This window comes from Dermacentor variabilis, chromosome 8 (genome assembly GCF_050947875.1).
Source record: "Dermacentor variabilis isolate Ectoservices chromosome 8, ASM5094787v1, whole genome shotgun sequence".
NCBI lineage: Eukaryota > Metazoa > Arthropoda > Arachnida > Ixodida > Ixodidae > Dermacentor > Dermacentor variabilis.
The window spans coordinates 62,392,104-62,520,694 of record NC_134575.1 but is presented as its reverse complement, the minus strand read 5'-3'; the positions used below and the strand labels follow the sequence as shown (position 1 = coordinate 62,520,694).

The following is a 128,591-nucleotide window of genomic DNA, read 5'->3' as shown; positions in this document are numbered from 1 at the left end:
TGACAGCGGGACGAGGGAGAGTGAGGGCGGAGAGGACGGTAGCGGTGAGAGTCACCGACACGGCGCGGCGCAGATGAAGGTGGCGAGAGGATAGGGAAGAACACGTGGTCCGGCTTTCGAGGACAATGGCAGCGCAAGACTTCGCAGTAGTTCGCGCAGCTAGAGTAGCACATGGATGATGACCTTGGTTACTACGACGCCCAAAGGTGAGGCTGACGGCGAAGCGAAACGGGGTAACGGGCGCCAAAGAGCTGGGCTCTAAAAAAAACTGTGTGGCGCCCATGACTTAAGTGGAACGCGGTCCCACGGCTTTTGTTGGGAGTAGGCAGGGAAGAAATATTTCTTGCTTACGCTTGTCTAGGCCTAAGGGTAAATGTTTATTTGTCAGTGAAGCTCGTCTGATCTGCTGCAACAATGAACCAATTAAAACTATTATTAGGATATTATTACCGTAAAAAACTCCCTTGACGGCATATAACTTCAATGGCGTAAGCAAAATTGGCAATGGTTCGCACCCGGCCAGGGCCCTTGGGCCTGAACTGGCCACTTTGAACGGTTCTGCAAATGTGCACTGTAGCCTGGAAAACAGGGTACATCTTTCCAGAATTACTTCGATCCCACAACCTATAATAGAACACGAAGAACTTTCCTTCTAAAGCTTGTCGGAGCAGAAACCTTGACACTGTTGCACCCAACCGTCTTCAGATTGGATGAAAAAACAGGCGTTCATAAAATTTCCGCAATAAAAATATGCAATTCGTATTTAATCAGAACTGACATGGTACAATGCCATGATTTAGAATACGAAATAAGCCTGCAGTTTGCCTCTGAGACCAACGCAATAGGTTGTAAAGGTAAGCGGTGTGACATGAAAATACTACGCACTCGCTAGTTCTTAAGCCAGCAACACGATTTTAGTTTTCTTTAATAGCGAGAGTATGCATACTGAGGAATCGAAGTAGTGCACCAAACAGTGCACCAAAATTATAGCATTCCTGGAGTATTGTGAACTGTGTTTTAGCGATGACGATCACCTTTATTTATAATATATGGTTCCCTTTTATACGGGACACCACACTTTCTCTTACCTGCAAAAGGAAGTTTAGCGTTAGGAACAATTTCCTCCCTAAAACGCAGAATCAGTAAATGGGCGCGCATTCACCAAAGCGAAATACCTTCAAATTTTTAACATTACATTGGAATGAAATGTTTAATTGGAACCACAATTATTTTCCTCCTTGTTGCATGACATGCAGATACATGTCCTTGTGGTTCCTCTAATTGCGTGTACCCGGAAAAGAGATCCATTGAAGAAGAGGTGACCATGGCTAGGGCCGTCTTTGTGAAGGATGGCTAAGAATTATTTAGCAGCCTGTCCTCGGTTAGTGTGAAGAAGCCTTCCAGGAAATAAAAGGAACGAGATAAGAGAAAGTTACAATTGAAGCTTGGCGTCATGCTGACGTCAATCGGAAAATGTCTCAATCATTTCAGCACTAACCGATAGCTGTGTTGTTCAGAAAAGTGAAAACTAGCCAGAGTACATTTTAAAAACTTCATGATGTGACATCTGCGTATCACGGAAAAGAAAGCAGCTATAACATTTGCAAAAGCCTCTAAGAATACAGAGGTTGGCGAGGAACGCCTTCAAAGGCCTGTCACATGAGCTCTGTCAGTATCTGTAGAATAAATTGTATGCAACGAATTTCTTCTAGGATGTTCTATTCTATTCAACATTTATTCTACAGTTCTCTGTGCGCTTCGTCAATAATTCCAACGATCAACGTTAGCAAAAAGATTGGCCAGTCATGAGTCGCATATTGACGCGTTTACTGATTTGTCTTTATCGGGCGACACGTTTCACCGCCCAACAAATGCTATCGTACAGCGCAGGACGCGCCTGCATGTATCGGAAGTTTCTGGAATGTTATCGATGCTTCCATCCGCTGTCTGTGACCGAACCTTGTGTAATCTGATCGCATGTAAGCGACGCGAATAATGGAGAACTTTGTAGAAGGCACGTGGGTCACAGCGATTACTCTGGAACATTCGACGACTGATGTATAAAAGCGGACACTCTTGACCCGCTGATCATATTTTCGACTATGGCCTACCGTGTTCACCGCTATCGTTGTGCTATAAGTGTAGCATGTTCTTGTGGGCACAGGTTCGCCCAATAAAAGTTAGTTTTGTCTTTCACAGTATTGCTACTGTGTTCTTCAACGTCACCACCACGTGACATCTGGTGGAGGTGCTTTTTGTTCATGTACCGGACGCCCCCGACAAGCCGTGATCTAAGTCCGGACCGCAAAGGGAACACCAACGTAGTCCCGGACCATCGAGCAAGCCGACGTCTTCAACAGCTGCCCCTGGAGCACGGACTTCTACGTGAGAAGACCAAGAAGATTGCGGCGAAAGCAGCCCCAATGGCAGCCCCAGCGTCCCACATCGTGCTGCAGCAGCCCAGGGAGTCTCCGACGTTCCGCGGTTCAACATTTGAGGACCCGGAAACCTGGCTTGAGACGTTTGAGAAGGTCGCTGCATTTAACAGCTGGAACAGCGACGACAAACAGCGACATGTCTTCTTAGGATTGGAAGACGCTGCCAGGACGTGCTTCGAGAACCGGGAAGCCACCTTAACGACCTGGGACCTTTTCCGAAGCGGCTTCCTGGAGACATTCGCAAGCTTCGTACGCCGAGAACGAGCCCAAGCGCTGTTAGAAACTCTGGTACAGCTACCTAATGCGACAACAGCGATCTTCACGGAGGAAATGAGCCGTCTATTCCGCCACGGTGACCCTGAAATGCCCGGAGAGAAGAAAGTGCGCCTACTCATGTGTGGTGTGAAGGAGGAACATTTTGCTGGAATAGTACGAAGCCCGCCGAATACCATCGACGAGTTTCTTCGTGAGACTACCAGCATCGAGAAAACACTCGAGATGCGCAACCGGCAATTCGACCACCGCATGAACTCGACAAACCACGCCCGAGTTGAGTCACTCGCCACCGACGACCTGCGCGAGACTATCCGAGCGCTCGTGCGGGAGGAGCTACAGAAGCTGCTCCCATCATCACAGCATCAAGTGACTTCGATTGCGGACGCCGTACGTGAGGAGCTCCAGCAACTCGGAGTAGCCCCTGAATCACCGCAGCCTCAGCCGCAAGCAATGACATAGGCCGCTGTAGCCCGCCGTCACATTCCCCCTCCGCGCCCACGGCAGGGCCCAGTGACGACACAGTGCCGTCGCCCACCACCACCCCCGCCGCCAGCACGCCAGCCTGTTACCTCACGCGGCGTTCCAAGGAATACTGACGTTCGGCGTGCTACCGACCATCGTCCATTTTGCTATCACTGCGGAGAAGCCGGGCACATCTACAGCCGAGGCCCACACCGGGAGATGCGACTCCGAGGGTTCGCCGTTAACGCGTCGCGACTACAGATTGGCGAACGACTTCGCGATATCGCCGACTACCTCGCCACCACTCAGTGGAGCCTTCGACTACCGTCCCGTTCGCCATCACCAGGCTGCTACCTGTCGCCACAGCACCGACCATACACCGGCTCAGCCCGGCGCCACTCTGCGAGCGCATATTCGGAAAGCTAAATGCAGCAACCGATGGAGGTGCGGTTGCTGTTCGTCGAACTGACGAAGATCCTCCGCCGCCGACGAAGACGACGAACAGACCATCTCCACGACATATAACGACACGCCGCTGTCGTGAAGAAGTCAGGAAGCCAAGACGACACCGACGAAACGCGATTTGACGACGCGCCGTTGCAACTTCAGTTCAACACGACGCAGCCGTGATCCGACGCCAAGACCTAACTGCAACACCAGACAAAGAACCACCGACCTCGACGTGCTTCTCGACGGCCACGCAGTTACCTCCTTAGTGGACACAGGTGCTGATTACTCCGTCATGAGTGGACAAATCGCCGCCCATTTTGAAGAAAGTTAAGACTACATGGGAAGGCCCTCAAATTCGCACCGCTGGAGAGCACCTCATAACGCCGACTGGAATGTGCGCGGCAAGAATTACCATTTACGACCGGACTTACCCTGCCACCTTTGTTATTTTCCAACAGTGTTCAGGAGACGTCATTCTCGGCATGGACTTCCTGAACCAACACGGCGCAATCATCGAACTAAAGTCGAAGTTAATAACGCTGTCGGAAAATCAAGCGATACCGTCGGAGAGCCTTCCTAGTCACCGCGCCTTGACTCTGCTCGAAGATCAAGTGAGCCTCCCGCCTCGCTCCCGCATTGTTATTTCGGTCGGCACCGAAACACCTGCTGACGTAGAAGGCGTCATCGAAGGAGACCAACGTTTACTGCTCGATCGTGAAATTTGCGTCGCAAGAGGAATCGCTCGACTGCACGGAGGAAACACGAAAGTGTTGGTGACAAACTTCAGCCAGGAGTTCAAGCTCATCAACAAGGGCACCACGATCGCATAGATCGAGGAAATTCTGGAAAACAGCAATGCGTTTGTCCTTTCGTATTCTGCTGCATCTACCACGACGACCGTAGTTCGCGAACCAGACAGCGACATAAATCCAAGTCTCTCCATGATTTAGCAACAACAGCTCAGAAGTATACTTGGACAATACAAAGAGTGCTTTTCGACGTCATCAAGCATTCGACAAACGCCAGTCGCAAAGCATCGCGTAACAACAGAAGAGTGTGCTCGACCACTCCGCCAGAGCCCTTATGGAGTTTCTACGCGAGAACGCGAGGCTATAAGGCACTAAGTCGACGAAATGCTGTGCGACGACATCATCCAGCCGTCAGAGTCCGTGGGCATTTCCTGTAGTCTTGGTGAAGAAAAAGGATGGAACCCTACGTTTCTGCGCCGATTATCGTCGTCTGAACCAGATCACGAAAAAGGACGTATACCCCCTCCCACGAATAGATGACGCATTGGATCGGCTCTGCAAGCTAAACACTTCTTGTCGACGGACCTCAAGTCTGGCTATTCGCAAATAGAAGTCGACGAAAGAGATCGCGAAAAGATCGCCTTCATCACCCCAGGTGGCCCCTGCGAGTTCAAGGTTATGCCATCCGCACTGTGCTCGGCGCCTGAAACGTTCCAGCGCGTGATGGACACTGTTTTAGCAGCATTGAAGTGGCAGACCTCTCTCGTATACCTGGATGACGTCGCCGTCTTCGCTGGAAATTTCAACGATCACCTTAGGCGGCTTGCAACAGTACTAGAGGTCATCAGGATATCAGGGTGAAGCCGGAAAAGTGCCGCTTCGCTTACGAGGAGCTTCTGTTTCTAGGCCACCTCATCAGCAATCTGGAGTTCGCCCCGACCCGCAGATGACAGCTGCCATCGCGAACTTCCCGCAGTCCATCGACAAGAAGGCAGTGCGTAGATTCCTTGGCATGTGTGCCTACTACAGGTGCTTTGTCAAGGACTTTTCACGCATCGCGGAGCCGCTAACACATCTGACGAAATGTGATGTCGAATTGAAGTGGCAAACGGCGCAGGGCGATGCAATTCAAGAACTCAAACGACGCATGCAGTCGCTGCCGGCACTTGCACACTTCGACGAGGACGCCGCTAGGGTTCTTTAACGTGCACCTTAATCTAGGTACAAGGGCGTTTTTCGCACCCATCGAAATCTGGCCGCCGTGGCCGGCATTCGATCGCGCGCCCTCGTGCTTAGCAGCCCAACACCATAGCCACTAAGCAACCACGGCGGGTTCAAGTCAAGCTTTCTGGCCATTGTTAGCTTCAGCAAAGCCCGGGGCATAGGTGAACGTATAGGTGTTTTAATGCGATTACTTATATTTTCCCTTTAACTCTAAAAAAATTCAGGCCTAATGTCACGCTAAACTGTGAGTTTAAGTGTGACGTTCACGTAAATGAGGCCCCGATGATGTTTCAAGCACCACGTGATCGAAAATAAGTGTGACGTTTCTTCATGTAAACGTGAGGACAAGACTGCGTGCCATGGTTTGGTCATGTGGCAGCGTGAGCGAGCTGCGCACGCGTAAGGAACGCAAATCACGCGCTTAACATCCCGCGGAGCACTCGCGCGGGCGCTTTCCGTCGCGCATATACAAATACGAATGGGAGATCCGTGATGTATAACGTGATGTGTGCGAGTGTGCGAAAACAACGCCCTGCGCCTTCTCGCTGCCTTGAGGGGAATATGAAACTTTTCTTGAGGGTGCTAAGGAGACCAGGGTGTTTTCAAGGCTGCGCTCGGCCATTTTCGGTGTAAATTTTCCGGTGGACTGCCACGACTGACATTCGTTCCTTGCAGCACAGCGCCTCCAATCTAATTGTCAAAATAGGTGTGTGTCGCCATGTTCACTTGTACAGACATTCCTGGCTTACAACGCGGGTGCTGCGTGCAGTGTGCACTGTCCCCTCATTGTGCACTGTGCCCAGTTTGTGAGAGTTTATGAGATACAACCCACAGCAGTCTGATGGCCTTAGAGCAGCAGTTCCATACGGATTTTGGATCTTTTGCGGTCCCTCACCTGCCATTCACGGATGATTTAAATATATAGGTAAGAAAACCAGGAATGATTCGCTTTCATTAAATGTTGTGTGCGGTATGCGCTTGATGTGTTGTGCAAAAATTGTCATAATGGTGCATTTATTGGAAAGCGGGAACTTTTTACGCCAGCAGTAGCCTTGATATGCCTCCTTCTTTTTTAAGAAGTTTGAACGTCGAACTAGTGAATTCCTCTGATTTGTTCAGTTTGTTGTGCTGAAGTACCAAATTCCCAGAATTTCTTTTGTTCTTATTTTATATTCTCAAGCTCACCGTTCTTACCGTGCCCGATGCCATTTCTTCTCGCGCAAGGGTAATGAGCTCGGAGTTGCCACTCTACATTTTACACCGTGCTTCTTCTCGTGATTTAGAACTGTGTGAGTGGCGCATCAATGTTCTATGGCATGTAGGCCGCGTAGTTATTTCAGCTAGTGCATTGCCTCGACGTAATACAGGTGTCTTTTTTCCGCCACGTTCAAGGACGACCTTGCCAAGCGAGTCCCATAGGAAAGTGGAACGACACCGGAGTATGTCGCATATATCACATGCAACGATAGTCCAAGAATGACCTAGGGTTGAGGATTGGACGAGTTGGTATTGCATTCTAAAACTGATACAGCCCAACATGGAAAAGGAAGAAACAAGCCGAGCTGGCCAGAGCGCTGACTTCCAACTGGTTTTATTGGCAGATTGCACGAATTATATAGCCACAAGAAAGTATTAGCAATGTCGTCACAGCACTTCACAAAACTTCACACCGAGAGGAGATTACACTATCATGAGCCATAGAACGAGCAATTCTGTCATGTGCGGTTAAAAGGATAAAACAATCTTACTTCCTGTGAAGATAGGCACAAAGATGGTACGCCAACGCAGGGGCTATCAGCCATTGCTATGAGGTCAGATTTAATAATCTCCCGCGTAAGTTGTGATCGGTGCTTCTTGAATAACCCCTAGCCATGTTACATGAACGTGACTTTAGGAGTACTGCGCGTCGTTACATTGCTGTTTACTTTGTACAGCACCGAAGATCTCATTGCTTTCTTTGTCATTCTTTTGCCTTCCACCGACGAACTAACAACAAAAGCGCATCCGTGGGCTTGTTTGTATGAATGCGCAAAGAAGCTGCCAGTGGTTCTAGATTACGTGTTTCACTTTGACAGAATAACCGATTCTTTTGAAATAGGGATGAACAAAATTTTACTGTTATTTTTTACCCATTTGGTCAAGCTGGCAAAGCCAGGGAGTCAGCAAACTGTGTTAATAAATCTTGTAACATCTTGCATACGTATGATACAGATCTGATTATAGCACGTTGTTACCGATAAGGTTAATAATTTATCCTAACCATATTTTCCAAACTTGCAATGAGGCCAAGTTAACCTTAGAGTAGTTGGGTGTGATTAGAATTGAAATCCAAATAGAATGAGAAAATAAAAATCGAAGTAAACAAAGACAACCTGTCCCCGGTGGGAGCCCAAACCGCAACTTCTATACTGGCCGTGCGTTGCAGTACCAATTATGCAACAATGAAGGTCATCTATGCTGATACCATCTTTGATATTTATGTGGTTAAGGAACGCGTACTTTTACCTCGCTAACGATAAACAAAATCACCAGGCTGTAGCATTTCCTTGCTCGTGTTTGCAAGAATAGATAGGACTGTAGCTAGCACCAACATTCTCATCCTCTTTAAATGCACAGGACCACTTAACTACAACCCTTAGGTATACTAAGTCGTTACCTGAGTGGTGAAATTGACCTAGCACAGAAATTTTGCATAAGAGTAAAAAAGCTACACAAATTCTGAGAATTGTCTACTAATGCGTAAGCATTGTTTGGCTCGGCTGTGACTTCGTTCTTGCATAGTTTTGCTTACTTGCTATCCCCAGTTTATGCGCTTCACGCATGGGCTTTTCGGTGGCCAAGAATGATCATGCTTTCGCAGAAATTTGTAATATTAGACAGTCTTAGAATAGCGTTTGCAACCAAAATGTAAATGCATTATGCGAAAGGAATATGACTCTTCCGCGCGTAACTTTTCACTTGGTCGGGTGCTCAAATTGGGCAAGGTCAATTTTAAGGGAGGCCACGGATATTTTGGGAATGGGTAAAGTCAATTATGGGAGTGGGCCCGGTCTGTATCCAACGTGGCCAGCTCAATTTTCGAAGAGGGCAAAGTCAATTTTGGGGATTGGTAAAGTCATTTTTGAGAGTAAGCCAAGGCAATTTTCCGAATGGGCGAGGTTGGTTTAGAAGGCGGGTCAGGTCCATCTTCAAATTTGAGAAGGTCAATTTTTTCGTCTGGGCCACCCAAACTTTGGTGGTGGGCCAGGTCTGTTTTGAAGTTGGCCTAACTAAATTTTTTTAAATTGGGCAAAGTCAATTTTTAGGGGTGTGAACCATGGGGGGGGGGGTCCATCCAATGCCGTTGCTGTTCACCGTGGGCTTTCTCAATGCGAGCCGCAGTAGGTCCAGCACCGAAAAAGTAATATCGTCACTTAATCACCTGGGTTTTAGTACCATTAGATGTTCATGCCGGATGCCGGATGTTCCGCTTCATGGCTGGAAGGCCGATGACTATGGCTGCTAGGGATTTAAGAGTTTCATACCATAATTACTTGAGGGAACTGTGGCGTTAGTGTCTATGAAATCTGCAATCGGGCTGGTTCAACCAGCATATCAATTATAGGAAATACATGAATTGGCCTAAACTTCGTCCTTCTGGCTTTAAATGGCTTCGTAACGTTGTAAACTTGTCAGTTTCAACAGAGTACTGCGTAATAAATAATTCATTAATCTTCATTAAAGCTCTCCGACGGCAGCAATCGAACACAGGAACTCTTGTACAGAAGACCAATATTTAAACCATAACATCACGCACAGATGCATCAACCAGCGACATAGCACGCCCTTGTGAATTTCTTACGGCGAGGTCAGTGCATTGAGACGCCTGGCGTGTTTCGATTTGGTCACCTCGACATCCTTAAAGCTGCAATCAGTAGCCATTACGCGTGTTCACAGACTATTCTGCACCTCAAAAAGTGTTCATTGCTTTGAAATTTCGGACAATGAAGGCAAATAAGTTGTGTAATAAACAAAGCCACAGGAGCATCTGAATCCACAAGCACAAGTATCAGGCAAATCCACGTACTTCCCATCATCGCCATGGTGGCTGAAAGATGGAAGCGCAAGAGTTCCCTCCAGCAATAATTGTACAAAACTCTACACTAGAGGTTTGGTTGTTTGCATGTTAGCATCAGAGACATTTTTGAAACTGCCAATAAAGTAAACAGTGAATCAGATGGACCAGATGCCGTCCTTTTGACTTGGGTTCAATTTTGAACGGAAGTTTGTTTAGTGGAACCTCAGCTTACATATGACTGTCAAGGCAGATTATCGACGATAGCCGCCTCGTGAAATTTTCTTCTCAAGAAGTGAGCTATGCATTCAGCATCCTAAACCGAAAATAAAAAAGCGCAAGTATGCGCCATTTTCTAGTCAATTTCACTTTCATAAGTGTAGAACTAATACTGCTTTCAAATGAAGATTTTAGGTAAATGTTTTGTACATTACACGTGCAAATCACACTCGCGTATATACAGCACGGAGACCATCTGCTGCCCCAGAGGGGATGATTGATCGACCGATACATTTCTGTGCGTACATTCTAGAATGCACACATCGATAATCATGATACCGTATGGCAAGACTGCGCAATAATTTTTAACACCTGGCCTATAGCCAGCTCTCGGTTTCAATGTGTTCTTGCGTCCCAATCCATCCGTCAGACTGCCGATGACGCAAATCGCACACTGTACCCTGTGCTTGGTAGCAAAATACGGTATTCAATGACTGACAGTTGCGAAGCTCGATCAAAAAAGAAAATATACATTTGTAACGATAGGTAATAATGTATTAGGGTATTGAAACCAATAGAACCGCCCATTTGTTAACCATGCGTTACTGCTTTCATGTATGAGTGGTTGTGTCACATAAAGAGCGCTGTCTTAAAGGATATGTTTATTATCTTTAAGGTACATATACAGGGTGTTTCCTTAGATGCACCCAGTTTTTCAAAGATTGCCTATGGCAGATAGCACAATTCTAACCCTTCACCTGAATTACTCGATGAGGCCACCATTACTTCTACGAGAAACCAACATTTTCAGATCAATAATTAGCGTATTATTGTTAATTACCCTTTAATTAAATTACCTTACGCCACATATTTCAATTTCCGAATAATAGCCGCTGGGTTCGCGAGGCGTATCCAATTAGAACGAATTCTCTAGACAGCACCAGTTACGAGATGTTAATTTTCGAAATGTCCAACAAAATGCAATGGCTTTCCAGTTAATTTTTAATGAAACCGCTGTTTTATGCATTGAAACATAAAAGTCACTGAAACGGACACTCAAAATTTTCATCTAGGAACTGGCGCTGTCCAGAGAATTTGTTCCAAGTGCACACCCCGTGCGAACTCTGCGGCTGCAATTCGGAGATTGAAATATGTGGCGTAAAGTAATTAACGAAAAAGTCAATTGGCCCAATCAGTTAAATTATTCAATTGAACATTTCAATTTCTCAGTAGAAGTATTGGCCACCTCATCGAGTAGTTTACATCAAGGGTTAGAATTTCACCATCTTCCATATGCAATCCTTAGAAAATTTGGTGCAGCTAAAGAAACCACCCGGTATATCTGAGGCAGTAAGTATCGCTCCTTAAAACCAGCCTTGCATAATTCCTCTATACCCATTGTGATGACAGTTGGGTTTCATAAAATACAGAAACCTTTGCCCTTTTTGTTCTAACTCATATTGGCTCCTGTATAGCAATAAATAAAAAAGAATTCTGTTTGAGGGAACTTGAAAACTTGACACCATGACCATGAATGAGAAATTGAAGCAGCAGCATGCTTGTTTGAACGACCAAAGTGAGGCAATGGAAGCGTTCCATATCTAGCCCCTTCTCCTCGCTTCCACTCCACCAAAGCTTAAATGTCTAGAGAAGGGCTCAGGCTTTTCTTTAGGAATTTCTTTTTCAGAATTTCAAATGATACACAATAAGTAATAAACAAGTTTGAAAGTCGCCTTTGGTCAAATATACGACGAACATGATGTTCAAATGTCAACCCGGTTTCGAAGTCCTGAGTGAATGAATGCAGTAGCTTGACAGTCGACTCCAGTCAAATATACGATGACCATGGCGTTTGAAAGTCAACTGGTTTTCAAAGTTTTGAGTGAATGAATGAAGTAGATATAGCTGTTGTCACGTTTGAAGTCAGAGACAAGGACAAAAAATGACAAGTTCCATGTCATATGGTATTCAAAACCTAACAATATTGATCACGCCAGGGCCTAAGCTGGCCTTTCTCTCGCTACGTGCTTTGATAAAGAGTGAAAGTGACGACCGCTGATATTTCTCAGGCAATGCGGTTTCCTGAACAGAGAAAGCGGCACAAGATGTGTTCCTTCACTTACTTATGATGCACAAAGAAAACATAAACCATCATTTCTCTTTCAGCGGCTACGCGATAGGCGGCCTTATATCGGACGTCAACGCTCCTTCGGGTGACTTTTCTTGCGGCAATTGTTAGGAACATAAAAACGAGAAAAGACACGACGTAGGCCATATATTCAACGCGAACTTATCCTATTGCACAACAATTTGCTTCATCTTCAGAACTTTTCAAAGTTAACTCTCGTAGTTTCAGGCCCTAAAACAAGTAAGTATGCTTATTTGCCATAGGTTAATAAACACAACATTCTCTGTTGAATTTCACTATAATATTACGTCAGTGTTTGGACTTTAGCAGTAATGCCCATGTATTATCGTGAGAGGGTCAGGCCGAAGTAGCCTGCGAAAGGATGTTTGTTTAGGGTGAGCAGAATACTGGAGACAGTGCTGATAGAAAAAAAGGAGAAGTTGGCGGGGCTGACGCGAATTTTTTTAAAGGACACTGTTGTACGAAAAAAAACGCAATAAAGGAAACGTAAAAAATTACACAATTCATCTTGAATTTCCTATGGACAACATCGGTTTACCTTTCCCAGTACTCACCAAAACTTCCTAATAAACGGTCTACTCATGTGGGTTGAGCGAAACTGTCTGGACAGATTGTACCAGGAATGTTTGGTTGTGCTTTTGCTCCTGTGAAACCTGGTCAATAGCAGCACGATACAAGCACTCATCATCAGAACTTCTGTCCGGAATTGTATGTCATGGTTATGTCCAAGTCCAACAATGTCAGACTTCTTCGTGCGGCAAGCACGGGACGTTAGTCTCATTCGCAAGTTAGCGAAAGGTGTCGTGATCGCTTACAGCTTCGAAGGGCCAGGGCCCGCGGCATAGGTGAAGCCAATAATTTTCAGTAACCCAAAGGCAAGACAGCGTGTTTTCCACATAGATCGAATTCCGCTCTCCGTAACAACCAACCACCACAAGCTTTGACCCTTTTTAAATTGGGTCGTGCTCTGGACGAAAACAGCGCTCAGTTCTACACCACTGGCGATAGTGTGAGTTTATTGCAGTAGCTGCGTCTTATCGAAGTGTGTAGGAGCTGGTGGTGACTGCAAACGTTGCATAAGCTCTTGCGATGCCTTATCCACTTAAATTCAACGTTATCTTCAACCCCCTTAATATAGCCTTAGCATTTTTAGGGGCCTTCATGCAGTTTCCAGGGCCTAACTATTTGTATCTAACTGTTTTCCCGCCAACCTGGGTCACTATGTAGCCCATCGTCGAATGGTTACTGTATCGGGTTGCTATGCTGAGCGAACAAAGTTTGCGACGAACTACCGAAACAAAGAGACAAAAGTTATGAGGTTTTACATGCCAGAAACACATTCTGATTTAGAGGTACGCCGTAATGAGGGACTCCGAAATAATTTGGACCACCTGGGGCTCCTTAGTGTGCACCTAAATTTAAGTCTACGGCTGTTTTCGAATGTTTCCCCATCGAAAATGTGGGCACCATGACGAGGATTTGATCCCGCGACTTCGTCCTCAGCAGCCGAACACCAAAAACCAACTTGAGTCACTAAGTATGTGGCAATGTGTACATATCTGCCGCTCTTCAACGAACTTCTTGCCCATCTAGATGGGTCACCATGGCTGCGGGACTGCGTTTGTACCGTTTTTCAATGAAACTCTTTGACGCCGGTTGGAGCACTGCGCATGTGCCAATCTGTTTGTGCTCGTCTTCAATAAACACCTTTCATGTCAACTCGGGTCACTGGGTATGGGCAGCAGGTGTGTGCCGCTATACAATCACACAGAGATCTATCAAATTTCACGGGTGCTGGGTGCTATTGAAACTACGTAACACGGTTTCCTCAAGGGCAGCAAAAGGGCACCTTAGCAGCTTCTCCACAAATGCATTAAGTATGGACCACTTTTGAATTAGCAACTTGCACATGAACGAGCTGCGTCATGATTGCACTGAGTATGCGCCACTCATCAACGAAGGTCTCGTCAGCATCGGTGTATATGTTACGGAATGTGCAACAAGTGAGGGAAAAAATTGGAGGACGCTTAAGCTTCGTCTTTAAAGGCGGAACCGCATGGCGCGATTTCAGGTGCGATGGACGCGCGGATGGTGGGACGCGCGCGTCATTTTGACGCGTGCTCAGTATGATCCGTCACGAAATCACGCCGCCGCGTGCTGCCGCTCGGAGTAGAACAAAAAAACGCGTCACGCGGTGCGTCCGCCAATCAGAGTTCAGGTAAGTCACGTGGCATTTGGTCACGTGGCATTTTGGTTTTTGGTTTTGCCACCAGATGACCCTGCTCTCTGCGGATCTCGACGGAACCTCTCTGGCGCAATTTTTTTTTTTTTTTTTGTCGGCAGAACTGCCGCATGCGTCAAAGAAAGCCCGTACTACCGTGATTTCGTTCGCGCACCGTGTTGGTTCGCGCATTGTGTTCACCTAAAGTGGACAAAGAAACCTTGAACGAGGCCCTAATAACTGAAGTGGGGAAGCGTCGCGTCCTGTAGGACCTACGCGACCGATATTACAAGAAAAACATCAAACGTGACCAGGCTTGGCGAGCTACAGCAGATGCCCTCAGCGTAGACGGTATAGCAGATGCCCTCAGCATGCCCCTTCGCCTCTTCTGCTCGGTAGTAAGCGGCCGACACTCTATTTTCCATGTGAAGTTGTAAACAAGCAGCGGCCTCTCAGCATGCGAAAGGTACATAGTCACAGTTTCGTACACAATCTTGCTGCTTGAAATTAAGCTTGATAAGTACACTTCGGACCAAAATGTCGCTGTCTAATTACAGTAAGATTATTCTTTTGTGTTAAGTTGAAGTGCATATTATATATGCGGTAACAGAGACAATGCATGTCGTTGGGAGTTACGTTGTCTGGCAACCCGGAAAAAGTGGCGCGAAAGCGCCGCTCCTTTCTTTTTCTCGTACGGGTACTCGCACGTCGGCGGCAACGCGGGCGTTTGCCGCGCGTCGCGTTTTTCGCTCGCGAAAAACTCGCCATGCGGTTCCAGCTTAAGAGTGGAACGCGATAGATTTTAATGACCCTTGACTGCTTGTCGCGTTTCCCGACAAACACCTCTTTCGTGCGGATGCATGGAACCGTGCACGATGGTGTTGTTGCAAGAAACCGAGCGGGCCGCGCCGCTTTGTTAACAGACGCCCAGATGGGATTCTTTGCGACACGTGACCCTTAACAATGTCGCGTTAAAATTACTAACGCCGACATGTACCGGCGCACCATGATTCTCGTCACGGAGAACATGCGCGTATTTCTAGACAGCGCCCATCAGCCTGGTAATGCGTCGACTTACTGTCCTTGAGGAACGTTTCTGACGCTGGTTTGATGGCGCTCAGCATAGGAGACACTTAAGGAATCTTCGTCATTGTAGAACGCCTCGTTCCCAGTGGTACACACCAATTTACCCAAAAAAGCGTCGAACACGTTCATTGCAGAACGGCACACATCGGCTAGCACGTACCATGTGACACAAGATGGCAATAAGGAGGTTCGTCGGAGACAAGCACACATCGAGTGGTGCATGCAGCGTACAACTAGTCGGCGTCAAAGAGTCTTCGGACAGCGATAGGAACCCAGTCCCTCACCTGCAGTGGCCAATGCCGGCGTGAAAGAGGTTTGTTGAAGAGCGGAACGAGCGCATGCATTGTCACATCCTCACTAACACAAGCTCATGGGATGGTGGCTTACGAGACCTGTAGCCTCTGCAAATCAGCCCGATGCGCTATACATTCGACCACTCCCCACTCATCCAAGTAGGTGAAAGAAACGGCCAATGCTAAATCTTAACCGTCGACAGTCAGCGTGAGATGTATTCTGCCGAATTTTCTTAGAACGTTCCTCCACTGAAAACTCCACTTCTACTCAGTGGATGGCTGGATGTTATGAGCGTCCCCTTTGGAACGGGATGGTGGGTTCTGCTACCAATCTCTTGCTACTATACTGCATAATATCCTACCTAGGTTAAACAATGAAAAAGAACACTATGAACTACCACGTACAAATTTTCTGATCCCCTATTGCGAACTGTGCTTTTGTACGTCTCTGTCTTTTGTCGTTTCCCTACTTTTCTTCCGCCGATTCTCCAATCGCCTCTTACTAATCTCTATTGCGGACACGTTTGCTTTACCACTGCTCCCTCTGAACCCAAGGGCTTCAAGGAGGCCAATGGTGCCGAAATCGACCGCTGGTTGGACGTCTTCACATTCTAAGAAAACATGCTCCATAGTTTCCCTAGCTTTACCGCAGCAAGCACATGCTTCTTCTTCCTTCTTATATCTCGCTTTATAGGTGCGTGTTCTAAGGCATCCCGATCTCGCTTCGAAAAGTAATGAGCCTCCCTTTGAGTTGTCATAAATGGCTTCTCTCCTGATTTCGTTTCTTCCTCTTAAGTAGTTACTCATGGCAGGATTCTCTTCCATTGCCGCCACCCAAGAGATTAATTCAGCCTCTCTGACTTTCCGCTTGACCTTCTTTGTTGCTGTGATGCCCACCCTACAAGCCGCATACTTGCTAGTAAGCTTCCTAGTTCTTTTCCTCCACTGTGAATCAATGTTTTTCCTGTACAGATACCTCAACGCTCTCCCAGCCCATTTACTTTCTTCCGTATTCCTCAGCCGTTCTTCTTACTTAATTTTACTGTGAGCTTCCCACCCTTCAAAACTAGTCCAGCCCATATCAACCTGCACAGCTTCATTGCGAGGCCTGAGCGCCCAATGCGAGGCGACCCATTGACCTTTGGTTCCCGTCGAGTCCTGATTGTAGCCCTGATTTATAGAAAACAACCGCATTTCCAAAAGTAAGTCCTGGAACCATTACACCTTTCCACATACCTCGGAGGACTTCGTACCTATTGTATCCCCCATAGCGCTCCTTGCTTCATTATCGTTGCATTTATCTTCCCCTTTACTGTTACGTTTCTTTTCTTCCTGTGTTTGCATGTATCCATTGCCTTCGTTTATTCATATACCAAGGTATTTATATTCTGTTACCCGAGGTATTTCTTGGCCCTGTATCTCTACTGTCTGTTCACTGCTTTCATTGAATACCATAACACCTGCTTTTCTAACACTAAATTTCAAACCTAAATTGTTGCTTTCCTGTCCACAGACATTAGCCAGACGTTGCAAATCACTTGGCTTGTTAGCTAGCAACACAATGTCGTCCGCATAAAATAAACCTGGGAGTTGCTGCTCTATTACTGTACCCGCCTGTTTGTATGAGAGATTAAACCCGATACTACTTCCTTCTAGTGCCCCCTCCATCCTCACCATGTACATCATAAACAGCAGCGGGGATAAAGGGCACCCCTGCCTCAGTCCCTTGTTGATATAAGCTTTCTCCTCGCTCCTCATCCCTTCTCATTCAACGCAAACGGTATTTTCTAGGTAAATCTCTTTCAAAAGCTGTAGACAGTCGTTACCTAAGCCTGCCGCTTCCAGAATATCCCACAATAGGTGGCAGTCTACGTTGTCGTAGGCTCCTGTAATGTCTAAAAAGGCTACATACAACGGTCTGCTTTCTGCTTTTGATATTTCAATACACTGCGTAAGAACAAGCAATCTATCATCCAAACATCTACCTATTCTGAAGCCATTCTGAAGCTCTCCCAAAATGCCATTATTATCTGCCTATGCTTGAAGCTTTAATTTGATTGCCTGCATTGCTAGCCTGTATATTACCGATGTAATGGTCAACGGTCTAGACGAGTGAATTCTGTCCTTCTCCCCCTTACCATTATAAATTAAATTCATTCTACTTTGTCGCCAACTGCCTTGTATTGGTCTATCTTTTAAAGCTTTTCCCACTGCTTTCACCAGAGCTTCCTTACTTTTTGGTCCTAGTTCATTTATCAGCCTAACGGAAACCTCAGCTAGCCCACTGGCTGTGCGCTTAGGAATTTTCTCTTCCGCTTTCTTTGAGTTTAAATTTATCAGCACCAGCTCCTTTTCCACTTGGGTCTCTTTCATGCTCTTTTTTTCTTCAAATACAACCTCGTCGTTTCCTTGGAAAGGTACGGCTGTTACTTTTTGGATGTAATTTATTGCCGCTTCACCTTCCAGTCTGTTTTCACCTTCGTCTAGGATATGTTGTTGTATTGTTGTTGACTTTGTTGACTTCTTGCCTAATAATTTTCTGTGATTCCAAAATATTCTTGGTGCGGCCTTCTTTTTCTCACATATTTCTGACAACCAACGTTCACTTTCAGCTTTTAATTTTGCTTGCATCAGTATTTGAACCATAGACTTTTTATCCCGGTATATTTCCCATTTAGTGGTTACTTCATCCTGTGGCAACTGCGTCTTCTTTGCCTGCCTGTGCTGTCGAGATGCTTTCTATCGTTCGGCGATCGCTTCTCGTATCTCCTTGTTCCACCAGCATTTCGATTTCTTTTTTTCCTTTCCAACGAACATGTTTTTCTCTTTTCGTATTTCTGTCGTTATTACACTTATAAGTTCACCATATTCCCACTCATTACTTGGCCATTTGTCAAGTTCTTCCTCAACTCTAGTGACTATATTTGCTATTTGTCCAACGTTTCAAATTTGAACTGGCCATTTTGCTCTCCTTGCTCTCTTTCCCAACTACATATCCCATTTTTAATATGATGCGTTTATGGTCACTCCCTATGCTGCTATAACCTTCCTCTTCAATGACGATTTCTATCAACTTATCATGAATTCCTTGTGTCATCAGACAGTAATCAATTGTCGATTGCCGGTTTCCTACTTACCACGTGATCTGTCCTTCACAGTTAGGCCCTGTATTCACGATCACGAGGTTATGTTGCTCACCAAGGTCCCGCATTGACTTCCCGTTATTGTCGGTATAGCCATCTAAATCCTGTATGTGGGCATTCGTGTCACCTAATTGGACAATTTCAGCACAATTCCCGAAACCTTTAATATCAGCGCTTATGCATTCCACTATCTCTTCATTCTTCTCTGTGCAATTTTTTCCGGTCCACATATACGTAACGCCCAGCGTTTCTTTCCCACTCATTGCACCTGATAACTAAACATGATCTTGACATTGTGAATTTACTCTTTTCCATTTGGCTCCCTGGTGGATGAGCGTTCCGACTCCCCCTCCCTTTCTTTCCGACTTAGTTCTGTTGCACCCTTCCCAAACATAATTCTAAATAACCTGGCGGCTCTTCTGAGTCTCTAAGGTGCGTTTCTCTAACCGCATAAACCCCTATTTGTTCTCTTTGTAACTGCTCCTCAATCTCTGCCCACTTTTCCTTTCTTCTGCCGCCCAGCATGTTTATGTAGCCTATTGCATGGCCAGCTCTTTTTCTTGCTTTCCTCGTTTTGCTGTTATCGACGGTGACGCTCTTCTGATGTTCCCCTAGGGGACCTTCTTCATTACCATCTACTCTGACCTCCTGAGCGCCCGCGCGTCCCCTAAAAAAGCAACAGCGCGACCACCAAGTCGCCAGCCCACATCTCGTGCTAGCCTGTTTTTGAACTAGATCTCGTCTGGTTTAAAACCACCACAACTTCTCACTTCCCTGTTTACTTCGACAACCTCAAAGCCTTTCTCTCGGCTCATTTTCCATATAGCCTCGTTAGCACCCAATAAGGCTCTTCTTTCTTGACTGTCACGTACAGGCACTTTCGGCACCGCGCAGACCACGATCTGCACCTGAGGGCATTGCTACGCAAGTCGTCCACCCCCCTTCGCCAAGCGCTGGGCTATTCCTGGCCCTTTTCTCTTTAGGACGTCATTTAGACGAGCTGCTACTATGACGAGGTTGCGCACGTGGGCATTTTTCGCGAGCTTTTCTTTTGCTCTCTCCATGACAGAACCCAGTGTGCACCCTGGAAATGTCCATACCGCCACTCTTTTATCGCCTTTAAACCTCTCCACTATTGCTTTCGAGCGCCCAGCCAGGTTTGAGTCGCCAGGGATAATTGACCTTTCACTCTCTCCTACCTCTCCCTGCTTCCCTTTGTCCTTTTCCGCGTGATTCGGACTCGACAAAGGGCATTGTCCGCTGGGCTACTGCTTTTTCCGCGTAGCGGCCTCAAGGTAGGTGCTGCTCTTTCCAGCTAACCCTTCATCACCCTGCCTGCGTTCCACGTATTTCGCTGACCCTCCCTCGCCTGTCACGTCGGGGGTCTGCGTTCCATTGTCACGCACATTCTCGGTCACAATGGCGGCCCTGTTCAGCTTTTCCTCTGCTGCTTCAAGTCTTTTTCAACTACCTTCAGTGCCTCACGCTCCCTGTTTAGCTCATTTTTGAGCTCTTGAACCTGTCTGAGGAGCTCTTCCTGGAAAGTCTCCATTTTCTGCAGCCTACTATCGACACCACATTGTGTGCCGGTTGATTCGACGTCCTCTCCATTCTCATCCGTCTCCTCATCTGCCTTGAGGGACTCCCCCCCCCCTTGCTGCCTGCTTTACCGACTTTCTCGCCATGCATTGCACGGCTTTTTGCAATTACTATAATACTATATCAATGCAGAGCACGTGCCTTTTAGCAAAAACCGATATGCACAGGATCAAAATCCTCAAAATGCCGCAAAACAACTCTCACCACTGTTTCAAAAACAATAAATGCCGCGGAGACCGAAGGTATGACACGCTCTCGCACGCACTCAACCACGCGGCCATGCTTTCACTTTTCTACCAAACACGCACAGTAAAAACCTCTAATAGCTATTTAATTGTATTGCCACTTCCAAGCTGCCATTTAAATACTACAAACACTCAACGTCCCACCCGGCTGCACGTGTTGGAACACGTTGCACGAAAGGACGCTCTAATTATCCTGCAGAACAAATGTACACGAAGCACGCCCACACACCCGAAATACGAGAGACAAAAAAAGAAAAGAAAAAGAACCCCCCCCCCCAATTACTATTTAAATGCAAAAAACCAGCAAATAAAAAACAGAAGCAAGCTCAAAGCATGCACAAAAACTTATGATTTCGTCGTCGCCACGGAGCCCCGAAAAGCCCGTCATTCGCCACAATATCCGAACAAACACGAAGAAGTCCTCGCAGGGCGCCGCCTGGTTTTTTCAAGAAAGTAGATTGGAGCGCCACCCTCGAGAGAAGTGGTCACTACGCTTCATTGGCGCACAACGACAATTATTCACTATCATAGCAACTGCTTCAATCCAATAGTCGGCCTGAAGGGCTGGGCATGATAGAACTTTGCCTTCTGCTATATTAATCTTAGACTATATTACTATTCTTTGTAGCCTAAGGTCCTACTTGTTTCAGTGAACTACTGCAAACTATATATGCGCTGATAAATAGCAGGGTCAATATTTATTGGAATGGATAAACTTATGACGCTGTGACATTTGGATGCTCGGAACGCATTAGCGTGCCCTCACAACCTTCGCATGTGCTCCTTCCCAGCTCCCCCTGAAACTGCCGTGACTGGTGTGACGGCCAATGCTCCAGTGAAAATTGTTTTTTGGAATGGTTTGCAGCTGCATTGCACCACTAAATACCTTCAATCTGCTTCACTCCTACATAGATCCTACACACTTCGATGAAGACTCAGCTACTGCATGAAACCCACACAGAAGCGAGTGGTATAAGACGCAGCGCTGTTCTCGTCTCGAGCGCGGGCAATACCTTCAAGTCATTACCGTCTACGAAGCTACCCGCAGTTCCTCGGTATCTTTAGGAAGAATTCTTTACAACATTTCATTTCGTGAAAGGTAATTAGGCCTGGATTTTCAGCGGTTTTCGTAAAGCCGGCTTTCACACAATAATAAAATAATTTTATATTCGATTCGAACTACATTTTTGTTTTATGAACATCTCCTTAAGTGAGTTTGATGGTTGTGGATTGCTTGCGGAACCAACACTTATTTTTTCATTCGAGTTAGTAACCACTTCTCATTAAAGTGTAGACAGTAGGAAGGGCCGGTGCCAGCTGTGGCCTCTCCCCCTCACACTCTCTGAGCAATCAGGTGATGACACAGTGGCGTATAGCAACAGTTTCACACCCACAGCTGTGGCCTCTCCCCGGTACACTCTCCCCGCAATCAAGCGACGGCACAGCGCCGCGCACGGCAACGCTCTTTTGTCAGACGTCTCCTTGCAGCATTCGGATTAGTCGGACGGCTCCCAAGCGGCCCGGTGATGATTCCACGGCAAGTGCTTCAGAGAAGTGCCCCAATAATGTGGATTCTCCCAATACCAGCCACCAGAAGAAGTTCGCATCCTACCAACAAACGGCAGGCACCAGCCGATGGTCGTTGTCGGGGATTTTAACCAAGACGTTAGGAATAGTCACGTATTTGTCAGTGGTCTACAAAGTCCACTAGCGTTACTGTTGGTCACACCGACGACCACAGCCACCACGCAACATGGCAGCTGCCTTGATCTCGTCTTCCAGACATAGCCAACCCCCATAGATCTCGATTACATATTAGTACATTTCAGTGATCACAAGGCAGCTATCGTAGAAATCGACCCAGCGAAGCATAAGGAATTCATGGGGCATTGAAGCAAATGCACGAAGAATTCATGAATAAACAGTCCGTCATTTAGTTCAAACCGCACTTTGTCAATCATTGTCAAAAAAAATTGAAGGACACTTTGTAAATTCCAAAGTGTATTCGGTGAAAGCCTGGGCTCATTCTACTGGGAGGGTCGTGCACAAAAAACAAAACCAAAAAGACATGGCATAGTCAGTCGAATAAGCACAGGCTTTCGCCGAACACACTTCGGAATTTACAAAGTGTCCTACAATTCTTGAAGGACAACTTTGGATGGCTGCTCAATCCAGCTCGTGACAATCAAACTCCAGCAGTCGCCATTGCTTGCATCAACTTGGACGTGTCGTGGCCAGATGGCAATGGGCTGCCCTAGTTTGTGTTTGAAAGGTTCGGGCTACAGTGCTACACCGATCATAACGTTCTAATGACTTCGACACGCTCATGTTTGGACCTAACCTTCGCCAAGAACCTGCCCAACCTCGACACCGAACCCTTGACCGTCTACCGTAGCCACCACGAAGCTGTACTATCTTGCTCGTAATAATAAACAACACAAAAATAGTTATGTTTCTCTGTGTTGTACATTAAACCATCTATACAGCTCAGCTGGTCATCCACCTTCAAAGAGTGGAATGGCTGCTCATTTTCTTTCAGGTATTGCCGTATTATGTCTTGCAATAGGATTACACTTTTCTGTTTGAGCATCTTCTGGTTTACTCAAATGCCCAATTCGTCTGCTTTTTAAGGCATGCTGCAATGTACACATCGTGTATCCGGGCAATAATCGTAGTCAGATTTTGTTGCCTTCCAGATGCATGCATATCAGACCAATTTACTAGTATGCTGTCTTAAAAATGCATTAGTTCGGCTGTTTGTACGTAAATTGTCTACTTGAGAAAGACAAAAGAGTAGTGGTCCTAGAGTAGTGGTGAAGACCCTATCACTGTCATGTATAAATCATGACCGGAAACCAATTATTGTGAATGTTTTGCTATTTGATTGTGTTAGCATTTGTAGCAACACTCTGGGAAAATTTTCCACGTCACAGATGTTGGTTTAAAATGTTATAAGGTCCTTCCACACCCCATGCACAGTATTCTGAGGATGCGACATGAATCGTGCGAGGGTGAGGAGATAATGGCAGTGACGATGCAAGCCGTCTAACCGCGCGTGCACTGATAAAGGTTCCTTCCATGATCAATCGCGCGCAATATGTGTGGAAGGGGGGAAGGAGTATGAAGGTGGATATGAGCTCGCGGTGTCGGGATGAAGCATGAGCGCTGTGGGAATGGCGAAGCGTGGGTGTGCGAGGTGAGTGCGCCCGCGCACGTGAACCCTTACCAAGGTTGCCCATGGCGTCCGTCAAGCTGACCGCATATGTTGCTTCAGCCTACCCTACCTTGGATATTATCGCCGCTTGCTGATATAGCTGCAGCTGATATTGCTCGTGGCTTCATGTACGGTGTCTTAAGAACGTCGCAGTTGACACCGCTTTATTAAGGACGTGGTATTCGGGTTGTTAGTGATTGGCAAGCAGCCCCTCACGTACCCTATTCGCCAGAGCGAGATCACTCAATTTATTTTCTTTATGTTTAAGGAACAAAGTTCGATAAACAATTGTGAATATACACTGCGCACAAGGTGCAGACAATTTCTCAAGGCACACCCCGCAGCATTAAACTTTAGCGGTTGATGCATTGGTGTGAAGCAGAGAAGCTAGCTGAAATGAACAGACTTCTTTAGAGAATATTTTGAAAGTAACTAAATGTATTTTGTCCTCAAATAAAATAATTAGTTTTAATTGAAGACAGCCTGTTTTTTTCATGTCCGTATATATATACATTCATTCATATATCTATAATAAACCAGTAGGAAAACTATTCAGCGTGTGGTATTCAGCGGCTTGTGTGCAGGGCTGGATATCCTCAGCGGTAAATTTTCGCGCTACACCGGATAAATGACGCTTAAACAAAACTTACGAAAAAACGTGAGATTTCGTTTTTAGGATAGTATGGTGAATCACTAAAATATACATTAAATTTTGCATCAGTAGTAGCTCACACCTCACAAATCAACAATTATACACAATACCAGGTACACAGGATATGTAGGACTCATTATTTTCATGGCTTATTCTTTTGGCGGGGTTTGGAATGACGTGTCTAGGTTTCTTTTTTTCTCTACAAGAACAAATTTAGCAGTTGCTTCCCATTATGTCTCTAAAGTTACTGTGTTGAGCTTGAGGCATTTGACACATTGACTGCTTTTGACTGGCTTATCTGACAGCGATATGTTTTTGTCCGGCTAAAGCTGAAAGTCTAAAGCTTTGCGCGCCAACAACACCATGAAGGCTGCTTGCTGACGACTAGCACATTCTAGAGAACTTGATAGTTGTGGGGAATTTTGAAGCCCTCACGCATGAGTTTCTTCCAATGCAGAGAAAACTGCATTGTCTTCCTCAATAAAGGAACGATCGGCTTATTGGTTTCCATGTTGGATAATCTTGGCCCGAAGGAAATCCGCCTTATTTCATCAGTAGCAAAAACATCTGCGCTTCATGCTTGTCTCTTCTTGCTGTGACAGCAATTTGTGATTATCATGCGTCGAATTGCACCCGAATGGGTGACGGAGAATGTCGCAACATCAGCGCGAGCCAATGCATACAGAAACGGAAACACCTGGATAGCTGCGCTCAAACTTCTCAATAAGGAGTATCGTAACCGTGGGCAATTTTTTTTTTGTGTGCTCACATGAACGCTAATAAATGTAGCCCAATAAGAACTGCACAAAATGTAACACACCAGGAAGTATTTATTCGTAACGGTTATTTATGTCATGCCGCGGAATGCCGGGGCCGCTTGTCGGTATCGAACATTTTTGAACGTAGACGCTAGGTACGCAAGAACCGTGGAGGCACTTTCCTTTGCGACATAATTTAGAATTAGTGTCTTGACGTTCTTGAAGTTCGTTTTCCAGTACCTGTAAGTCAAATACCAATTCAGCGGCATTGTAGATCAGCAAATACATCCATAAGCGTCACAGCATAGAGTAGCGCTTCAAATATTCTTGAAAGAGTGTTCGTGTGAGCACATGTGCCTGAGGGCTAAGCATACTCTAATCTTTGAAGCGCACGTAGGGAAGCAAGTACGGCCTGCAATCAGCGCCTGCTTTGGCGATTTCCGATGGCATGTATTTCACGAAAGGCGCATAAATTATGTGACATCTAAAACATTACTTGCCTTGAGTTGGCTAAACAAAGGCATCATATATGCCGCTAAAGGAGCTCTTTAGCAAAATAATAGTTGCTTCAGGCAAAAACTTCCTTCGTATTAATGCGCCTTCTCCCTAAACGCTTCCCGCTTGTACGCACACCAGAATGTTGACTCTAACAGACTAGATCTTCTACCTTTGCTTCCTGTTGACAACTGAGAAACATGTGAATGTTCCTCGGCTGAATCAGTTTCTTGCGATATCGTTTGGTTGGCCTCTGCACTGAACCTCCCCCCCCCCCAGCCAACTTTGCATCGACGCCAGAGGAATGTATTACGTGAAGTATATTTCAAAATACCCTCTGCTATCAAGAGTATTATACGCCCCATTTTCTGCGATGCTTTTCTTTTATTTTTTTTATTTCTCACATTGAATCTGCTGGTCGTGTTTATGAGACCTGATGAAACTATTTCCGAAGCATTGTACACGATGCATGCCGTACTAAATGTGTCTACTAGCTGTGCTTGGCCTCCTCATCAATATTCATTTAAAGAAGGTAGATATTGCTAGTGCTGTTTGCTTTGAGTAGACTAGCTATGTTGGCAAAACTTTAAATTCTTCGTACCAGTAATTTTAAATAAAAACGACGCCACTAATAGTAATATATTCTTCGCAAAACCTAGAGAATTGAACGGATAATTTTTGATGTTCAGTATACACAGCTTTCGGTTTACGTAAGCATTTTTGCGGAAATTCTTATTTTTGAGCTTCACCCTAAACATATGTATGAGATTTTTCATTTTCTTGTTCCGCTCTTTTGAAAGGCTTAATCATGTCGAAGCTAACAATATTATCTCTATTTCTATTGCGTCTTCGATTGAGAGTAATATAGTTAGTATACAAAGAAGTTACGGAATAATTTGTATGGTTAAGCATGGCTATATTATGAGTCCTAAGTGTCTAAAGTTCTAGTTTTGTGCCTTCTAGTTTACGTTTTATGCCGCATTGGTTCAAGTAAGAAGTATACTTTTTAAAATACTAAATAACATTCATATTCTGCAAACAGATAGTGAAAAGTAAAATACAGGTAATTATTGCGGTAGCAATCATATGAACACTTCAGGCGCATTTCCGTTCTGGTCGTTGGCGTCGGCGTCACCGTGATGTTCCGCACAAAATACAAGGGCGATAACATCATGGCCGCACACCGTTGACTATGTGTGAAAGTGAAGTTGTGCGAGTTTGAGCCAAGGATGGTAGTTCGATCACCCGCTCCCAAGCTTGAAAATCTTGAAGCACGTGCGCCATCTGCGATCACGCGCAAGGTAGCGGAGGGGGGCCGGTGTACTACTTCGGCAGCTGGTGAGTATGGGGTGGTTGAGCGCGGCTGATTTGCGATTAGCACAGAGTCTAATCGCGCCGAGGAGCTATAGCTTCATGCGCGTTGTGTTCTGCCGCTCAGTTCGCGGTGAGGCGAGGCACCGCGAACATCCATGCGCTCGCTACTGCTGCTGTTCTTCATAACACCAGCGTTTCCGCATGCTAACCGGCCGTGGTTGCTCAGTCGCTATGGTGTTGGGCTGCTGAGCACGTGGTCGCGGGATCGAATATCGGCGATGGAGGTGAAGTGAGAAAGCACCCGTGTACTTAGATTTAGGTGCATGTTAAAGAACCCCAGGTGGTCTAAATTTCCGGAGTCCTCCACTACGGCATGCCTCATAAACGGAAAGCGGTTTTGGCACGTAAAACCCTGTAATTTCTTTCTGCATTCAGTGTCTGCGGTCATAGAGTGAGGTGCGTTTATGTTTCCTTCTCGCCGCGTGATACAACGCTGATAATTCAGTTAGTCAGCGAATGCTTACCAGTTTAGAGAGCCTTTAAAGCTGACATGCACATTATAGCTGTCTATCGATTCGCTATCGGAATCGAAGGTTCGCCTTTCGGGCAAAACTACGACGTTTTTTTCCATGGAGGTAACAGCTCACAGTATAATTTCCACATCATTAGGTATATTTAGTTAAATACAGCATTCGACCTAGCATGTATGCTTGAAATTAGCCAGTTTTTCGCCGTATTGTCACGTGGCGGTGACGTTAAAGAACACAGTAGCAATACTGTGAAATACATAACTAACCTTTATTGGGCGAACCTGTGCCCAAAAAAACAGGCTGCTATTATAGCACAACGATAGCGGCGAACATGGTCGGCGATCGTCGAAAATCTGATGAGCGGGTCCAGCGCGTCGGGTTTTATACAGCACTCATCGATTGTTCCAGACTAATCGTTCGGACCCGCGTGCCTTCCACAAAGTTCCACAGCATTCGCGTCACACGATGAAATCGGATAACACAAGCTATGGCGACAAAAGACAGCGGATAGAATCATCGATAACTTTCCAGAAACATCGGATACATGCAGGCGCGTCCCGCGCTGTGCGATAATATTTGTTAGGCGGCGAAACGTGGTCGCCCGATAAATGTAAGTACACGTGTCAATATTTATTCACTTATATTTTATTTCTTATTTTTCTAGCTGGTCGGCTATTCATGTGCACTGCAAACTAGACAGCCTCTTTCTATTCTGAACAACCATATCTTCACTATCTTATATTAAGGACTGGGGACGAGACGATAGAAGGGTCAGCGGAGGACTTTCCCTTTGTTATCTCCAAACCAAAGGCACAATGAATGGCAATCCGTAGTCACCAAACTGTAGTAGCACGGAACCGGCTGCGCTAATATCTCATAAAACTCATTTCTGAAGTCTAATCTCCATGTCAATGTGTGAAAGATCAACCTAACGTTTTAAACATGTGCCTAGATCTCAATTGGTTGTGTGCATTTTATAACCGTTGCTCAATAAAAAAAGCTCAATCAACCTTACCATCAAGCAGGGCACCTGATTAAAAACTCTGAAGTAGTACGGATAGCGTGCGCAGTAGTATGTGCAGTCAGCATGGTACTGAAATAGAAAATATAGAAACATGTAGTACAAAAGTTGGTGTTAAGAAAAATATTGAGTTTGACAAGGAATAAGAAAATTGTTTAAACCATTATATCTCACCATCTGATGATAAGATGTTAGAACTTTGTGGATGCAGTTATTGCGATCTCTGTAGTATCCTGCAACGTTAGCAAAGGTGTTAACTTAAGACTAGATCCTATTCGTGATGTTATACACATACTCTCTTTGCAATAATGCCGATTCATTGAAAAACCGCAGCAGAAGGAAAACCTCAGAGCTTTTGGTTGGACGTCCTGGCCAACACTTTGCCTGCTCTTTCATATTCCCTAGCACGCAGATACATTTGTCCTTCATAAAGATTTGTTTATTCCTCAATATCATCGAGTAAACATTACCTGATTCTAAGTTAGGGCAGCATATTGCAGAATCACCATCATCATCAGCCTGGTTAAGCCCACTGCAGGGCCAAGGCCTCTCCCCTACTTCTCCAACATCCCCGGTCATGTACAAATTGTGGCCAATCGTCCCTGCAAACTTCTTAATCTCATCAGTCCACCTAACTTCCTGCCGCCCCTGCTATGCTTCCCTTCCCTTGCAGTCCAATCCGTAACCCTTATTGACCATCGGTTGTCTTCCCTCCTAATTACATGTCCTGCCCATGCCCACTTATTTTTCTTGATTTACACTGACACGTCATTAACTCGCGTTTGTTCCCTAACCCAATCTGCTCTTTTCTTATCCCTTAACGTTACACACATCATTTTTCTTTCCATAGCTCGTTGCATCGTTCTCAATTTATGTAGAACCCTTTTCGTAAGCCTCCAGGTTTCTGCCCCGTACGTGAGTGCTGGTAAGACACAGCTGGTCATGCACTTTTCTCTTGAGAGATAATGGCAACCTCCTGTTCGTGATTTGAGAATGCCTGCCAAACGCACCTCAGCCCTTTCTTAATCTTCTGATTATTTCAGTCTCATGATTCGGATCCGCAGTCACTACCTGTCCTAAGTAGATGTATTTCCTTACCACCACTACCAGTGCTCGCTACCAATCGCAAACTGCTGTTATCTTCCGAGGCTGTTGAACATTACTTTAGTTTTCAGCACATTAATGTTTAGACCCGCCCTCCTGCTTTGCCTCTCACCGTCAGTGAGCATGCATTGCAATTGGTCTCCTGAGCTACTAAGCAAGGCAATATCATCACCGAATCACAAGCTACCAATTTAAGCTACTAAGGTAATCTCCGTTAACTGTTATCCCCAATTTTTTCCACTCCAGGTATCTGAATACCTCCTGTAAACACGCTTTGAATAGCATTGGAGAGATCGCATCTCCCTGCCTGACGCCTTTCTTTATTGGGATTTTATTCCTTTTTTATGGGGGACTACGGTGGCTGTGGAACCGATATAGATATCTTTCAATATTTTTGGTGGGAGGTACAGCTAACCGGCGATACCCTGGCGGGGCAAGAAGCTCTCGTCCAGCAAGTACGTCGAGCAGCCATAGCCAGTGGAGTCCTGGAATGAGGACACCACCCACTCGACCTCAAAAGCAACCACCTCGATTGTCCGAATAAGTATTTTCTCTCTCTCTCTCTCTCTCTCTTAGTATTTTTACATACGCCTCGTCTACACCCTAATTCCGTAATGCCTTCATGACTGCTGAGGTTTCGACTAAATCAAATACTTTTTCGTAATCTATGAAAGCTCTATATGAGGCTTGGTCATATTCCGCTCATTTCTCTTGCACAATAATTCAGAGTGTGAATATGGTTTATACTTGAGTAGCCATTACGGAATCCTGCCTGGTCCTTCGGTTGACAGAAAGCTAAGGTTTCACTGATTATATTTGCGATTACCTTAGTAAATACTTTGTAGGCAACGGACAGTAAGCTGATCGGTCTATAATTTTTCAAGTCTTGGCGTCCTCATTCTTATGGGTCAGTATTATGTCAGCGTTGTTTCAGGATACCGGTACGCTCGAGGTCATGAGGCATTGCGCATACAGGGTGGCGAGTTTTTCTAGAAGAATCTCCCCACCATCCTTCAACAAATCTGCTCTTACCTGATCTTCCCCAGCTGCCTTACCCCTTTGCATAGCTCCCCAAGGCTTTCTTTACTTCTTCCAGCGTTGCTTGTGGGATTTCAAATTCCCCTAGACTATTTTGTCTTCCATTATCGTCATGGGTGCCACTGGTACTGTAAAAATCTCTATAGAACTCATCAGCCACTTAAACGATGTCATCCATATTAGTAATGATATTGCCGGCTTTGTCTCTTACCAGATACATCTGATTCTTGTTAATTCCTAGTTTATTCTTCACTGCTTTTAGGCTTCCTTCATTCCTGAGAGCGCGTTCAGTTCTATCCGTAATATAGTTCCTCATGTCATCTGTCTTACGCTTGTTGATTACCATAGAAAGTTCTGCCAGTTTTATTCTAGCTATAGGGTTACAGGCTTTCATACACTGGAGTCTCTTGATCAGACCATTCGTCTCCTGCGATAGCTTACTGGTATCCTGTCTAACGGAGTTACCGCCGAAATCTATTGTACACTCCTTAATGATGCCCATAATATTGTCGTTCATTGCTTCAACACTAAGTTCCTCTTCCTGAGTTAAAGCCGAATACCTGTTCTGTAGCTTGATCCGGAATTCCTCTAGTTTTCCTATTACCGCTAACTCATTGATTGCCTTCTTATGTACCAGTTTCTTCCGTTCCCTCCTCAGGTCTAGGCTAATTCGAATTCTAACCATCCTATGGTCCCTGTAATGCACCTTGCCGGGCACGTCCACATCTTGTATGATGCCAGGGTTAGCGTGGAGTATGAAGTCTATTTCATTTCTGGTCTTGCAATTTGGGCTCCTCCACGACCACTTTCGGCTATCCCGCTTGCGGAAGAAGGTATTCATTATCCGCATATTATTCTGTTCTGCAAACTCTACCCTGCTATTCCTAGAGCCTATGCCATATTCCCCCACTGACTTGTCTCCATCCTGCTTCTTGCCTACCCTGGCATTGAAGTCGCCCATCAGTATATTGTATTTTGTTTTGACTTTACCCATCGCCGATTCCACGTCTTCATAAATGCTTTCCACTTCCTCGACATCATGATTGGATGTAGGGGCGTAGACCTGTACGACCTTCAATTTGTGCCTCTTATTAAATTTCACAACAAGACCTGCCACCCTCACGTTAATGCTATAAAATTCCTGTATGTTACCAGCTATATCCTGGTTAATCAGGAATCCGACTCCTAGTTCTCGTCTCTCCGCTAAGCCCCGGTAGCACAGGACGAGCCCGCATTTTAGCACTGTATATGGTTCTTTTGTCCTCCTAACCTCACTGAGTCCTATATATCCCATTTATAACCCTCTAATTCTTCCGATACCCGCCGTGGTTGCTCAGTGGCTATGGTGTTGGGCTGCTGAGCACGAGGTCGCGGGATCGAATCCCGGCCATGGCGGCTGCATTTCGATGGGGACGAAATGCGAAAACACCCGTGTGCTTAGATTTAGGTGCACGTTAAAGAACCCCAGGTGGTCAAAATTTCCGGAGTCCTCCACTACGGCGTGCCTCATAATCAGAAAGTGGTTTTGGCACGTAAAACCCCAAATATTATTATTATTATTAATTCTTCCGATATCTATAAAAATTATCTTTAGGTTCTTATGTTTGCTGCTTCGTGTCTTTGCATTTAAGGATGACATCAGAAAGTATCTTGTCAGCATTGATGCGATTCAACATGCCTTTTACGCCAACAGTAGAGGTTATGTCGCAGTAGAGCGCTAGTGATTTATTTAGTCACGGATGTCAGCACACTGAACAGAACTGACTCTAACTACATGTTAGGGTTCTGCGAAGTGCCTGTAAAACCGCTTATTTCTTGCCTCTTTTGTGTCAATAAACGTTGACGCCATGCGACAAGAACGTGGTCGTCTTTTTAGACGTATCTGAATTCAAGCAGACAGTGCAAACTATATATAAGTTCAAAAAAATGATTGTAGTTGACTTTAAGAAAAGAAGGCTCTTGGCTACTTATGAGACCATGCGGCATCGGCAATTATAGAGACGCAATAAATACTTCGAGTTCCCCGCAAATTTTTCATATAGAGCTGGCTATGCTTTAATGCAATGTGTGCCAAGGGAAGAGAAGTGCAGTTGAGGGCGGCAGAACATTAGGTACCATTAAAAAATAAGAAAATTTTAAGGCCCAAGATGGAATCAGCTAGCGTAAAACAGGGATAATGGGAGATTGCTTCGAGAGGTCTTCGCCCTGCAATTGACATAAAGATAGGCTGATGACGATTATCATGATGGTTTTTAGTGCTAAAGTAAGTGTTGGCTATTAGGTGCCACTGTAGGCTGGGGCCAATAACACATTTGGCCACCTCCATTATTAAAAGCGAAGCTCGTCCTTGCGAACCTCGCCCGACTTATTGACCGTGGGAGCTGCGGCTTGGATGTTCCCTTGCCGAACAGGTCAACCAATCACAGTGGAGCACGCTAGCCTACGCGCCTCCGCGTTAGCGGCTGGGCCAGCCGCGTGGGGGAAAAATGAACCAGAAAGCTCGCCTTCGCGCATCGGCACCTGCATGGTTACGAGGAAGCAAACACTTCTTGCCGATAGAATGGATTCCAATTTAACTACACACAATTTCGCATGCTCCCTATGCAACCAGATGCGTTCATGTCGTTCCTTGTGCTCGACAGTAGTGAACAACTCCGCTTAACAAAAGGCTCGGTATAAGTTCTGTGTGCCTGCGCTGAGTGAGTGTGTGCGTGTGTGTGTGTGTAAGTGTAATCGAGCCCGCTGTATCTGCTGCATTTTTCTTAATTACAGCCCATAACAACAACGCGATATGAGTTCAATAAAAATGCGAAAGCGGGCACGGTAGTAAATGTGAGATACATTTAATCGCCAGACACATCACTTCTTTTACTATTTTATAGCTATATGTTAAGCACAAACAATTTCCTTACCGTATTTCCTCTTATCCGCTTCCCGAGCACCTTGAAACATGATTAGGAAAGTTAGTAGGTGAATATGAACTGCATAAGTCTCATGATATCTTGCTGTCGCCACAAAATTGCACAACTTAGAAGTATGGTTTCAATTTTTTTAAACATAAGAGGTATTTAAGGTTTTGGTACTGTGTTAGAGCTGCTCGCTTGGTGGGGTGTTCTTACATAAGTAGATCTTCATACCACGTAGTCCAATGCTCAGAATGGGCCTTACAAAGTTCAGCCAACGGGTCTTTGGACAACATGTCTGTTATCACCTGAAATAATCTTTATTGCAAAATTCTCTATCACTAGCTTTTTTTACAGTCTTTAAAATAGGACCATTATGCTATGGCTGGATAATTGAACCGAAGAATATTACTCATTCTTTATCTTGCGTGGTGCCACCAGTAGTGGTATCAACTCTGCCATTTGATTGAAAGATAGGACAATGACAATTAAGAACCTCTTTTAGTGTAGACTGTGTAGTAACTAAATTGAAAAAGCAGATTCATATAAATGAGCAAGGATTTAAAGAAGGCAAAGAATTTCTGACAAATACCCAAGCTCATTAATTCATGAACTTACTTCGCTAGGGAGGGGACACCCAGGTAGAAGACAGGACAAACGCAGTTTAAGTACAAGAAAAAATGACTTACCAACTAGCCTCCCAACACGCTCTCCTCTTAGTTCAGTTTGCTGCTGGAAGTTTGCTTGACGCGCGGCCTAAATTCTTGATAAAGGAGACTAAAGAAAGGAACTAACATTTTGGACCGCGAGCGATGCACTCAAACCGATGTCATGGCTTAGCTTGGCGCTTGAACTGCTCCGGCGATCTTCTAGTAATACGTTGACACTACATAACGCAACGCAGCACACAATGCCAGGCACTTCTGGTTCGCAGCTAGGCGTGCCACAATGCACACGATGAGACCAGCGGAAAACGATTGGCATTTTTCCACGCACAATCGAGGGATTAGATAGATTTAGTTTATTATGCAGTATCCGTCGCGCGCAAACTTGTATATGTGCCTTGACGCGCGTTGTACACAGCTCCTCTATAATAACGCTAATGTGTATGCACGCGACACTCAATGTCAGAGCTCATTGGGCGGTGCGTAGTGGTCCATTCACTTGGCTTCGTCGTTTTGACAGGGAAACGCGCAGCCAGTGCATCCCCGAATAATGTAATTGGCCACACGCACGCTCTGCATTCGTCTTCAATACCGGGAGAACGTAATGGCGGCGATAGCGGTGCCTACGGCTTGAAAGTGTCTTGAGTGTCCGTATATTTGCTGTCGCAAAAATAACCGTTATATTAAGCCTATAAGCGTCAAATATAAAAAAGAGGAAATTCCAATGAAGAAAACAACGAAGTATACGCCGGGAGGGCCTGTCTCCAGCATGCTACTCGTCACCTTGGTATAGGGAAACGGAAGAGGCACAGAAGTGCAAAAGTAGGTGATAGGTGAGTGAGTCATTGTAAAATGAGCCATTACCTATACATTGACCAATACACGTTTGCGCAGTACAGAGGCGCAACGTGCAGTACTAGGGTGTCCACGCCACACATTTTCGCCCGAACACATTTCGCATAGTCTTCACACCATACTTGTTTCAGACACGAGCGTTCAAGCCTGTCTCAAGTATAAAGTTCAGCAACACTTTTACGCTGCGCTTGGCATTATTAACCTCCGTTTCCATGCGCCCAATATCTTCCTCGAAAAGTGGTGGGACTACGAACGGTTTTTTTATAGACCGCTTTTGTGCCATCGTACATTGAGGGCGCGCGCGATCTAAGGAACGGAAGACGCTGTAGTCAGCATCCTGTTCTTAATTAATCTTGTGCAGGTATGATTAAGAGTACGTTACGCCAAACCATAATTACATAAGTTGTGTTTCCTGGTTACTCGCTGCAGCGGTGGTGAGCCACCGAATCGCAAACCAGCGTCAAGTCTTTGGAGGCACTGTTTTCGATGGTCGGGGCGATCGAATTGTCGCCCCATGCATCGTTTGATGGAATTTAGAGCAAGTTGCTGATGTCATGCCGGGAAAAGAATGTAAATTTTGTGCGAATCTCCATGTCAGTAAGTGCCCGTTTTGACTCTGCGCCAGTATTCTCATTTCCAGTTAATACGCAGTGAATAGGAAGCAATGTTTTCACAATAGTCACTGAGCAGGGTTTTTAGCAGTTGGCAGGCATTGTTTAGAGCATTTAATAGCTTTCGACGGCACTTCGCATCTACAGAAAGCAATTTACATAGCGAGAAATCGATATGCCTTCTTTTTGTTTTGGTGCACACATATGCATTTCTATATATTGTAAAATCACATTTCATTAGGACTAAAATATTTTACGGCAGCGATTCACAAAGAATGCGTACACGGACTTGTTTATTGTGTCTGATAATTTAGAAAGGGAATATTGAAGGGACTTTTAATAAAGAGGTACTACTAGAATCGAGTAGTACTTCATGACGAGGCATTCAATTACTTCAGGTTTTGGTTTTCATTGAGTGAACTGCCGCACATCGTTTACTTCAATTCTCTTTATCCTTCGCGCGCTTTGCGCAAACGGAATCTTCCTCGCTCGTTTCAAGGGAATGCACATAAACGAGAGCAGAAACTACTGATGCCCGTTAGTGATGACCGTTAGCCAAATCCAACATCAGTAATAATGTGGAATACTGTACTATTGACGCAATAGTCCTCCATTTAAATTTGTTCAAAAACGTAATGAAAAGTTGCTCAGATTAGGAGAAAAATTTGAAGTAAAAAGTATGATATACATACCTTTCTTAGGGGTTGTTGAAGGTGTGGTCGTTGAAGTTGTGGTCGTTGAAGGTGAAGTGACTTCTAGCATGAGTGGGAGCAAATAAAAACGGCATTTTGATTGACTTAATTGTAGGATTAAAGTAGAGTCGGAACCATAGGAAGGTCCTAATACGGACTATCCTAATAAATTCTAATATTTTTCAGAAAATTTGTGCGCAGAAAATTACAGAAGACGGGAAATAATGAGGTCGAATATCCTTACCTTCAGTAGTCGTGGTAGAGGATGTTGTTTCTAGTAGGAGAGGGGGAAACAATATATTTCATATGCTTTTATACATCTAACGCAAAGCAAACTGATTATGCTCTAGCCCTTTTCGCGCATGCGCACACACAATCTGCATGTATGTATGTATGTATGCATGTATGTTTGTATATATATATATATATATATATATATATATATATATATATATATATATATATATATATATATATATATATATATATATATATATATAAACGCAATAATATCAAGCCCTTCGATTTTCCTTCTATTTTATTTGTTTCATTACCTGTGCCAAAACCGCGATATTTTCTTTGAAAATCAGTTCGCCACAAGTAGCTTCATTTTCTGTTTTTGTTGGCGGTTGAAAACGTATTATAACCATTCTCAGTTAGATTTAGTGAATTCACGCACAATACTTGATTTCTTTCCATGTCAGCCAGAAGTGGGATTATGATGTTTTGGGCATGTTGGTATGAAATGATCAGGCTGATATCGCATGATAAAACAAGGACACAGAACGACATGACACACAAAGGCGCTGACTTACAAGATTGTTTATTTCGAGCTAGAGAACCATATATATATATATATATATATATATATATATATATATATATATATATATATATTCATCTATATTTGGGCAACATCATTAATAAATTAAACTGAGCTTTCCACATTAATGATGATTATATGAATTACAGAAAAAAAGAAATCGTAATCACACGTTCAAATTTTTGAATCGTCCGGAAACGTTGCCTGCAGAGAATTACAGATGACGTGAAGTAATGAGGTCGAATATCCTTACCTTCAGTAGTCGTAGTAGAGGTAGTTTCTAGTAGGAACGGAGGGTACAATATATATCATTTCATTTTATACAAGTACCACAGACATAGAGCATATGCAAGGCCACAACAGAATGCTAGGATACTAATTTGCTTGCGACACTGCTACTTTCATTATCGTGCAATGCAAAACAAACAGCCTGTGTACGCTAGCGCTCTTGGCACGTAAGTACGCAACGCACATTGATGTACACTGTCACAAAACGTTTGGGCCGTCAGTCTTTATATTCTCTCATGCGAAAGGCCCTTGACACAGACCAAGAATGGTGACGATGAGCATGTAGAGGTGAGAAGCTGAAGCGTATGAAAAATTATCGCGCTATATGTAACTCCTGATTTTTAGGGTTCTTTTTTATTTACAAACATATCACAGGGCTCGAGAGACGCATTGAGCAAAATCCCCACTTCATGGTAACTGTGGTACCAAACATGGCGAGGAAACAAACAATCATTCAATCTTCAAAAATGACATGACAAACCATTAAGATATAGCCAAATCACTAAGGACAAACAAAAAGCAAATAAACAGAGAAGATTATCGCCAGCGGTATAACTACAAATTATATATAGTCACACAGTTGGCACTTTCGTAAGGTAATAGAAACAACAACGAAAACAAAGCCGGGTATGAAAAGAGAGCATTGACACATAACCGGCGTTACAAACGTGTGTACGCATATATTTAAATAGCAATGATTAGTGCGCATAGGACAAGACAGTACAACTGAGACACACGAACAGTACGAGCGCTCCTACTGTTCGTGTGTGTCTGAATTTTACTGTCTCGTCGTCAGCGCACTATCTATTCTATTGAAATCATGCACGAACAAGCCCAAAAAGCAACGGTGCTGTACGCATAAAATTCGAACAGTGTTCATATAAAATACTAAAAACAAGAGCAACAAAATTATGAACACTGCTATATATCAAAATGATACTTCATAGAAATCACAAGCCAACATATGTGCGCACGCTTTGCCAAAGAACAGAAAGAAGTCAAAAGATAATTACTGGTACTTGATAGCACGATAATGGTCGCTTAGGTTATTATGGAAGGCGTCATGATTTATAAGTAAAGCAATACTATCTGCGAGGCTGTTCAAGAGGCGGATACCACGTCTAAGTGGTAAAAACCTAAATGCCGGCTTCACTCCATATATGCGGGCGTAGCTGAAGTTGTGCAATCTTCGCAATGTTACAACGTGGCGTTTCGAGTATTGTATGAATAGCAAGGCAATATTACAAAGAGGACTGTAACGCCAGATCAATTTTGACTTGAGATGTACGCTTGACTGAAAACCTTAAATAAAAGAAATAATATTACCTCCATTTTGAATTTTTCCGACGAATTAATGAAGTACTTTTAATGTGATGATCAGATTAGAAAGGGCCTTCTCAAGGTGAGATCGACTAAATCGTAATTGAGCCAGGTCACGCACTGAAACCGCACACGCACAGAAACCGCACTGCGAAAGTTCGGGAGCAAAAATCGGGATGCTTCCGATGCATTGGCAGAGACACACGTAGTACGATCCGACAGTGATAAACGGTGTGTGAGGTGCATGCATAGATAGTTTACTGTGTATTCGGGGATATCTGTTGCTAAACCGTAGCTGAAATGCTGCTTTATTTTTTCTAGCGAATTGAATATAATGCATGCATCACAGTGCTTTTAGAATTGAAATGACCATCTAAAAAACGGAAACTTCCTATGCTCCTGTGAAAGGACGAACAGAGTTTTCAAAATAAGAAAAAAAGTAAGTACGAAGGCCTATTCTGGTACATTTGCAAAAATTCTCTTTACACAAGTACGACATAACTAAAAATGTCTTAGAACTAAAGTTTTTTTTTAAAAAAAAAAGCAGCGGTTCTCTGCTGCTGTAATCATTGCGCTGTCTACCGAAGCAATTTCATAGCATCCATTAGTGTAAACCCTGTGTAGTATAAACGTAGCTATGTCAATTCTGAGAGCGTGGGATCGACGTGTTTTTTATGTCACTGGTACGACTCCCGCTGCCCCATTTTTTTGAGGAAAAGTCGGCTTAGAGTTCATTGCCCTTTTGCACGGAGGACGTTAGTCGATGATCTAATGACTATCTACAAAATTGTAGTAATCGTTCGCATAACCATATACATGCATGAACAAGCCACACCTTATTTGTTGGCGAAGAGATCGTTTATGGCGCAAATTTCACTGAAACGTACTCATCCACTGATTCTCATTCACTGATACTCATTAGCGTTGCGTGTACCACGCATCAGCCTATGGCATCAGGTACAAACACACTTACAGCAAACTTTTTTAACAGTTTATATTAGCGTTCTGTTTAGCTGTACATAAGCTTTATTTAAACTAATCTGTCTTTTTTTTTCATGAAACACGACACCTCAGAAAAGATGAAACATGAGAAGTACTAGTCCTATCCCTTTTCTTGTCTTCTTGAGTAACCGAGTGTCTTTTTTTGTTCCTTTCTTCGTCTATCGTCATTTGCTCTGTTTTAGTATTCCACACAATAGTGAAATACCAAGTAGCCCACTTCTCTTTTCTATTGCTTGTGATTTAGTTGAGTTTTTTGTCACGAGGTAAAATATGAATTCAGTATACCATCCAAGTCAGCCAAAAACATTACTATTTATAACGGCCTTATGTAGGTGCAAGTTGCTATTTTATATAATTATAATTTTTGGCGCTTGTAGCGCCCCTATATAGGCGCTAATATCGTATATTTGTGTTTGAATTTCGTAACTACTGCCTGGAAACGGCTATGCCAATGGGCCTAATACGATAAGTTCCGTAAGAAAATTTCATACGCCATAAATTGGCATATGAAATATGCTGATGCTTATAAAGATATGACAACAATTAGGGTAGGCCCATGCCTTGCCTTTGTGGGCATATGGGGTTTCACGATCTGACAAGGCGCTTATTTGAGAATACATGGACACATGAATCTCGCAAGGGGATCAACGATCTTTCTCTCTCTCTCTCGATATATATATATATATATATATATAGCAACAGGACCGCAAGCAGCATTACGACGCCTCTCATCGCGTCGTGTGCTTCCGCCCTGGCGACGAAGTGCTACTCCGGACACCAGTTCGTACTCCTGGCTTGTGTGACAAGTTTCAACTTCGGTTCATCGGCCCCTACAAAGTCTTGCAGCAGACTTCTCCGGTTAACTATCGCATGGTACCAGTTATTGCTCCAAATGACCGCCGCTGCCGCGCCGCTGAGGCTGTCCACGTGTCCCGTATGAAGCCTTCCACGAGGCGTTCACCGCCCCTTTGAATTGCGGCCAGGATGGCCGCTCTCGCGCGAGGGGACATTAGTGTAGCCAGATATAAGCTATTCTTTGTCATCTGTACATGATCATCATCATGTGGGGCTCATATGGGGTTCTTCTTCATCATCGCTTGTGGGGCTGGCTCTCGAGTGTGATCCGTGCTGTGGGCGTGATCGGTTCGCCGTATCTTCGAGTCGGAATAAACGTAGTGACAACTACTACGTCACAATATATATATATATATATATATATATATATATATACACATAGGAAAAAGACGACGACATTTTGGAAGACGTATTTACTAAACGTTCGTGGCTGGCGGACCCGCCTTCGTCAGAGTACGCCGCTGTATTCTGACGTGTAGTAGATCGTCTTGTAGTAAATTGTCTAGCAAAATGTTTAGTAAATACGGCTTCCAAAGAGTTCATCGTCTCTTTCCTGCAAGCTTAACTTTCAAAAAAACCCCTATATATATATATATATATATATATATATATATATATATAACATTCTGGTGGAAATAGTGGAAATCACTACAGAAATGGTCTCGCAGGCGACAGATCATCACACAGCTTGGAATACTCTAAGAGCAGTGCAATTTTACAGCGTGCAGATTAACGTCAAACGGCTTTTATGCTGTAATCGGTTTTGCAGCTACCACAAAATCGTGAAGCGGGGAACGAGTGACACCTCTGTTACTGTGCCGCTAGGAATAGCAGTCCTGGATAGACTTTTCTCAGTGCAAATAGCGATAGGGCACGGAGCCCAACAGCCGTATTTGATAAGAGATCACGTCATGCCTATTTGCGACCAAAAACCCCGTTTATAATGTCATAGAATGGGGCTGTAGTCAGGGTTTCCGTCGTTTGCATACAGAATATGGTCAGCTGTGAATGATGGATTGGTTCGTTCAATATGTAAAATGAATGTAAGCACGGCGTAAATCTTTCAGTCACCGATATAAAGGCGGAGTAATGGCTAAGAGAATCACAAACGTAGAACGCCTTAGTTACAATATAAATCATGACAATGGGATGATGGAGTTTAGGCGAATTATTGCGTGGTACGGCTCCAAAGCTTATAGTGCGGTCTTTAGAGGACCATCGGCTCCTTAAGAGCAATTGCTTCATTTGCTCGACTAAAGCATACTTATCATCTGGGTATAGAGCTGTGAGATGATGTGAAAAAACAACAGATGTTGCTTTGGAATCTCCAGTAATAATGACTACTTCAAATTACCATAATGAACGTAAAGCGCGTGAAGGAAATATTTATGATGCAAAATAACAGTTCACTATTTGGTTGATGGAAAGCCTTCTTAATGTTCTACTATGTGGGGCAGAAACGCAGGGAGGCATCCTACCCAGCCATGTTTTGAAAATGTGTGTATACATAAACGATTACGCCTTCTAACTTTCACTCTAGACCACGTAATGGCTTGGAAAACATGACGCGAAATTAAACTTCCAAATAAAGAATACCAATGACCTGCAGGAGCTATGAAAGTATTTACACAAGCGCTATGTTCATTGCAAGCTAACACATCGATTCTAACCATTACTCAGGTGCTAACTGCTGTCAAATTTTATCAGGAAATAAAGATACGCACATTCAACCATTAGGAATTGAACGAAGAATACGTAGGTGGGTAGAGTATGAGTTCACTTCTCGAGCATTCTGGGTCGTCAACCTCATGCTACCCTCGTATACGAAGATACTCTAATAGCTGGAGTCGCTGAGCGAGGGCAGTTTGCATTTTATCTCATTGATCGAATAAAAACATTAAAGTACCATTAAAGTGAAGAAATATATTCAAGGAGATGTTGCTTAGCAGCTGTGTCGGTTGTGCGGCTTTCCTCTCATCTTGAATTCCTAAGTTTGTATTACGCTCTTAAGCCAGCGTAAGGAAACACGAAACATAGAAATGCATGTTGGCCTCTGAGACGTCCCCTTCTTTCTCTCTTCAACTGCTACAATTTCCAGAACATAACGTAAAGTCTTGGTATTCATTAAATTTGTACTGCAGCACAGGAAAGATCTATGTGCTTGTGCTACAACCCTCAATACAACCCCCTGCATTGATGATAACGACTTGAACTAAAGTATGATGCCTGGATTCGTATCAACTATGAGATCTGCATTTGTAGCTTTTTTGTAATAATAGCACACAATTAAAGGGAGATATAGCGTCTAATTACACTGCAAGGACAAATGGTGGTGTTTTTATAATACTTGAACCCACCATATCTCCCACTAGTCATCTGTGCTCTAAATGGTGTCTAAATCCAAATACCACCAGTATTTCTTTGTTGAGCAAATTGTTGAATTTTCTATAACAATCGCGGCCTGAGCTTGTTTTGCTCGTAGTAATGCCATGTGTAAATTATTTGGAGAAATTTATTTTACCCATTTTTCATTTTTAACGCCACTACATTGCGTGATATCACTGCCTCGATGTTGTAATATTTTTGACTGAATTGATGCTTTATGTGGATCGTATTCTTACCAGCCGTATAAACATAATTTTTTTCCAGATTGAACAAACTATAACACTGGTCAGGTGTAGTGCTTTGTTTTTACATACTCCGCAGCGTACTATTTTCAATTTGATAGAGTGAATTCTTGCACAAATGTGAAATTTCATAATTAGCTCCAAATTTCATAGGTAGAGTGAGCTGAGTGCAGTATACTTTAGCTGAAGTACTACAATGTGCCATAATTTTGAATCTTCCTGAACTCAGAACAGTTATCAGGAGCTAAAAAAAGATGTGAAATACTCCCATGCAATATTCTTACCTATTCTTGTTGTAGGCGTGGTTGGAGTCATTTCTATCATGTGTGGGGGAAAACGCAGTACACTATAAGAAACTTCTTCGTGCGTTAATAAAGGAGAGATATAACAAACAAGGTGAGAGCAGGAATCCTAGGATAGCTTCCTATTATCGGTAACTTTCTTTACCTACATCTATAGATGCTCTATATTCGGCGCCATATTATGGAGAGTAGGCAGGAAATGAATGAGCTTGCAAAACAATTATAAAGACCCACCAGATCAGAAGAATGATTTTAAGGAGCGCTCGGTGCATGCTCAATCTGAATTAACAATAAATCAAAACACTGACTGTGCTTTTTATATTGTCTCAATTCACATACTCATTTTTGTGGTGCCAAATGTCTTACATTAAACAAACCAAACTTCCACGTTGTATTCGAAGTGATACTAAAAGTGCGCTTCGGTGCCCCGAGATGAAGCCTGAAGAAAGGAGGCCTTCTAAATAAACTAAATTATAATATGTGCCTTCACTGACAGGAGAGAATACTACGTATTCAGATTTCGCCCTAAAAGAGATTCATTCGAAAGCATCGCAAATACGCAACCGATCAGCTACCTTATTTCTGGCAATGATCCAACCATCGAACGATCTCCCACCTGTAGACATCAAACAAAACCACAAGAACATTACCCAGCAGGACCCCCAGACGCCGAGGAGCACACACAAGCCCTCTATGGAACTTTTGTTTTGAAGGAAACTTTTTTTACTGAATTCGAGGTACTTTTTCGTACTTATATCGCCTCTAAGGCAGAAATTCGTTGCGGGGGTGGTGGTGCCACTATGAACAATACAGCGAAGTTGTAGTTTACAATTTCAAGCATAGGATTTAATACAGTAATTGCTAGAGAGATCTGTGGCGCCAGTGTCAACGGCAGCTGCAAGAAGGGTGACTCAGCCAGCATCCTAATGATGATTACTACAAGGATTAGCCATAATCTTGTCCTTTTGCCTTCAAACAAAATATGTGACTTTGCAAACTCATCAGTACGGCGTCATAAAATGGTAAATAAATATGGATAAAGCTTTACATCCTAATGATTTGAACGTGACCACTGACTCACAAGCCTGATTTGAAACCATTTTGCCACGCACGCATGCGTATATAAGAACACCTTTTCTAGCTGGCAAGCCAGCGCACTGAGGTGCTGAGCGTGTTTCGATTTGACCAGCTTGACATGCGTTACTGCTGTAATTATATGTGTTGGCAGAGTTTGATTGCCGTCTGCATTTAGAGAAGTATAGATGGCTTTAAATTGAGGCTCATTAAGTCAGATATAGCTTATAAGAAAACTATGAGCGGACGCGAGCAGTCCAACACCGAACCATTTCTTTCTTGCGTTTTTCTCTTTGGCAATGTGCACTGGACTCATGTGAAGGAGGTTCACCAGGATCTTCAATGCCCACTTCTTCTAGTTGCCAAAACGACAGGAAAATATGTGAGGTTGTTTTACCATCACTAACCGTTCGAAGAACGGAGGCCATAAGGTTAGCGACGCAGCAAAACAAAAAGGCTTTCTGGCCACAGGGTCCTTGCAGTGCCCATCCAAGCACCGTGTTGGTTGCGACCAATTCTGGAATTTATATGCTCCTTACTTCTCACGTGCTTAGGCCGTTATCTGCCTTCGATTCCAGAAAATTGTTTTCATCAGCAAGAAATTTGCCCTCAAATTGCAACTTTTGGTTGAAGTTGTTATCAGGTGTCCGCGCAGCAATGTCGTTACAGATAAGTGGAAGTGCAATTGCTTGAACGATTTGTATATCGAAAAAGTGCTGGTGCTTTAACATTTCCTACTTCAGCAGTACTTCGTGATGCTTTGCCAAGTGTGATGAATGCAATGCGGGTTTCTTCAGGCACCTGCAGTTGAAGTTATACAGCGAGATCTTCTGTGATTAATGATCTCTAACTGCCTTCCTCCAGAATCCCTCTGATATATCCTGACCTGGTAATTTTAATGTCAAAGGTGCGAAAAGTCTGCTGCTGCACTTCTCTGTCAGTCTTAGCGCCAACGTTTGTTCAATCTCTGTCGTATAGAATGACTGATTGCGACAAGAAAATCCCTGCACTACAAGTTTCCACAGTAGGATCTCTCTTTCTGTAGTTAGGGTAACACATACTCGAGGCGTGTCTTCCATTCGAAGCTAAGCATGTGAGTCTGACGTTGCAAGACCGTGCCTGCTGACCTCGTGATGTACATCTATAACAGCGGTTATCCTTAGCTAGCTTCTCTTTCTTTTATAAAGAGTGAGGTTGGCGTCGCAGGTGCTTGTGGCATGCTTCTTTGATCGAGAGAAGAAATACTCGATCTAGCTGTATGACTTACTGTGCAGTAGAAAAGCGGTGTTTTTACCAAGAGTTCTTGTTGCATAGTCATGTAAACAACGTTGTAACAATGGGTTGCACTGTTCTTGACTTTTCAAGTCAATACCTGTGAACATGAGCCGCTCTTTAACTCTGCACCCACCAGTGCTGGCTCCAAGACTTTCGGCTTTGAGAGGGTCGTATCAGACCCATGTTGCCTAAATGTCTGGTTCCGCTTTCGACGCGTACGTATATGCTAGAACAATGTAATGTGGCAGCGCTTTCTTTAGAATATCATAGCAGAGAAACTGAGAGTAAGTACGTTCAGCGCAATCCGACCGCGGATATTTGGTTGCATGATACCATAAGACTGCCTGAGGCCTCGTAGGTGGCTTCCTGATTTTACACGAGGTAGATTGCCAAGCGCTGGCTCGTGGTGCTGCTCTATGATTTCATGACCACCAAGACGTTCTTTGAGAAGTTCTGCGGCATCTCCAACACAATTTTCGGAAGCCGGTAAACCGACAATGGCCGCTGCCGCTGGCGCCGTAAGATAATGACGTAAATAGAAAAACTTCGTCGTTGTCGATATAGCGTTGTTGAGATGACCTATCGGTTCGAACGGCTCCAAGAAGGCTGCCCAGTTGTTAATTTCACCTCCAAACATTGGCATATAAAGATTCCGTGTGTGTGTGTGTGTGTGTGTGTGTGTGTGTGTGTGTGTGTGTGTGTGTGTGTGTGTGTGTGTGTGTGTGTGTGCGTGTGCGTGTGTGCGTGTGTGCGTGTGCGTGTGCGTGTGTGTTTGTGTGTGTGTGTGTGAAGACTTTTATTGTAATCAGGTCCGGAGGCTCGACTTCTTAAGCCAAGGCGGGCCACTCCCACGTTGGCACTGTAAGGCCAAGCCCTTCAACGACATCATGGGCCCTCTTGATGGCCCATAGTAGGTCCTGAAACAATGGGCTTTGAATCCTTTTCTCCCGCTGTGTCCATTCTTCAACGAGGTCGGGGAGAGTCGCGGGGCACCCCGCCAGCATGTCCGATTCAAATGACACCATTACAATTGTTTCAGTCCATCTTAATGGCCCTCTCTGGATATATTTTATTAATGGTGTACGGTGTGGGATACATACCTGTTCGCAATAAGCAAAGTGAGACAGCCTCAGCCCTGTTCAGTTTTGAATGTGCCAATGGCAATTGCCTGTGTCCTAAATTGTAATGTTTGTTAATGTCATTGCATGTTAATAAATGATCTCTAGATTTCCTGTCTTGAGGGTGAACGGCTCGGTTGTGACTTTCGCGGTTAGCAAGTCCTCGTGCCAAGTCATAAGCAGCCTCATTGAGATTTACCCGAATCCCGTCCAGCTTCCACATATGTGCAGGAAATCATCGGATTTCAGTTCTCATAATCCCAATGTTTTCAAAAAGTTTAGCTGCAACTCCAGCTACTTAGCCTTTATCAAAACACATTATAGCGGATTTCGAATCACTGTAGATGCAGGCCCACTTATAATTCCTGATGGCTAGAGAAATTGCCGCTTGTTCCGCCACCATGGGGTCCTTGGTAAACATAGTGACAGCGTCTTGCACATTCCCTTGATAATTTGATACAATGGCCGCATATGCTTCATACATTTCACCCAGGCAGCATCAACTATAGCTGCCAGTTGGCTCTGCAGCTCTATTTCCGGCAAGAGTGCTTTAGCTCTTGCCTTTCTCCTTCCGACATTATATACTGGATGCATTTTTCTGGGGAAAGGGTTGGTTCTGACCTTGTTCCTAGCGTCAATCCTTAATTCTACTCCAGCCTCTATTGGGCTCCTTGATGTATTCAGTTCTGCGCCTATTGCCAGTAATATGTTCCTGCCATCTCCTGAGTTTGTCAATGTTTCGTGTTGCGCTAGCTGTCGGGCCTCCGCGCTTTCTTTCATTGTGTTGTGCACCCCTAGGCTCATGAATTTGTGGGTTGCAGCGTTACTTGGTATCCCTAGGGCTACGTTAACGAGCTTCCTGAGCATCCCATTAAGTTTGTTAAGTTCTTCCATCCTCAATTTGAATAATCCAGCCACATAAGTGAAGTGACAGAGAGCAAAGGCGTGTATTAGCTTCAAAGCACTGTCTTCTCCTAAGCCTCTGTGTCTATTGGTAATTCTCCTCAGTAAACCAATGACTTCATCTGTTTTATTTGAGATATGTTGTATTGTACTATAGTTAGCATTGTTTCCGGCTATGTGATACCCAAGAACCTTGATTTTTAAGTTAGCCTGATTGCGGATCCCTCATGAGTGTATAAGCACACTCTTGGTTCATCTTCCGGAATGTTACCTCTTGGTTTACGACCTTTTCTGCGATGTTTAATGACCAAGATTTCTGATTTGGCTGCCGAGCATTTCAACCCCATGTCTTTCAGTGTGTTCTCTACAACATATAAACTTTCCTGCAATCTGGTCTCTGTCTGTCCTACATTATCTTTGGCACTCCATATGGTTATGTCGTCAGCATATATCACATAATGTATACCTTCAATTTTCTCCAGATATCTTGCAACCTTGTACATTGCTAAATTGAATAGCATGGGTGAGAGCACAGCCCCTTGTGGAGTGCCCCTATTTCCCAAATTCTTAGCTTCTGATTCAAGTTCACCCAGCATGACTTGTGCAGTTCGATTTCTAAGAAGGTACTTAATCATGTTAAAACGCATCTTACTTAACGCCATATCCGAGAGGACGCCAAGTATTGCCTTCTGCTTTATACGATCAAAAGCTTTTTCCACATCCAATCCCAAAAGAGCTTTCATATGCGCTGGGCTGGCCTGTATACGTTGGTGTTTCATCAGCAGCATAGCATCCTGAGTTGACAGCCCGGGACCAAAGCCTATCAACTTGTATGGGAGGATGTAGCCTTGGTCTAATTCTGCGCATCACTTCAGGAACCACCTTGGTTACATTCTGAGGAGCAGACTCCGCTCTACTGTCGACGCGTTCCAAAGCGCCTATCTTGTAGCCACTCTCGGCAAGTATTCTGATGGCTGGATCTTTATAATTTGCAGGAGTTACGTAATCTGCTTCGAGCTCACCGTCGGCAATGTGCACTTCGAATGCATCGTTAAGCTTCGAGAGCTCGTTGTTGCTAAGAGATAAACGGTCAAAGATACTTAAAAGCTTGGGCTTGTGCACAGTAGGATCTGCCATAGCAACCTTTCTTGCTGCAGAATCTTTGTATTCTGTGCTCATCAAGCCAACCACTTTGTCTTGATTGGATCCATCCGATTGGCTCTTCAGGTAGATGTCTGGTCACCACGCCGATAATGAACGATCCAGTCACACCCCGCCACCCGCACCGCGAAGCTGTGGAGTAGAAGGTCCCTGGAGAGGTACGATGAAGGAAAGGAGTACGCACCGAGGTTTCCACCACCAAAATATAAAAAAAGTAATGAGTCCACGCAAGAAGTCAGAGAAGAGAAAGGCTGAAAAGCGAAGTCGTCTTTTTCTGCAAAGCACAATAAGCGAACATTTTGCCCTTTAATACTACTATATATATATACCTCGAAACCCATACTTCGTATAGGCAAAAAAATTGTTCGTGAGCCAATCGCACCAAGAATGCTTCGTTTTCTGCATATGTAAACTGAACTTATCTGTCAATATTCTTTTTATATATAACACGACTGTTTATTTTGCTAATACCTGCTTTATCAGCGGCTATGCTAGTGTTGTGGTTACGACATGACATATCAATCACACCAGGCTGCGTTTTCAACTGTCAGACACAAAACTAGCTAAACTGCCTTACATACCACAAACAAGCACACTGCGCTCTAATTGAGAAGGGCATCCTAATGGCATCCCCAAGCCACGTTGTATACAGAACAATTTCAAACTCACTCCCCAACCACATCATCCACAAGCAACAACATATACCATACAATGCCTCAGACCGAATGCATCTTACATATCACTAAACGTCTTCTATAAACGAAGAATTTTCGCATTTTCGAATATGTCAATTATAATACTATATAATTTGCACTGATGATTTCGAATTTCACCCGCATTTGTCTACATCCCGCTACGTTTTGTACTTTACCAGCTCAGTTTACCTTTTTTCAATTTTTTTCTGTCATACTTATCCACTCGAATTTCATGCCAACGTGAAGCAGATTCCTAGTCATTCAGCAGTACTAAAACATTTAGTGTTATAATTTTTAAACGTACCTCAGCTGTATTTTCACCCACTGTCCTACTTCATTAAATGGCTGTCTCCACCAGAAGCAATCGGTTAGTATAAATGTAATACCTTGGGTCGATATATAGCATTATAGTCTTGATTTTCATTCTAGATCAAGCTGATACATCACTCAAACATTCATACAAAGCTGTAGCTTAATATAAGGTGCAACACATGTAGAGCTCACCTTTGCTGCCTGACTTTGGGTCACCACATCCGGGAACATCTTTCAGAGTAGAGATAATACTTGAGGTACGGTGTCATTGAATATATATAATGTAGTTACAATAGTACAGTAATAACTGTTTATTAATGCAACACGTTTTGTTGAGATTTCCGTTCTTTGAATCTTCAAACAAATTGCGATATGTAAGTCCACGTTTAACTTTGTTCCCACCGAAGTGGGTCAATGAGTAATCGATGAAGAATGTGTAGAGCATGCATCGGGATGCTGCGCTGACGGCTTTAAAAGCCAGCAGTCAGACCAACTTGGGTCACTTGCATGACAGGGTATGTGCTAATCTTCAATGAATACCTGTGAGGCCAACTTATGTGGCATGACATGTGCCGATGGGTATGAACCACTGTTCAATAACCATATTTGAATCCAACCTGGGTTACTGGGCATGTGTAACTGGGTAGGTCGAGTTTCCATAATATTATCATATCAAGCATACCTTGACCAGTTGCATATTCTTCATGGGACAGATAGGAAATTGCATCAAACTCCCCAATCACGCATTGCATTGATGCATTGCTCATTGATGCATTGCAAATTTATCAGCTAAATAAACTTACATTATAAGGTGATTTCTTGAACAATAATTATAGATCCTAACAAAAATACCTTTCGATGAAAATTTATGTTTGGCGGCAACACTTCGTCTATATATAATTTCGCCGTAGCTACCAATAATATTAGTCCACACATTTGCAAGGTATAGCTTATTCAGAAAAACCTTCTATTGAGAATTTTCCCCCAGCAATATTTCCTATATGTTCTAATAGGTGCAACCTATTGCTGTAATAACAATTTTATATGTTATAGCCTTCTCGCATATTAGTGTTCCAATTACCAATATGAGCGTACAACGTTTTTTTTCACATATTCTGATCAAGGCTACGATTCGTAAGCTGCATCTGCAAAACTGTGCGCCTTCAATGAAAATTTACTAGCTCAATGTATTTTTCTTTGCATTCTCGCAGTTAACAAAACAACTTATAACCTTATGGTGCAAAAACTTCCATTTTATTGCATAAAATTTGGCTTGGTGGTCCATAGATGATAAACTACAGAAATGATTGCAATCAAGGGCACCAATGTATTGGCGAAATTTTTTTGTATACAGAGCAGAATTGCTGTTAGACAAAAATTGTCTGGTAAGTCATTCCTCCAATGCACATGCTTCATTCATACATTGAAGAAATGCGCCTTTGCAGTTGCGTAGCCAGATGCATGCAAATGCGCATACAGTATATGTTACTGCAGGTGCTGATTATTGTAGCCGGGTGTGTTCTGTACTATCAAACGTGTGCGATTTAAGAAGGCAAGCGAGTTATTCTATAATTATATAAACAAGAAACGTTGAATACAATTCTATCAAGAGAACTCGTTATGGCTGAACAAGGTGGACCGCAAAAACCTTAACCAATTCGCTACCTCGGACTGGCATACTTTTTGTGAACAATGCATCAATAGAAAAAAATTTCGCCTTCTTAAATATCAGCTGGTGCCTTCGAAAGTGTGGGAACACTAACATTACACATTGAACGTTGGTTTATCCACCTTAGTACAAAATTAAGAAATTTATTTGGCTGCATCTGTATATAAATGCGATGACAGTTATTGATATAGTCTACAGTGCTTCAATAATATTTAGTAAAATCCGAAAGAAATGAAACAATGATGAAGACTATTAAACAACATGGGTATAGAGACCATTGCCTATTAAAAACGATGGGTACAAAAAAAGGTACAAGCAGATACCATAAGTACACTCTAAAATAAAATTACACCATTGAATTGTATCTTGCCACACAACAATAAGCGTCATCTGTCTTTTCCGCCTTTCCTTTCTTTAACGCTCCCAGTAACGAATGGCATACGCGTTATCACCATGACATATCATTCCCGACAGGAAAGTAGCGGGCGCCGAGTTTTCAAGAAAGGAAACGCAAGCAAGGCAGATGACGATTATTGTTGTGTGCAGATATGCACCCCAAAGGGTGTACCTTTGTGTAAGAGTGTACTGCGGCATGTTTTGCTGTGGGTGCTACTCTCATAAAGATGTTATAGAGAAAATAATGAGGAGATTCAAATAATAAGTAAAGCAAATATAATATTGCAGTCCTTCAAGTTCACCGACAAATGACAAAAGAAATGTAGCACAGCCACACTACGTTCAGCTACAAGGCACAATGGTCCTGTGAGAACTCACTTATTTTTCAGTCGGCCAATCAAGATAATCATGATGAAGACTTAGTGCGTCACACTGCCTTTCTACCGTTGTTCTTTCTAGCTTTATGCATCAACATACAAAACATTTGTGCCCAAGTTCCCTGTTAACGACTTCATTCACAGCTTCTGGGTACGAAATAAGAGAATATATGAACTTGATAGAACTTACGTAACTGACAAATCGACTTTTATTTCGCTGTCAAAGTACTGATAACAAGCAAAACGGCGCGTCAATGTACAGAGAAGCACTAACCTTGTACTGGAATATTGCCGAAAGAGCAACATGGTTTGGAAGAGGCAGTAACTTTAAAAACTAAACTCCATACACTATTTTTATACCTTCCACGTACTAATAACATTTTAATATATATTTTAATTCTAATTCTTCACAAGCTAATATACTGTACAATTAGTGAAATTTAGAAAAAACGCTAAGGAACATTGTCAATATTCTGCGAATAAATTTCTACTTGGATGCGACTGGAAAAATATTGAGCAGCAGTTTCCTTGTGGACAATTACATGGCCAGGTCATGATGTTCTGTATCTATGGGAAATAATCTTGGACATACGGCCGAAGTCATGCGGAATTTCTAAGAAATTGCAGCTCACTTCTGCAGACAAAATCTGATTTCTTGAGAGAACTGGCGGATTGTGTGCGACTGCACACTTATCTCAGTAGCAGGGATCGCTAGAATTTTGATGTAAAATAAATATGCTTAAAAGGCCTATCAAAAAATTGTAGAATCGAGATGCAACAGTTATACATCACCTGCGGATACAGACGTGAGTTCTACTCAGTATGCTCTCAGACGTTCCAATGTTTAATTACTTATGCAAACACAGCGATCAATTAGCCACATGCGAGCATAATAAATGTTAATAAAGTAACGCTGGCCAGAGTTCCAACATAGGTTTAGGAAGTTTTCGCAAATTATAAGTTGCGCGTATTCAGCAAACAATCGCAGTAGAACAGTACCTCAAAAGTAGCACTTTCAGCCTACATATGTACACAGGCTTATTCTTGTCTTCGTATGTGACTCATGGTATTATACGCATGCTGTCCTTTTAACCCCCTCCCATCCCCAAGTGCGTTCATTTCATATAGGAGAGCAAGCTTTCTCTTTGCTGTGCTGTTGCATTTTAGTGCAGGCTTAATTCTCTTGACACAAAACGGGCTGTCGCTCGCTATGTCTTCATTTTTCTTGTTAATAGCAGAATTTAAAAAAGGCACTTACCATTACTGTTTGGGTTCTCCGAAGTAACTAACAAAAAAAAGTTCGCCATGGTATTCATTCAGATCAGGAATTCAGCAATGGTTAGCGTCTAAATTTAGCAAAAATTCGCATGCGAATTATTATTCATTTTCAAACTGCCACAAGACCGCTCTTACACTGTTACAATGGTCCCACGCGCATACCATACCTAAACTAGCAAGCAGCAAAGCTGATCCAGGGATTTTCCCTATCGTCTGTGCCAAAACGCAATTTGGCCATTGTGTGTGAGTCAAGAATGAAATCGCACTGAAATACCATCAGTCACTACTAATGCGACACATCTCCGGCAGTATTTCCATGATAGTTTTCATAAGATGTCTTATCCATACACTTATTTAATATACTATATCGCGAAAATATTTTATTACGAAACAATTTGTCCAGAAAATTTTTTTAAGGTGGACATATCCAGAACCGTCCCATTATGCAGAAAGTTAGTGTTTGTTCTTAGCTGTGACTTAATATTTTGATAGAACTAAAGAAGAGCCAGGTAATTATGTTTTATGTTTTACTCCGGCCTAATGCAAATCTTGCGAACCCAAAAATGCAATTAGTCTCTATTGCTTATTTCCTCCTTACCCACCTACAGGATCACAAAAAAACGTCGTTACTGTGGTAACGTGATAACGCCAGCCAGGGTAGCGATGATAGTGCCGCCTGCTGTTGGCCTCCCAGTGTGTCACCACGCAGGCGATTATCTGTGGCAGCCGGTGACGTCACACACGCCCTATATATTTGAGTTGCGCAGCGGAAAATAAAGGCTGATTCCTTGTCAGGATGAGCGGTGCCTACGTTAGTTCATGTGGCAAAAGGAAGGCGACGGCGCTTCTAATCAGTCGTGCCCGAATATTAAATACGAGCGATCTGGCAAGAACCATTCCTCACATAAGTGCTAGCACAATAATTCTAGGTGCCGCAGATTGGACAAGACAGGACATTTGCTGAAAATGTGTCCAAGTGAGCTTTGGCGGAGCAAACAAATTAACGCGGTAGAATATTCGGAGGAAGAAATTGAGACGGAAGTATATCATTTCGTTCAAATGGCACAGCTCTGCTACGAGGTAAGCGTGGAGGTAGACAGCAGACCGCTGCAGATGCAGATTGACACAGGCCCGGCTGTGACGATAGTTCCAGAAAGCGTGGTGCAAGGCAACTTTTCCACTCGTAAGGTGCACCCCGTCCCAAGTATTGTTACGTACGTATACGCGGGAGCAGTTTCACCTGGAGGGTGAGTGCGGAGTAGTGGCCAAACACAATAACCAGCCAGTGAGAAGTTGTGGTACCGAAAGACGATTGCAGACGATTTCCCGTGTTGTTGGGTCGCTGTTGGGTACTGCTTAACTATGGGACCTCCTTCTGTATACCTCTATATGTATATTATTTTCTGCATAATAAAAATTGATTGATTGATTGATTGATTGATTGATTGCTGAATTGGCTTGAATTTCTCAAATAAAACTAGCGAGAAATGTGAAACATAACTTGGGAAGACAGGGTACAGGCACTCAAAAACCAATTTCACTCCGTTTTCTCGAGTGAACTGGGAGAGATATGAGCGTTCGAAGAAAAAGTTCTCCACACAGGCAGCACACCATTGTTCTACGTCGCGAGACTAGTCGCTTTCGCAATACGAGGAGCCGTAAATAAACAGCAAATTAGCATGCTACACAAGGATATAATAAAGCAAGTTCGCAGTAATTGGGCAACTCCAATCGCGACTATCCAGAAAAGAAATGGTACTTAAAGTATTGGTGGGTACTACCAAATAACCATCAACCAGGTAATAAAACCAATTATTATTCACTGCCGAGAGCGGATTTCTACTCGAGCACAGCAAACGGCACCGTGTTTTCCGTTCTGGATTTATCCTCTTACTCCTGAATTCAGGCCACTGTTGACAATTAGCATGAGCTTGGGTATTTTTGAGTTCCAAAGTCTACCGTAGGGGATAGCAGTGCACCTGCAATTGTTCAATCCCAAATGAATAAAGCATTAAGGGGCATACTGAACGTTGCGTGTTACATAGTCGACGTCGTCATGGCGGGTTCGGACTCAGCTTATTACCAAAAGACACTCGAGCGTGTCTTAGCCCGGTTCCGTGAATACAAGATCAAGTTAAATGAGGGCAAGTGCCGTTTTTTTCAGACTCCGTGACGTACTTGGGTCACTAGGTAAACGCAGAGGGAATCTAGCTGACCGACACAAAGAAAGAAGCAATCTTGCAAGCACCCCAGCTTACCAAAAGGAAGGAACTAAAGGCTTACTTGCAAATGTTAAATTTTTACGAAAAATTTCTGACCAACGCCACAACAATCGCGGAGCCACTTTCCAGGCTCCTAAGAAAGAAAGAAAAGTAGCGCTGGATGAAGGAACACAGCATCGCTTTCGCCGTGAGGAAGAGGCTGCTCACAAGCACCCACGTCTTAACCTTGTACGATGTAACAAAGCCGATCATTATCTTCTGTGACGCGTCATCGTACGGCCTCGGGGCGGTTACCTTTCACGAGACGGCGTAAGGCGAACGGCCGATTAAATATGCTTCGCGAACTGTGACACCAGTACAAAAAAAACTTTGCACAGTGTGGACGCGACGCCCTCGCCTTGATTTTCGGTTTAAAGAAATTCAATTGCTACCTGTACGGAAGGATTTTTACTCTGTACACAGGCCACCAGCCAGTCTTGGGCATTCTTGGGCAAGGTAATCAAACATGAAATAATTGAAGGCTGGCAGAAGATGAAGCCCTCATACAAGCAATAAGTCAACCTGAGTGGGTGTGATACCTCCTTCACTGGTACTGGTCACTTCATATAGTTACTAAAGGCAGCAAACTACTGAAAATGCTGCCTGTATTGTTTTTGTTACGGTCGCACCATCAATATTAAAGAATTGCAAGGACCACCTATAACTCTCTCATAAAAGCAGAAAACATTTATTCTACTTGCAGATAGTAAAATATTCCCGCAACCCGGACGCATACTTCTTTATGACCAGAACCAAATTAAGTGTATTGCAGAAAGATGACAAAAGAATAGATTCAAAACTCACCTAATCCAACGAGGAGAACTAAATACCAGAAAGGTCTCATGACCTGCTCCTACAAGTGACTTAAAGTAAAGGAGCGTCCCTATAGTCGAAAGGCCATGGCTATTAAATTTATAGTGTGTAATGTTTTGTTCGTTTTTTCAAATCAGACGGCAGAACAAGGGTTCCTTTGAAATTTCAGTTTCTCTGCTTCGTTTCCTGTCAACACTCAACGTACTTCGTGATATCACTCATTTCAGTTGCCATTTTTTGCCCTTTGGGCAAAAGAGATTAGTCTTTGTTTCACGTTCCGGTCACACTGAGCGAGAAATGTTCTTTTCTACAGTGGCTTTGACTATCATGTTTTCGGTTCACGAGGTAAGCGTTGTGAGTTAGACAGACATACAGAAAAACTTTATTCGTAGCAAGTGAGTTTCGACCCACCTGGCTTCCTGGACCACCGCGAAGTCTCATGCTATGTTGAGACGGTCATGTTCCTGTGAACGTGACCATCTCGAGAACGAGAACGTGAACCAACGGAAGCTCGCAGTCAGCGCGGTAATGTTAATGCAACTACCATTCTTCTTCCCTTTTATCCACTTTGAGCCTTTCTATCTACGAAAAGCGTTTTAAGTATGTATTCGTGAACGTGATGCCATCGTTCACATTGAACAGTCGTCATTCCAGCTTTCAGTTCGACCTTTAGTCGAGCCATCGTCATCCCGCAATCGTCGTCATACAGACATCATGCACTGATTGTCATACAATTGTCGTCATGCTCTTGCGGATGTTGTATTGTCATCAGCCCAGCTGCGCCACTCAATTCTCGTCACGCCGTTGTCGGAAAATCATCGTTGTCGCATATAACGTCGCCATGCAGCCCCAGTGACACCATCCTGTTTTTGTCCGTGTCATAGCCCGTTGTCTTTATGCCCTTATCTTGCCGGTGTAGTACACTCGTCATCAAACATTCGTTACGGCGGCATTATCACGACGCCATCATGGTCGTTCCATCGTGGCTTATCAAACTTTGTATTCCTACCCTCGCCATGCCGCCGTCGCCGCACCATCGTCGGCCCACATTCGCTGTCGTACCACGGTGGTCATGTCCTAGCCGTCAAGCTGTCATCGTATCAACTTCATCACTTCAGAACGTCATCCCATTGTCGGCATCGTTTTACCACCTTCGTCATTCCACCAATGCCGTCCCTTCTTCGTCATTCTATCGTGATTATGCTGCCTTCCTTAAATCGTGATTATGCCCCCGTTCTCTTGCCGTTGCTGTTTTCATGCTTCCTCATTGTGCCTTCATGTATTCGTAGTCATACCATCATGCTCGTACCGTCGTTGTTGTTCCATCATCATTATTATGACATCCTGATCCGGCTATTTTCGTCATCGTCGTGACATGGTCGTCATAGAATCTTTGTAATACAGTTGGCATGAAGCCATTATCGTAATACGCTCCTCATAATCCAATTGTCCGTATGCTATGGTCGTCATGCTCTCGCTGTTACATAATCTTTATAATTTCAGATTCTCATCGCGCCATCGTCGCTACGCCGCCTTTGTCGTCCCATCGTTGTCGTTGCATACGTGCATATGCACAAACGTATATTACTGCTATCAATGCCGTGTATATAGAAACGGCAAGCTAAGATGCTCACTTAACTAGAATTGCTCGACGTCGCTTTTTTATGATTTCGTATTGCGTCTTATCACAAGTAATAGAAGAAGCAGCCAGAATCGCTATGATTATATCACTGCACTGTGAGCAGTCATGAATAAGAATACATAAGCGTTGAGAATCTTGATCAACATATATCTGCTTATTGATGCCTTTCATCTCCGCGAGTGTCGTACGCACGCAGCTCGTGTCATTTGAAAATTCTTTCACAGAGTACAATTGCTGAGTCCCCGTGCAACAGTTTAACATATTTCTACTGCTGTTTCGTTTGGCTAAATAACATTAGTGCACCGTAGGCATTGCTCAAATAACAGTCATTTATAGCTTCAGCAAGAAATTATTCCTTTGTAAGGTACATTTGCTGCCATAAGCATGAGGTGAGAAGTGTCTCGAACATTTTCGAAGATTACTTGACAGAATTATCATGGTATTAATGCTTTTTGACGAACCACTCACTCCATTGGGAACATATATCCGAACCACCAAGGTAATCGCGCGTATAATTAGCATTAACTCTCACAATTCACGTTAACCAAATCGGCTCCTAAACTCGCTTCACCAAGTTTTAACAAATGGATGTCACATATCCACCAAAGCGGACCTGTGTTCTGAAAACTTGATCCATGATCATCACACCTCAATGCACTTTTTTTCCGTACACAGACATTGAAGAACGATGTGGACACACATCAACGTACTGTTCGACCTTAAGCCTGCAACAGAAAAAGAAATTGCTAGAGGAAGGCATACAACCCAACAGATTGACTAGCCTGTCATGTTAGACAAGATGAAAATGTCGCAAACGACTTGACTTGTTTTCTTGCAAATATACGACATTTAAAACAGGCGACATCTCGTCAGCCTCATAAACATTAGGTTCTAAAAGTTCGGAAAATACTTCAAGATAACGTTTTTTCAGAAGAAACTTTAGAATTTCGTATAAGTGTTTATCTACATGAGTGAAGAAATCACAAAGTCCACAAATTTTCAATGCCGCATACATACATGTTTCACAACAATCTACGCCGAGTCGCGCTTACATCTTGAGAATGAGAAACGAATAGTTATGACTAAATTTCTGATCCTGCAGAAAATTTCCAAGTTTCTTGCATTGCTGTCTTTCCGAAGCGGATAGCTTTCTTCACATAGTTTGTTGGACGGCTAGGGTTGAGCGCAATCAACTGATGTTTGTACCCTTAATGATGTCATATTATTTTCAGCACAATCGTACGCTTGAAACAGCAAGCGTTTCACTATCATCAATAGCCTATCTTTACCTCTACTTCATGGACGAAGACCACTCCCAGCAATATCCAATTACTCTTGTTTTCTGCAAGCTGACTGAAGTTCCGCCTGCTAATTGCCTAGTTTCTTCGCCCTAACGAAGTTTTTTGCCGTCCTCGACGTTGTAACCATTCTGTAGGTACCCGCCCTGTAACTCTAATGGCCCACCTGTTATCTGCCCTACGCATGACATGGCCTCAACAGCTGCATTTTTTAAAGAAATAATTTTCTGCGAGCAATGGCGGGTTTTGTGACTGGGCGCTGCAGCCTGGCTGTTCTCTTGCCGAATAAGCCAACCAACCAGAGCGGAGTACGCGCGCTGCGCACGGCGCTGGGTTCCTTTCACCACAACAAGATGGCACTCGCCTCCGGGTATCCGCGGTAGTGGTGGGGCCGGTCGTCTTCGGGAAACAAAAAGAAAGAACCAGAAAGCTTGCCTGAGCGCATGCACAGCTGCATGATAAAGAAGGAATAAAGGCCTGTTAAAGAGAAAATCGATTCGGAATGCGCCATTAACGTATGCTCGCGCTGCCTCTGACGCCACGTTGTGTTGAAGGCGACCGTCGTACTCGCTAGTAGTCAGCAACTCAGCTTAACGAAAGGCTTGGTATAATTTGTGTGGACCCACACTTGTGTGTGTGTATACACATGCGTGTTTTAATACACTCGTGTTTCGACTTTCTATGCACTCAGAGAAAGCTCGCTGTATGTAGATCCCAACTCGATGGATATGCTTCATTGTTCTTCTTTTCCTGACGTCAACTACAATATCGGCGATCATGGTTATCTCTCTGAACCCCGCTCTCCTCCTATCTCTTAATGGTACACATAGCATTCTCGTTTTTTTATTCGATATTGGCGCAGTCTCTGCCTTCTTCTCAAGCTTATATGTTAATATTTGCTAGGAAACTATGACAGAACATTTAGAAATTGTGGAGGAACGATATTGGTCGATTTGAAAGAAAAATATCAACTCTCAATAATGAATACTTTCTCCCGGAAGTGTCGCAAGAGGAAGTAAATTGGAAAAACCCTAGTAGGGAAACGAAAAATCAAATATATTTATTTCTCCGTGCCCACCACCGCAAACTGATTGCCCTCAGTTTGAAGCGAAAAAGTGCAAAATTGTTCAAGAGGAAACAGGCTAATGTACACACAGGAATAATAACAGCGGACGAGCTCAGGGTCATGCTTCGAAACAAATGTGCACCTTTAGAACAGGAAACTGTAGATAACGCAAAGGCAATGAATGAAACGGTAACTACGCTGATATCACAAGCAGCAAGTTATGTGTGTGATAAGACGCCAAGGCGGAAAGTAGTTATAGTCGCCAAAGTAGGAAAAGGCCTTATAAAGAAACTGCAAGGCATGAAAGTGTTTGAAAAGGTCTAATAAAGAAACTACAAGCCATGAAAGTGTCTAACTCAAGAGATGAGACCGAACTTGCTGAACCGCCAAAGTTCATGAACAAGAAGACTGAAATTAATGTTCAAAATTGGAAGGCTTCAAAGATTGAGGAACAAATAAAAAATGAACGATGAAATAAACCCGTGAAAAGAGAACATGACGTAGGACTGGGCAGGATGTACGCAGCGAAATATAAGCAGCGTAATGCTATGAGCAATTTTGAGGATATATGAAAGCAGAGGCCGCAGAAGTTTCTTACACTAACCTGTATAGTTCCCAAAACAACCACGCACCCTTCATATGAGAACTAGTGAAAGGGAAACAAAGGCTCCTTCTATAACTAAAAACGCCGTTAGAAGGGCCTGGCAAGAGATGTTCCGGGGAGAACCGGTATGAGCAATAATAACAGTCAATATACTCAGACTAGGTGGTTAGTCTCAAAAAGCTTGCGGCTCTTTATACAAAATGTCATCGGAATTTAAGTGTACCGAACGTTGGAAGAATGCGAACATTCTTCTAATCCATAGGCAGAGAGACAGTAAAACATTGAAGGAGTATAGGCTCATTCGTTTGCTTCCAGTATTGTATCAAATATTTACCAAGGTAATTTCCAATAGAATCAGAACAACGCTTCACTTCAAGGACCCAAGAGAACAGGCTGAGATATCCCCAACCCTCAATACCGTGTTTCCCAGCTAACGTTAGCAAAGGTTTTCAAAGAAGAAAATGATTTGAAAATTGCGGAGAAATATACGAATTTATTACGTATGAACGGTCGGTCGTCAGCCGTCTCACGACTGAACAATGTAGATGTTTAAATCCTTAAGTGCATCGTAATTTTAAATGCGTAAGCACTTCTATGTCTACCCAACGAGAGACATGTCCTTCACGTAAGACAATGAATGGCTCATACTACCGTAAGCACTGACTCATACGCACGTAAAAGGAAGGGGCTATAAGCGCTCGGCAAAGTGAAATGAAAAGGTAGATATTCATTCAGATCACCCATGCAACGCACAGAACAGCGTATGTTTCAATAAAGAAAAATCTCAAAACAAGCATCCGAACCACCGTAAAAGCATCACATATCCCCTTCAGCAAATGTAATAGTAGTTTTGCGCGAGCTTCACTAAATTAACGTTAATTCACCCAACTTAATTGTCACCAAATGTCACGGGTTTTACTCCCACCTGTATTCAAGGGTTGGAGTTTCTTACCTCGGTCATAAATAAGTAGGGCTAATTAACTTCACCTGAACTAACACCAATGGTTGCGGGTTCAAGTGCCGCAATAAACTCTATCCTAATTAAATCTGCCCCATCATGTTCGCTATGCAACGTTGATAAGCGAATGTTCAATAAGGTTGATAACGACCAAAAAGAGTTGATAAAGGTTTATAATAGTCGCATCAAGTTGCGTAACATGCATAATGACGCCGGGATGCGTGGGGATGAGCAAGTGGTACATTGCTTACGCATACTTAGATAACTCGTAGGGGAGTTTCTGTGTAACTTTTTCATCTTTTTTTTCCTTGATAAACTTGGATAACGTTAGCTCGGACCCCGTCGACATTGCTTTCATAGACACTGAAGGGGCGTTTCAGTCAGTAGCGATACTTAGCAGTCATGGAGGCATTGTTTATTAAAGGCGTACGTTAATCACACAGGAATATTTGAAGAAAATCTAATAATACTGAAAAATTGTTTTGGTTGACGCAATATTTTTTGTCATTTCATACTCCATATATTGTAGTTCCTAAAAAAATTTAAGTTTAGCTTTTGCTTATTTATGTCTTGTTTTATGTGATTTTACTAGCCCGTTTTCATGGCTTCAAAGCAATACATTTAAGAAGGGAGGTTGTCAGTAACAGCTTTCTTGAAGTTTGTGGCATCAGAATTGGTGGCGATTGAGCCCCGAAGGCAATTTCACTTGTTAGTTCTTGTAAAAATGTATGACCCCATGGTATCCGATTTATCAATCTTCGAATCGTTTGTTCTAGAATAGAAATTTCATTCATGCAAAACTTCTTACATGCAACCTCTAAAGATAATTACCGGACCTTGCCGTTTCCAAGTCACATGTTGGTGACGGCTTTTTGTTTAATATTCGTCGCGTGTTTCTCCCCCTGCAGCGGTATTAATTTTTTTTCTGTGAAAAGGAAACGCAGTTGCTTCCTGTGTGGTTTCTTGCCGCGCGTTTATGTGTGTTTATATCATAAGTTGTAAGCGCGCAGGCTCCGAATAGAAATTCTACTGCATATGTTGTTGTTTTTATAGAGTTATAAATGAAGCTAATTATGGCCGTACTCAATATGTAGACAGCTGCAGGTATCTGTCATAATAGATTGATTGAATAAATGATTTCTTTGATGGGGTAGGCCAAAGTGCCGTCCCATTAAGTAAGACAATTATTAAATAAAGAATTCAAACAGACAACCGTTACTGTCCGCCTACTGTGTGCGCCAACGATTTCTTCTACATGCAACTGTACAAAAACAGTATTATTTTCAGTAGTTGTATACTGACGACGTGCACTTTCGATTTAGTGTTGTAAAAAATTCATGTCTGCATTACCGAGGTACCATAAGAAGGAACACAACAAGATTATACAACCGTATGTTACCATGGAATTCTTAAGGAAGATTTAACGATAGTCTGTCTCCAAAGAAAAGATTGTAATTCTCCTCTGCTCGTAACAAAATAATGGTGCAGCCAAATATTTAAGAGCATCTCACTGCGCTTTTAACAGCTTCGCAGAAGGGAGGACAGTGACCTCACAAAAGAATATTCTGAAAAAAAAAACTTCATTGCTTTAGTACTTTAAATCGGGATGTACATAAAGGGGGCAACGTTCGCGCAGCGGCCACTTTCGTGTCGTCATTTCGAAACCACGGTGCCAACCAAGGGTGCCATCACCAATGCATTTGGTTCTATTGAATGGCTATTTGTATAGTAACCATGCGTAGGGTCCCAGCTCATTGCGCATTTTTTTCAAAATCAATTTGTTCTGACTTGCACGGCTTATTTTCGTTCAACAATTCTATTACTTTTGAGTAGTGTCTCTGTTTTATCAGGGATGGTGGTTTTTATTTTCTCTGTCTTATGAGTGAGGCTGGTACGTTATATTAAGAGTAGGATATGGTAGGCGGTGTGCTCTGGGGAGCTGCGTGCAGCCGGCGTTGAATAGGGGCGACTGTGTCTTGAGTTTTTGACTCAGGCTAGCAAGCTGCATTACCTTTAATCTAAATGATTGCTGTAGCTGTACAATCATTTATGTTTATAACGGGAAACTCAGTCATCCACCCGTTTGTAGCAATTGCTAAAAAAGAAACCCATACGGGTTCCTCGAAAGAAAGCATCGCAGTTGGAAAGAAATTCGTCCTGGACAGGGACTCAAACCGGGGACCGCCGCCTTTCCGGGGTGATCCTCTGTTCCAATACTTCTCTCCACCTTGCAGGTTTTTGCAGAGCTATTACGTGAAACTCTTCCCTGTGCTTCGAGTCGCTGAAAAGTTTGACTTCGCCTTGGTTTCTGCTAGGCACCCGGTTAGATGGGATGGTGGAGTCGCTGCCCGGAAAGGCGGTTGTCCCGGGTGAGACTCCCGTGCCAGGATGAATTTTTCTTCAACTACGAGGCCTTTCTTTTGAGGAACCCGTTTGGGTTTTCTCTGTATCAGTTGCTACGAAAGGTGGATGTCTGATTTTGCCTTTATTAATTACTTCTCTCCACCTTGCGGGTTTCTGCAGAACTATTACGTCAATCGTTTACTATGTTCCTTCTACATCGATTTCAATAAATGGTCCTAGAAATTGTCGACATCCACAGATAATCAACTACACTCATGACAGTAATTACTTCTATGCAGTTTTTTTCCATGATAATGTCACGAGGATAGGTTTTTTTTAAATGTAACAATTATTTCTCTAAGCGGAATATTACCTACAGAGCATCATATACAGGATTATTGGCCGACAGCCGACAGATATGAGTGCCTAACAATATATAGTACTTACCATAATATAATATTTCCCGAAACGACCGTAAAGAAACACTCTGGCTCTCTTAAAATTATGTACTAAGACCGTATTATCTGGAGACATTAGAGCCAGGTAGACTTCGCTTGCCTTTGGTCACGACTAAAAGAACAGTGGCTCACTGCTAGATACTCTGCACCTGCATCCCGTGCGTTGGTGGGTGCTGGTATATACTGTTATAAAAAAAACTAGTTAGTGTTCGTTAAAGGAAACCCATACGAGTTACCATCTGCTAATTTGTTAAACACTGCAAGGTGTGAAGTGCCATGTAGGGATCATTTAAGGAGCTGAATTTTCAAATAGCTCAATTATTAGAGGAGAGTACGGAAATTGAAATCTCGCGTCGCCTTGCCACTAGAAGGCGAGGCTCATTGTCGTTATACACCTTCCATATCAGCCCCACACCTGAGCTAAGGGTATGCTACACATTTAGGACCTCGGCGGTGCGTCATATTTTTAATTGTAATATTCCTTGCCAACAACTCCGCGATGGCGCGTATTCTCGTTGTGTGTATATTCGAGTAGAATGTGTCTAATTTGAGCACAAGACCATCTGGTGTCGCTGTGCTGCGTGCGCTTCCACCAATAACGGTAAAGAGTTCCATCACGTAACGTGAACATCGGGACCCTATACAACGCCAGATGATCCCTGCAACTCCTGCAACTTGTTTTCTAAGAATGCCTTCTCGATATCCGCCGTGATGGTGTCCGGGAACCACCGAAAGCGATGTAGAAACTCTGGATTCAGCTTCACCTCTTATCCAGGTTATCTGAAGTTCCCTGGTTTGATCCCTGGTTTCGGTCCCATAATGTAGCAAACTGACGAGATACGAAGAAATCAGACAGAAAGCTGCCCTTCGTTCCAAATTCTTGCGTAGTGCCCGCTTGCGCTCGTTTATTCGTCATTTTTCTTCTCACGTAAACACCGTGCTCTGGATTGACAGGTCTATGTACAACCCACAACCCATGATGAGAGTGTTAGTCGCGAACGCCACCTCTCGACGATAGCTCACAACTAAGGGCCGGCCGGTGCACAGGGAGATCCAGTCATTGTACAGCCATGTAGTAAAGGAGGAAGTGGTATGGCGCGGCTGAGCGAGGCCACGTAGGCCCTATGTTGTAAGCGATCTGTGATGGGTACAGAGTCTAGGCGCACAGAGGGCTGTTAGCTTCGTGTGCGCTGTGTTTACGTCGCTTATTTCACGTTGAAGCGACAGGCAGCACGAAGGTAAATTTGTTCGCTGCTGCTGCCACTCTTCCACCCAGCGGCATTTTGACAAACAATGTCCGCGGTCATCTAGTGAGATGTACTCATGTTTGTCTGTACACGCGGAACACAATGTTCGTTAATTTATTTAGTAAGCGAAAGTTTACATGTTTATACAGTGATAAAACTACTATTCATGTTACACATAGCTGTCCAATAGTGTGCGATCGCGATGGATGTTTTCCCTTTCGAGTGAAACCGGAACATCTTGTTTTAGTTTTTGTGAAGCAGTGCGTTGCCAGTGATAGTCCGGCTGGTTTTACCTTGGGTGACTTCTGTCTGTTACGTGCTACCATTATTGACATTGCCGGCTGTACGTATGACGTAGAAGTGTTTATGCGTCTTAGCTTGATCCTCCAGTAGCAAGGGGGACTCCTTCCAGGATAAAGACGCACAGGCATTCATATGAACTTGCAGCTGTTTCAAGCCATTCAGCAATTTGATACTTTGCAGACACAATCTCCAGTGGGTGGTCTCCACACCGCGCCTCTCTGTTTGCAACAGAAAAATTTATTGAGGGGAGCTTTAGTGATCACGAGAGTTACACTAAAATATCTTCGTAAATGTTGTATCTATCACCTGCCTGTTCTTTGCCGTATTACAAAATTGCATGTACTCATTCTACTCCGTCGTTCATGTGTATGGATGAATTCCTTTACTTGCGAACAAAAATGGTATAAACAAAGCCGACCAGAAGCGCCCGCTTCAGTTCTTTGAGAGCTCATCGCGTTTAATAGTAACATTGGAGATACAGGGAATTAATAGCAGCCGCTGTGCCTACGAACTTGAACAGAAACGACTCGAAGCACATTTTTCTATCAAACATTTTGTGAGTAATATAAAGTAACGACTCTGAACGCTTTCAGATATGGGATGAAAATAAATAATTGTGATGGCGCAGACCTCCTGTGATTGCCACCCCTTAATAAAGCAAATACTATTATGCGTAATGTACTGCTTATGGGGGAAAACGATATGTATAGGAGCAATAGGTTACAATCATGCGCTTGTTGGTCATGAATAAAATTTTATTCAGCAGATGGTTGTTGCCGTTTTATTATGAGAGGCATTCGTTTCTCCAGGAAGCCTTGTCGCCAAGCCGTCTCTCTCGCCCCGTCTGCCACTTGCTCTGGTTAACCGGGTAAGTCCTCATCAGCTGGTATTCCCGCTGTTCGATGTTAGGTGGGGGGTTTTGGAGTATCGGTATGGCCTGTGGATATTTCCACATCATATGTGACAGTATAGAGAGTGATTTGCAGCGCTTGCATTGATAGTCTTATTGTGTAGGGAACCTGACGTCAGGAGGGTTCTGTGTGGATGTGTTTTAGTATGAAGTTGGCTGAGCATAACGATTTCTTCTCGTGTAAGGTTGAGGTGTAGTAAGTGGGATGGCCAGCAGTCTAGGCTGTATTGACTTCCAATATCTGCACTTGTTAAAAAGCGGTTCGAACCGGTTTCGATGACAAAACTCTGACTTCTTTCTATTATCAATGCCTGGCCAGTCGAGATATGTCATACACTGGTAGGTTTTCCAGAGGAAAAGGACTATATCTTTGCTGCGCACCATCTAACTTCAATCAGTACATTTTGAGAATGTAACAAGTGATAATGCAAGGATATTTTTACCTTGGTACTTTGGCTTTTCAAATACGAAGCAATTTGAACTGTAAGATCTCGCAAAATACTGCTTGTTTGATGCAATACAAGATGAAAAATAAGTATTAACACGTTTCTGTTATGAATTGCTACATATAGTGCCCAAGCCACCACACTAGCAGTACACTGCTAGATAAGCATCACTGGGCGCTATAACGTAAAGCCATGCCAAACTTTTCTGTGCCATTTCTGCAAGCAGCTCTCCACGATTGGCAAAAAAGAATCGGCTCACTTCAACTTCACCTGTCGCTCACGTGACGTCACAGAAACCACGAAAACGCCCCATTTGACATGATATGCGCACACTGATGATGGATAATTAGACTAAACGAAAGCAAATTATACATTTATTTTTGACGCGTTTTCGCCATTAACCCTCTGCTATTAGTCGAGCGTTTTCGGGCTGGGCTCCGATTGTCTGTCACGCGAATTGAATGAGACGCGATAACTCACTGCGTCAAACTGACGTGTACGCATTAAGGGATCCTTAAGATGCCGAAGAAAACTCCAATTTTTGTGAATAGCCAATCAATGCCCCGTTTCAAAAGGACTAGATGATGGCTGCTCACCAATCGCTCTGGCACTGGCAAGCCGAAGCTGCCGGGGAACATGGATTTACTTGCGTATAATAACAATGTTGCACGGCAGTAAAACATTATCGAGCCTTTTCGGCACATATGCGGCATTGCTATGCCAACCATTCTTTGCTGAGGACCCCTTTTAGCGGCACTTTAACCTTCTGTTCCTCGTTGCCACGATTTACGACCAGACACCACAAGCTAAGTAAGAGGTATTGGACCAATCGCCGACGCAGGCACCACCCTTTTCATCCAGTTATCTGCTTTCCCTCAGCTAGCTCACTCTCACCTAGGCCCTCTTCACTTGAGCACGTTCTTCTCTTCGTGTCAGCCAATTAGGTCAGAAAAAGTGCTCAATGTAGGCTATGTTATTCCCTTTGAAAGCAAATAGAGTGACCTCCTAAAATGAGGACTGCGTTTGATTATGCTTTCCAAACAACACTGTTGCTGACCGCCGATGTTTGCGTTTGTTGTACGTAAATTCGACGCAAGGAAATTGGCATAAAAACAGACTGAAATAGTTTTACGTTATAGGGCCCACTGAAACTTAATCATGTCCTCAAGTATGCCGAACCAAAACACACTACGTCAACGCCTACGATTTACTTTAAATCACTTTAGGAGTTAGACTTCTGAAAATGGCTTTCGTGGAAAGTAGACAATAATTTGCCATATTCGCACATGGCAATGATAAGCAGTGTTTACTACACCTACCAAAACACGGCTCACAATGATTAGTCACGCTGAAAAATTCCTCGCACCATTCGACAATACTCTCGCAATCGTGAGCTAAATCTAGCGGAAATTGTGCCTGGATATATTACGATCAATTGGAAATGTCGTAATGAATGAATACAGCAATTCTTCAGTTTATCACGCATCCCGCTTTTGTGTCTGAAATGATCTTGGTTGCACAGTTCCTCGTTCTGTGACTGTCGAATCAAGAGTACAGTTGTGTTTACCTTCCCCCACGGCCATGACAACGACAGGAAACATTGCTACGGTAAACTGGAAACTGAGCCATTACCTAAGGAAGCAGGAGATTAACGTCTTCTAAACAACTAACTGTGATGGTTTCAGTAGTAAATGACTCTCTTTATTAGACACTCACAACTTGCTAAGCATAATGAAACGAATTTATTGAAAAATGTTTTTAATTTCCGAAATGATCCTTCATTCCAGAATTCTCCCTGAAACCAAAACGTGGCACAATGTTCCGCCCTCTGCGCTTACGCCTTTTAGGCGATCTGCATTTTGTGGTTTTTGTACCAGCTATACAAGTTCCGTACACGCATATACCCCATCGGCATATTCTGGAAGAATTTTGTCCCCGTTCTTCAGCGCTGTTGACGAGCTGCAGTTTAAGAAGAGAAAAAAAATGGTGGATAAGAAAATGGACAAAAAATGTGGCAGTACGTTTAGCAGAGAAGTTCTGTATTATATATTATATTGCACCATAATGCCATGTTCTGCGTATCTCACCCAAGGTTGTTTAGAGAATCCAATTTAATCAACACATTATTGCCGGTAAGTGCACATGTACTCAAGGTTCACAAAAGGCGCAAAACAATGTATATTTTTCTTCCCTTTGATCTACTACCTCCTCAGCCTTCTTATAGAAATTTCACAAAAATAGTAATGGTTTTGAACACTTCACTTGTGTTGAATTCTTATTGTTCTTGTGTTGAATTCTTGTGTTGTTCTTCTTTATATTAAGTTAGGCGATATTCCAACTGATCTCTGCTTTTATGCAGGGCTTCTTTTTTCGTAACCGATGTGTTATATTACGCGTTCGCAAGTGTCCTTCTGCTTAATGCTAAATCAGTCTGTCAAACCCCTGAAGCTTGAGTAAAGGGCATGAAAGCGGAACATTGATATCCACCCGTCTTGTATAGTATACAAGGAAAACGCATACGCTATCTGAGAAGGAAAGCTTCGCATTTGAAGAAAGATATGCCTTGGTCATGGAGAGTCAGAATCCCTTACTTTTCGGAAACCCGTATGGGCTTCCTTTGTAGCCTTGTGTCATAGAGTAGTCGTAAGTCATTTTTACTTGAATGTCGGCTTAATGGTGAAAATTCACCGACAATTCTGCGATACTCCCTAATGGGAATGTTGAGCATAGCTGTTTAGGTGTTTTAATTTTTCGATGTAACATGGCACACAATTTGATTCTAAAGGACACGGTGCTCCCGGTGGCAGCGATGAGCCACTGTTCAGGCAGCTCGTTAGGCAGCAGCGGCAGACGAAGCTGTTTCACCGGTTGCGGCACTCATCGTTGACAAAGAAAGCGTCAAGACGGGAACGCGTCATCCGCGCGCAGCGCATTCTCTAGCGGCAGTGGCGCCGCATGCCAAGCAACGCAAGCGCAATGGTTCCAAAGCCCACGCCAGCCATTTGGTTCCACCCTCGCCATAGGCTTGGTCACCGCCTGTACTCCACTTTTCCCCTCACCCTTTCGCCATACCCTCCTCTACTTTCCTCCTCACTAATAGGGTGCACCCTCCTCTCCGATTACCTCCTTGCATCACCTCACTCTTGCCGCTTTTTTTCTCTTCCCCGCTGCGCACAGCGTTCCTTCTCATCTTTCACTATGCTCGTTGGCTCGGGTACACTAAGAACTACGCCGAGGCACGGCGACTGTCACCGTAGGAACGGTAGCCTAAGAGCTGCGCTCTAAACCGTGTGAGTGAATATTACACTTTTAATGTGGTAAAAAAGTTCCGTTCAGCAGGAAGAAGTTCGAAGGGCAAGTTCATTATGCCAGAAGGCAATGCAAGAGCGCTTCTTAGAGTGGCTTTCTGCGATGAGTTACAGACTGTTGCAATAACTGGCTTGTACTAGTTGCGTGTAAATTAAAGAAGTAATCATTCTGCTAAACTTAAAAATAAACATCAAAATTACAGTCTTTCAGGGAATCTCCTGAGAAGGAGGGATCCAAGCCCACAAGAAAGACATAAAACCTGATCTCATGCGATGATGTCGCTGCCACAGTCTTATGTGCACACTGATACTGCTTTTGCATTCAAATCATCTGCCGACTGCTTCGAAGGCTGAGATCAGTACCATATTTTTCAGAGATTTCGTTTTTGTTACATCGTTTGTGTATCATAACACTTTTAGCAAATTGTATTATTGTGTACTGTTGTTCGTTTCCTTTTCTTCATTGATGTAACGCTAGAATAATGGGTGGATCAAGAGACACGGCAAAAGCTCTTCCTTGTATGATGAACTTTCCTTAATATGCGTTCAGCGATAGATTTTTCTGGTGGTGGAGAAGAGTCTATATGAAAACACCTGCCTTTGAAGCGAATATACGCGTGAATAACTCAGTCGAGTGGACACATTAATAAAGCGTCAGCGATTTTAGGGTACTTCATTCGCTCTCCGAGGCCTCTGTTTGTATGTATGTATGTTTGTACCTTACCGTTTCCCTGCCTACCTAGGTCATTGGAGAGAACATGGTCGCAAGGGTAGTTCATCGAACTGCTCTGCTGAGGGAACAGGGTTTGTGAACAACAATTGACCAACTTACGTATATGATTATGTGACAATGTGCACATTCGTGCCGCTCTTCAACAAACCTCTTCCATGCCGGCTTGGGTCACTGCAGACGCGGGACTTGGTATAGTTCCGCTGCTCGAAGAAACTCTTTGACGCCGAGCTGAAGTACCGTGTATGTGCCACTCATTCTGTGCTGGCCTTCATGAACCTCCTTGATGCCAAATTTGGCCACTGAGTACGCACCAGTAGGTATATGGCGCTCTTCAATGAGCATCTTTAACAGCAACTGGGCCAACTAGGTATGTGCCCCTGCAATTGTGCCGCTCTGCACTGACGAAAAAGAGCCCTTAAATTTCTCAGATGTGGAGCGGAATCGAGCCTGCGCTTAAATGATTCCTCAATGGCGGAAACCCGCCCCAGTACAAGGCTGCGCTGCAAAATCACTGCGTTACTGCCACTTTCAATTAGCCCGTTTCACACCAACGCTCTAGGAAGCTGCGCCTGAATGCTCGGTGTGTGCCGCTCTTCAATGAACCTCTTGTCAACCTTGGTCACTTGATATGTGCCACTCAGTGTTCGGCAAACGAGGGAACAAATCTCAGCGTTCGCATGCGCCGGCGCCCCGCGCTTCTTGTCTCGGAGGCCACACGCGTACTTCTTGGCAGTGTGACTAGATAGTGCAGCGTGTCCAGCAAGAAGCGTTTGAGAGGAGCCCAACTGCTGCATGGCACGTTGATCAGCGTTAGAACAAACCCACGCATTTCGGAGGTCACCCACAGTCTTCGCGATGGCGACTCTAAGTGGTGCAGAGTGTGGCTAGAGCGAAAGAGGAACCTTACTGCACCACAGGCCTCATATATCAGTCGCTTCGACGGTGGCAAAACGTTCTGTCGCTATGCAGATTCACTGCTAAGCGCATTAGCGTCGACAGTCATGTTGAGATGGGTTCTGTCACATTTTTTTTTTCATGCTCTCGACTTCGTGCGGTTTTGAGTAACCAAACCTTAGCCTGTCATTTCTCCGTCTCGAAAATGGGCATTTGGCCATTTATGAAAAGTATTTGTTCTTGAGAAAGAAGAGATTCATGGAACCGAGAAGTAATAGTTATCAGTATTCATTGATCAATAAGCAGTAGTGGCAAAGTGGGCATTTTTAAGCCGAAAAAATTCCAGCAAAGCAAAGGCACATCTCACGATGAATGTAAACGTTCATGCGATTAGCATTCATGCAATGCAGCGACCCACTGTGTTGCTGAAGACAGAAATATTTACATCAGTACTCGTTGTTGTGAAACTTCTGCTACATCGACTATATGCGAGACACACTACCTCCGGTATTGGCCCACTTGACTATGATAGTTGCTCGCCCGGGCCAGACATGAAAATTACGGCATGGCGACTACTGTATGATGGCGAAGGCGTTGTGACCAGGATGGCATGATGGCATTGGTAGGACGGGTCTGAAATTATGACGGCATTATAATTATGCCAGCGTGACGATGAAGACATGAAGACACTAGAATAACAGCAAATGTACGGCTGCGTGCAGTGACGACAATAGAATGACAAAGAAGTAATGACCCCAATGGAACTACGAAGGTGGTGTGACGATGACGGCATCACAGCTAAGTTATAACGACGATACAACGACGGCAGCATGACGATGACGACATTAGCACAGTTGAATGACGGCCATTGTGTCACCATGAAGGCGGGAAAATCACTGTACTAAAATAAACTATGTGGTTTCGCGTTCTAAAATCACGATCTGATAATGAGGCGCGCCGCAGTGGGGGACTCCGGAATATTTTTGTTCATGTGGTTTTTTTAATGTTTTAACGCGCACCCACTGCACATAACATCGGCGTTTTTCAAGTTCCCCCCGTTGATATGCGACTGCCGTGGCCGGGTGTTAATGTAGCGACCTCGTCGTTAGCAAAGTAAGGCCAATGCCACCAAGCAACGAGGCGGATAAGTATTTATGGCGACGATGGCATGACGGCGCAGAAAAACAGGTGTCGCATGTGAAATCAGCATGATGCAATCACTACCATGGTATCATGAGAACGGCATGACAACAAATGCATCACGACGAGTGCATCACGACAACGTAAAGTCGTCTATGGCAGGGCAACTGCTGCATAATCACTTTTTTATTGAAGAAAGCATGATTACGATGGAATGAAGAGGAAGAAATGCGCCAATGGAATAACGAACCCGGCATGATAACGATGCCATGGCGACATTAGGATGACGTTTCTTAAACCATCATGATCGTAAAACGACAGCATCATGACGATGAAATTGTTGCAGTGGGATTGGTGATGAGGCCAGAAGGATCACGATGTGACGACCGGCGCTGCATCATGACCACGAGCACATACTTAGCGGCGCAATTTGGTAGACACTTTGAGTCATGGGGTTGGTGTGATAGGGTAGACTGATAAACTGCAAGTGCATGAATTATTCATAGAATAATAATTGCAGTACCATTCATGTTTGTAATGACCCCAATGAGCGCGTTCTTGCTGGCACGGAGAAAGATCACCGAGTACCAATAAAAACTTTATGCGGGCCTTGAACAGTTATAAATCAGATTATCTCAAATTTGTCAGTTTTCTCTGACTAAATGCTTAATGACAGCCTACAGTACTTCACGCAAAAACCTCCTATGCTTGAGAAAAAACGGGCATTATTCGTAAAATTTTCGAGAATACATGAATAGCTAAGCTCCAGGAAGACCGCCAGAGCTGTTGTTCTCTGGTGCCGACACATGTTACAAGAAAGACTACCGGGAGAGAAGAGTTTGCAACTTCAGGTTGTCTTACCCTAATAATGGCAGTTTTCTTTTTCGATTAGCGTCTGCGTACGCATTTGCAATGCCAGTTGCTTTACTAAAATTTATTACGTTTACTATTTTAGTTTAAATGAAGTCATTCTACAAGATCCACATTCTCTGACGTAGATTATGATCGCCTTGTGAAAAAATAATTCTTAGTAGTGCTAATTCGTTTATTTCTTAATAACATCTGCTGTATGAACCGTGCTGTGTTCATATCAATACCGCTTTTCTTCTCAACTTTCACCCGGCACTTTATCATTCGAATTCTTTGTTAGAGCGACGGCTTATCTTACCTGAAGACAAGGAATGGTGTTGGGGACAATATAGGCTTGTCCAGGACACAAAGCAAAGCAATTAGATAAGTACTGAAATAAAACAGAAAATAAAGGCTTATTGCACGAACAGCTTTTTACTGCCACTTAACAAGAAATGCTGGTAATATGTTTCTTAGTGTTGCATGAACAAAACCTGATGCCTTAGAGCGTGCTCGCTACATACCAACTTCTTGTGTGCCTGGAAAACTCTGTATACGCAGCCAATCCGGTCAATGAATGTTCCTGCAACATAACCATTCGCATCTTTCATTCATGTTGGAATTGTCTTCACTTCAACTTGCTCTAAGAGGACAAACATCCAAGCAAGCACCTATGTAAAGCAGAAGTGATGTAACATGTCACGTACGCTAGATGTCTTTGCTGAAGACTCTGATTACTGAATCATTTATTAATTTGTTCGTTTATCCGAAACAATGTACATGAGAGGCTTAACCAGTTGGAGCTCCCCTTGTTACGAAAGCTGAGTTTGTCGAGATAATAAAAAAAACATACTGTGATGGTGCTTAATGTTCAGCGATGGTATGTTATTGGTGTATCGTGAATGTTAAAATTCCATAATTCAGTTCTCCTATAAACACAGTATCATAAAAAGAGCAAAACGATAGCAGTACAATGACAACGGTTTATTAGACTGAAGGCGACCATCTGGGGAAAAGATTAGCAACCACATAATATTGATGACAAGCTGACGTGTACTAATCCCTCAAACACGGAAGTGCTTATTTACCAAATTGAGAAATCCTAAAGTGCACACAAGGAAGAACTACATATTCTTTCTTGAATTGCTTTAGTCTCGCATACATACATTACGTAAATTTTGCAAACCGACTCAATCTGTCGGTTATCTGTAGCGCCGATATAATTGAATCAAAAGAGGTTAGGTAAGAAAACGCTCTTCCGTTTTTCAACTTGCATGGTTTTACGCACTTCACTTTGGCTCGAAATCTAATATTCCTGTAACGCTGGACCGAATACCCCCTTCACTTGTACTGGGCTATAATCTCTCGACAGTCAGTGGCAATTGCTCATTACCAGTAAATTAAAAAGAACGTTTAAAATGGAAAGGAAAACACTGATCACAGAAACAAAGATATTAAACAAAAGCAACTAGGACTGCCCAGTAAGCATACATGTAATATTCGGCCCATTGAATCATCGCAGCGATCTCATGAATCTAGGTTAAGACTACATATTAGGAAAATATTTCAGCTATTTATCCTAGAAAACAACAAATTGTGTAATTTTTCGGTACTTAAACTGCCAATTAGAGCACTGAGCATTAAACTATGCACAGAAATCATATTGGGCATTACCAACGCGACACCCTGGAACTGTGAGCCACTTTGTGGATCTTAATCAGTGTCTGAGGGTAAATGTACTTTGTGTAAATGAGGCTCTGAAATATTCCGCTTCTGACATACATTGTTACTTGGAGAGTAACTTCTCAGACATATTACCATTTCATTCAAGACTTCCCTCACAAAGACAACCAATCTACGGTGGCGCCACAATGATGATACAAATATCTATGGCACCAGTACTTATATCGACTGCGCAGGCAAAACCTGTGAACAGCGTACAAAAACAATGGTCAAATGGGGTCCCCACGCCAATTTTATTTTGTGCAATCTCTTTGGCAAAGTATCTGCCACCCTAGTGTGAAAAACAACATCTGATACTTTGTATTCCGGCGCCGCCTCGTTCTCACCTTTTCCCTCCTGAGTGGTTTTTACTACGCTCGCAGAGAGGCCTGTGTTCGCTTACATTTCTCTCGGCACAGTCTCTTCATAATGTCGCGGTTATGCTTAGCTGATTGTGATTTTACCAAGAAAGCAGTTCTTGCGGTTATGATTTGAACACGTACTTAGCATACAAATTGGCTGGATTTATTGAACAGACAACCGAAATACATGCACCTATAACTCGCGTTATTTTGTCCTTCTCCATTTGCCTCCATATTGTCTAAAAGTCAAAGTAGTGTGGGAAGCAACAAATTTCTTTGGCGATCTCCTCGTTTGCTCTCTCTGTTTGTGAAGGGCCTGGTGAAAACTTGTTCGAGAACAAATTCATGAAATGCCCCCCGAAACAACTTTATTTATTATGCGTACTAGAGCTTTCAAAATACTGCAAGTCATAGAACTTCTCATGCTGATTTAAAATATGTTATTAGTTTTGTGTAGCTGCTTTATGTTTTGAGTTAAGCTCTGCACAACAGCAAAGTATAATTAGCTTTGCAGGTACTTACAGAAAGCATCGCGCATTAGCTTATTTAGCTCGTTGCAGGCTGCTGAATGCCGATATAGGCCTAAACGGCATGCACAATCACTGGAACTATTCAAAGAAATTGGTGCACTTTATCGTTTTTTTCCCTGTGCAATGAATTGTAACTTTGTACTTTTGCAGCTACCGGTGAGAGCTATTGCAACAAAAATAGTTATCAGCATTGTACATATCTGTGTATATTCTACATATCTGTGTGTATGCTTAATTTCGTTGTCTAGGACAACTATAAGTCCACAAGGTTATGATGCGATAGCCACAAAATTTATTATATGTACTTACCTTCGTTTCGCATAGTTACTCTAGCTATACAGGCAGTTTTGATAGATACCGGAGCTTTGCAGCCTACAGAAAGCTAAATAAGCTAGGCACGGTACATTCTGCAAAAACTAATTGCAGAAAAAAGTGTCAGCAAAGATCACTATATTTTGCCGTTGTGTAGGACATAACTCAGGAAATGTAGCAGCTAGACAAAAACTAGGGACATATTAGAAGTTTGCTTGAAGGACCCTCTGTTTGGCGGAATTTTCAAATCTCTACCACAAATAATAAGAACGCAAATTTTCGAGTAGAACCTTTCCTTAACTGTATACGTTAGGCCGAATACATTACTTTGTTCATATTTATGCAAATACTCGCGAGTATTGGGGGTAGTATAGCCGTTATGTGAGGTCATTTGGCAATATTCGCTACTCGTTTTATGCCACTTTCTGGGAAAGCTCTCTTCATCTTTCTCAACTGCTCCGTAGCTTTGTGAGTTGTTAGTTTCTAAGCTCATATCGCTACCTGTCGCGCTAAAATGACGACTGCCACTTCTGTAATAAAATATGCGGCAAGTGGGAAAACAAATATTTTAGGAAGGCAACTCTGGTGGATGACGATTTTTCCCTTCCGTGGTGGGACTAGGCGCTGGTGCCTTAATTTTCATTCATGATTACACTGTGCCGTGCGATTAGACAAAGACGGGGAAACAACATGGTTGACAGCCAGGGCTGTGCGTGTGCTGTCGTCCTTTTTCTTTCTTCATCTAGTCGCACTTTACATTCTAGTCTCTTTAGTCCCGAATCAAGTTGAACTGTCAAAAATTTTGGCAACTTGAAATATTTTTGTGAAGGTGTCGCAGACTGCGTTGTAAGCGAATCAAGGTTGTAACATGATGCTTCGTGCATTTGTTACGTAGCGAGCCATCATAAATAGAGAGTAATAAATACATATTTATTGTGCAGGCTGTTGTGCTGCCTTTCTTCATAATCTTTTATGTCCTCAGCGCAATGCACATGCAGATGCTACATTCGACTGTAAGGATAACGAGATAGAAAACAAAAACAAATTATTGATTCACAATGACTGACGAAAAGGCGCATGCTGAATGACCCTTCAAAAATTATAGTAGATTCAGCAAAGTAGTCCTCTGTTGCTACACACTACAGTCCTAAGTGAAATTAAGCTACACTGAAAGAACAAAGTACTTAATTTACCCCAAGCCCAATGTCTGCGGTTAGTTCGTTGCCCCCACTGGACAGAAATGGCAAAAATGAGGCCGCGTACTCAAATGTGAAGACATTGACTGAAGAAGCCAATCATGACTATGAACCAACTTGCTCAGCAATCTGCGTTGCGAAACCAATTTTCCAGCTTCCATAGAGGTTAAGGTAGCAATGGAATGTTGAACAGCGTGTTTAACTCTGTAAACTTAGAGTTTTTGAGCCCCGCAGGGGCGTCTGCGCAAGCAGGCGTTTGGTGCCTTGCGACACCACGTACCCGAGCACACGAGGGTTGGACCCTCCCGCGTGTAGCCGTGCGCGGCTTAGCCGTGTCCGGGGAAAAGGGGATCCTGGGGGTTGAGCCAATGCCGGGTGTTTGGACCTTTACGGCCCCTCGGCGGCGGCAACACACCCCTTTGGCCTCGGCTTCACGTAGACGGCACCCCCGGACTGACCCACCCGGGGGAAATCGGTAGTTGCCTTTTCCTGTCTCTCTCTTCCTCTAATCTTCGTCTTTTCTCTTACTTTTCATCTTTCCTGTCTTCTCCTAGCTTCCGCTTACTTCCAATTTTTCCAGGCAGCAAGGGTTAACCTTGTGTGAATAACCAACCTAGGTTATCTCATATTTGGTTATAGCGATAACGTAAAGCTGGCGCTTGCAGGACCTGTTTTTACAGTCCCTGTAACGTCCCCTTGTAGGGCTCCATGGTGGGTGGCTGGCGTTGTTGCCGAAAATTCAATTCCTTTCCTTCCCTCCGCTTCCTGATCGCCCTCACAAAAGAGGGCGCACCGATGAAGTTTTTCAGTTCCTTGGACGACAAAGACCAAACTTCCCACAATACCATGTGATCCACTCAGAAAAATCCGACAAACAAGTACGAAACATTTCCCCTTTTCTAGTTTCCAAGTCCTTAACTGATGTCCTTGGTCCAGGCTACAAGGTATCAAGGCTGGCAAGTGGTGATCTCCTGCTAGAGCTCCATGATCAGAAACAGTACGATAAGTTGCCCAGTCTAGTATCATTCGGAGATGTTCCATTAACAGTGACTCCACACCGCACGCTCAACACCACCCGCGGCGTTGTCTCGGATGACGATTTGATCCAGCTGACAGAGGCTGAGCTCCTGGAGGGCTTCAGTGATCAGAATGTTGTCAATGTGAGAAGAATTAAGATAAGAAGGGATGGAAAAGAAATTCAAACAAAGCACCTGATACTCACATTCGGTTCAAGTATTCTGCCCGAGTCTGTAGAGGCCGGGTACATAAAGCTCCGAGTCAGACCATATGTGCCAAATCCCCTAAGATGCTTCAAATGCCAGCGTTTTGGCCACAGCTCGCAGAGCTGCCGAGGCCGCCAAACATGCGCCAAATGCAGTGCCCTTGAACACGCCACTGAAGCTTGTGCGAACACTCTCCACTGTGTAAACTGTGATGGGGAGCACGCCGCGTACTCGCGGTCGTGCCCATCGTGGAAAAAAGAAAAGGAAATTGTAACAATAAAAGTAAAGGAAAATATAAGTTTCAAGGAGGCACGTAGGCGGGTATCGTACCTGCCCAGGAAAACCTTTGCCGATGTGGCGCGTCAGGGGGCAGCGTCACAACGGCCTCCGGCGGCTGTCCGACCCACAGTCAGTGAGTCGACAGTTACGCCATCTGCCCCCACGGTGGTTGCAGCTAGGGCTGCTCCGCCAACCGAGCAGACGGAGCCATCGACCCCGAAGGTGGGCGCAGCCGAGGCTGCCCCAACTTCCGAGGCCCCCTCCAGCGCTGGCAACGGCCAGCGCAGCCAAATCCCTCAGGGAGCCCCATCGACCTCCGGGCAGGTGGGCGCAGGGGTCTTGCCCTCGAAGGCGGGACTCCCTCTGAAAACCTCTCGCTCGCAAGAGCGCCTGTCCTGCGTCTCACAGGAGGCAATGGACACTACACCTGTCCCCAAGGCGCACCAAACGCCTAAGGAGCGTCGAGACTCGCTCGAACGCTTCAAAAAGAACAAAACACCTATTACAGGGCCTCGAAAGGGCTCTGTAATGTAAGACATCTCTTCCGTTTCCGTAAACACAGCACCTATATTTCTTTAAATATGGATACACAAATCATTCAATGGAATGTCAGAGGTCTTCTTAGGAATCTTGATGATGTGCAAGAACTCATCCATACACACAATCCAAAAGTGCTGTGTTTACAGGAAACACACCTAAAATCAAAATACACAAACTTTCTTCGACAATATGTTACGTTTCGGAAAGATCGCGATGATGCTGTCGCATCATCGGGCGGTGTTGCACTTATAATTCAAAAAAGTGTAGCCTGTCAACGTTTACAGCTACGAACGCCCCTTGAAGCAGTGGCGGTTCGAGCTGTTCTTTTAAATAAACTCGTCACCATTTGCTCGCTTTATGTACCCCCACACTTCAAATTAAACAAGCATGAATTTCAGTCATTTATAGACGAATTGCCAGAACCTTATGTTGTTCTTGGCGATTTCAATGCGCACAGCTCCCTGTGGGGCGACTCTCGTACAGACGCGCGAGGTCGTCTTGTTGAACAGTTCCTCTTTTCTTCCGGTGCGTGCTTGCTGAATAAAAAGGAACCCACATATTACTCTCTAGCAAACAGAACATTTTCTTCAATAGATCTTAGTATAGTTTCCCCGTCTATACTGCTCGAACTTGAATGTGAAGTTACGAAGAATCCTTACGGGAGCGACCACTTTCCCATACTGATAAGAACATCTAAAGAAAACGAATATACTCCGCAAGCTCCTAGGTGGAAGGTAGACACAGCAGACTGGGAGAAATTTCGAACTCTCACTAACATCTCATGGGCCGACATGTCTTCTCTAGAAATTGATGCTGCTGTAGAGTATCTAACATCATTCATAATAGATGCCGCATCAAAATGCATATCCGAAGTGAGTGGTCTGGCATGCAAACGACGTGTACCGTGGTGGAACAGCGAATGTAGGATCGCCCGTAAGAATCAGAACAAGGCGTGGGCGTTGCTACGCGCTTCTCCCACTGCAGAGAATCTTATAAACTTTAAAAAAATAAAGTCCCAAGGCAGGCGAACCCGCCGACAGGCCAGAAGAGAAAGCTGGCACAAGTTTTTATCAAGTATTAACTCGTTTAGGGATGAGGCCAAAGCCTGGAACAGAGTTAATAGGATTAAAGGGCGGCAAACACATTCACTCCCCCTGGTAAACACACAGGGCGATACACTACAAGACCAGGCAGATTCACTTGGGGAGTATTTTGAGAACGTGTCAAGTTCATCAAATTATTCACAATCCTTCCTCAAATACAAGCAAATAGAAGAACGTAAGGCTTTCAACAGAAAATGTCGTCAAAATCAACCATACAACCGTCCTTTTAGTATTGCAGAGTTCAGAGCTGCCTTGAGCGCATGCAAGAGCTCTGCGCCAGGATCGGACAGAATAATGTATGAAATGCTGAAAAACTTACACAATGACACGCAAGTTACACTACTTACACTTTTCAACACTATCTGGGACGCAGGGTACCTTCCGACTGCATGGAAAGAAGCCATTGTGGTCCCTGTTTTAAAACAAGGCAAAGATCCTTCCTCAGTGGCAAGCTACCGCCCGATAGCCCTCACAAGTTGCATGTGTAAGGTATTTGAAAAAATGATAAATCGGCGCCTCATCCATTTCCTTGAACAGAACAAAATACTTGATCCTTATCAGTGTGGCTTCAGGGAAGGGCGCTCCACAACTGATCACCTTGTACGTATAGAAGCAAACATCCGTGACGCATTTGTACACAAACAGTTTTTCCTATCCGTATTCCTCGATATGGAGAAGGCATACGACACAACGTGGCGATACGGAATCTTAAGAGACCTGTCAGAAATGGGCATTCATGGCAATATCCTAAACCTCATAGAAAGCTATTTGTCCAATCGCACATTCCGTGTAAAAGTCGGCAATGTACTGTCACGTCCTTTTACACAAGAAACTGGTGTACCCCAGGGAGGCGTCCTTAGCTGCACGCTCTTTATAGTGAAGATGAACACGCTCCGTGCTTCATTACCTCCGGCCATTTTTTACTCTATCTATGTGGACGACATTCAAATAGCTTTTAAATCCTGTAACCTCGCAGTGTGCGAGAGACAGGTACAGCATGGTTTAAACAAAGTATCAAAATGGGCAGAGAAAAACGGATTTAAAATCAATCCTCACAAAAGTTCTTGTGTACTTTTTAAACGAAAGAGAGGCCTGGTCCCGGATCCTTGCTTAGAACTGTGTGGACAACAAATTCCTATCAACAAAGAGCACAAATTCCTAGGTATTATACTTGACGATAGACTCACTTTCATTCCACACATCAAATATCTCAAAGAAAAATGTCTAAAAACAATGAACTTAATAAAACTTCTATCCAAGACTACGTGGGGAAGTGACAGAAAGTGTCTAATGAATCTCTACAAGAGCCTAATACGGTCACGATTGGATTATGGGGCCGTAGTGTATAATTCTGCCGCCCCCAGCGCGCTAAGGATGCTGGATCCTGTCCATCATCTAGGTATCCGCCTAGCCACTGGTGCTTTCAGAACAAGCCCGATCGAAAGCCTATATGCCGAATCGAATGAGTGGCCGCTCCGCTTACAGAGATCATACGTCAGCTTTACTTATTTCCTTAAAGTGCATTCCATTCCTGAACACCCATGTCTTAATACCATTACCGATATGACGTATGCAACACTTTTCCGCAACCGTCCGTCTATAAGACAGCCTTTCTCGCTGCGTGTGAAGGAGCTTAGCGATGAAATGCATGTCCCACTCCTGGAGCACCGCTTAATGCGCCCAACCAAGCTATTACCTCCTTGGGACTGGCAGGTCACAGAATGTGACGTATCCTTTCTAAAAGTTTCAAAGCACGCTCCAGATGTAGAAATTCGAATGCATTTCCTAGAACTTCAGTACAAACACTCGTGCACAGAGTTCTACACAGACGCTTCCAAGTCACATGCCGGAGTATCTTATGCAGCCGTCGGTCCTTCTTTTTCCGAATGCGATGTACTACATCCAGAAACAAGTATCTTTACGGCAGAGGCCTACGCTATATGGTCGGCTGTAAAGCATATAAAGAAAACAAAACTCCAAAAAGCCGTAATATATACAGACTCCCTAAGTGTGGTGAAGGCCTTAATGTCACCCTACAAACATAAAAATCCTGTACTTACTGAGGTCTATTCCGACATATGCAAAACTTATCTATCTAACCAGCAAATCATCATATGCTGGGTACCCGGCCACAGGGGAATCGAAGGTAACGTCTTGGCAGACCAGATGGCTACGTCAATTGCACTCCCTGCTGTTAATAATACTGATTTGGTGCCTCTCACAGATCTGAAACCTTACATACGAAAGAAACTGCGAAACCACTGGCAACGCATGTGGGACGCAGAGATAAATAATAAACTGCACGTTATAAAGCCGCAGTTAGGTTTTTGGCCCTCCCCAACAAAATCTCGGCGAACAGATGTCCTATTCTGTCGCCTCAGAATAGGACACACATTTGGCACCCATAATTATCTGCTTACTGGAAGTGAACCTCCAATCTGTGGTAGATGCGGTGAGGTGCTTACTGTCCTCCACGTGCTCCTGGAGTGTCGGGAAGCCGAAACGGAGAGAAAGAAACATTTTCCGCTTGCTTACAAACATCACATCCCTCTACACCCCGTTATGTTTCTTGGTAAGGAACCGCTTTTTGACAACAAGACAGTCCTGAGCTTCTTAAATGATGTCGTACTACACGTTATATGCCCAAGAAATTCGTAGAGCATCCTCGCTCCAGAGGATGCCGCTGCGATAACAGTTTTGCCTAGCACATGCCTCCAGGCCCTTGTTTTTTCAAGGGCTCTAAGGAGGCAGTAGTGCTCGAGCATATCTTATAACCTTAGATATTTTTACGCATCGTATCATTCTATTTAAATGTATCTTAATGTTCATAGTACACGTCATAAGTCATCGCCATAATCTTATTATACAGATTTTGCGCGCTTTAGCGCGACCGTTTTTAAGGCCCCTCTACAGCCACGTCACACCAACTTCATCGAACTCATAATTTCACTGCAAGCCCATTAACACGGACATGGCGCTCTTTGGCCATACTTGGCCCTTGCGCCACAAAACATCAAACATTCATTCATTAGAGTTTTTGAGATTGTCCTTGTTAATTCTGACATTAGCCGGCATGAAGGTAATAGTTTATACCTACACTTCAAGCACTGTTCTGGTTGAACACCTGCCTGTGACAATTTTGACTTTCTGGAAAAAGAGCCCACCGCACCCCCCCCCCCCAATAGAACTGCTTAGAATAGCGAACAATTGAACTTGCCTTCATGTATTAAAACCTACTTCAATAAACAGTCATTGGAAACCTCCGCTTTCCTACATATTATGTTGCAAAATGAGCCTTTGGGAGCGGAAAACATATTAGCACTTCCAATAAACATTAACCAGAAGAAAAATAGGCCTAAATTTCTAATCAAACCAACCCAATATTCAGCATGTTGTGTTCCCAAAAATGACCGGCGATATTGGTTTGATGCATTCTTTATTAATTTATAGTACGCTAAGAGCAGCAGGCATGCTTGAGGGTAGCGATTAGAAAACAACAACAAATTACAAGATTACAGTGAATGATAGTCGCGAATAAATTACAGTGGTGTGTATTACTTTACAATGAACAGAGAAGGACCCGTGTAAATATATTTAACAATTCATACTGACGTATCTATTACTGGCCTTTTATATTTGTAATCGAAGAAATCAAGCGCACTTTCCTGAACAGTGACTACGTCGAAACATTATTTTTGGCAACAATCTACGTGAACGAGTGGCCTTTCTTCGTGCTAACGTCGTTTTTATGTATCTTATGAAGGGTCAACATACCATATTCTCTGCGGCGTGGCGTACTTGTGCCTATTGGCAGAAAATGAAACATGATATTTGTCAACATTTCTTCTGATAAACATATGCAAACATAAAAAATGTGGATTCCTTCCCAACGTACCCGCTATTAAGTTTTCTAAAACATTTGAACATCATAGGCACACGCGACACTTATGTCAGTGAAAAGTTCATGCTCCAGCCTCGAGTGATAATATCTGTCGAAGTAGTTTTCAAAATTTTTTTCTAGGTATTTTTACTCCTGCATTGAGCAAGTATAACAAACAAAGAATTATCAGGTAACACTTTCGAAGGGACACAAGACACATACATCATTGAGGTGATGGCATACTAACATATAGGGTCACTTGACTCCAAATGCAAGCCAATTGATTTTATGTTACTACCGCAAGAAATCTGCACTGTAAGAAGGAAAGAACAAAGTCCCATTAGGTGAAAACTTACAAATAATTTTCCAAGATACAGTTTCATCAAATGCAGAAAGGCTGCCTCACCTATAAAGATATCCTATGGAATGTTGTTTGACATTATATATGCATGTATACGACTACGAAGAACATTTCGCAGATAGAGAATTGGCCAATCATGTTCTCTCTTTGCTTGGTTTCTGTCGCTTTCGTCCCGCCACAACCCGGCATAAATGTATATCCAACATAATTGTGAAGAACTTAACAAAATGAGCGTAAAAATATAGATGGAGGTGTGAATGGCGATGAATGGTAGAAACACGAACGCCTGACGCGGGAGCTAATGAGCGAAGCCTTGCCAAAACACTGACTCGAACATTTGCCACTGCTGTTTGAAACTGTGTTGAGCAGAAGCACTGCTTTTCAAGCAGCGAGCACAACGCCACATTTGGTTTGAGCAATGGGGCACATTCTATTTGCACCTGGATTTGTACCGAGGAGGGCCCAATTTGTATAAGTTCGGCTCCAGTCGGATGACGGCGAAAATGCATTCTGCAAGCCGAGCGCTACCGAGGAGATAAAGAACACCCTGCCGCATACTCGGCGCCAGTCACGATGTATCCGACATTGTTCACCCAACACGCTTGAAAGCAGCACAATACCACGTGTTCTTTTTTTCATATTTCGCGGGCTTTCTTTGCAACCAGGAAAAAGGACTACGTGAGACGCATCCTAAAGGAAACAACTGTATCGGTTGTTGCTAAAGGTTCTCTACAAATTGGCGCATCATACTTGCGGTCCTCAGTGAATCATTAAAAATTTTTACCTAATTAAAGTTAAGTATATGTGAGGTTTACGGAAAACAAAAATTGTCTGAGATACTATAGGCTATTGTAAATAGTATGCATTTGGTCCGATTCGTTGCCGATGCGCCTTTAATATTTAAATTTTAAACCTCAACTAGGAGGTCCACCGCGTAGCGCAAGGTCTCACATTCCGCGCCCGCGTAGAAGGATCCTCTCTTGGGGTCGGAAATCGAACGGAGGCACGGACAGAGAAGGACAAAATGACAAGTTACTCTGATACCACAAAATTATATCAAAACTTCAGGCTTGTTTATTCACCCGCTAACCCCAAACTCGACAGAGCCCAAGCGGTAGGCGAGACACTTACAAACCAAGACCTTCCCCAACCCCGTCGATCTCAGCAGGATATGTCCAGAAATTTATTTGGGCGGTAACTGCCAACTATGCGACAGGGCTCACGCATCTCTTAGCAACATTCTCTCGGAATGTGAGGTTATATGCAGAGATAATACAGTTTTCCCACATGAAGCTCCGCCGCGCTGGACGGCCCCGTTCGCAGCTCAAACCTCCATGATCTACTATGGGCCATCCAGCAAGCCCGTGAGGCGGCGAGCAGACAGGATCTCCGGGCCTCCTCGGGAGCGGGCTAGGCCCAGGCCCCTAATTTGCCTGATTTTCAATAAAGTTGTTACCACCACCACCAAGTTATGCGGGACACACTGTGTACTACTCGGTCAACGCTCGGCGTGATAGTTTACCTCTTGGAAACCACCTCTTTGATGCCAACTTGGGTCTGTGGGTACGTGCCAACAAGTGTGTGCCGCTCTTCATTAAACGTCTTTGACGCAAACTTCGGTAACTAGGTATGTGTCACTGAAAATCTGCCGCTCCACAATGACAAAGAAGATCCCTTAATTTTCACCGATGCTGAGCCGAATCGAACCCACGTCACGAGAGTTGCTCACTGACAGCAACCCGGTCCATTATCAGACTGCGTCACAAATACATTGAGTATGCGCCACTTTCAATGTACACCTTTCCCGCCAAGGATTTACCAAGCTGCTCCGTGAACGCATTGGTATTTACCGTTCTTCAATGAACCTCTGGCCAACTTGGGTGACTATGCGCCACTGACTCCGCAGCAAGCGAGGGAACAATTCGCAGCTTTCGCATGCGCCTGCGCGCACCGTTTCTCGTCTCGGAGGCCACACGCGCTCTTCTCGAGAGTCCAACTAGATGGCGTAGCTTATCCAGACAGAAGGGCGCGAGAGAGCAGCGCCGTGGCCGCGTGACACATTTCCCAGTGTTCTCACGCACCGGCGCGCCACGCATTATCGAGGCCACGCCCATGCTTCGTGGCGGTGACCCTTGATGGCGCCGAGCGTCTTGGGGAAGCGCGAGTGAGGAATCCTGCTGTAATACGTGCCTCATAGATAGCTCGTTTCATTGGTGGCACTACGTTGTGTCGCTATAATGATTCAATGCTACACGTATTACCATACAATCTTACTAGGCATTCTTACGAAAATTTAGGAAGATGTTAAATAAAGTACAATGTTTTCTGAATTATTATCACCACAACATAGTTTGTCCAATAATGCACAAGCTTTGTACAGCCATTCTGATTATTTACATTTTTATCCCCTACATGGAAATCACCCAGAATAAGACATGCTTTGAAACTTTTTTGCCTGTAGACATATGACGAAAACAAGTTCTTCCGAGCCCGTCAAATGATAGAAATAATATTTGTCCAACCTTTGAAACAGGTTCATCAGTTCTTTCATTCACCCTTGTCCATTATATTTGGAATGACTAGTCGTACTCGCATTGGAAATGAAAGTATTTGAATAAAGGTGATAGTTCGTACTTACCATTTGAAATGGCTGTCGTGAAGTTGGTGCTCGTTTCTGTCGTGAAGTTGGTGTTCGTTTCTGTTAAGTAAAAAGAAGATATACTGAGCTTAAAAGCACAATAGTGCAGGGCCTATAGGAATTACAGATTTTTAAAGTTTTAAGACATTTTTGCTAAACAACTAATTTGCCTTTCGTAAAGGAGGAATGAAGGAGTAACTTTATTGAAAGGGGTTGGGATGAAAAGCTATGAGTCCTAGTGGGTGGGTCCCCAAGCCCAGGATACCATTGGCTACTGCCGCCTGCTTGACGCTATCCGAAAGCGCAAAATGCACCTCTGGGTCAGAGCTGCAAGTTGTGCCGCCCATTGCTCAAAATATTCGATGATTGAAATTTACCTAAAAAGGTATTTAAATTTGGTGGTCACTTTTGGCAGCCCCACAAAATGTGATATACCGATGGCGAGCCGCCACACCACAGACAGGTGTGCCCATACAGCGTTGGAAAATTTTTGTTTAATCTTTGTAGTTTGGAAAGACCTGCGTTTGTATCCTGCGCTGGTCTATGGCGTCCTCCCCTCTAATGATATGGGGGGGGCACTGTATTTTTGTCGCGTGCCGCGATGCTGAACAAGAACTTCACAAGAGGCCATTCGGGATAGGTCGTTGTCCTCTTCGCTTGACTCCTCTTGGAATGTTTGGGGGGATTGACAGTGCTGTCGAGGTTCTTCTCGGTTCGTGAGTCCTCGAGCAAAAGCGTCCGCACTCGTTTCCCTCCAGGCCTGTGTATCTCGGACCCCATATCAACTTGTATTCGTTTGTCAGTATCCCTCCTAGGAAATCTTTAACTTTTATGGGGAGGCGGTGGTTCACATTTTATATTTAGAGAAGTGGCTGAAAGAATTGCTCAACAACTTTGCAATGGGTACTGTGATGCTTCTAATAATTGTAGAAATATTATTCTGAACAGCAGCATTCCTCACTGTTGAATGATACCCAAAAGCATTTTTAGCCTTCAATACTGTGATATCTCAACAATAATGGGTTTCTGTATTTTATAATTTTTAGATGGGTATCTGTTATTCACGTTATTTTGGCGTCGAAATGCAATTCTGTAGTGCCAATAACGCATATATTTTTGTGGCCTCCCTAAATTTTCACCCTGGATGATTCCTACAGCGTCGGCAAGCTGCAGAGTTTGTCATTACAGAAGGTGAGCCCACCCACGGCATCACAAACCAATTACGCGCACTGTAAGCAGCAGACAACATAGTGTTATTGCCTTTTACTCAATGTAGCGTTGGGTGAGTAGAAGCTTCATTTGTCATTTTTAAACCCACAGACATTATACAGTGTCAGTATTAAAATGACCGCAGGAGCACTTGGGTGAAAAGTTCCTCTCACACCTGAATTCAGGCTTATCTGGAGTACTGTGTAGCGCTAATTTATTCATGTTGGTGCAAATATTTTTATAAAAGTGCCTCTAAATTGATCTGGTCCGTTGTTTCACTGGTAGTGGAAAACAACCGTATAATGTATTAAGCATACAGAGAGTTTGCGTCAATTTAGAAGATGTAACATTTACATGGTCTCCGACCACGCAATGTTGCATTCATATATTGTGTTATAGAACAAAAGAATTTTATTTACAGCAATTTTAAGCGAACGGTTGCTATCTCCACATACGTCTAAGCGCCTGCTTCTGTGTCTAAACGGCATAGTTTAAAAAATTGTTTAATAAAGCTTATAAGGTAATAGTAAGAAAAGAAATCTTGAACATTTTATGCATCAGCTGACCACAGAAGATATACGTAGTCTGGCAGTTTAAACGCACGCAGTCGTTCTTTTTTTGCAGCATTTACAAACTGCAAGATGGCGGCTTGAAATGGTCGCCCTCAGTACATACAAAGTGAAGGATGCTACCGGGTACTTCAAGGACGATTTTACGGTATTAAAGTTGAAATTGAAAGTATGTGTAATTGGGCACGCTGGTTCATTCCGGAACATCAATGTAACAGCGCTTAAAGCTGGACTTAAGCAAAAGCAGCGTGTTCGGTTGCTTTCACCTTGTCTTGTTTTTAGCCCCGATAACTTTATATTGTGCAATAAAAAAACAGATGACTTGCCATCGCAGCGCTGCTAAAGTGGATGTCCAGCTAAGCGGTTCCAACTGCTGATGGGTGTATGGAGTCTTTTATTATTTTAAAGTAATAGTAATGATAATATTCCTTTGGTGCGTCGCTGGGGTTCCTCAGGAACCGTAACGCTGCGTGGCATACCCACAGCACTGCTGCAACACGCGTGCCTTATAAAGCTGCAATCTGGGCGGTTAAGCCAACATGAGAACTATGAGAAATACACGGATTTGCCTAAACTTCGTCCTTCTGTCTTCAAAGGGTTTCGCGATTTGTTAAACTCGTAATTTTCAAAAAGTACTGCATAATAAATAAATAAATAAATAAATAAATTTGATTAAAAATGTTCAACGGGAGTATTCCAACCCAAAAGAACAAGTGTAGAAGCCCGATATTGAAAACATTACGACACGGACGCATGCATCGAGAAGCAGCATAGAATATGTGGTTCCGACGCTTCTTTTACTTGCTTTTATTGAAACCAATGCCGTTCTCGATGTTGCATACGGGATTATAAATAATGTATGCGCTTTTCGCCTGTCTTTGCTGAGTGCTTTAACCCTGCTTCACCTTTGCCGCGGCTCAGCCCGGTATTGCACTACTTCCGGGATCGGTCAACGTTTTTGATAAGGGACGTTCACACAAAAAATGTCAGTTATCTAGAGGCCTTCCTTCCCGTACATGTCTGCCATGGGCCTCGCATTAGCAAACAATGTCTCTTCTTTATAAAATGCTGCATTGCACAAGCTGTAGGCGTCTTTGCAAAGCTGTTAACGCACCTCACTTAATTTGCAACGCAGTGAGACCGCAGACGTTGCACTAGTACGCGAAACAGCAAGCGATTCGGTCCTTTCTTGGCCCATTTTGATAATACCTAGGCCAGCAATGACCTAATAAAAGAGCACAATAATTACGTTAAATCGTGGCCCATGAAAGCAGTTGATCCTTGCCCTTCATTGACAAGAGCTTGTGAAGGAGTGGTGAGTGCACAGCCGCGTTACTACAATTCAGTGGCAGGATGCATACTGTAGAATACGAAGGGAACACAAAATACTGCGCACTGCCAACTTTATATTGATCCTTGAACATTCTAGCAACGGATCGCTAGCATTAAATGCTGTCATCAAGGACAAGCTGTGAACAGTCTTTGCGGTTATCGCAGTTTTTCAGTTCACAGTACCTCTATAAAATTCACAGGCGATTTGTAGCCTTCGTCATGGATTTACTGGGTTAATAAGGTTACACTTATTAAAAAAGAATTTGCAGTGCTACAGGCAAATTTCGATTACAGTATGCAAGCAGCGATATCTGTAACAAACTTTCAAATTGTGATGTAGTATTATTTGTAGCGTTAGGCATGTTTTGAGCAACTCAGGTTTCTTCTGTAGTTCAAAAATTGTAATATGAAAATTGAAAAGCAGTAAACTTACCATTTAGAGAAATAGTCGTCATGGAGGTGGTCGAATTTACTGTGAAATAATATAATCCAAAAGGCAAAAGATAAGACACTGCGTTCAAGTCCGCCGGTCGGCGAAATGTTGATGCTTGTACGGAAAATTCTGCCATCATATAACTCTAGTACACAATACTTTAATATAGCAACTCTACCTTCAGTAATGATTGTCTGCGGTTTGTAGAACACGCAATGAAATGAGTTGTAAGTACCCCTGCTTACCTTTTAACAAACTGAAATTATTACGAATGAAATTTTGATTATTTGCATTCAAACAACTTAACCACTGCGCTCAAAAGTTTCCATATTATATACTACACCTGCTCGTTCTGTTATGCAGGCGCTACACATTGTTCGACGTAATATAAGCTAATGCAGCAATCAGGCTGCCAAAAATACGCTTCACTGAATGGTGGTGTAAATCTCCAATAATTATGGCAAGGCATGCACCCAGTGAAGAGAATGTGTTTTGCAGCTTGAGCGACTAGTAGCACTTTCACTAAAACCCTGTCCAGGTCTTCTGGTCCAATCAGTGTAGAGCACATTTGTGCAGTTTGCACCGCGCACTTGGCATATTCTTCTGTTCAGCGTTCATCCTCAGATGTGGAATAGCAGCGTCAGCGGAGTTCTATACGATACTAGCATTTAACACAACTTGTCTTTTTAATCATTTTCAAGAACGGAGTATTACCTCTCACAGGTGTTTGTAAGTGCTCTGAACAGCACTCTAATAGTTACTTGACAAAGGTTTCAGCTACAGTTGCAGCCTTGACTAAGTATAAGCGTAATCATGCAAATATTCAGAAGACTAGAGGTCTGTCAGGTATAAAGAGAAGTCTAAAAGTGTTGACTCGGCAAAAGACGTCAGCTGCCCTGGCGTGTGCAGAATTTTTACGCGGCTAAACGCGAACGCTGTCAGTCGGCACTATAATTTAAATACTTCGAATGTTTATATAGCTAAAGTGTTCGAAAGTATAACAAGAGCTTGTCATGTGGGCTGCCAAGGGTAACAAACGTATGGATCCCAGCGCTTTGGCTCTCTTACAAAAAGGGCTATATACGTCTACAGGGAACTACACATATGAACCGTATCAATTCTTGCAAAGCTACTTTAGGAGCTAGTTGGTGCTAGCATGGAGCATCAGCACATTTTACTGCTAATAGTTATGCGTGTATCCTCCTCAGCATTTTCATATCCGTGCTGAATTCGGTTACAGAAACTGCAACTCATTCTTTTGCTGCTGTTAAAGCCAGTTTTTCGCAAATAAATTGTACAGCATGCCCTCGAACGCAGTTATTGTACGCTCAATAAAATTTCTCAAAAACTAATGCTGATCTTTCCTTATCAGTGTAATGCGTAGTACTAATACTAGTTCTAGTAATGCTAGTAATACTAGTACTAGTACAACAGACACCTCTTGACAAAATAACTGTAATACTGTAATAACTGTATTACGGCCGATGGCAACCTTTCATTCCTAATGGTATGCCCATCTTGCGATGTAGCACTGCAAATTGTTTATTGTTCTTCCGATATTAAATACCGTGTCATTTCCTCACTGCTCATAAAACCAGCGTTTCCCATAGCGATCACACACTATGCCTTCCGAACAGTTTCCGTACGGTCAATCGATTTTGTAAAAATTAATCTCCTTACCAGTATTTGGCGTGGTCACTAATATTCCCGTCGTGTCTGCGAACATGAAGAATTCAGCATAAATTTGATATGTATTTATTCTTTACAGGCGATTGTAGTTTTGAACGAGTATAATGAAGCAGCTTAAGCAAAATCTAATATGTTCTTCGTCATCACGAAACGGCACTTTCCAACACAACAAATGTCAGAGGTTAATTATGGGCCACGGTAACATTTTACTGCTAATTGAATGTGTACATTTCAACATAGCTGCACCAAACGCCTTTCATTCTTGCCCTTTGTAAAGTGTTTTATTCTTTCACCTCTAAAATAACCTGCGTTTCTCGTAGCTACAGTAGAGCAGGCACTCCCTGCAGTTCGTGTAAAAGTTTCTCTAGAAATGATATTGACCGCTACTTACGAGCTTTGGTTGTAGCCAGTGATGTTCCTGTAGCTCCTGGGAACAGGAACAAAAGCGGCACAGCATTGCTATTTGTTATTTATTACAACTTCGAATGATAGTTTGATAGCATGACAGCTATTGTTTCTATTATTTTTACAAGACATTAAAGCTAAATCAGCCACACAGTACTACGCCTTTAATCTATGCAGTACATAACAAGATAAAAATTTGCCGTGTCATTTATTCACTTCATAAAACCCGTGTTTCCAGTAGGGATGTGACACTATGCCCTCCGAGCAGTTTCTGTGTGGTCCACTCGAGTTCGTCAAAAAATAAAAGTAATCTCAGTACCGTTATTTGGCGCGGACACAGATATTCCTGTCGTTTCTATGAACACGATGAATGTAGAATGACTTTAATATTTATTTATTATTTATTGGCGGTGGTCATTTTACACGAGTAAAATGAAGTAACAGAAGCTGAAAGATGTTCTTCGTCATCACGAAAGGGCGCATTCTCACACAATATGTGTCAGAGATTGCGGGCCACGGTAACGTTTTATTGCTAATGAAATGCATGTACTTCAATGTAGCGGCACAAATTGCTTTTCATGCCTGCAGCTTGTAATAGCGCTTCATTCTTTCACTGCTAAAAGAACCTCCGTTTCTGGTAGCCACGGTAGAGCAGCCCCCCCCTCCCCTCCAGCAGTTACTGTATGGTCAAAAAAGTTTCTCAAGAAATGAAGTCGACCGCTACTTACGAGCCTTGGTTGTAGCCATTGGTCTTCTAGTAGTTCCTGGGAACAGGAACAAAAGCCGCACAGGACTGCTATTTATTATTTATTACGCGTTCATATGATAGCTTTACAGAATGGCAGTTTCTGTTTCCTTTATTTGTACATGACATCACAGCTAAGACTGCCTGACACTATTCAGCCTTTAATCTCCATTCAATGTATGATAAAATTAAACTATACATGAAGTGAAATTACTAAAGAAAATCTTTATGTACTACTTTTAGCTGGGATTCCTATGGTGCTTTTTTGACAGGAGGCAATGGCAACGCTGCGTTATTACATATAATGTTCTTATTGTACATGAAAGCCACGCTTTTTACATAAGCCATCTTAGCCATACTGGCTGTTGCGTAAGGTAATATGGGATATAATACTCATATTTTAATAAAAGGACACAAGAGTCTCCACAATAAACTTCATTTTATACCATTGGCCATCGAGCTACTGACTCTCTGTAGTTATTTAGCAGATTAAAATAAAAACCTTCTACCCTTTATCCTTTTCAGATGTTCTCGTTCGCAGGCTTGCCATTTCTATGAACACGAATTTCTAGGAGAACCTGAGTAGATCTTGCATTCTTTCACTAAATGATCGACGAGCTTGCTTAGTTCTCAATAAGAGATAAAATGAAATACAACTCCTTTTTCCCAATACGGCAAACCTGTCTGAATACAAAGCGGTAACACGTTCTTCTTCAATAACGCACCTTCACTTGCATTGTTTGAAAATCGAAGCAGGTCCTTCAGTCAGAAACAAAATATCTTCCTAACTACCAATTTCATGAATTGATCTGCTTTTCGCTTTTCAAGCTTATTCGTGTTTTGTGTTAACTTCTCTATTTGCCTGCACCAAGAAATTGCGGCTTTGAAGTGCTGATAAACCCGTATTGCTTATAATAATGGTACGCAATGCCTACCAAGCAGCCATGTGCAGGTACTATATAACACTGCTAAATTAAAGAACACGGCCTTGACAAGCCGGCTTTAGGTGTGCCTGTGGCCGTGCTTATCTTTTATGAGAACGCGGCAATGCAAAGAATTTGAGTTCTTGAAAAGCTTCCATCTCAACAGACGAACACAATGTTACTACGTTCGGTTTATTAGTGAAAAGAAGCAGTGTAACATTTGTACCGTAACCGCAAACAATTTGTGCTCTGTATGATCATACGTTTGTATCGCCTGCCGAAAAAACCTTGCTTCCAGTGAAATTACTCATGAAAAAATTGTCTATCTCTAACGAATCCTTGATGGGCTTGCGGTAGGGGTTGCAGTTTCTGCGAATTAAATACCGGAAAGCTCCATTAGAGACTCTCTAGTAATTTCTGACGACACAAGAAGTGGCATTCTCATGAAATAAGTGCTTGACATAAAGTGCAGGAGCGTCTTTGTTTGCTAATAATAGAAAATAATATTTATCGGTAGTTGCAGGATGTCCCTTGCGATAATTTTCTTACCATTTTTATTTAGAAGCATTGGCGTACTACCTTATAGAAAGAACCGCGTTATCTGAGCATATGTTTAAGTTATCTTCTTGAAATGTGCTTTGAATTTTTGTAGACTTGAAATACGTTGACAAAATTAGGACTTATTTCATCTTTATTCTCACGTGAGAAACGATCCTTGCATATTTTAAGGCAATACCGCCACCTCCCTTTTGTTCGTGAAACCATACAGGTCATTTACTGAATAAAGAGAGCCTTCATAAAACATGCCCTTCTCCTTACCGATTGCACGTGTAACGGAGAAGCTTTTCATTTCTGCAACCATGAAAAAGAAGTGGAGCTTTAGTTTATAGATTATCCTACTTCAGATTATTATATGGTATGTTTTTGAGATAACCTACACTGCCAGCTTTGTATGCTTAAGATGATACACGCCAGTGTTCACGATGCTAAAGCTGATTCTATGTTTAAACATAAGAAGCCGAACAAATTATCCACTCTATGATGCACTTTATTAAATATTTTCTTTTAACTATGTGTCTTAGATGTGGTGAATGAGCTGGCTATTCTTTTCTGCGAACTGGAAATGCGAACGGAAACTTTGTGCAAGTATATTCGTTTTTTTAATAAAAAATGAGCTTGGAATGTTTTATGTCACACGGAAGCACCGAATGCAGATTATACAGTCCTATAGTAGCCATTGTAACGTGTATCAAGAGGAGAGTACAGTGAGCAGAAACCCGATACCCCTCCCTTCTTCCTGTTTGTAGCAGGAGCAAAGCAACGTACACATAGAGTCAAAGAAAAGTTTTTTTTTTTCAGGATCCACAATTTTCTGATTAGCGGAGGTAAATAAAAATTCAACATTATTTCAATAACCACTTCTTTGAGAGCTCGAAACATAAAAGCACACTTCACACATGTATGCGAAAGCAAGGAACTCATATACTGGCCGAGCGATGCTATATATGAGAGTTCTTAGATTATTCAAAAATCCTATAGGTATGTTATGCTAATGCCATTTATCTACCAAAGGCTTTGTAAAGACGTATCTTGAGTACAATTTCTTGCGGTACCAGACCATTTTATATGATTTATTGTATCCGAACATAACACTGTATACTGTATACTTTATATATTGCTGTGTAAAGAGTTCGAAGAAAGCAGTTCAACCGAGAGGCCCAAATTTTATTGATCATATCATGAGAAGCGAAGAAACCAAGGCGCCAATGGCAACATAGGGGAAATTACTTGTACTTAATAACTGAATTAACGAAATGCTAAATAAATGAAAGTGGATGAAAAAACTACTTGCCGCAGCTGGGGAAAGATCCCACGACTTCGCATTACGCATGCGATGCTCTACCCAACTGCGCGAGTGCCTACAGCCAAGGGCGCCCAACATGCCCTCGTTCTGTGCAGCATTCGGCTGTGCGAGCACAGGCGGGTGAGACGATGTGGTGTTTCACGTGTTCCCGAAGGACAAGAAACTTGCAGCGCAGTGGGTTCCGTGCGGTGTGGAGAGATAATTTCTTGCCGACGAAATCAACTGTGCTGTGTTCGGACCATTTCCGCGACAGTGATTATCATCGGAGCTTGACAACGATGCGGGCAATCGGTATTCCAATTAAATCGGCACGACTGAAGGCCGGCGCTGTTCATCAATATTCTCCCACGAGAGAAAAACCTCGCCACTTCCTAGAGCGGCATTCGCCAAGGGGAGAAAGGGTGAGGTAAGGGTTTTAATGTGCACACGGGCAATTTTTTAAACGGGTGATCATCTGAGTGTCGAACAAACAGCCTTACAGCGGCCTATGACAAAGCGAGGTGGAGGCACAGCCGGGAATAGGCACATGCGTGCAAAGTGCTTGCCGTTTTCATCCTGTTCTTTCCATTCCGCTTTGTCACGGAACACTGTACTACGGCTATTTGTTCGGCACTATTTTGTTACGATGAAATAACTGGCCAGGGTACGCTTGCGCATTCAGTGATATTTGCTACTCATCCTACCACGTGGTGCCCCCAGGGTTAGCTGTTCCGTATTCATGTTCAAATCGCACGACATAAGGCGTTACGGTAATATTTTCATGCTCGCGTTAGAGCAGTTGAACTCGTCGTGTAAAAACTTCGCTCCGTAGATTTCGCACTCACAGCTTGCTACCAGCAGGGAAATGTCGCAAAAACGAGCGTCGGCACAGCCGCGCCCGTGGCAAGGTGAACGGGCTCAAATAATTAAGTAACGTTGTGAGGTATTGAACTTGTCAGCGTTCGAAGTGGTCTAGCCAAATACAGGCATCGCTGCTGGAAAAAAATGTTTTCTTGCCTTTAACTAGCTATGCATCACGCATGGCAAAATGATTATTTGAAAGTAAATATAATACATTACTCATTACTTTCTTATAACGCTCATTGATTTGAATTACATTACCAAATACCGCTTTCAAAACAGTAATGGTATTACTTTACGATTGCTTCCAAAAAGTATTCATGCATACAAGAAGAAAAAAGCAAAGTATAAAGGGACGCCAACCTTTCTTCAAGGTAACATACACTTGCGAACATTTCATGCCCTCCCCCCTCATGTGCCTCCACGACTCCTCACGACACTACCAAAGTTCTGGCGCCGTACACAGTTTACTGGTGCATATTTAACGCAATTAATAAATTACTTTAGCCATGAAATTACAGACATCAAATATTTCACATTGCTAAATCACTAGACAACTAATCCATCACATAAATTACTGAAATAGTACTTCAATTACTGTAAGTAATCCAACTTTTGTCATGTTGGCTGATATGCATGATATGCTGAAATTCATGACATCCATGTCTTGCACACTTTCAGGTTCTAGCAGAGCACCTTGAGAACTGAACCCCTGATGAACCTGTTCTACTACCATCACCAATCGAAGAGTTCGAAGCAGCCAGTGTGACACAGGCAGATAATGTTGAAGAGTTTGAAGTAGCCAAACGCGGCATTTATGTTCACGATCGTGTATGAACACGCAAAAAACCACGGAACTTTAGACAAGCAGCGGCAAGGTGCATGACATCGCGGAATTGCACCCGTGTTTACAATCTAATGAGAAGTTAGTGCTTCGGCATTCTTCCAGCCGCAAGTTCCCAGTGACACTTTAGCGCGTTTCTTCTCCCGTCATTGAAACGCGCAGCTACATGAAAAGACGTATGTACCAGCTAAGATTTCCAACGTTCGAGAAGGCGCACACATCGCTCTCACTCTTGGCACACTCAACATTGTCGTTGCCCCCGTAGCCGCCATCGTTTCCTGTATCGGCTGTCGGTTCGGACATGTACGGCAAAAATACAAGCTCTCCGAGACAGCGAGAACGTTCCATAATGCTTACACCTCATCTGTGAAGCCAGACCAGAACAGCGTGCTACGCTCTGAAATGGCGGCGCCGACCGGCGATACCTGTGAATGACGTCAAGGTGGTCCCGACCAATCACGGGCAAGAGCGGCTTTCCCGCGATGTCCTGAGGCGCTGGTGCGCGCTTTCTTTCAGAAAACAGCCACTTGCGTTTGTTTCCGCCCGTTTGAAACGAGATATTCGTGTTCAGTGGACTCCATACTGTAGAATGTAACAGGGAACAAATTTTTTTTCGAAAAGTGTTTCAGCTTCCCTTTAAGCGCATCAATTTAAAACGAGCTTGCTGCAGTATGCGCAATTATTATTGAAGAATGAGCCATTCGACTCCTAATGACGCACATATCTCGCTATACAAATGCGAAAAGATATTTAGCTTGAATGTTCCCTACCCTTCTGTTTACTGCGTTTAACTTATTTTTCAAAGCAATGAAATATTTATGAAACGCAACCTTCTCCTTACCCCATGTAGACTTTTTTTGCGGTGTACCTCTCATTTCTGTCAGCACGATTTTATATCACAGCATAAGTAAACATATCATTGTTAGTTGAATAAAAAAAATCGTTGTGTATGTTATACGCCTGAGAGGAAGCACTACTACAACCATTCTGTTTCTAATAAGCATGCGCTTGCCAAAACAACGCGCAGAATATACTGCACGCTCATTTCCTCTCCTTCTATTTGAGATACCCAACTGGCTTTTCAGTCAACGGAAATTCGCACACTGCATGTATGTCAATAATTTTAAGCGTTGTCTGACTCATTTGGCGTCACCACCGGCACTCTAGGAACACAGATTCAGCATATGGCTAGTTTTAATCGTAACAACAAAAATGTTACTTATTATTGGGTGCATTCTAGATAATACATAATAGCAGCATTCTACTCCGAATGCAATACACCTCTCTCAAATCAAAACCAAAAACTGTGTTGCAGTTCTGACACTACATGCTACTTCTTATTAAAGGCAGGAGTATGTTCACTCTATTATAACATGCAAGAAATACAGTCCCTTTTATGGCACAGGTCTTCGGCATCCGTCCTTGCGTTGAGCTTCGGCGGTCCTCGGTGTCCCTCGCAACCGAGCGAACAAGCGCAGCGAATGATGAAAGAGGGAACGCAGGACGTAGCGGGGGATGAAAGAAAGGCGATAGCGAAGAGAGGGCGAGGAGGAAAGCGGAAGCGGAGAGTGCAGCAGCACCATGAAGAGGAAAGCGTAGGAGGGTAACATGGCGAAAGGGCGAGGAGAAAAGCGGAGTGCCGCACGAGGCATTTTCCGTGGCGTGGACCTGCCGCGCATCTGCTACTGCGCCTGCGCCACCTCCGATAGAGAATGCGCTCTTCGCGAGCCATGCACACCCACTTTTTTTGTTTCTGAATAATGAGTGGCGCAATCGGCGGAAGTGCTTTGTCTGCCACCGAGAAGAGGCTCAGCGACACCGCCGAGACCACCCTACCATTCAATTTGAAATTGTTTGGCTGAATATAACGCGAATTGAAGAGACCTAAACATGTGCGCTAAAAATTCGTATATTTTCTTTCAAATTTGACTTGCTGCCATTGCCGCGATTGTTCTATTTATGAGCACAAAACATCAACAGAGCTCCAGGAGACATTTCAAGTCGAATATACAGATTACACACAATCGCAGCTACTCTGCTCCTAAGGCAACAGACCCACAATGCGAAACTGAAAAATATTTTGCATTAATTTAGCTCCTTCTGTTTATTAGGCTCAACTGCTTTTTGAGGCAATAACATCTTAGGAAAATTAAGCACATTTCCTTACCAGTTATAGGTGTTGTCGTCGTAGTGCTTGTGATTTCTGCTAGTACAAAGGAATAATATGGCTTCAATAAACATTTCATTCTTAGTTGACTGTTATATGAAGTTCAAACTTGATAGAAACTACCCAATGCGCAATCACAACAAACCTCTTTCTTCTGAATGCAAAGACAAACATTACACGAACACCTGCCTCTCCGGATGGTCCCCTGACTACTGTTTAGTATGCGAAACTGTTTTCCGGTCAAAATAAGTTCTACAACATATTTTATCTTTACTAATTATAGGCGTAGGCTTTGAGATACATGTTGGTTTCGGCAGCACGAAATATGAAGAGATTCAGATTGTATTTTATTCTTATCGCAACCAAACAACAAAGCGCTTCAGACAAATCACATTGGATATAATCCACAATTGTATGATTTCACTCTTAATGTAACAGTCTCAATGGAAAACTCGAAAGCTTCAATGCATAAACGGCCTTCGACTCTGTTGTTTACTAATGAAACTAGCACGTTCAGGTAATTAAGATATCCAAGCTACACAGCCCCTTTCTAATTCCAAATTTCAGATACTTTCACGGAAGTTCTTGATGTTTCTTTGAGCATAAACACCAATACAACCTTAGCATACATGCCATTCACAGCTAACCTCTAATACCAAGCTGGAACACGATATCTCCAAGGACATACAGAATGACTCAATTGTGTTCCTTATGGAATATAGTATATTTAATTGTCCCTCTACTATGCCATCAGAGTGCTAATGTGCGCAAGTTGTTTTGTATGTGGACTTGGTATTTCAAATGTCCTTTGTTATTAGGATTATAACGTTCCTTAAGAACTTCAAGTTTGCCATATGTTGGTTTATGCTCGGCTGACCACTTTTCCGTCAACTTGTGTCACTAGGGAGTGCATGGTCGAATAAGAACAGCGACAGACTGCAGTCCTGAGGTAATTTGATTGATAAACAAGCATCCAGCAAAGTTTGGTCATACCCGCCATGGTTGCTCATTGGCTATGGTGTTGGGCTGCTGAGCACGAGGTCGCGGGATCGAATCCTGGCAATGATGGCCGCATTTAGATGGGGGCAAAATGCGAAAACACCCATGTACATAGATTTAGGTGCGGGGTAAAGAACCGCACGTCGTCGAGTGTGTGAGTGAGTGAAGAAACTTTATTGCAGGTCCGGCGAGGCCGTGAACTCGTCGCGCACCCGGCTAGTCCCACGTCGGGGCCGGCAGGTCTAGCCCACCGGCCTGGTCCCGGGCACGCCGGACAGACAGGATTTGCTTTTCTAGAGCGGGGCTACGCAGAAGCGAGTCCCACTCCTCCTTGATGAACTTGGGGTATGTCGACTCGCACTCCCAGAGAATGTGCGCTAGAGTAGAGGTCTGCCCGCAGGACGGGCCCACGTGGTCGAAATTGCCGGAGTCCTCCACTACGACGTGCCTCATAATCAGAAAGTGGTTTTTGCACGCAAAATTCCATAATTTAAACTTTGGTCACTGGGTATATGTCGGTCTTAAATAAATCGCCTTCATTCCAAATTCAGTAACTGGGTCTGTGCCATTGGGTATGTAGCGCTCTTCAATGAGCCTGTTTCATACTAACTTCCGTCACTGGATAAATGAAACTAAATACGCGCTGCTATTCTACGGACCCCTTTCACACTGACCTGGGTGTACGAGTATGTGATGCTGGCTATGTGTGTCTCTTCAATAGACCTCTTTAATGCCTACTATGGTCCCTTATTATGTGCCACTGGGTATGAGCGGCAATCAATCGCCTTTTTCTTCCACCAACGGAGGCTTCTACGTATGTGAAGCTGTTCAATAAACCTTTTTGATGACAACTTGGGTCACTAGGTACGAGCTACTGGGTACGGGCCACTATTCTATGAGAAAAAGTAAAGGTGGCCGTTGAATATTTCTACAATCGCAGGCGATATAAAACCCACATTATATCTATTTTTACGATGTTGTCTGAATACATATATTCAAATACGCATCACGATTGGAATCCACGCCGGTGCGAATAAATTGCACAGCGTGTAATGTAGTGCGCGGGAGAGAGGAGCCAGGCTGCTTAATGCCTTATATATTATGCGATTTTGGTGGGGCCAATACGGTGTCGCTACATTGCTTCAATGCTTATCGCATTAACAGTGGCATTCATTGTTATATTCGCTGTGCCGGAATTTGTTAGAGCCACATAAGAGTATCACGGCGAGAAGCAATACTCATTTCCACGTTTAGCTTCTACACAGCTCAGGCGGCCTATCTATTAGGAGTACAACGTTCTGTTGGTATCACAGCATGGCCTCTTTAGTCCTTTTTTATTTCTACTATACTGCCAACTTCTGACACGCTTACACGTTACATATGTGCTTTACTCTTCAATTGGGTCAATTACTGCCATGTTCAATACAGATTACGCTACACCGCGGACAGTGTTTAGGAATGAATTTTTTTTCTTATGTACAAATTAATATTGTTTGCGTTAGTTGGAAGATTTACCATGTGAAAGACGGGCTTAGTGTAACCAATGAGACTTACGTATGAAGGAAAGTTCTTTTGTCTCTGACTTTTTCACTGCTCCGGTTGCTGGCAGCAGTCTTGTCGAATATCTCTTGACAAAAATGCGGGGCGTAATGCTGATGATACTGTCATCGCGCTGTCGTCCCCTGCCATAGTTGCTTAGTGGCTATGGTGTTGCACTGCTTAGCCCCAGGTCATGCAATAGAATCCCGGCCACGGCCGTTTGAATTTCGAAGGGGTTGAATAGCGAAACACCCGTGTACTTAGATTTACCTGCACGGTAAAGTACCCCAGGTGGCCAAATTATTGCGGAATACCTCCCTACAGCGTGCCTCACAATAAGATAATTTCTTTGGCATGGAAAACCTCATAATTATTTTTTAATCACGATGTCGTCGTTGTACCCTTGTCATTCTTGTTGGAGCCTGGATCAAGTCTAGGACGATTGACCGCTACAGGACATAGTGCAAACACCGAATATACTGCAAATCAAGGAAGTCCGCGGTATCGTGTGATTCATGTAAATGCGTAAGTTATTTCCATCATTTCCGTCATTCAATTGTGGTAATGCCGTGGCCATCACAGGATGTTCGTCACGGCGTCACAGTAACGACTTGGGGCTTGTTTCATTGCCATCGTCACGCTACTGTCACCCCTGCTGCCTCCTGGTTGTAATATTGGACGACTGACCAGTAACAGGTTTAGCGTACAAACTCCGGGTATCAGCAAATCGACGTAGTTCTTGCCGAGTACGTGGGGCATACCCAAATTACTTTTGTCGTAATGCCGTTGCCGTCTTGACATTGTCCTCCATGCTGGCCCCTCGCTGCAGTCTTGGTCGACAGGCTTGTACGAGACATTGAGCGCGCAAACACAGGATGTAATCTCGATTGGGGATCCTCATGCTGAATGCATGGGTCAAACGGAATCTAATGTCATCACGTCATCCGTGTCATACCATTTTAATCCATGCGCACCGGGTATACTGTGAATTGAGGCCTTGCACATAGGCGCAGTGCGTGGCTGATTTTCCAGTAGTTTCATTCAAGTGCTTTAATTCCTGCTGGCTGTTGACTGCATTCTTGGCTGATTGGCAGGTATCATGGACAGTGTAAAGAAACACCAAATATAGTACGTATTGACGCAGCCCGCGGCGGCAATTGATGTACGTAAGCGTGGACGGGAGCTCGGTCACCAACACGCTCTCATTGTCATGCGGTCGTCGTCATTCTATTTCTCTTAACGCATTGCCGTCCTGTTCGTTCTATTGTCGGCCATTTCTTGTATTGCTTCCACTGTCGTCATTTCATTTTTGTCATGCCTTTGTCGCAACGCGATCTTCGGAATTCTGCCGTAGTCGTTCTACCTTCAGAATCCCGATGCCGTCGTCGTCATTCTATCTCCGTCATTCCCTTCATCACACCGTCAATGCCATGCTGTTGTCCTCATACCACGGCCCAATTTCAGCATCGGCATCACGTTCTCGGCACACCATCGTCATCACATCTTCGTCGTCATTCCTTCGTCATCATATAATTTTATCAGTGCATCGTCTTCATGCAGTCGTCACCATGCCGTTGTGGGCGCACCAATGTCTTCAATTTGACTTACTGGTTCCCATTGTAAACAGGCCATCTTCCACACCCTGTTGTCATCGTCTTTTCACCATCGTCATACCACAGGTATGATTCCGGTGTCATCATACCTCTTAAATCATTTTAGTATCATCGTATTGTCGTTTCACCGTCCCGTGATTGCAGTGTCATAATTTCCTGCATCACACGATCGTTTTTGTAGAAGGATCGACATTTCGGCATCACACCTTCGTTTTTGTACTGTCAGCGCCATCATATTACCCGTATCGCATTGTCGTCACGTCATTGTCGTCGTACTAGGGGTGTCATTATTGCACTGCCATTTTGTCTTTGTCTTTATCATGCCATTATCAGTAATACTTCGCAGTCATACAAACATCTTTATGCCATCGTGGTCATTTTGTCTTCGTCATGCATGAAATGTGTCTGATGTCTGATCATGCACAGCAGTGTTGAGCGAGGTGGTTCACGATGGAAATGTATTCAACTGGGTCTTGTGATCTCTAGTTGCAAATGATCGATATGTAGGAACAACGACGTACGCTTACGTGCATCGCCGATGACACGCCACGGCACTGTTCCACTCCTGAAAAGACTGCCATTATGATGGTGTAGAAGACCTAGAAGTCATCATCATCATCAGCAGCAGCAGCAGCAGCAGCTGCAGCCTGGTTACGCCCACTACAGGGCGAAGGCCTCTCCCATGCTTCTCCAACAACCCAGGTCATGTACTAATTGTGGCCATGTCGTCCCTGCAAACTTCTTAATCTCATCCGCCATCCTAACTTTCTGCCGCCCCCTGTTACGCTTCCCTTCCCTTGGAATCCAGTCCGTAACCCTTAATGACCATCGGTTACCTTCCCTCCTCATCACATGTCCTGCCCATGCCCATTTCTTTTTCTTGATTTCAACTAAGATGTCATTAACTCGCGTTTGTTCCCTCACCCAATATGCTCTTTTCTTATCCCTTAACGTTACACGTATCATTCTTCTTTCCATAGCTCGCTGCGTCGTCCTCAATTCGAGCAGAACCCTTTTCGTAAGCCTCCAGGTTTCTGCCCCGTAGGTGATTACTGGTAAGACACAACTATTATACACTTTTCTCTTGAGGGATAATGGCGACCTGCTGTTCATGATCTGAAAATGTCTGCCAAACGCACCCCAGCCCATTCTTATTCTGATTATTTCCGTCTAATGATCCGGATCCGCCGTCACTACCTGCCCTAAGTAGATGTATTCCCTAACCACTTCCAGTGCCTCGCTACCTATTGTAAATTGCTGTTCTCTTCCGAGACTGTTAAGCATTACTTTAGTTTTCTGTAGAATAATTTTTAGACCCACTCTTCTCCTTTGACTCTCCAGGTCAGTGAGCATGCATTGTAATTGGGCCCCTGAGTTACTAAGCAAGGCAATATCATCAGCAAATCGCAAGTTACTAAGGTATTCTCCATTAACTTTTATCCCCAATTCTTCCCAATCCAGGTCTCTGAATACTTCCTGTAAACACGCTGTGAAAAGCATGAACCTAGAAGTGGCGTAGCCCATCTCACGATGACTACCGACGGCAATGCGTTCTTTTAAATTTGTCTGAAGCTGAGCGTAATGGAACCCACGTCCCAAGCGTTCCTGAAGTACGGCAACTCGACACATAAGCAGGCTGCGCCACAAATGCACTGGGTAGGTGCTGTTTTTCAATCAGTGTCTTTCTTTGCAAACGCTTTATTGAGCTGTGTCATGAGTGCACAGGGTATGTACTACTCTTAGATTAACCTTCCGGCAACTTAGGTCACTGAGTATGTATCAATGGTTGTGTGACGAGCGAAGAAAAAATACTCAACGTTTGCATGCACCGGCGAACGCCGCTTTTTGCCCCGGAGGCAACTCGTGTATAGCTTGGGAGCGCCGCTACATCCCGCAGCAGGTTTAGAAAGAAGGGTAAAAGAGGTGCACGGGGGCTGCCGCAAGGAGCGTTTCTCAGCTGTCACGCGCACCAGCGCCACATGCACTTCGGAGGAAACGCACACGTTTCGCGGCGGCGTCTCTAGGTGGCACCGAGAGTTGCCAAGGAAACACGGAAAAGGACCCTCACTTCAGTCAACACCAGATACATAACTCGCTTCAGCCGTGCCAATATGTTCTGTTGTCATATTGATAAAATGCTAAAAGTATCCCCGCAAGCATTTCTAGTGGCACATACCTACTTACCCAGGTTGGCGTGAAATACGTTAACTGAAGACCAAGACCGACCGGTTGGCGCATACGAAGTTCTCCAAGTCGGCGTCATAACGTACCATTGGAGAGCGATACATACCCAATCCCGTATCTACAATAACTCGTGTCGGCCGGAAAGAGGTTCGTTGAAGTGCGACACATATGTACACATTTTCACATAGTGACTCAAGTTCATCCGATGGTTAGTTCCGAGCCATGTTCCCTCAGCAGGGCAGCGCGATGCTCCAGCCATTCGAGAAGGACTACAGTTACCCATATTGCAGGAAACGATTAGCTAAATACATACATACATACATACATACATACATACATGCATACATACATACACATACATACATACATACATACATACATACATACATACATACATACATACATACATACATACATACATACATACATACATACATACATACATACATACATACATACATACATACATACATACATACATACATACATACATACATACATACATACATACATACATACATACATACATACATACATACATACATACACACATACACACACACATGCATGCATGCATGCATACATACATACATACATACATACATACATACATAACCCTAGGGAAGTGTGTGAAGTTCCTTAAGGATGTTAAGACTATAAAAATTGCAACAGAGATCATCTTACGATGCCTGTCGACGGCAATGCGCTAAAAATTGAACCAATATTATGACATAACGCATTGCCACCGTCAAGGCGAGGCATGTATGGCTCTTGGCTACAGCGAGATTCCTTTTTCGCGATTCTCTAAGCCCACTCAATGGTTTCTAAGGCCGCCACCGCGAAGCGTGCGCAAGGCTTCCGAAAAGCATAGCGCGCCGTTGCGTGCGAACTCTAAGAAACGTGTCATGAAGCAACAGAGCCTCTCTCGCGCTCTTTACAGCGTAAACTGTCATGAGCTCATTTGAATGCCCGCTTCGCTTGGTGATGGTGTCCATTGCCGGTGTCCGGTATTCGTTGCAGCTATCGTCTAGTGCTCGGGAAACCACGCGATGTTACACGCGCGCCGCGTAGCCTCGATACGTGCTCACTTTGCATTGCAGTCACATATTGTGGCGTGCATAAAGCCATACTTATCCAAGTGATTCGTGTTTCAATGTTATGTGCATGCACCCGCGTAGCATTCACATTTAGACGATACACTTTGAAAGCGTGGAAAATTCCGCCTCTGTAGCGCAGCAAGTGCAATCACTGAAGGAAGACATACCGCTGTTTACAAGAAGCGAAGGGAACAAGGAGAACTGACCACCGCGCGGTATTAAACAATCCGTTCATGTTACTGTTCCTGCTCACTGAATACTTTGTACCCTCAAATTTTCACTTGCATAGCATCGTCACACTTATCAAGGGATGTCACATGTGCGCCTTGTAGTCTCGCTACTTGTGCTACCTCTTCGCAATGCTACCTCTTCTCAAGGTACGAACCACTACTGAAGAAGCGACTCGTAGAGGCTGCAACCAGGCAACGTCGGGCCTAGAACAACACTGTGCAGACAGCAGCACAAGCCGCATGTCACCGTAGATGTATTGCGGAAAGTTTCCTTCCTTTCAAGAAAAGCACTCAAAAAGACTGCGCCGCGAATACCCTCTAGTGCGTGTTGCTGAAAATGAAGCGCGTTCGCCACCGGGACTCTTAAGTGCGTGCCGCCGAAAATCAGGCACGACGGGTTCTACGCGAGCAACCTCATTGCGGTCAACCGAAAATTCGGCTCGGCAGCCTCGCCGCGGAAACCTTCAGGAGTCGAGCCCCTTCACTTGATGGCCTTTACATGAACAAAGCTGAAGACCACTTCACGTTCTAGCCCGCCTCCGCAAATCCAGATAGAGCACTGCGTGACGAATTCCATAGATTCAGTCAACACTGTTTTGACACGATCATGTAAAGTTGTTTCGCACTTCTCGATGAGCCCCACCAATTTGCCACCTGCTCTATCAACGTAGGTTCTCTGGCTACACACAGGGTTGACGTCACGCACGACATCTTAAAGAAAACGATTAACGAGATGTATAAAAAATCCAAGAATGAAAAACATGTATGGTATAACTGATTATATCAAGCAGACTGGTTAAATGTTGATCACCACCCATTTAACAAGGGATGCGAATAATCCATCATCATCATTGTCGTCATTTGTGTCGCATCGAGCCACTTTTCATGTGATGTTAGATGCGCGCCGCGTAGTGTCGACATGTAGTAGCTGCATGTTGCATGTAGCTGGACGTGGTCAACTCAAGAAACCTAGGTGACTATTTTTGTCGCCGCCTAGCTTCCAATGGGTAGAAAATAAATGACCATCATCATCAACAGCATCGTATCGTGCCAAAGGCCGATGGATGTCGCATGTGCACCGTGTACTCTGGATACCTGTGTTTGCTCTTAGGCACACGTTATCGCGCCTCCTCACAAGTTATGAACGCTCTAGGGCGTGTTGCTGAAAATGGAGCTCCGACGGGTGCAATCCTCCAGTTTACGCTGTGACGGTGACTGTGCTTCGTGTGGCGCTCACGCCTGTGACATTTCTTTGGACACGCTGCGACATGTGGCCGTACGGCCGCGAAGTGCATGCGCAGCCTCCTATGCGAGAAAAATGTCCAGCTGCTCAGGAGCCCAGCTCCCCTCATGCTCATTTTGAGAGTGGCGATACCGTGTGTCGCTGCTTTGTTTCGATGGTAATCGCATTAACGTGGAAATTCGCCGCCAGGTGGTTTCTGCCAGATTTCTTTCTATTTCCGGCAGAGTAAAATTATATGCCTTGGCCTATTGCAGTACCAGCGTTAGAGAACAGAGACTCGACAAGAGGGTGGTGCAACTGCGCTTTAATGGTTTTAGTACCGTGCTGTGTTTTCTGACATTTGCGTCTCCGACAGCTGGCAATAAATAGTGCACAGCCAACAAGTCCTATGCAATGTGGCCGCACTTGGGTCACAAATCTCGTCATCAAAATAGGTATTCTATCGATGACTTTACATTTAACACTGTATTCTGCGTCACTCTCTACAGAAGTGAGTATAGAGTACACATCATACTTTGGTTACTAATGAGATTAGCGTCATTTCCCTGCTTCAGGCGTTTTGAGCACATCTGTCGGTCTAGGCTCCTACGCTGACCAAGTAACCCAAGCTGTCTGTCTGCTTAGGCCACCAGCATTGCACTCATGATCGTGATTACGTCATGGTCCTTTCATATTCGTTATTCCAGCTTTGCCACCTGACTCTCGTCATGCCGTCGTCGTCACGCCTTCTACGCCAACCCAGTGGGCAAGGCTGTCTAATAGCTCCTCAAACTGCGTATGTGATCGTTCTGGTGATGCCATCATGGTGAGCCAGCCGTTGTCATTTCAGTTTTATCACGTGTCTCTCGCCATACTACCGTCGTCACGCCGCCTACGCCAAGGCAGTGGGCCAAGTTCTCCAACAAATTGTGCCACTAGGTATTTACTCATGGTGAGAACACTAGTTATGTGCTCGTGTGTGCTCACAACAGCTTCGCCAATCAATCGCCTCTCCTGATGCCGTCGTCATGACCCATCGTCGCCAGGCCATAGTCGTCATAAAGGTTTCGTGGTACAGTCGTTATGCCCTTGTCATCTTACAATGGTCGTCATCCGTTTGTCCTCATACCGTTGTCATGCCATCGTCGTCATTGTGTTGCTACCATACAGTCATCTTCATGCGTTCGTCGTTGTACCGTGGTCGTGAAGCCGTTCTGTCGTCGTCATTCTACCACCGTAATCTAAACTTCATGCCGTCGTCGTGACGCTGTCGTTTTACCATCGTCATCATTTCAGTAACGCCATTCATTTCTCATCTTGCCGTCGTCGTCGTACTGCCTTTGTCGTTGCATCGACGTCAATCCTTATTCGTCATTCTATCGCGCTTATGCCAGTCTTGTCATGTCATTCTCGTCATGGTGTCGCCCTCAAACAGTGCTCCTATCATTCATACGTTGTCATATCGTCGTCGTCATGCCCTTGTCATCGTCATTGTCACTTCGTCATCTGGTTGCCATACCATCATCATCATCCGAGTGTCCTCATGTCGTCGTCGTGACGTTGTGGTCCTTACAGCTTCATCATCATTTGATAATTGTCATCTCATTGTCATCATACTGTCGTCGTTATACCGCCTTTGTCGTTCTGTCGAAGTAATTTCTTTTTTTTCATTCCTAAGTGGTTAGTGCATGAGCGTCATACAGACGCCGTCGTGCCGCCATGTTCAATTGCTTCTATGGAAAGCAAGCGCCATAGCAACATGGGAGGATACCTGATTATGCCACATCCCAGAGTACCGAAAGTACCAGAAGTCTCGGGATGACAACTACACATATTACGCCAAATTTACTACAGAAATGCGGTGTGTCGCTATATCGCTCGAATGCGAATTGCATTACCATGGAGAGTCATCGTGAGATGAGCTCTGCTGCAATGTCTTATTCTGACGGCTTATTTTCTTATATGTAGGGAGGCGCCGCTTACGTTACAAAATTACTGGATCTGAGTTCCTACAAAATTCTCTATTTCTGTGCAGTTTTTGTTTTTGAACAGTAAAAGAGTAGTGAAGCGCGTTGAGCCCGTACACCGGTACAGGTAGCAGCTCTAAATTCAAGCTACGCCCTAGGCTGAGTAAATATTCTGCTCTCCCTGGGATCTAAAACTCAGTAAATTTATTATACCGCCTGTATGTAAATACTCGCTACGTGCCTCTTCTCACTCATTCTCTCGATTCGTTCTTCCGAGCATATTTAGTTCCCTGCAACCATCTTTTCGGAGCATGGTCATGCCCCCCTTCCTGTACCGTTTCACATTCATTGTTTCATTTCCCAACCCAAGCTATTGTAAGAAGTCCGTCACTATATTCAGATAGTAGTGCTAGCGAGGTTTGTACTTTCAACACTGTCCTTTCAAACAGAAATTCAAGTAAACAGTCGGCTTATTTGCAAATTTCTTGGAATGGCTCATGCATGTGCTTCATGGAGCTCCAGTTCAATTGGGTCACGTTCGTCCCCCTTCTAGCTTTAGTTGCCTGGTTGTACTTTGGACTTTAATCTGTTCGTAATCTTCGCTGTGTGCACTGTCAGGGTTCTGTTTTTTATTGCAATATTACATCCACCTAAAGATGAGTATTGACGGACACGTAAACATAATTACAGCTTCTAGGCTAGCATCAGTCTCTTATTATTATTGTGAAGAAATATATGTCAGCTTTGCTATTTGCACAATACTGATAGTTACAAAAAACAAGAACCGCTGAAGTGTAGATGTGAGACGTGCAACACAGTGGACCGAAATGAAGTCGAAGGCACATCATGCTATGAAGAACGTCTTTGCACAGCTGTAACTGCAAATCTATGAAACAAAACGAAAATTTTTGCCTTGTTCGCCAGGCTAAACCCGCCTGTTGCTACAATTCACCACCACCACCACCACAGCATCAGTCCGGCACGCAGGTCTCCTACTAGGTGTCCCGTACTCATAACCCCGGTAGGAAAACATCAGCTATTGTAGAATTTCTAATTCAACCAGGGATGCCCTTGTCTAGAACTTATTATGAAGAAATATATGTCAGCTCTACTATTTGCACAATAGTGATAGTTACAAAAAACGAGAAACGCTGAAGTGTAGATGTGAGACATGCAACATAGTGGACCGATATGAAGTCGAAGGCACATCATTCTATGAAGAGCGTCTTTGCATAGCTGTACCTGCAAATCTATAAAACAAAACGAAAATTTTGGACTACTATATTCACAGGAAGAGCAGAAAACGAGACTAGATCCCTTGTTGAATAACCAGATTTTATATGTCTTACTTTAAAACTATCCTACTTGCATTGCCTCGCGATGCATGAACACGAGTAATGCTTCACTAACAGTGTGAGTCCTAAAGTTGCGTCGACATTAAGATATTATATGTCTTGATGCATATTTATGGTATTCAATACTTCTATCCTCAACTCAAACAGCTTACTTAATGCTTAGCCAGAGCTGCTCTTGCGAGCTCAGCAGCACAAATGGATTTTGCACGAAACCGTTATTTCTAAGGAAGCACAAATACTTTCATTGCAGAAACGAATTATTCTTGTTGGTCTAAATACATCTGGAGTAAGGAATAGGTACGCTACACTGTAGAATGTATGAATTAATTGGTACGCACCTGTGCAAGCCATGACGGCAAAAAATAACGAGAGTTTCATGCTTCTTCGCCCACGATTCTCTAACTGTCAAAAAAGTGTGCCCCATCCCGTTTACAAGCCTTTTACAAGGGTCTTTTTTCTACTCCGCGAATTTTAGTTAAAAAATTAGTATCCTTTCATCTTCTTTTTCACGTTGAAGGCCTCTTCTCTATACAAATGCCAAAATATAGGTCGCATAAAGTACATTCAAATATCACGACACCAGGTGAGGACCTCGTGCCATGTCGCCTCTCACGTTACCTCCCCAGACAATTGGGCCCTTTGCTGTGTACGCCAAAGCTGTGGCTCAAGTTTTAATGCACCTGTGTTCCCTGCTGTCAGCTGCGGACATTTACGTTATGCTGGGCCCTTGTTACATAAAGCGCAGTAGTACCGATTCTGGTTTTATGGCAATGCATAATCTGATGGTTAAATCGTAGTTTCTACTCACTCACGTGAAAATGGGAATCTCATATTAGTTGCACATTTTGTAGTTGGAACAGAGCAGTGTGCACGTGTGGGGCTTATAACATGCAGCTTTGGAAACAACTACAAACCAAACCAAACGTGGTTTGGTTTGGTACTGACCAAACGTGGTTGTCATTTTACTGTGCACACTCCTACGCCAGAAATATTGCTTCAACGCCACGAGCAACGCAGAGAAGTACACTTTTTAAAATGAAATGCATGTCCAGATAGGTCGAAATATTACTTGCTTGTCCCATGATGTCTATTCCAGGTCCAATGACCTACAAGTAGCTTTATGACGCCACTCCTACTTACAAATAAAGCACCTTAAACACTTCAAGATCATACAGACATTTAGGAGGCAGTTTAAGGAGCATCTTGTCCGCGTCTTAGTTCTAATGTTTGAGACAAATGAGGTCTTATATTTCAGCGCTTTTGACCAAACTACTTCATTCAACGTAATTGACTCGCATAATGTTCAAATGCATAGGTACCGAACATCGATGCCATTTGTTGGCCATATTGTCGCTGTGCCGACCCTGGGTTAGAATAATTGAAAAAGGCACTACTGGCAAGGTGCCTCTAAATAACATGCACAGAATGAGCTCACGTCCAATCAAATTGTTCTGTGGCCCGCTGTGCGAGGAAGCATGACTAATGTACCTCAGTGTTTTGCAGTAGGAAACTATCAGTGCGACCGTCCGTGTCGTGCTTGACATTGCGGCAGTTTACTTTCACGTCTGATCTGAGGCGACTGCAGATGAGTCGACGTTTGGACGCAAAGGGAGCCTTATTTCATTTCTTAAGTATATTGACTTCCACATTTACCAAAACCTTACTACAGGCTATCAAATGAAGTGTTACTTATTATTATACTATATTATATTATAGTGTTATTATTATTATAACCTAGCAAATGTTGGGCATTCTATAATATTACAAACTAAGGGTGAATGTGCAGCCTCTTCTTGTTACCGCATCACTCCTTCAAAGTTTAAGTTATCCATATTAGTATGTAAGGTAGAGGCACTTTTTAGAATAACATTATTGCTGACTTTCCCTCTTTATTCTGAAAATTCGTATGTGGTTTCCGTGCCTTGCGGATAGGACGAATCTTCAGCAGGTGTTGTATACTTGTGCCTATCTCTACAGTGAAAGATATAGCTTATAGACCTTTATTTCAATATAGCAAGAGCACTAAGATTCCTTTAAAGTTTAGAGCAAATTGTTGATAGTGCTAATCTTCATTCCCACGTATTCTTTGTTTCTTTTTGGAATAAGTGCGTTTTTCACGGTAAAGCTAGTTCCTGTGACTTCTGGACAAATCTATATCACCCATCAAGTGAGAAGATTGTCTTCGAATGTCTTGCTTTAACAACTCTCGAGTAGTTATCTGTTATCTGACGAACATTTTGTAGCATTCTAACCTTGAATAAGGTTCACAAGGAAATGACAAGCACTTTGCGAAATTAGCCTACTAAGAAGCTCACAGCCCTTTTATTACTTCGCTTATGCATAGATATTGTTTGCTACGCGGCAAGAAGTTCCTGGGCGCCAACGTAAGAAAATTTAGAGCCGCATTTTCTCTCGCGCACTCCTTGTGCCCAATGACGAAGATCGCCAAACCACTGTGCACACTGAACTAAGGGATTCCACTTTGATTCCGTCCTAGTTATTTTCTATAGCAATGCTTAAAATATTTTTATAAAGATGTACGAGAAACCACAGTGAATTTTTTCGTGCTTAACAGCCCTTCTCTCAAAATTGCTGTTACATTTAAAGTTTGTCAACTCAACATGTTAGCCGATGCAATGTTCAAATTACAGTTGTGCCTATACGATTTATTTAAACCTTTGGTTATTGAAATTTTGGGAATTTTTCAATGTTTCTGTTTGTATTTGTTGTCCGAGTAATGTGTGCCTGTCTGCGTATTCCTATGTAAACGAGAAAACTTTCTGGCATATGTCATAGCTAAAAATAAATATTTAAAAACTATATTGTTTTACGCGCCAACACCACGCTACAATTATAGCGCACGTCATATAGTGCATAAGCCAGAGGTTATTTTTCCGGAAAAAATTAGCAGCTAGTTAAACTACTATGATCTCAAGAAGCTCCTATAGCTCTTAGGACTACAAGCGCCTGCCCACGAACCGGATTTCTTGTTACCACGGATAAACTGTTAATGCAAATTTTCAATTCTGCCCAAATACGTTTTTGAATGTTGAGGAGCGCTTCTCAGATATTGCCTGAAAATTGTACTCAAACTCAGCCTTTTAAGCCCTACCGGCTACGAGCGCGACGTTCGTGATGGCTTCACGTGTCTCATGACATCTACAGTGTACAACGAAGAGCAATGATGGCCTTTCCAGCGATACCTAGACAAAACTTATAGGTCATATATCATGCCGACATTACTCTACTTGCTGACAGAAAAAAAACTTTTGTGCACTATCACCGAAATGCCGACCACTTTTATATTTAACCTATGCTATTGTGACATAGGGCCTACCATTTAGAGTCCATGGCAACTCGAATACAAGAAAGCTCAGCACAAACCTGACGCAATCAGATTTGACATTGACCTGAGGTTATTTTCACTGTGAAGGAGACAGCACTCGCTGCAAACTCGCAGTTAGATGAGACACCACACGGAGAAATGGCCATTTTAACAATTTACAAGCTTGTAATTGAAGGCTACTTTTGATCATGCACCTAATAAATATAACATAGTCGCTTCCGCTGCATTTGTTGTGCACATTCAGTCTATGCATGTTACCTTGGCGATAAATTAAGACCAGGGGACTGCACTAATCTCATTTTCTATAGATGCAGAGGGCTTATTTTTCTGTGCCGCGTGATGGTTTGATGTGCGCTGTGCGTGATAGGATTGAAGATTTTGGAAAAGTCACTTTTCAGATTTCTGTCGGTGTCAACGGCGACAATATTTTAGCACGTTTATATATTTATCTTCATTCAACCGCTATTAATTATGATCGCCAGTTTATATCCAACGCACCGGCATCTGTATAGGATCACCCATGAGTCCACGCTCTGCCTTGATGGTTACCGCTGCGCAGCTCCTAGTCACAGACACCTCAACAGCGTGGTTTTGTTGAATGCACTTGTCTTCATTTGACGGGCATAATTTGATTGCTATTTTGTCACTGTGTAATTCCGTATAATCGGTACGTTGCCATGCTCTCTTTCGTCTTCAGGTTTCCGACTGGTTTAAATGAAAGTGCATCGACATCCCTCAATGTGCAAGAAGATTATAATTTCATTTCATTTAATTTTTATTTCCAATTTCCTTGAAGTCCTTAACAAATAGCCCTCATAAATGCAACACTGTGTCTGTTATGTACAAAGTTCGCACTGCAAAGAGCCAAATTATCAGTTTAAAATCACATCTTTTACGGCACCAGAATCAGTACTCATTCATTCTAACAATAACATTGTGTTTGTTTTAACCATAATGCGTCGAGATCGAATTTTCGTAATTTTTATGCTCATTGCAGAAAATTATGCAGATATCTGAAGCGTGGAGGCCCGTAAATGTTTAATTCCTAGAATTCTTTACAAGCTGCAATTCAGTGAGAACAAATAATTGAGATCATTATTGACGAAAATTATCAGTATTTATAGCCTGGCGCAAGTATTGTTTTAAGAGTAACTCCATAAAACTTAACATAGATGCCCCTCACCCCCAGTCTGACTTCGCGCAACCCCCTCTCCTCTCCCCTAATATGAAGGGTGGGATCCCCACAGGTATTGTGGCTTCGATACCTTAATAATATCGCGGGAGTAATGCGTTCTGCTCACTTTAGCCTATGCGTGAGATGTCGTGACACCTTAGTGAATTTTATGTGAAACGTTTCCAAAGTGTTTTACACCGGACGTAATATTCATAACACCTGGCTCAGCTGGCTACGCTACATGGTAGTGAGCCTTTAATATGATGAAAATTTCCTAAATTGTTGTTTTTTCATATTTTATCGTACTATTGTAGTAAGGGAATGCGCCTGTTCACGTTTTTTTATGAAAACTGTTTGGTCGCATCTTCACCGCCTTGTATTTACTCGTATTGAAATTCAAATGTTGGTGAAAAATTGTGAACACTTGCAGGGTACGTATGGACAGGACCTGATACATGAGCTTGTTCAGCTCAATTTAATCAGGTAATCAATTCAATGAAATATTTTTTTCTACTTTTTTTTCGAATGGTAGTGCGGGGTGCTCAAGCGAAAAGTTGTTGCAACCCATTTTAGATTGCCTGAGCACCCACGTACATGAGAGTGGTTTTATGGACCATATTTGCTCAAATGTACACAAGCGCAGTACATTAATAAAGGAAGTAAATAAAAGCAAGAAGCTATCAGAAATGAACAAATATTATAAAGACAACGAAGTCAATTATTCATTGAATACATTCCCTCTGGAAATGTGTAGTTGCACTTAACGAACGTAAAAAGTTTATAGCGAGCACAAATTACAAAATAACGCAAATAACAATTAATACAATGCCCAAAACTAACAACTGTCATTGTAGTGGTAATAAAACTACATAAAATAAGCACATTACCGAAGAGGTAAATCGTCCCACAGTTGTCTTCTGTAGTATGTAGCAAGACCAACGTGTCCATGTACACATTTGTTAAGGAAAGATGACATTGGAAGCCTTAGAGATCGCGCAAAATAGCACTTGCGCCAGCGCGGAACAAGCCACGTGTAGGACTCTGTGGGTACGTGAGTCACCGTGCTGTATGCTTATTTCAGATATTCTTTGAATAACCACTTTTAATTGTTCATTAGCTAACCAATAGGAATAAAGTAACACGAAATAACACATTTGCCTCATACTCATTTTTTATAACTATAAAAGAAAGTGTGTGGGGGAATGAGTATGTGGCACGTTTGCAGTGTGCAGAAGTGCTATGTGGTGCCCTAGACAAGGTAAACATATGTGGGTATATCACAGAACGCATGATAAATCTGGAGTAAGGCGTTTTTTTGGAAATAAGTGTGTACATCCCGACAGTACACTGGCTCCCTGTGATAATTATATAATCAGTGATTTAGTTTGGCATGTCCATGCTATATCAGTACAAGAAGTGGCACCCAGAATTTTATATCCGCCAACTATATCAGCGGACATGCTGGCATGCTCAAGTCATTATTGGATGGAGTGCCTTAGGCTTGGTCCCTCTGGATATGAACAGCGCAGCTTTTTTTTAGTTTTTGCTGGTATGTAGCCAAATCATTGGTCGACCATTTCAGCATATCGATAAGCTTGCTCTGGGCTTTGGCAACAGTTTCTCTGTCACCTTTTCCAGAAACAAATAGGCTAGTGTCATCTGTGTGAAGCAAAATGAGGCGTCGTCGTTAACCTAAGATTATAATTGATGTAGATATTAAACAGCATCGGCAGCGAAATGCTTCCTTGAAGTACACCACAAGAGTTGTTTTACAAAAACAACAACACTAAGCAATTGGGGACGCATTGTTTTCTGTCGTACAGATATGAATAAAGCAGTGACAAGTAAATGTGTGACGCCACGCACTGCATAAACACTTAACTTCGCGAGAGAATTGACATGATCTAAGTTATTAGATTTTTCGTGATAAACAAAAAAAAACTCGACAAGCTTAGCCTTTCTTTATTCTTCGATATTTCTAATTATCCACTCTTTTTCAGCTCACATTGATGTATGATTAGGTTTTCGATTTTCGACGTTGAAAGCCGTGCTGAAGCTCTGGAAGTATATTGTGCTTGCGAAAGAAAGTGTTAACGTGGACGAAAATAATGTGCTCTGATATCTTGGAGAAGACAGGTACATATTCATATCCGTATACAGGGTGTCGCAACTATCATGCACCACGGTTTAAAAGTATGTTATTGCCACCTGGCAGGACAAAACCAAGATAATATTGTTTATTGTCGCCTGGCGATATTCAGATATTTTTTTTCATTCTGCCTAATGACATAATGAGTCCTAATTAATTATTCAGCTTCTCAAATACTACTATTAGATAAAAATTGTCAATAAGAAACTTGTGTTGGCTTGGGAACCCCTTGCGAAAGTTAATTTGGAGTTCCTTTAGCCACCTTTATGACTTCCTATGGAGTCCAAAGGGACTCGATGAGAACTCGAGGTCCATAGAGTCATCTGCACCGAATCTGTGTGAATCTTTATGCGAATTATTAGGCAACAAATCCATAGCACCACGTCAATTCACACGCGATATACGTGCGATGGAAAGTACATTTAGGTAAAATGTACTGAACAATATGAAATAATTTTATAGAATGTCTATAGAACTTCTGAGACAATAGGTCTATAGAATGATTCTACATTCACCCTCTATAAACGTTCTATAGAGGCTGTATTGACACCATATGTTGTAAACTATATACAAGAATGTGTACAGAAGGCCTTTATCACATCTGGTGCTATCTCTCTATACAACGCCTCTCCATTCCTACTGCATAAATGTGCAATATAGTGCGCATTGCATCATACATTCTGAATTTTAAAAAGAAACATTTATAGGACGTCTACAAAACCTAATATGGGACCTGTCTAAGGAATGGGTTTCCATTTGTACTCTATAAACGTTAAATAGAGGGTGCATTGACATCATATGTACTAAGTTCTATAGAGTGATGTTTACAGGACGTCTAAAAGAGCTAAAGTGCGGCCTGTCTATAGATAGCCTCTCTTTTTTCACTCTATAAACGTTTAATAGAAGGTGCTACATACTATTGAATAACACCGCTTATATTGACGCATTGCACTATTCATAATACAGCGTCTGTGACCATACGACCCCTAATTGCCGTAAATGTGTTTTTGCACACTAGAAACATTTATATATCGTCTTTGAGCCTATATCTGTGTTCCATTTACCTAAAGCCCTTTTTTGCAGTAATTGGAGCTTCGTTTCTTACTTGGAACTTAACGAGAGCACTTTGTCACATGCTACTTCGCTTTTGGATTCCTGATGGTGAATATATTATACAACAGGTATCTTTAACAACCCCAGGAACGCCGAAGTGGTGCGTTTGAGGCTGACCAAAAAAACCCCATCCCGACTCGAGCGCCGGTAACTGTTTAATATTTCGCATTAAATGGGAAATCCCGAGAATGCCGGAGCAATCTCTCCATGAAGAAGATATCTGTTGTTACACCATACGCAGCCGACACCAAAACTTCGAGCTTTGCAGATCTCTTTTCTGAAGGTCGTCAATGCTTTCGTAGAAACGTCTGTATATAAATACGACGTCATTCTCATGCCTTGAATGCTTCCAGCTCTTTATCAAGAACATAGCTGACGCACGAAATGACATTTCACTTTTTGATTTAGCATTTCTTGCGACTTCTACGAGAAATGTCAGCAGACGGCAACCAAGGAGCCAGTGCAAAGCAGTTCTTGAGTGTTGTCAGTCCATTACGTTTTAGACAGTAGTTTGAAAAGAAAGACAGTCGTTGCTGCTGCATGAAGGAGCCGAAAAATGTCAGCAAGCGCTTCTTTATGCTGTTAGTCTCGGCGTTTGAACATCTTTTATTATGAAATGAGGTGCGGTCGCATTTATGCGCTGAGACCAGTGAAAAGCGCATCAACTGCATTTATATGCACTTCAAGGCATCTACCAAATGTGTTAAGAACTGGAAAACATCATACCATTTACACAGTTGCATGTTTTTGTGAACAAAACTCTCTATATTAAGAATCATCAGCTTGTAATGCAGCACGGATTTTAAACAACTTGCAAGGTACCATCGCTCGCGTGACCTCTAGCTATCCACGCTTCCCCCCACCTCGAAAAAAAGTAGTATATAGTTCAGTCTTATACAAATTAGCGCCTGTTTAACTTCTAATGGCAATCACTTTCAAATTTTTGACCGCGGTGACAACGTTTCGCGATGCGCAAGAACTTATCCGACGGTGTTCTAATTATAGACGGATGGGACATGGTGCGATGCAGCACGCAAGACCATATGTCGGCAAACTGGCCTATGGCAGACTGACTCGTGAGTCGACTCACGCAGATGCACTTAGACTTCGAGCTGCTAGGAAGTCTGAGTCTTAATGAGCCAGCATGAGCAGATTTATGAGTCTGTGTCTGAGTGAGCCCTGCTGTTCACAAAATTCGCGAGTGGGTATCAGTGAGCCTCACCCCGAGTGAGCCGCATGCACAAAGCATTTTTTAATTAGTCTGCGAGCATTCCATTTACTTTGGTGACATATGGCAGGGGGGGGGGGATTGGTCTATCTTAGGCACAACCAAAAAATTAACTGATAAATGTAACCTGCTAAAATATATACTAAATTCTGTAATTAAACTGATGGGAAACGACCTTCAGCTAGAGTTCTAGCTTCCAAGCTTGTTGGCATTGCTCGTGCTCCTTATACATCTGTGTCCCGGTTCTGCAGCGTAGTCATAGATCGGCATAGTCCCTAATTAGTGCATCCACTGATACATACATTTCATAGGCATCAGTGTTCCTATCGATATTCCTTGACATGGAAAAAGCTTATGACACGGCATGGCGTTACGGGATTTTGCGAGACCTGTCGGAAATGGGCATCCGTGGAAATATGTTGAACATAATCGAAAGCTATCTGTCAAATCGTACCTTCCGTGTAAAAGTCGGTAATGCACTGTCACGTCCTTTTACGCAGGAAACTGGTGTACCCCAGGGAGGCGTACTTAGCTGCACTCTCTTTATCGTTAAGATGAATACACTTCGTTCTTCACTGCCCCCAGCCATTTTTTATTCCGTATACGTAGACGATATACAGATAGGCTTCAAATCCTGCAACCTTACAGTATGTGAAAGACAGGTACAGCAGGGCTTAAACAAGGTGTCCAAGTGGGCAGACCAAAATGGATTTAAAATTAACCCGCACAAAAGTTCTTGTGTTCTCTTCACAAGAAAGAGAGGCCTGGTACCTGATCCCTGTGTAGAACTGGGTGGACAACAAATTCCTGTTAACAAAGAACACAACTTTCTAGGTGTTATCCTTGACTCCAGGCTTACCTTCATTTCACACATAAGAAGTCTGAAAGCAAAATGTCTAAAAACCATGAACTTACTTAAAATCCTATCCCACACTACATGGGGTAGCGACAGGAGGTGCCTGTTGAATCTTTACAGGAGCCTAGTTAGATCACGGCTAGATTATGGTGCTGTAGTATATCACTCTGCTGCACTGAGTGCGCTAAAAATGTTAGACCCCATTCATCATCTGGGCATCCGCCTCGCCACCGGCGCATTTAGAACAAGCCCCATCGAAAGTCTATATGCAGAGTCAGACGAGTGGTCACTACATATTCAGAGAACATACATTAGCTTCACCTACTTTCTTAAAGTGCGCTCTAATAAGGAACATCCGTGTTTCACGACAGTAAACGACTTAACGTGTGAAACACTCTTCCGTAACAGACCCTCCATGAGACTTCCTTTGTCGCTGCGTGTAAGAGAACTTAGTGAAGAAATGGATGTCCCAATACTCGAGCATCGCCTAATGGCTCCTGCTAATCTATTACCGCCCTGGGAGTGGCAGATGATAGAATGTGACACATCCTTTGTAGAGGTCTCGAAGCACGCTCCTGAGCTTGAAATTGCTATGCATTTCCGAGAGCTTCAATCGAAGTACTCCTGCTACGAGTTTTACACGGACGCGTCCAAATCCCATGCTGGTGTATCCTACGCTGCTGTTGGCCACTCTCTTTCTGAATCTGACATGTTGAACCCCCTAACAAGTATCTTCACTGCAGAAGCTTATGCAGTACTGTCTGCAGTAAAACACATAAAGACACTGAAACTTGACAGAGCAATAATATTCACAGACTCGTTAAGTCTTGTAAAAGCACTAATTTCTTTACAAAAGCATACAAATCCTGTCTTCAATGAACTCTACACACACTTATGTAACATCTACTCATTACACAGACATGTTGTAATATGCTGGGTTCCTGGCCATAGAGGAATCGAGGGAAATGTGCTTGCTGACGAGATGGCCAAATCAGTGGCATCGCAGGGTAGCCGTTCTGCTGCAGTCCCTGTCAGAGACATGAAGCCTTTCCTCAGAAACAAACTGCGAAGCCACTGGCAACGCTTGTGGGACGCAGAAACGAGCAATAAGCTTCACGTAATTAAGCCTAAGTTAGGTTTATGGCAGCCAACAACGAAAACACGAAGAACAGACGTCCTTTTCACTAGACTGAGAATAGGACACACATTTGGCACTCATAATTTTCTTTTGACTGGTAACGAGCCTGCAACCTGTGGTAGATGTGGCGACCGGCTGACCGTCCTCCATGTCTTCCTGGAGTGCCGGGAAGCCGAAAAAGACAGGAGAAAACATTTTCCTTTTGCATACAGCCATCACGTCCCTCTGCATCCGGCCATGTTCCTTGGGGTAGAACCGCTTTTTGGTACCAAAGCAGTCCTCGCTTTCTTGAAAGATGTTGTACTACATGTTACAAGCCCATTCATTTCTTAGCGCATTCTCTTTCCAGAGGATATCGCTAGGATAGATTCTCTGTATAGCACATGCCTCTAGGCCCTTGCGTTTCAAGGGTCCCGGTGAGGCACTAGTGCTCTAGACAATATTATACATCTAGACAATCACATATTTTATATATTGCATCATCCTTTCTCAATCCATTTTAATGTTCACAGTACTCGCCAATAGTCATTCCCATAACTTTATTACTCGTACATTTTATGGAATTTACATCAACTCTTTTAGGCCCTTTTACAGCCACAGCGCATTAAGACCATAAACCCATCAGGCACTGCGAACTCATTAATCATTAGCATGGCGCTCTTTGGCCACATCTGGCCCTTGCGCCATTAAACATCAAATATTCATTCATTCATTCATAGGCATCAGTGTGAGTGTGAGTGAAGAAGTATTTGAATGGAAGAGATTAGAAACAAGAGTGATCCAGTGGATTAGGTGGACGAGTCAACTTGAGTTACTATATGTGGGTGTGAATGGGCCCGTTTTTACTTGGGTGCACGCCATTCACTATGAATGCGGGGGCGCGAGTATGAGCGCTTGTAAGTGGCGCTGAATGTGAGTGGATGTGTGATACTGAGTGAAGGTTTGCGAATATGATTGAAACACCTTTGTGAGCCTGCTGTTGGAGTGTCTGCTGCACCATCGTGAACAATATGGAAGAGCGCTAAAATTATTTATTGTTGGACATTTTATAGAGTAACGTATTATAGAGTAACGCTAGCTATCTTTGCGTGGGCGGTCGCAGCCTGCCGAGAAATTATGATTGAGTATTCTGATGACGGAACGGGGCTTTCCTCCATTAAACCAATTTAGCAAGTGGTACAAAATAGAGTTGTTTGCTACTACTACTGCATAAGGCACTTTTTGTGCAAAGTATATTTTATCTAGGGTGCGCCCTCCCACATATGGAAACACATATTCATTTCGAATTTATTCGAAGTGTTCGCCATGGCTCGCACTTTATCATACCATATGTCCACTCGATGGGCTCAGCCGTGCACAAGCAGCAGAGCTTTTGTTCTTCTGGAAAGGATGGAGAATGTTAAAGCCCAACTATTTGGAAACTCTAATAACGGGTACAAACCACTTCCAACAATGACATTGATCACTTTGTTTCACTAAGGCAAAGACGCACTTTATTCAAATAAAATTACAGCTTCGTACGTCATGTAGTTCTGAAGTTCCACAATTTTATATAGATACATAGCCACAACGCCTAATATTCAGAAGGCTTGTAAGTTCTCAAAACGCGCATAATTTCCCCGCACACATATACTTTTCCACATACGTCGTACTTGGCGTACTAACAAAACATTTCCACTATATTGCATTGCTCCAGCGCCTGTAAACTAAGCTTAGAAATTTTCGTTGACGCCTACACCTGACATTATCCATCTACTGCTTCGCTCGCAAAAGTACAAAGGGCTACGTGGAACCTAGAGAGCACACGCTGACAAGCAAGTCAGCTGCGTGCGCTTCTGGAAACTTCACCACATATCAAATTCAATATCTGCCTCACCTGCCACAATGCTTATTTACCCTGGCGCTTCGTCCAGTGTAGCAGTGTCTACAGCCTTACAGCTTCCTGCCACCGCAGCTATTGCTGCACGGCACATGGCATACGGGCAGACAGGCACCAAGTTTCTAGGGCTCACGGGTGGTGCCACATGGGCGCCAACCAATAAGGGCAGCCAATGGAAAACAGAAACTACGAAGATGCTGCTCTTGGCACTGTTAACGCAACTGGAGATCGTGGCTACATGAGCAGGGGCTGCAGTGGTTATTTTTATTATCAGTTAGCATTAAAATGCTCATCCGAAAAAAACTTGTATGTTGCCTTGTGTACGGCAAAAAAGGGGACATTAATGGAGAGGAGAAGCAAACGAAGGTGCAAGGGGTGGAGACACCTGATGTCACGAGCGAGGAAGCACGCTGCGGTTGAGGGGAGCGAACGTGGAGCGCAACTACAGAGGAGAGGGATTAGGGTGCGTCATACGTTCTACGCTTAAAACTCAGGAAAGCGCTATAACACCTTTTCTCGAAGGCACTAAAATGAGTGAGGAGGCGCATGGCGTCCTAGATCGCCCGCGCTGGCAGCTTTTGCTCCGGCTTTCCGATATGACAAGAAAATGACACGAAACTGTAATACAGCGCGCACGCCCGGCTACCCCCGGATGGTGTTATTAGGCAAGGTCTCTGAGACACGCAAAGACGATCGTAGAAGGCCGACAGCGCAAAATCTCAGCGCGCGTGTTGACTCTCTTGAACGTGTTCAATACAGACATATAGTATAGGTCTGCATTGTATTTGTTAACCCCTAATAAGAAATGAAGGAATGACTGCCGGTTTGTTTCTGAAATGTGTTTCAAAGCACGGGTTTGTTAATAGTAGTCTACAAAAATGCGTTGAAAACGACAACACCCTGATTATGTACGTGTTTTTAAGAAGTAGTCTTCTGTGTTCCAAAGACGACCTGTTTGTTTCTGCATACAAGCTTCGGGAGACTTTCGGAACGCGCCAGAACACAGACGTAATCCAAGATGATTCACTCGATCAAGAACATTTAACGCTGTCTTTTGAGCTCAGCCATACACAAAACATCCTTAGTCCAATTGTGACCAGACAACAGCATTATATACGCCAAGGAGAC

The 128,591-nt window shown here is 43.5% G+C and overlaps 2 protein-coding genes across 15 annotated transcripts; both read right to left on the bottom strand.

Annotated features, from left to right (window-relative positions):
* Positions 1-25,286: 25,286 nt before the first annotated feature.
* LOC142590273 (uncharacterized) lies at positions 25,287-57,103 on the bottom strand. Of its 2 annotated transcripts, XM_075702245.1 has the most exons (11): positions 57,001-57,098; positions 53,916-53,942; positions 50,408-50,446; positions 43,660-43,692; positions 37,537-37,563; positions 36,705-36,734; positions 36,461-36,523; positions 33,647-33,676; positions 28,767-28,825; positions 28,587-28,664; positions 25,287-25,472 (listed from the first exon to the last, which is right to left on the bottom strand). In XM_075702245.1, exons 1-11 carry the CDS (start codon positions 57,038-57,040, stop codon positions 25,305-25,307), a joined length of 594 nt encoding a protein of 197 aa, XP_075558360.1. In that variant the 5' UTR covers positions 57,041-57,098; the 3' UTR covers positions 25,287-25,304. The 2 variants fall into 2 exon arrangements, with proteins under 2 accessions (XP_075558360.1, XP_075558362.1); XM_075702247.1 differs by lacking the exon at positions 43,660-43,692 and having other exon boundaries at positions 57,001-57,103.
* Positions 57,104-70,007: 12,904 nt separating this feature from the next.
* LOC142590271 (uncharacterized) lies at positions 70,008-115,038 on the bottom strand. 13 transcript variants are annotated; one of them, XM_075702238.1, is made up of 14 exons: positions 114,919-114,994; positions 102,375-102,413; positions 97,479-97,511; positions 96,993-97,028; positions 95,720-95,755; positions 94,978-95,013; positions 94,578-94,613; positions 92,898-92,936; positions 89,355-89,414; positions 86,250-86,279; positions 82,823-82,887; positions 75,733-75,791; positions 75,528-75,599; positions 70,008-70,243 (listed from the first exon to the last, which is right to left on the bottom strand). In XM_075702238.1, the coding sequence occupies exons 1-14, from the start codon at positions 114,956-114,958 to the stop codon at positions 70,162-70,164; spliced, it is 663 nt and encodes a 220-aa protein (XP_075558353.1). In that variant the 5' UTR covers positions 114,959-114,994; the 3' UTR covers positions 70,008-70,161. The 13 variants fall into 13 exon arrangements, with proteins under 13 accessions (XP_075558353.1, XP_075558348.1, XP_075558347.1 ...); XM_075702233.1 differs by lacking the exon at positions 82,823-82,887 and having other exon boundaries at positions 102,375-102,410; positions 114,919-115,038; XM_075702232.1 differs by lacking the exon at positions 82,823-82,887 and having other exon boundaries at positions 114,919-114,946.
* Positions 115,039-128,591: the final 13,553 nt, after the last annotated feature.

Excerpts from the sequence above, each read along its gene's own strand:
- LOC142590271 (XM_075702233.1), bottom strand. The coding sequence starts at position 114,958 with ATGAAACTCTCGTTATTTTTTGCCGTCATGGCTTGCACAG. Across the intron at positions 95,756-96,992 it reads CGCAAGCCCATCAAGGATTC|GAACTACTAGAAGACCAATG; the intron begins GTTAGAGATAGA and ends TCCTGTTCCCAG. Across the intron at positions 86,280-89,354 it reads CACGACAGCCATTTCAAATG|GCACAAGTACGCCACGCCGC; the intron begins GTAAGTACGAAC and ends TTCTGCCAATAG.
- LOC142590273 (XM_075702245.1), bottom strand. The coding sequence starts at position 57,040 with ATGAGACCTTTCTGGTATTTAGTTCTCCTCGTTGGATTAG. Across the intron at positions 50,447-53,915 it reads GGAGAACCCAAACAGTAATG|ATGTTCCCGGATGTGGTGAC; the intron begins GTAAGTGCCTTT and ends CTACTCTGAAAG. Across the intron at positions 43,693-50,407 it reads CCCAAAGTCAGGCAGCAAAG|AAATGACTCCAACCACGCCT; the intron begins GTGAGCTCTACA and ends CACACATGATAG.